Source organism: Engystomops pustulosus, chromosome 7, assembly GCF_040894005.1.
Source record: "Engystomops pustulosus chromosome 7, aEngPut4.maternal, whole genome shotgun sequence".
NCBI classification, from domain to species: domain Eukaryota; kingdom Metazoa; phylum Chordata; class Amphibia; order Anura; family Leptodactylidae; genus Engystomops; species Engystomops pustulosus.
In genome coordinates, this window is record NC_092417.1 from 45967912 (window position 1) to 46112090 (window position 144179).

At 43.1% G+C, this 144179-nt stretch overlaps 2 protein-coding genes across 4 annotated transcripts; one reads left to right on the top strand and one right to left on the bottom strand.

The window, feature by feature from the left end:
- Positions 1–63150: 63150 nt before the first annotated feature.
- On the bottom strand, positions 63151–84387 carry EXOC5 (exocyst complex component 5). Its single transcript, XM_072115751.1, has 18 exons — positions 84128–84387; positions 80303–80397; positions 79882–80029; positions 77097–77291; positions 76441–76505; positions 75735–75763; positions 75551–75660; positions 74182–74226; positions 73963–74103; positions 72615–72697; positions 70600–70809; positions 69776–69923; positions 68642–68750; positions 68367–68487; positions 68198–68284; positions 67995–68103; positions 66980–67195; positions 63151–65516 (listed from the first exon to the last, which is right to left on the bottom strand). The coding sequence occupies exons 1-18, from the start codon at positions 84152–84154 to the stop codon at positions 65328–65330; spliced, it is 2127 nt and encodes a 708-aa protein (XP_071971852.1). The 5' UTR covers positions 84155–84387; the 3' UTR covers positions 63151–65327.
- Positions 84249–102423, top strand: AP5M1 (adaptor related protein complex 5 subunit mu 1). Of its 3 annotated transcripts, none has more exons than XM_072115752.1 (9): positions 84249–84352; positions 88571–88676; positions 89728–90373; positions 95863–96090; positions 96302–96441; positions 97766–97851; positions 99302–99420; positions 100209–100305; positions 102290–102423. In XM_072115752.1, exons 2-9 carry the CDS (start codon positions 88609–88611, stop codon positions 102370–102372), a joined length of 1467 nt encoding a protein of 488 aa, XP_071971853.1. In that variant the 5' UTR covers positions 84249–84352; positions 88571–88608; the 3' UTR covers positions 102373–102423. The 3 variants fall into 3 exon arrangements, with proteins under 3 accessions (XP_071971853.1, XP_071971855.1, XP_071971856.1); XM_072115754.1 differs by lacking the exon at positions 84249–84352 and adding an exon at positions 84612–84793; XM_072115755.1 differs by lacking the exon at positions 84249–84352 and adding an exon at positions 87336–87356.
- The last annotated feature ends 41756 nt before the right edge of the window (positions 102424–144179 follow it).

Here is a 144179-nt window from a genome sequence, read left to right on the forward strand (position 1 = left end):
CCCCTTGTGGGACAAGGTAAAATAAAAAATGGATTAAAAAATGGCAAAAAAATAGCAAAATGCACCAAAACACACAAAAAAATATTGTACCCATACCAACCCAAGCTACAAAACTATAATAGTATTTATCCCCCCAAAAATTAAAAACATTTGGGAAAAACCATGCACAAATTAACAAGTTTTGATCATCCATTACACAAAAAATTATACTAATCTAGATCAACTTTAACTGAGAAAAAAACTGAAACCTAAGGTTGTAAAAATAACATCTACCAGTCTTTTTGCAAAAATAATCCTATAAAACTTATACATTTCTTTTGTTATTTAGGTTTCACGATATAGGTAGAAAGTTGTCAAATGTGAAATTTGCATTCTTTTTTAAATTAACTGCACAGAAAGGGATATATAAAAGGATAGCAGGATATATAAAACCCAAAATTGTTATATTGAACTACATTTTGTCATACAAAAAACAAGACCCCATACCAAAAAGAAAAGCTAAAATATTGCCAGGGCAATAAAACAGGCTCATATATAAGGGGTTAAGTGCATGTGTATACTCATACAGTCTTCTAGCGCAGTGACATTAATTGAGTCTGTATGCCCAAACAGCTATGTCACCAATCCTGAGGGAAGAGTCTGAGCAATCTCAGCATCAAATGTATGATTAGGCACCTGCAAACAAAACATGAGAATATATATGGATAAGAATATATTGAGGGACAGCTAGAAATTTTAAATAATTGGCCTTTTCAGGGCAGCAACAATAACTCTGTGTGTATATCCATTCTGTCTTAGAGTTCAGGGACAATATTAATGTCTAAATACCCACACCATATTTTGGTGTAGTGAGAGAAATGGCATATTTTTTTCCCATTGGGTCTTCTACGGCACTGGAAAAACTGTATCTGTGTCTTTTAGTACATTGAGAGGAAGGGCGTGTTTTTTCCTGCAGCATCTTCTACCGCACTGAGAATAACTGCATCTGGATACCCATAGCATCTTTTAAAACAGGAAGAAAACTGCATCTGGATACCCATGGTGTCTTATAATGCAGTGAGAGGAACGGCATAGTCACCAATGCTGAATACTGGGTGGCCATGCTGTTGGATCCTCTCTATAAGGATAACATAAGATCCTTGATTCCCCCAAGGGACTAAGTTGGCTGGCTTTATACTGGAGCTGGCTGGCTATGTAATGGGACAGGGGCTGGCTATATACTGGGGGCTTGCTGGCTGGCTATATACTGGGGGCTGGCTGGCTATATACCGGGACGGCAGGGGGTTGGCTAGCTATATACTGGGGGGAAGGAGCTGGGATCAATGCATTTCAACCCTAAGCTTATACTCAAGTATCCCAAATTTTCAGCTTATATTAAGGTCAGCTTATACTCAAGTACATACAGTATAATATGTATAAAATGTAGGGAGGGTTATCATGGCAACAATGTTTATGTTATTTTTGAAGTACTTTCCTTGCGCCAATTTTATTGTTATTACCCCCATTTCGCAGCTCTCTACCACTTACTTCCTTTATTTTACAGATACTTTTGGGTTGCTCAGCACTAGTCTTAACCCATCAGCTCACAGAGAATCCTAACTTAATGTTAGAAAAGGTAAAGGAGAAAAATGCTAAAATGTAAATATATATTAAATAATAGTCACATATAATGGTATAATGATGGTCAACATTAATTATATGGGTAAATTTGGAACCCTTATATTGTTACAGTACAACTAAAAAATAAAAGATAAAGCACTTGATCAGATACTGAAAAATACTCTCTCAGATCTATTTGTCACTATGGCAACAGACTACAAACAAACCCAGAAGACATAGTCCCTCCCATGTCACCCCCCCCCCTCTTCTTTTTACTTACGTACATTCACTAGATGCTGGTAGGGGACAGGTGCAAAGGATTATAACTGCAGGATCAGGCAACACAAGGTTTGTTTGTAGTCTCTTACGAGGGTGAAAACACAGGTCTGCATCAAACTATAGAACATTCATAGTTATTTCATTTTCTATTTCAGCACTAGATCACAGCAATTATGATAATGGAATTGGTCTTTAATTTGGTAACATGGAGGATGGAAAAAAATCCTAGCCTGGAAGTTCATTCTAAGGAATTTCTTCATTAAATTAAGATTTCTCAAGGATCTATTTTTCAGCCTATAAAAAATCTATCTTTTAGTATCTATCTGCTACATGCCATAGTAAAGGGTATACATATAACATGCCAGTATTATGAGTATTATGAGTGTAATAGTGGCACTAGTCAAAAAAAGTCTAAAAATATAGATATGTATATCCAGAGCTTTTGTTTAAAGAAAAAAAATCTCTGTGCAGCAGCATTTCAATTAACAAAATAGGATGGTTTACCTGATAAAATGCTCCCTGTGTGAGTGTAATTACATATTTGTGCCCCACAGAGATTTTTTAATTTCTGTTCGGTTTGTTTGCCTTGAAATATTTGTCACTGGAAATCTTATTGATGTGTAATTTTAAGGCAGTGCGGACACACTGTGTGTTTTGTTTTCATTCTCGATCTCTTGGAGTAGAGAACATCTTTGATGATGATGTAACTGGAGTTTTAATAACAATTTGGAATCAAATTGGAATCAAAAATGGAAGGGAAGTATGAGAGAAAAGTGAATGTCAAAATTAAAGGGGGGTTCTAGTAAGATACATTCAGAATCTATCGACTAGATTCATAATAAGTGTTCAATTATTAGAGTCAGAACTTAGGGAATCCAACTGATGGCTAGGATATGGGACCTCCTCCACCACCGATAAGTAGAAGATATTAATAATTGCAAAAAAATGGCTGACTTCTACCTTTGATGATGGCTGGATTTGGGAAACCCCGGCTGATGTCTAGAATGTGGTTACTTATCACTAAAATAGGTTACCTCTATCCTTAAAGGGAACCTGTCACCAGGAGACCCATTTTTAGCAATACCCCAGTCCCCACAGAGCATAGTACATACACTGCCAAAGTGTTTTTGTATTAAAAAAAGATATGTTATATTGTACTTTCATTAGCATCTGCTGTGTGACTAGGCAGTTGCCCAATAGGAGGGGCTTGAAAGGAGCAGTTCCCCCCCACCCTTCGGAAACAGCTTCTCCATGTGACCTTTTCAAATATATGAAAATACCCATCACTTGTCTTAGCGATGCCCCCTGCTCCCCTACAGCCAATCCTGAGTGTGGGAAGTTATATATATATTTAAAAGGTCACATGTTTCCCAAGGGTGGGGGGAACTGCTCCTTTCAAGCCCCTCCCAATTGTCAACTGCCTAGTCACACAGCAGATGCTAATGAAAGGTACAATATAACATATTTTTTTCTGTAAAACCTATTTTTTATACAAAAACACTTTGGCAGTTTATGTACTATGCTCTGTGGGGACTGGGAGAGTGCTAAAAATGGGTCTCCTGGTGACAGGTTCCCTTTAATGATGGCTAGAACAGAATCCCACAACCTCTGATGACCATTGATGGCTTTAATGGAAGATCTCAACCGTCAATGATGTATAGAATAGGTAACATCTACCTCCACTAAAAGGTGACCTCAAATAATTGCTACATGCTGGTTGTATTGGGAGACCTTTACCACCATTGAAGAGTGCAACAGATGCTTCAACCATCCAATAACGACTTAAATCCACTCTACTGATTTCTAAAACTGGAAACCTCTATCTTAACTTATGAATTCATTGCTGTCTAATATTAATCTAACGTAACTTATGTCTAGAATTGGGTACCCCTAATATTGCTAAAATATATTGCTAAAATATGTCACCTTTATTCACAGTGATGGCTACAATGGAAGAACTCCACCTTTACTGATGACTAAAGCAGAAGACTTCGAATTTCATGGACATTCATGGATAAAGTGATCATCTACCTGCACCATCTCCAAAAATGGAACTCTACTCTTCAATGATACCTTCAATGAGGACTTACACCCCCAAATATTGCCTTTATCTCAGCTATTCGCATAGATAACTGAATTATAGATGGAACTATTAGACATCTGCTCCAACTGTAAGCTGTTATACAGTAAGTTCTTCCTATCCTTTTGATAGCTATGATAGATTACCCCCATCTTTTACTGATGGCTACAATAAATAGCATAAAGTTGAACGGTGGACCAACTGATATATCAAATATGTTATCCATACCCCCTCTGATATTACAGATGTCCATGCTTTTAAAGTTGGCAATCAAAAATTTCTTAGAAACCAGCAATGTATTTAAAACCATACACAATGTTATAGCATTATAGATGATCATAATGCACCAATTCCCCAGCATATTGGCTCTGTGTCCATCGCTATCCGAAGAGATACACCCTTATAAAAATAATACAAATACCAAAATCACATAAAAATGAAATACAACATATGTGTGTATAACCAACTACAATAGCCACTAATAATGAGTGGTGAGTTGTTATGCCAGAAGGCTCGAGAAATCCCTCACATATCATCACTAAATGTAACTTCCCTCTCCCTGCGCTGATTCATTTTATAACTTATATCCACAACAGAAAAAAACACTAAAAATACCTTGCTTGTCCTTTTACCATAGAGCCTCCCGCCACCAGTAGATGGGGCTAACACTATACTATTATGAAGGGCAGTGCCCGGCCCGTCACACCAAGGCCACCATAGTAGTGCTTTACTCTTATTTTGCATAGCCAAAAACTAAATTAAAAAAATTAAAGGCATATAGGTTGTCCCCATTAAAGAAAAATCCAACAGCCACTACTGTTCAAAAAGGTCCATTTATTGGAAGATAAAATATAAATATATACCACATAGCACACACTATGCACCAAGATGATGACAAGAGTCTAAAATAACGTGTTTTGGGTTGTTCAACCATTCATCAGAGTCATGACTCAGTATGAACACCTGGGGCGTAACTAGGACCCCACATCAGACTTCTAAATGGGGTCCCCCTACCACCCCTTTATATATTTATATCTGTATTCTTACACATTTATACACTCTTACACACATTTATACACTCTTACACACATTTATGCTCTGATATATACATTTATACACTTACACCGATCTGTCTCAGTAGCTGCTGACTTTATATGGAAAGAACACAGCAGGAATTAGAGATAAGAGATCCCTAGTCCTGTCATTCTGATGACCCCTCCCTCTCCCCCAAAATTTCTTAATTCTTATTCATGCTGTGTACTGTGGAAGATGTGCACTATTATATACATATTATGCTGTACAATGTGCAGAATAATATGCATACTGTATTTTTCGGACTATAAAGCACACAAAATATCCTTTGATTTTCTCAGAAATCAAAGGTGCACCTTATAGTTCAGTGCGCCTTATATATGAACCTCCTCACAGATAACAGCTGCCTTAAACTGTGCACAGGTCTGCCACCTGCTGGTCATTCATCCTTATAATCAGGTGCGCCTTATAATTCGGTACGCTTTATATATGAACCTAGACGTTTTAGCAGGCATTTATTGATGATGTGCCTTATAATCCGGTGCGCCTTATAGTCCGAAAAATATAAAGTATATAAAAGTATAATGGTGCACATTCTTTTAGTGTGTCAGGACAGATGCTGGGGCCCCCTAACACTGTGGGCCCCCTAGCAGCTGCTTTGGCTACTACCCCTGTAGTTAAGCTTTGATGAACACCTATCTATATTGTTTTGAATGTCAGCTTTGCCACATTTATAGCATTGTTATTCAATGATATTTCTTAGTTTTTTTATATGATCTACTTACATTCAAGTCTGTCAACATCTCATATCTATGACGCTAAAATGTTTGGCTGATTAAATCAGGAAAAAAAAAAATCTTGTGCATAATAATTGTCTAAATGACGAATTTATTTACACACCACTGTAAACCCCACACATGAAATAAATGAATTATTTAGGCGTCATCCAGATTGGCGTAAGATGGAGCTTGTCAAGACGACCATTCACTTAAACCTACTTCAAGCCCTCCGTTATCGCTGTTTTGTGAATGAGGCCCTAGGATTCTATTCTTCTCACCCTCCCCAGACTAATGAAAAGCGTCTTGTATCGCTTGCAACGTCTGGGACTGGTGATAATCCTTTGCAAGCGGCCAGGGCAGAGCTGTGATAGAGATAAATTAAGAAAGGAATCTTTGGTCTCAATAGAAGCCGGTTATTATTGCAATCTGTGTTTCTGACTGAGGCGTTTATGATGAGATTTGGTTTGTAAAAATGACTTTTCTGCTCCATTGATAGATTCTACTATTCCATTTAAAAAAAAAAAAAAACGACACTTTGAAAATAAATACCTAGAACGTTATTTTATAGCAAGGTCAACCCTTTTTGTTGATGCGGTTAACTAACCGTGTAGAATATTACATCAGCGACCCTACAAGGCACTCAGATAGCTCCTCATTTGCATAATATCTTCTGTCGCTCGGGCCTGCGCTCCTTAAGGGTGTTTAGAAGAACTGTGCGCGAGAATATACTTAATCCAATCTCTTTCTAGCTTTTTTTTTCCCCCTCTTTTAAGATTTGGAAAATTAATAAAACCTCCTGATACTCTAAATTACCATGAGGCTTTATAAGCATAACTTTGTAACTTTAACCCATTTTGGAATGTGCCCTACAGGCACCCATACTAATGAATAAGAAAATAACATTACAAGTTTAAAGATGGTTTTTATAGGGAGTAATGTAAGAAAATCCCTTTAGCTGGATCAAGTACAAAAGTGTGCTTTCTTAAAAATTGAAAATCCTTTATAAAATTACTTGTAATTGCAGTAACCAAAGGATATAGAAAAGAGAAATATCTCAGCACTATGGATTATTCTCTCGCCTGGTGTTCCTTGTGTAAACGTCATGTAATTCTCTATTGAATAAATTGTACCTAAGAAGAATATTCCGGCTTGTTTGCATTGAATTATGAATGTGATGCTTGATAATATTCTTGGTTACTGCTAGCTGTATTGTTATGTTATAGGTATAAAATATACATAATAGACCCACCATACAGAACATAAAATATCAAGATAACTGATTACATGGGCTGTAGACAAAGGGACTCCTTGCTTTTCAGAAACAATGCCCCTTTGTCCTTGGTCTATGCCTTTGTTACAGCTTCTCCTTATATAAAGGGGTTGTAACAACTACTTAAAGGGAACCTGTCATGGACTGGTGGTAGCCCAAATCCTCTTATATGAGTTTTTAAGTGGCCTTATAAATAAAAGGAAATTTATATTCACCTAGTATCAGAGTGTGTGGAAGTAACAAAGGACATATATAATAATAATAATTCTTTATTTATATAGCACACACAGATTAAGCAGTGCTACACAGAACTTTTGCCAAATCAGTCCCTGTCCCCAATGGTGCTCACAGTCTAATCAACCTATCAGTATGTTTTGGAGTGTAGGAGGAAAACGGAGGACTCGGAGGAAACCCACACAAACACGGAGAGAACATACAAACTCTTTGCAGATATTGACCCTGGGACTTGAACCCAGGACCCCAGTGCAAGGCTCTAATGCTAACCACTAAGCCACCGATACGTGCTATGTGTTGCTTCCTCTGGGGTGTTTAACCCCTCTGATATTATATGCTTACCAGAGGTTATGGGTGTGGTTTGGAGGATCTGGGCATGTGCAGTAATGTGCACCGGCTCTCTCTCTCTCTACGTAATCTCATGTATCCCTGCCAGGCAGCACAGGTGATGTTATGTGCGATAGTTGCAGAGTTTCTGTACACTATGTAGGTGTAGCCAGTCAGGCCACGGAGAATAAATAAATTGTATAGCGGTGGAGCCCAGAGGTGCTCTAGAGAGCATGTTTACTCATTTGCATATTTTAGAAATGTATATTTCTAAAGTTATAATTCAAAGTTTTATAAAAAGAAGATTAGTGCACCCAGAGACAGGACGGGGAGGAGAGTTGAAAGCATCTACCATCAGGTAATCTAATGGTAGATGCCCTTTAAAGGACATCTACCAGGATGAAGGATTGTAAGCCAAGCACACTGACATACTGGTGTGTCCCCCTCTGGCAGAATACGCTCTTTTTTATGCAAATGAGCCTGAGGGGCTCCAGGCTCCATTGACATCTATAGAGTCTGGAACCCCTCTGGTTCATTTGCATAATTTTTAAAATCCTTTTTTCATCAAAACAAGGTCATAAGAAGCTAAAACAAGAGCAGAACCTGACAGAGGGGACACACACAGGTGTGTAAGTGTGCTTAGTTTACAATCCTTCATCCTGGTGATAGATGTCCTTTAAGGAAGGGTGGGATTACAGTTTGAATAGATCTACTTTTAACAATGTTTTGAAATTCTAATCTAAATTTGAATTCCTCACCTCTTACCCCTTATCTACATGGAAGCATTGACTCCTTTACCGAATCTTAGAGGGTCAGGGAGTGCACCCCATTTTCATTAAAGGACATGTACCATCAGGATCAGGGATTGTAAACCAAGCACACTTACCTACTGGTGTTTACTCCCTTTGGCAGGACCTGCTCTTGTTTTAGCTTTTTATGCCCTTGTTGTTGCAAAAAAGGCTTTAACAATTATGCAAATTATCCTGAGTGGCTCTGGGATCCAAAGATGGAATCTGGAGCCCCTCAGGTTCATTTTCAGAATTTGTAAAGCCTGTTTTTGTAAAAACAAGGTCATAAGATGTTAAAAGAAGAGTGGATCCTGCCAAAGAGGGCACACACCAGCATGTAAGTATACTTGGTTTACAATCCTTGATCCTGGTGGTAGACTTCCTTTAAGTATTCAAAGCACCTTGTTCAACAGAGATATGCCTGAGCATATGTGGGGTCCTGTATGTTCCCCATGTGGTTCCTATTGCCCCTCTGCTTGTGAACCAACCTCTGTCTGTACTATCACTAGTCACAAACTTTCTCTGTCTCGTGACCTTGTGCTTGCTCTCCATGCCCTCTTGGGTCACTGCCCCAAGAGGTATTAACCTTGTGGATTCCCTGCTGCCAAGTCCAGATCCACACATGGGGGTGAAAGGGTAAAGACCAGAGAATCACTTAGACTAGGTCAATGTTTATAGATTTAGGACCTGTTATGGAATCTTAATAGTTAAGTATTTTTCTGTATTCTTTTGGAATTATTATTATTATACAGGTTGTTTGTCAGCATTTTCTGAGTATTTGCTTTTGGCCACTTCCTATGACAATGTTGCAGCATTTGTTCTGCCATTCTGTGGGGTACAAAGTCCAGTAAGCTGACGGCCTATGTATCCCAGGTAGAGGCCGGGAGCCAGCAGTACAGCTGGATCTAGTCACAGTGAATGAAGAGCTGTGGCAGGATTCACTGGCAGCCGTGTGTTTCCTGCAGCCTGCGGCTCCGCAGTGTTGATATTTTTGGCAGATACTTACGGCCGCCGGCTTTCACATAAGCAAAGCAACAAATCCTTAAGTTCACTTCCTTTTGCATTTTTAAAATGTGCAGGTTCTGTGCTGTGTGGAAAAATCAAGAAACATCCCAAAGAATGTGAAAAAAAGGAAACAATGGGAATACTGTTTTGAAGTCACTAAAAAGACAAAAGTAGAAGTTTTATAACCAGGAACAACATTGCACAACTTTCGATTACTTGAAGGAAGGAAAATGCTGCAGCTTCATGTGTTGTTACACTGTGCAGGAGCACTTACTCTCCCACTGTGTGCTAAAACTTCCTGTGCTGCAGTGATATTACAAAATGCAGAGGAAGAGGGGAAGTGCTTAGGAGGAGTGGGAAACTGTTTAAAAACTTGTGAATCTGCAGCACAGAGGGGCTCTGGTAACACCCAGGGAGCCCTTTTGACTTATTGGCATAATTTAAATAGTTGATTTTAGAAGGAAGTAGGCCATGGATAACAAATATAAGAAAAATATAAGAAGATTACCACAGTCACGGTGCCTGGATCTATGAGTAAGTGTCTCTGGTTTATTATGATGGATTTTCATGGTACATTTCCTTTAAAGAGACTGCTTAGTTCTTACGATCGGTTGGGATCCTAGAGGCTGGACTGATGATAAAGTGATAGCAAATCCTATGTAAAAGCAAGGGCTAAGTAATAAAGACACTGTGAAGATACTATGACTGTAAGGAGCTTGCACTTGTTCCCATCTTTCAATAATACGGGCACGGAAAGTATTAAATTTTTCAGTTTTTTTCTGCCAATTGGTAAGATTAAAAATCTTTGATTTTATCCATTTAAGGATTATGGAGACCGCTTTGCTCTTAGGAAGCTTCAGTGACTTGCAACAATTCTGTCTCTGAGCTCGTTGGACAGTTCCGTAGACCTTATGATTCTCAAGTACTCTGACATGTACTATGAGGTCTTATATAGACAGGTGTGTGCTTTTCCTAATTAAGTCCAATTAGTTTAATTAAACACAGCTGGTGTCCAATGAAGGAGTAGACCCATCTTAAGGAGAATCAGAAGGAATACGAGCGTCACAGCAAAGGCTCTGAATACTTATGACCATGTGATATTTTAGTTTTACTTTTTTAATAAATTAGCAAAAATATCTACATTTCTGGTTTTTTTTGCCATGATGGGGTGCAGAGTGTTTTAACATTGTTTTAACATTGCACTGAAAAGAACATCTTTGGAGGTTGCACATGTGTGTAAAAAGGGAAATGTGCACCTAATGCCTCTTTCACACTTGTGCTTTTCATGTACAGAACTCGCATTACACTCTGAAAAAACCCTTTGATCAGACTCTGACGTGATCTGCAACGCAAGTGTGTAAGCGGCCTAATACAGCGAATCAGCAGAATTGTGTGGCGCACGCTGTATGTTAAAGGTGCACCTAAACAAAGATGGTGCAGTGCAGGGGGCGCCAGATTAATGAAGACCTGGTGCCAGTATTCAATAATCTGCAGCATGCTAAAGTATGCACTGCTTCTGATAAATCTGGGCCAATTTCTAATAAACCAGAAAAACAGATACATAGGCAGACATAATTTTGTGGCTTATAGGACACATAATACATGTACAAACAGTTTGCATGTTCTGTTCAGTGCAAAAACAAAAAACTGGCGCAAACACTATAATAAATGTGGCCTATGTGTTTTTCCAGGGATACAGAAATATCTGCAATATATTACACAAATTCCTTAAACATCAGATAAAGTGATTTCTAACCTATGACTTTATATTCTTATACAGAATATTCCCAAATTCTGTCATGTTTGATTCTTGTTGTTTTGCATGTCTTTTTTAGCCTAGGTGACAGTGGAATTACACATCTACACAGGAACACCATCATGTTTGGGGCTCTCGGGAGGTGATCCCAGCAGAACCGTCTGGAATGTGCTCCCGTGTTCACCCATCTCAGCATGCCATTAGGAATATTGGATTTAACGTTGTGCATTCTAAGATATAAAATTAGGCCGACAGAAGTCTGGACGGGCGCCCTTGTTTCATACTGCTAACTTGTGGAAAGCTGGTCGCCAAAAGTGCTTGGAACAGTCGCCTCTCTCCAGATGCTGCCATTCATTTCTGTGGGAACAGCAACACTTACATCTAATTACAGTTTGTGCTCAAATTAATAGGACAGGGATGACAGGAAAACTTGTCTGCACCACAGAGATGGAAACCTTCGGTTCACACAGCTTACAGAGCACTTGGACACCTCACATATAGCTTTCTTTTTTATCTTTGCCGCCAGTCAATGTGTGTTCTGGCCCAATCACCCTCCCACCCAGGAGGAATTTCTTGTGCTGGGTTTATCATTAAAATATTGTAGGGCATCCATATATAGATATAGAAAATATGGCTGTCTTCTACCGTAGGCTTGGTGAAATGTTGGAAACAATCCTGCGCGTCACCACAAACCAGAAGTACGGGCCCGTCGCCGGAGTTCGAGCATGAGCCGAAGAGATGCGCGTCACCCATCCATCTTATGTGCTGGCAAGAGATATGGGCAAGCGATACATATGTGGGGGATACAGGTAAGTATGCTAGCAGTTGAAAAGAAGCTAGAAGATAGTAAAGTGCATAAGAAAAGCAACAGAATTGTCATAGATGGTATGGAGTTATGAATTATTGATTGTATTTATAGTGTATGGTTATCGCATCCCTACAGGTAGGCATGAATGGTGCTAGAATAACTCGTATACATTGTGCATACATTGATGGAAGAGATAATAAATATATACCTAATACTCATGTCAATGTGCCAACAAAAATCCGTATTTGGTGTTCTGGGGCTTGTTTACCAATAGCAAGGTATTTGGTACTTGTGTTAATACCTGGTTAGGTTGATATTACAATTGTATACTTTGCACAGTCCTATCCTGTATTTATTTATATGGTCTCATGTGTCTATATTTGGATACTTGTTATTGTATACTATGGATTGACCATGCTGTTTGTTCTTGTGGATTTTAACATTTGTGTTTTTAAATGTCCATTTTGATCTCCCCCATGTGTATTAATAAAGATTTATATTGTATTGATTTTTGTATATTGACTATACGGTTTTTTGAGTACTTTTTTGTTCCTGTATACTTATATTGGTATTTATAATAATAAATGTCCTGAGGAATTCATGAACTTCTTACATCTACTAAACTGAGGGTAGATGTCCTTTAAGATATGATACAATAATGGGGCATACCATATGGCATAGAAAGAGGTAAGATATAGAGATGAGCGAACATGCTCGTCCGAGCTTGATGCTCGGTTGAGCATTAGCGTACTCGAAACTGCTCGTTGCTCGGACGAATACTTCGCCCGCTCGAGAAAATGGCAGCTCCCGCCGTTTTGCTTTTTGGCGGCCAGAAACAGAGCCAATCACAAGCCAGGAGACTCTGCACTCCACCCAGCATGACGTGGTACCCTTACACGTCGATAGCAGTGGTTGGCTGGCCAGATCAGGTGACCCTGGGATAGACTAGCCGCTGCCCGCGCTGCTCGGATCATTCTGTGTCTGGATGCCGCTAGGGAGAGAGCTGCTGCTGGTCAGGGAAAGCGTTAGGGTGTTCTATTAGCTTACTGTTAGGCAGGAGTGATTCTCCAAGAACCCAACAGCCCTTCTTAGGGCTACAATAACGTTCTACTTTTTTTTTTTTATTTGCAGCTAGTACCATTTTGTGAGGAATTTGCAGGGGGACTTGCTACCGTTGTGTTTAGCTCTTAGTGACACACATATCCACCTCAAACACCAAAGTGGGAAAATTTATTAGGGGTTTGATTTCAATTAGGCACAGTCTGCCATTTACTTTTTATTTTACGTTTACTTTTTAATAACTCAGTGTCATCTCATCTGGCATAGTAGTGTGCTTTCATACTTGGCTAGAAAATAGCCATAGGAGAATCCAAACGGCTTACTTACGCCTACAGTAGCGTTATATATTTGATTTCTGGTTGATCTGCTGGTGGCTGTACTTGCTGCAGTGCATCTACTAGCAAATTGTGAGCAATTTGTAGTGAGACTTGCGACCGCTGTGTTTTGCGCTTAGTGACGCACATATCCATTGCAAAGACCGAAGTGGGAAAATTTAGTAGGGGTTGGATTTCAATTAGGCACAGTCTGCCATTTTTCCTTTTTTATTTTACGTTTATTTTGTTTCATAACTCTGCGTCATCTCATCTGGCATAGTAGTGTGCTTTCATACTTGGCTAGAAAATAGCCATAGGAGAATCTAAACGGCTTACTTACGCCTACAGTAGCGTTATATATATTTGATTTCTGGTTGATCTGCTGGTGGCTGTACTTGCTGCAGTGCATCTACTAGCAAATTGTGAGCAATTTGTAGTGAGACTTGCGACCGCTGTGTTTTGCGCTTAGTGACGCACATATCCATTGCAAAGACCGAAGTGGGAAAATTTAGTAGGGGTTGGATTTCAATTAGGCACAGTCTGCCATTTTTCCTTTTTTATTTTACGTTTATTTTGTTTCATAACTCTGCGTCATCTCATCTGGCATAGTAGTGTGCTTTCATACTTGGCTAGAAAATAGCCATAGGAGAATCTAAACGGTTTACTTACGCCTACAGTAGCGTTATATATATTTGATTTCTGGTTGATCTGCTGGTGGCTGTACTTGCTGCAGTGCATCTACTAGCCAATTGTGAGCAATTTGTAGTGAGACTTGCGACCGGTGTGTTTTGCGCTTAGTGACGCACATATCCATTGCAAAGACCGAAGTGGGAAAATTTAGTAGGGGTTGGATTTCAATTAGGCACAGTCTGCCATTTTTCCTTTTTTATTTTACGTTTATTTTGTTTCATAACTCTGCCTCATCTCATCTGGCATAGTAGTGTGCTTTCATACTTGGCTAGAAAATAGCCATAGCAATAGGATAGCATCGTTTGGTTTTAAAATCTCAAAAACACAAAAAAAAAACAAAAAACACAAAAAAAAGTTAAAAAAAAATTAAAGTTATAACTCTCATTTTAAAAATGTTTAACCCGAGGGCTAGGGGTAGAGGACGAGGGCGGGGACGTGGGCGTCCAACTACTGCAGGGGTCAGAGGCCGTGGTCCTGGCCGGTGAGACACCACCTGCTTATGAGGGAGCAGGGGAACGCCGCAGAGCTACACTCCCTAGGTTCATGTCTGAAGTTACTGGGACTCGTGGTAGAGCACTGTTGAGGCCAGAACAGTGCGAACAGGTGATGTCGTGGATTGCCGACAATGCTTCGAGCAATTTGTCCACCAGTCAGTCTTCCACGCAGTCCACCCATGTCACCGAAATCGCCACTCCTCCGGCTCCTGCACCTCAGCCTCCTCCCCCCCCAGTCTGCCCCCTCCCAGGAAAATTTGGCATTTGAACCGGCATACTCTGAGGAACTGTTTTCTGGACCCTTCCCACAGTCACAAACCACTTGTCCGGTTGCTGCTGAGCAATTTTCCGATGCCCAGGTTTTCCACCAGTCACAGCCTGTGGGTGATGATGACCTTCTTGACGTAGTGGAAGTGTGTAAAGAGGTGTCCGACGATGAGGAGACACGGTTGTCAGACAGTGGGGAAGTTGTTGTCAGGGCAGGAAGTCCGAGGGGGGAGCAGACTGAGGGATCGGAGGATGATGAGGTGACAGACCCAAGCTGGGTTGATAGGCCGGGTGAACACAGTGCTTCTGAGACGGAGGAGAGTCCTCGACCAGAACAGGTTGGAAGAGGCAGTGGTGGGGCCAGACGGAGAGGCAGGGCCAGAGCTGGTGCATCAGCGCCAAATGTGTCAACTAGTGAAGCTCCCGTGGCGAGGGCTCTTGCGGCGAGGGCTAGATTTTCAGAAGTCTGGAGGTTCTTTAAGGAAACACCGGATGACCGACGGACTGTGGTGTGCAACATTTGCCAAACCAGGATCAGCAGGGGTTCCACCACTACTAGCTTAACTACCACCAGTATGCGCAGGCATATGAATGCTAAACACCCCACTCAGTGGCAACAAGCCCGTTCACCTCCGGCCGTGCACACCACTGCTCCTTCCCCTGTGTCAGCTGATAGTCAGCCCCCTGCCCAGGACCCTGCCACAAAAACCCCATCGTCGCCTCCACGATCCTCCACAGCATCCACCAGCGTTCAGCTCTCCATACCCCAGACGCTGGAGCGGAAACGCAAATATAGTGCAACCCACCCGCACGCCCAAGCCCTTAATGTCCACATCTCCAGATTGCTTAGCCTGGAGATGCTGCCCTATAGGCTAGTAGAGACCGAGGCCTTTCGCAACCTCATGGCGGCGGCCGCCCCTCGGTATTCGGTCCCCAGCCGCCACTGCTTTTCCCGGTGTGCCGTCCCAGCCCTGCACCAGCACGTGTCAGACAACATCACCCGTGCTCTGACCAACGCCGTTTCTGACAAGGTCCACCTGACCACGGACACGTGGATGAGTGCTGCCGGGCAGGGCCACTATATATCGCTGACGGCACATTGGGTTAACTTGGTGGAGGCTGGGACCGAGTCTGACCCTGGGGCTGGTCATATACTGCCGACGCCGAGGATTGCGGGGCCTACCTCGGTCCAGGTGTTTCAGGCCTACTATGCCTCCTCCTCCTCCCACCCCTCCTCCACCTCCTCCTCCGAACTACCATCCTTAGGCACGGCGCCATCAGTCGGTAGCTCTAGGCACAACAGCAGTGCCGTCGCTAAGCGACAGCAGGCGGTGCTCAAACTGCTGAGCCTAGGCGATAAAAGGCACACCGCCCAAGAGCTATTACAGGGCATCACGGCGCAGACTGATCTGTGGCTGGCACCGCTGAACCTGAAGCCAGGCATGGTTGTGTGTGACAACGGCCGTAACCTGGTGGCGGCTCTGCAACTCGGCAGACTGACACATGTGCCATGCTTGGCCCATGTGTTAAATCTGATAGTTCAGCGTTTCCTCAAGACATACCCCAATCTGTCAGATTTGCTCACGAAGGTGCGCCGCATCTGTGCGCATTTCAGGAAGTCCAGCACAGATGCTGCCACTCTCAGGGCAGCGCAGCGCCGCCTCCAACTGCCCGCTCACCGACTGTTGTGCGACGTGCCCACGAGGTGGAATTCAACACTGACCATGTTATCCAGAGTTTACCAGCAGCGCCGAGCCATTGTAGACTGCCAGATGTCAACTTCCACCAGAACTGGTAGTCAGGTCAGTCAGCTTCCTCAAGTCTACAATGAGGAGTGGACGTGGATGTCTGATATCTGTCAGGTGCTGAGTAACTTTGAGGAGTCAACACAGATGGTCAGTGGCGATGCCGCCATCATCAGCCTCACCATCCCGCTGCTTGGCCTGTTGAAAAACTCTCTGATCAGCATGAAGTCGGAAGCTTTGCGCTCGTCACAAGAGACGGGGGAAGAAGATTCCCTTGTTGATAGCCAAAGCACCCTTAGGTCTGTTTCTCAGCGCATATCGGAGGAGGTGGAGGTGGAGGAGGATGAGGAGGAAGAGGAGGAGAATGTTGGCGAGACACAAGAGGGGACCATTGTTGAGTCCTTCACTGTTTAGCGTGTATGGGCAGAAGAAGAGGAGTTGGAGGAGTTGGAGGAGGAGGAAATGGACAGTCAGGCCAGTGAGGGGAGTGAATTCTTACGCGTTGGTACTCTGGCGCATATGGCAGATTTCATGCTAGGCTGCCTATCCCGTGACCCTCGCGTTCAAAGAATTTATTCCAGCACCGATTACTGGGTGTTCACTCTCCTGGACCCACGGTACAAGCAAAATCTTTCCACTCTCATCCCTGCAGAGGAAAGGAGTGTGAGAATGCATGAATACCAGCAGGCCCTTGTGCACAAGCTGAAACAGTATTTCCCTTCTAACAGCGCTAGCGGCAGAGTGCGTAGTTCTGCGGGACAAGTAGCGAGGGAGAGTAGGCGAGCAGGCAGCTTGTCCAGCACTGGCAAGGGTACGCTTTACAAGGCTTTTGCCAGCTTTATGTCACCCCAGCAAGACACTGTCACCTGTCCCCAGTCTCGGCAGAGTAGGGCTGATCTTTACAGAAAGATGGTGAGGGAGTACGTAGCTGACCATACCATCGTCCTAAATGATCACACAGCTCCCTACAACTACTGGGTTTCAAAGCTGGACATGTGGCACGAACTGGCGCTGTACGCCTTGGAGGTTCTTGCCTGCCCTGCCGCTAGCGTCTTGTCCGAGCGGGTTTTCAGTGCAGCTGGTGGCATCATCACCGATAAGCGTACACGCCTGTCGACTGACAGCGCTGACAGGCTGATGAATAAAGCCTGGATTTCTCATAATTTCCAATCTCCACCAGGTGAAGGAAGCTCAACCTGAATAATTGATCCACTCCTCCTCCTCCTCATTTTCCTCCTTCTCCTCCTCTTTGTACAGTAAAGCAGAGGAAACTGGCTATTTTTTGACAGGGCCCACTGGCTCTAGCTATAGTACTTTATGCATTTAATTTTTCTGGAGGGCCACCGACCCGGTCCTCTGTTTTAAACAATTTTTGGGAGTGCCACATACAGGCACTCAATCTATTCAATTTTTCTGGAGGGCCACCGACCCGTTCCTCTGTTTTAAACAATTTTTGGGAGTGCCACATACAGGCACTCAATCTATTCAATTTTTCTGGAGGGCCACCTACCTGCTCCTCTGGTTTGAAAACTTTTTGGGACTGCCACATACAGGCACTCAATCTATTCAATTTTTCTGGAGGGCCACCTACCTGCTCCTCTGGTTTGAAAACTTTTTGGGACTGCCACATACAGGCACTCAATCGATTCCATTTTTCTGGAGGGCCACCTACCTGCTCCTCTGGTTTGAAAACTTTTTGGGACTGCCACATACAGGCACTCAATCTATTCTATTTTTCTGGAGGGCCACCTACCTGCTCCTCTGCTTTGAAAACTTTTTGGGACTGCCACATACAGGCACTCAATCGATTCCATTTTTCTGGAGGGCCACCTACCTGCTCCTCTGGTTTGAAAACTTTTTGGGACTGCCACATACAGGCACTCAATCTATTCTATTTTTCTGGAGGGCCACCTACCTGCTCCTCTGGTTTGAAAACTTTTTGGGACTGCCACATACAGGCACTCAATCTATTCAATTTTTCTGGAGGGCCACCTACCTGCTCCTCTGGTTTGAAAAATTTTTGGGACTGCCACATACAGGCACTATCCAAATTAAATTGTCTCCATAGCAGCCTCCACACGTTGTCTCCATTGCTACCTCCAAAAGTCGTCCATATAGCTGCCTCCATACATCGTCCCTTTATCAAACGAGGTGTGTCAGGCAGAAATTTGGGTTGTTTTCATGGATTCCACATCAAAGTTGTTAACTTTGTCGCCACCCAGCTGTGTTATCCACAAAATATACTAATAAACTTTTATCATTTACCAATATTATTTCAGCGCTTCTTGCGCATCTGTTTACATTCCCCTCACCCGCCATATCCCAAACTTATAAGAACGCTACTACACTTGATCTTATACAAAAGGTTCTTAGAAGTGCTGTTTGGGGAGTAGCCTAGAGACAGGGGCTTGGATTGGCGAAAGCTCGCCTGGCTGCGGAGCGCCAGCTCCATCCCAAGATCCAACTAACATAGTTTTAACTGCAGCACCTTTAATCTACTACTAGTTCACTGCCTCCATAATAATAATAATAATCTTTATTTATATAGCGCCATCATATTCCGTAGCGCTTTACAAATCATAGGAAACAAATACAAATGTAATGTAACAGAGCACAACATTTGTATGGAACAACAGGAGTGAGGTCCCTGCTCGCCAGAGCTTACGGTTTATGAAGATGATGGGGTAACACGAGGTAAAAGAATATTTAATGGTCAAGCCATTCTTCTTAGGGAATAGAACAAAATATAATAAATGGAATTGCTGTCGCTTGAACCACTCAGCCGTCATCTTATATACCAGGTCCAGGGTGAATGGGACTGTAGAGAAGTCTGGTGCCTGTTGGTTGCTGGATAACAGATGGGAGGACGACACAGGACGGGTTAGTAGAAGAGTTAAAACTTCATGCAGTTAATGAGTGTTATAGGCTTGCCTAAAGAAATGAGTTTTAAGAGCACGTTTGAAACTTTGGAGGTTAGGTATTAGTCTGATAGTCCAGGGCAGAGCATTCCATAGAATTGGTGCAGCTCTAGAGAAGTCTTGGAGACGCGAGTGGGAGGTCCGCACTAGGGTAGAGGTTAATCTAAGATCACTGGTGGATCTAAGAGCACGGGTTGGGCGATAGACTGAGATAAGAGAGGAGAGGTAGGGGGGTGCAGCATTATAAAGAGCTTTATGGATGAGGGTTATTATTTTAAACTATTCGAAAGGAGACTGGCAGCCAGTGCAGCGACTGGCATGAACTGTAAGCATACATGGTCCCCTTATCAAACGAGCTGTGTCAGGCAGAATTTTGGGTTGTTTTCATGGCTTCCACAACAAACTTGTTAACTTTGTCGCCACCCTGCTGTGTAATCCACAAAAAATAGTGGCAAACTTTTATCATTTACCGATATTATTTCAGCGCTTCTTGCGCATCTGTTTACATTCCCCTCACCCGCCATATCCTAAACTTATAAGAACGCTACTACACTTGATCTTATACAAAAGGTTCTTAGAAGTGCTGTTTGGGGAGTAGCCTAAAGACAGGGGCTTGGATTGGCAAAAGCTCGCCTGGCAGCGGAGCGCCAGCTCCATGCCAAGATCCAACTAACATAGTTTTAACTGCAGCACCTTTAATCTACTACTAGTTTACTGCCTCCATACATGGTCCCCTTATCAAACGAGCTGTGTCAGGCAGAATTTTGGGTTGTTTTCATGGCTTCCATGTTAACTTTGTCGCCACCCTGCACAAAATATACTGGCAAACTTTTATCATGTACCGATATTATTTGAGCGCTTCTTGCTCACCTCCTTTGGTTCCTCTCTGCCACCCATTGGTTTGAAGCCTGAGTCCATTTAGGGTATGTCGCCATGACACTCTCTAGCCTGCTGCCGCTGCCTCTGCATGCCGTCCCCTATAGTGTCAGGGTCAATTATTGGATGTTTTAGATGCTATCTAGCTTCATTCTGTCACTCTGTCATGGCCATGCTGTTGCCCATAATTTTGGCATAATGGTGCGATTAAGCAGCCTCAGAGGCATCCATGCATGCTGCCCCTGCTGTTTCCTGTCCATTTCCGTGGTGTTTCCATCCTTTTCTGAGGTTCCCAGGTGTTTGGCCAAGCTTCCCTGTGCAGAGCCTTGGTCCCCTTGAAAAATGCTCGAGTCTCCCATTGACTTCAATGGGGCTCGTTATTCGAGACGAGCACTCGAGCATCGGGAAAAGTTCGTCTCGAATAACGAGTACCCGAGCATTTTAGTGCTCGCTCATCTCTAGTAAGATATAAAGAACCGAAGAGAACTATATAGAGAAATATATAGAAGGAGGGAGATATAACATGGATGCGGATAGATATGTATTGCATATCTTCCGAGGTCCTCATGTCAGTAACTCTACTTGTACTCCTCTAGAAATCACTTTCCAAGCAGACATGGATGAGGTCCAAATAGTTGGAGGCTATGTTTTTAATAGTAAAATGTTACACAACTTCCCATGATAAATTAAGAAAAAAGATTAATGCATTTTCATGTGTTTTTAAAAGTACCCACAACAAGTTCCAATCCTGTCTTGTGGCGCTGAGCTCTCGTTCCTTCAGATGCTAAAGTCCTAATCCTCTCAAATATTGGCTGTTATGGAAAGAGTCCAGGAACATTTATACTAGTTTATTTTCATGCATAATCACTGTTAATAATGGCAACACGGGTAATTCACAGATTTATCTTTACTTTACAAAAAATTACTATTATGCTGTTGTAACTTCATTCAATTTTATCATATTTTCTATTTAACCGAGTGAAATCTTAATGAAATTGTTTCTGCATGTTGAATGCTGGAACGTGCCATGTTTTTGTCAGTGGAATCGTTCTTAAAAGCCAAATAATATTGGCAAATGATTATTAGGCAATGAGCAAATGTTGTCATGATGGGCATAATATGGCAAAAGCTTTAATGAACAGATTTCGCTCAGTAGATTCCATCCAACAAAGAGCTGCAGGACAACAGTAACTCATGACCAAGGAAAGTAGGACATTCTACCTCTGGATGTCACTCTGAAGACCCCCGATTGCCAAGACGATGAAACATTCATAACCGGCTATGTTCTCTGTGATGGGAAATTCTAATTAGATCGTGTCTCACCATTGGTTTCCAAAATCACTGGGGTTGTTCTGTAAACAAACGCTGTCTCAAAATAACATGGTCAAAAAATAATCACAAAAAGTTGAGAAGTTGGGAAAGTTTCACTCAGGTTATGAATTATGACAATTACCATCACATAACCATGAATGATTATTGAAGTAAATGATATATGAAGATGTATTTCTGTTCTCCTCATCCTCGACCACTTGCCATGGGAGCAGTATGGGATGGTGGGCTGGCATGCATATGGCCATATTTCTCATAGTACTGCAACACCCCTGCCAATGCGCATGGCAGAGGAGTGGTTGCGAATAAGCCCCTTGTACCATTCAGTATACCAAGAGGTAATATGCAGCGGTAGATATTGCCTGGATAGGCAAGGGTTAATCTCATTTAATAATGTTATAATCCAATTACATGCTTCATTGTAAACTGGAGTGTGATTGGAGAGTGAGCCACCACCTGACCAGAGGGAGTAACAAAACCTCTGGACAGGAAGAGACAAGATCTCTTGGGATCCAGCTCCTGACTGAGGAGCCTCTAGATCATCTTCCTGAGCACACACAGTGAGAGATACCGTGTTAGTCCACCATCAGGGCTGACACTCAACCAATCCAGGACAAAGCTGCAGCTTCCAGCATTGGACACAGCTACATCCCAGCGTGCATCTACAACCAGGCTGGTGACCTAACTCCTGAGGTTCACTCTCCAAGATCACTCCCAGTAATCCGACCATCTGTAAGGAATTGTTTAGGCCGTTGCCTGCTGTTGGTTCGAATAAAGAACTAAGTTATTTTTGTACAACATTGCCTCTTTCTGGTCTAGACTGCTCAGATCAGTCTATAGTTTTGTCTATATTGCAGTTCATTGAGGTCCGTGGAGGACGGAGGGGGAAGGAAGAGACATAGACAGAGGCATCGCCTGCATCAGAGAACACTAAATTAAGAGGAGCTTTTCAGTAATATTACAGCCATTTTTTTCATAATAGATAGAGAAAAAACTCTGGTGAAACATATCTCTACATAACACTCGTCCTCCCCTCTGAATGGATCTGAATGTAATTTCACCCTTTAATGGCCGCCATATTGGGTTTTTAAGGTGGTCATTAGAGGGAGCCTGTCACCACATTTTCACAAATAAAACTAGTGACAGGTTCCCATAGAGCCCTGTTGACTAACACCCTTCTTTTCGCTAAAAATTATTACCTTTAAATTCCCATGAATCAACTTTATGTTATATTTCCTAACATCAGATGGCTGTTGCTCGGAAGGCCCCTTCCATCTACTCCTCCCCTTGTCCCATGCCTCTTTTAAGAATTCAGTACTTCATGTCATGTGGATGATGTCATCTAAGGTCCTGTTACATTTGCAACATCTGCCCCATGTATGTATCTGATCACTGCATGGAAGCATGGGTAGGAAAGTCCATGAAGGCATGCTGTGATTTCATGTGATCAGATACATACATGGGGCAGACATTGCAGATGTAACAGGACCTTAGATGACATCACCCTGGCCACATGACTTTAAGTGCCCAATGATGTAACAGAACTCTCTCTGTTAGCAGCATATCATATCATAGCACTGAGACAGGACAATCAGGAGCAAATAGGCAGGGAAATGCAGTAACCACTGAATATGCCTTGGAAGGTGATGATGGAAAAGATTTTTTTCCCCCAAAAGAATTTCATTATACAAAATAAAAGCTCTATTAATTTGGTATTGCTGTTTTGACCCAAAGAGAAAAGATTTTGTTATTTAGGTTCCACAATAAATAAACGCACAGAAAGGGTTGATTCAATGGTAAGACATGATTTTTGTGTGTTAACATTGTCTACATTTCGTCCTGAAAAAAAAACAAGACATAAAGCTATGGTGCCCGGAAAAGAAAAAAGTTAAAGCTCGTAGAAGGTACTTCTTTCTTTTTTCTGTTTGTATGTTATTGCTTGTGACATAAACATTCAATAAAGCTCTTTTGAATGACAAAAAAGGCAGGAACTGGATCAGTGGGGCACATTTACTAAGAAGAGTGCAGTGTGCACTAAAGGCAGTTTACCTGTGTAGTGTGCAGGTGGCGCCAGGTTCAGCATTTCTGACGCCCATTCTTTGTGAATGTGGTACCCTCTGCACTGCCCCAACCAACTTTTTTTGGTGCACCTTCAACATAAAGGGGGTCATTTACTAAGGGCCCGAATCGCGTTTTCCCGACGTGTTACTCGAATATTTCCGATTTGCGCCAATTTCCCCTGAAATGCCCCGGGATTTTGGCGCATGCACGGGACGGAAATCGGGGGGCGTGGCCGAGCGAAAACCCGACGGATTCGGAAAAACCGCCGCATTTAAAAAAAGAAATGTGTCGCTTGGGACGCGCTTACCTTCACTCAGCCCGAGCCGGTGAACTCCAGCGCTTTCAGATGCTTTTCAGCGCAGCAGCGCCACCTGGTGGACGGCGGAGGAACTACCTTGATGAATCCCGGCCGGACCCGAATCCAGCGCAGAGGACGCGACGCTGGATCGCGAACGGACCGGGTAAGTAAATCTGCCCCAAAGTGTGCAACACACTTCTGTTGGGCTTTGCATGATTCAGTCGGACTGGCGCGTGGTCCGACTGAGCACTGGAACATCCCCAATTTGGGACGCATTATGCCTAGAGCAGCTGCGTCACAAAAAGTTCACAGACAGACCCAAATGTGAAGCAGGCAGTTCTTAAATACCTGTGCAAGCAGTTTGCATCTAAAAAACCGTGCAAAGTCCTCCAGCAAACTGGCGCACGGCCCTTAGTATATGTGCCCCATTATCTGAAGCTTCCATTTCCAACTATGCCTTTAACTGCTGGTATCTCAAAGCCATAAACCTGATGTGATTGGAAAGAGTGTTTCTAGGTATTATAGAACAGAAGATAGGGGCTTCTAAAGTGACATTAACTCTACAACCACTAAACTTGACTCATCTCATGTGACAATTAGTTTTGGGGGTGAAGTTTCACATAAAAGAGGGAATTCTACAACATACATTTCATACCCTAATTGAGGGAACTAATAGATTAGTGGGGTAAAACCTGGTGACAGGTTCCCTTTAGGGGCCCCATAACAGTTGCTTTGTCGCCCTCTAGTGGAGGTAAGCCACTGGTCAAAACCAGCAATGAGACAAGACTTTGGATTTTACATCTATTGCTGTATAAGATATTATAGATTATACACATCTCAAATATTTAGCCAGATTACAGAAAGCAACTTCTATTTGATTCGCAATATTTTGCTTGAGATGTATCAGGGGCTTAGTTATAGTAAAAACCATCATTAAAATATATTATGATGGAATCGAGTTACCACAAGGGAACATTTCTACATTAAATTAATCAATTTCACAACATATGTTACTCCTCTCATACTCCCTGATAAAACACTCACCCAGGAATCTCTACTGGATTCCATCTTGCCAACAAGAGGAAACGGGACTCACCAAGGTGTCAGGAGGATGTTGAAAGATTATGTACTATTTAAAGCTACAGTGTCCTATTCCAATATGAGGAGATCAATTTTTATACTATAAATTATATAATTGGGGCATAAATCTTCATATTATGTAAGTTAGGAGTTACAGAAACAGCATGGAACAGTAAGATACACTGTTTCTGTAACTCTTGAAGTTAGCTGAGCAGCATAGGTTGCTCTAAGGAACTGGATCCATAATTCTTATATTAAAGTGTAACCGTCATTTCACATGATTTTTCATATTGTGTGAAGGGGGCTATTGTGAACATTTTTCTAATATACAGGCGGTCCCCTACTTAAGAACACTCGACTTACATACGACCCCTAGTTACAAACGGTCCTCTGGATATTGGTAATTTCTTGTACTTTAGTCCTAGGCTACAATGATCCACTGTAACAGTTATCAAACGTGTCTGTAATGAAGCTTTAGTGTTAATCTTGATTCTTATGACAACCCAACATTTTTAAAATGCAATTGTCACAGAGACCAAAAAAGTTCTGGCTGGAGTTACAATGATAAAATATACAGTTCCGACTTACATACAAATTCAACTTAAGAACAAACCTACAGACCCTATCTTGTATGTAACCCGGGGACTGCCTGTACTTCATTAACAAATTCTCCTTAATTTGTAAAGTAACAGGCTGTAAAGTGCCCCCTAGTTACAATGTTACTTCTACGTTGCTAGGGAAAATCTGTCTACAGGATCGAAGACAGATCTCTCTATTCTCTCCTGTCTTCTACACAGATATGAGTGTTAACCCTTTCTGCTCTCCCCCTGGCTGTAGTATGCTTTGAGTATAATTTTCAATGCTCATCCTCACTACCAGAGTTGTTTTACCAAACACAGGGATATTAGATGTGAGTTCATGCAGCCTCCATAGACACACACTGTGCAGGCTGACATACGCATCTTTATTTGAGGGAGTAGCTTGTTTTTTTTTACAAACAAAGAAAAATTTGTTAATTGAGTGTATTAGAAAATTGTTCACTACATCCTCCCATACACAATATAATAAATTATTTCAAATGACGGTTACACTTTAAGTTCTCATTTTCTTCCTTTGTGTGTATTAAAGTAGGTAAAATAAGAATTTGTTTTTTTTCCAACTCACAGGGACTTACTCATACACAACTGACAAGGTTAGGTTGACACAGAAATAATAAGCCTCATTTGTCAATTTCTTCAAAAAGGATGTTAATGGGGTTGGCCACTTTTCCATAAATCTGTTCCATTAGACATGTCTCAGCATGCATATGTGTTGTATCATTGAGAGTTCCAGCCTTTCCCTGTTCTCACAATGATACTCTCTGCATATATACCCGGTAATTTCTTCCTGTTTCTCACTGATCCTGCCTGTCCTTATGGCGTCTCCCACTTTCGTCTCCTGCTGCAGGCCCCTCCTATTGATCAGTGCTCAGACATGTAAACAAAGAATAACGGAGAGTTTACAAACAGCACAAATATATATATATATACATCAGAAATGTTGACTAACTTGATGAACATTAAGGGATAATTATTAAAGGGGTTGTCCGAGAGTTATTAAAAAAACAAACGGTGGCTGGGAGGGGGCTGCTTACAAAAATAAAGATGTACTTATCTTACGACGCCCTCCCGTTGTCCCACGCTGCTTTTGCTCCGGTCCGCACGCCATGTAAACAAACATGGCCACCGAAGCAGTGCTGGATTCAGCTTCCGGCCGGATCTGACAACCCTCCAACCCGCATACACAATGCTTTGACTAGGGACAGGTGGGCGTAAAGGGGGCACAGGAAACTTATGTAAAAGAGTAGCCAGCCCCTTTAAGATTCTCCAACACTGTTATTTTATTGGAATGTAAACATTTTTTAAAGCAAACATGTCCATGAAGATACCTTCTATGAACTCTTTTATATTATATTTGTGAAAAATATGATAGAAATCCAGTCCCTGCAGACTTGGCCCAACCCTATGGAATACATGGGTAATATTCATATGGCAGTTTTATCATGCATATTAGTATAGATGTGAATATTCCTTCCCATATATATCCTCCTTTCCGTTCCATTTCGGATGGGGCTTGGTGAATTCTGATTACCGTTTTTGTTCTTCATTGCTGCAGATAGCGGACACTCTGTGAAGGTATAATGTACAGGTTCTTGGCACGGAAACCGTCATACCATAGGGTTTTAATACATTTTAGACACAAGTAAATGGAGAGGGATGTTACATTTATAAATTCCGGATTAACATAATGTTGAATAGATCTTGACTGCGCCGCGCTTTAAATTGTATTCAGCGCATCCGACTTCTGTTGCCACTGACACAAAAAAGCATTTTAATTGTACATTTGGCTGCTGGAAGTGGATCTTTAAATTGCAAGGAAAAGAAAGATGGATTCATTGCATTCGGTAATCTGTAAATAGACCGACTCTCCATGAAATGTGGCATCAATTGCAGAAGCTCCCATTTAGTTTTAGTTGAATAAAGCCCGCGCTAAATACACAAATAACATCAAAACTTGCTGGATTAGAGTGGGGCAACTTGTACTTTAAATCACAATTGTCAATCATCACCCAGGATTAAGGGATATAGTTTAAAAACCTAAAAGCAAGCACTTCCTTTTAGCTGCTGCCTACTGGGCATTTTGGATTCGTGCCCAGGAATAGATTTGCTTGAAACAAGACTGCCCCCCTTCTTCCATCTGAGAGTAATGCATTAGTGCCATCTGCTAGTCGGCAGCTTGAATCAGATCAGCAAGTAGAGCAAATTGCCGCACACGTCTCTGTGTCAGCCGTGTGCAGTATTCTGCGGTTACCATTACATGTTACATGTGTGATTCTTCTTCTAAAGTTTCTTATACTGTAACATTTAGACACATGGCTAAAGTCAGCTACAAGTAACCTGTACTGAGAGGTGCTGTGTGTACAAATCTGTTCTACTACATGTAGTTACTTCCTCCTTCCCTGCACACTACTCCCGTCACTGTCCCCAGCATCTGCACATAGTCATTGCAACCTATCACTGGTCTCAGCGTGTGTCTCTGAGGCCAGTGACAGAATGCAGTGATCACATGAAGTCTATGTACTGTCAATACTGCAGCCTATGTATAGAAATAGGGAGTGCCAGCCATGAGAACTGCGTCCAAGGAAGGAGGGGGGAGAGAGGGGAATATTACCTCTTTGTTAATTTTAAAATCCTGTAGGAAAATCTGTTAGAGACTGCAAAAAACTTGAGACTGGGAAGTCAAAGCTACAATGGGTGGGTTTACATCAAATCATGTTCATGTTTTAAGATGGCCCAGTCAAAGGGTTGGACTGGCCCAGGGTGTACCAGTGAAAGCACCAATGGGCCCAGCGTATTTTAGCCCCATCCCTTTCACCGCTGACCATGCCCCCTGTTGCCACTGACTCCGCCCCTTCATCTGTGTTGGATCTATTGTAAATAAGCAAGGAGATGTGCATGAATGACTGATGAAAAGCTTTATTAATAATACATTTTTAAAACACACTTAAAAACCCAAATAGGGGTACATATCACAAGAAACTCCCTGGATGAAGATATAGTGAATCACCAAAATCAATATATAAGGTAAGTAGGAATCATATATAGTAACATGGATATTTTTGGACCAAAAAATGTGTTGGATCTTCAACTCTATCTGTATGAGGAGGAGATGAGAGTGGCCAAAATATAAAGGAAGAGATGAGAGCGCCCAATATAGGGGTCACAATTTGAGGAAGAGATAAGGTGCCACAATAATAGGGGGAGATGAAGGGGCCACAATATAAGGGAGAGATTTGGGGGGACCACAATATGAGGGAAGGATGAGGGGGACCACAAAATGAGGAAAGGATGAGCGGCCACAATATGATGGAGATATGAGAGGTCACAATATGAAGGGCAGAAGTGTGGCCACAATATGAGGGGCGCAAATTTTTAAAAGGGCACAAATCAATGTTAAATTAGGTGCAAACATCTGGAAGCAGGAAAAATACAAAGACAAAATAGGCTCAAACCAGGATTACTGCTACACGGCTCACTCTGGCGAACTGCTCGAAAAATGTGCGAAAAAATGCGCAAATACCCCTCAAAAAGTCACTAACATAGAACCAAAAAAGGCGCATCAGACTAAGATAAACGACCCCTTATGTTTTTGCATTGTGTTTTAAAACACATTGGGAAAAGCGCACCTCAAAATACATCATGTTCTCACTATCATTAATACTGATTTGTTTTGGGATGCATTTTTGTTGGTGAATATGAATTAGGTGGGTCCTTTATGGAAAGTAATAACTAAGGGAGTATGTACATTAGGGATGAGTGGGACTGAACCTGCAATGTACAGGTCTGAAGTCAGAAGTTCAGGTTTGGCTCAACCCCTTCCCCCACCCCCTGCCCTTAAAGGATATCAGCTAGTTGAAAACACCTAGAAATACTCACCTCCCCTCTTCCTCATCTTGACCCCGGCAGTGTTCTTCGCTGGTCTTGACACGCCGGAATCACCTAAAAACAGAGGAAGGCGCAGGAGCTTGCATAATGAGCAGACTGGAGTGCCGGACATCTTGTCCCTGCTCTCCGAGCTGCTACTTACTTTCTTTACTAGGTGATCCCAGTGTGTCAAGCTTAGTGGAGGACAGCGCCAGGATTGGAATGAAGAGGAGTCGGGGTGTTTTTCTTAATAGTCGATTTCCTTTATGTTAGAGCAATATATATAGAAAAGTGGGTGAGCAGGTAAACAGCTCTCCGTCAGGCTCTAACAACAATGATATTTCTTACCAATATATGTAAATTGCTGATTTTGGATGATATGCCATTATGTTACATGCCACCATTTAGTAACATGCCACTCGGGTAATTGAGGGCAGAAGTAGCAGACATTGCCTATACTACCAAGACAAGAAAGAAAAACACACATTGGCTCTCTGGATTGTAATAGGCTAAATCCAATCTTGTGGATAAAAGAAATGTTAATAAGATTATTGAAACAATGTGTTAATTTAGGAACAGTTCGGCATTCTAATAAGTTACAAACAGTACATGAAATTGCAACCCAACAGGTAGCATTATTGAATTCATACAGGCGCCCTTGGCAGAGACATTCCAAATTTAAACTTAATTAATAATCCTAGTCCTGGTTTCCATAGTTTCTTTTTAAACATGAGTACCAGTAGAAACTGGCAGTAACTTTCCTCATATTCTCGGCAATAAACCCCCTCCGGCTGGCAGCATGTATGAAAGGAGAAACATTCCGCATACCTCAAACAGCCTGTCATTCTAGCGCCTTTTGTCAAGGAACCTGCCGCTGGGATGTGTTATTTTTTATTATTATTATTATTATTATTTTATGTTAGTTCTCCTATGCTACATAATTATTCCCTTTAGCATTTAGAAAGTGACCATACCCATAATACACCACAACTGCTGCTACACAAATGAATTGTAGAGGATTTTTACAAAATTGTTTTTCTCCCTTGTTATTTAACTTCTGGTTTAATTAAGGTTCAAGGATTTGGGCAAAATGGCTCTAAGGGGAATATATATACACACACATATATAATATACACACACAGGACAAATATATATATATATACACTCACCGGCCACTTTATTAGGTACACCATGCTAGTAACGGGTTGGACCCCCTTTTGCCTTCAGAACTGCCTCAATTCTTCGTGGCATAGATTCAACAAGGTGCTAGAAGCATTCCTCAGAGATTTTGGTCCATATTGACATGATGACATCACACAGTTGCCGCAGATTTGTCGGCTGCACATCCATGATGCAAATCTCCCGTTCCACCACATCCCAAAGATGCTCTATTGGATTGAGATCTGACCTCTGGTGACTGCATCAACAAGGCATTTCCGCCCACAGAACGGCCGCTCACTGGATGTTTTTTCTTTTTCGGACCATTCTCTGTAAACCCTAGAGATGGTTGTGCGTGAAAATCCCAGTAGATCAGCAGTTTCTGAAATACTCAGACCAGCCCTTCTGGCACCAACAACCATGCCACGTTCAAAGGCACTCAAATCACCTTTCTTCCCCATACTGATGCTCGGTTTGAACTGCAGGAGATTGTCTTGACCATGTCTACATGCCTAAATGCACTGAGTTGCCGCCATGTGATTGGCTGATTAGAAATTAAGTGTTAACGAGCAGTTGGACAGGTGTACCTAATAAAGTGGCCGGTGAGTGTATATATATATATATATATATATATTGTGGGAGATTTGGCCCAGTAGAGTCTGAGGTAGCGGGGTGTTGGGATGCAGTTCAAGACAGTGACACCAAGGTACAGTCCAAAACAGGTCTTGCCTGCGTTTATCGCAGCAGCAAAATAAAACAGCCTTTACATTCAGGCATTAAACAAACAAAATCCTACCCGTCAGGGTGCTAACTAAACAGAGTTTCTCTAACTCACCACTAGTACATAAAATAAGTCGCTGCTCCAGGCACACAGGTCAGGGCTGTGTGCTCTCCAGCCTCCTTTCAGAGAGAAAAAACACTCTCAGCTCTGCTCAGCGGCTTTATGCAGACTGATTAGGCTGCTCCCACCACCTGTGTCCAAGGTGCTGGACAACACAACCTCAGCACTCAGGCCTTGCATAATAGGAAAACCTAGGGTAAACATACCGCCCATCCACAGTTAACCCCTTCAGTGTCTCATATACCCTCCCCCTCTGTTTGACCCTGTGGGGGCGAACACTTTTGGCCATCAGACAGTGGGTACGAGACAGGGCATCGGCATTCCCATGAAGCTTTCCTGCTCGATGTTCTACCGTGAACTTGAAATTCTGCAACATTAGGAACCACCTTGTGACCCTGGCGTTCCTCTCTTTAGCCTGACTCATCCAGGTGAGGGGAGAGTGATCGGACACTAGTGTAAACTGTCGCCCTATCAAGTAATACCTCAGGGATTCCAGAGTCCATTTAATCGCCAAGCACTCCCTCTCAACTATACTGTAGTTCTTCTCAGGGGGTGTGAGCTTGCGGCTCAGGTATGTCACGGGATGTTCCTCACCCTCCACTACTTGGGACAGGACAGCCCCTAAACCCACGTCAGAAGCGTCAGTCAGCACAATAAAGGTCTTGGTGAAGTTAGGGGTGATCAGTACCGGTCCCTCGCACAAAACCGTCTTAAGTCGCTGGAACGTCCCCTCAGCCTCTTCACTCCACTTTACCATTACCGACCCGCTACCCTTGGTCAGGTCAGTCAGGGGTGCCGCTATTGTCGCAAAATTGGGAATAAATCGGCGATAATAGCCCACTATGCCTAGGAAAGCCCTCACTTTCTTCTTGCTCACAGGTCGTGGCCACTGCTGTATCGCCTCCACTTTATTTACTTGGGGTTTGATGACACCTCACCCAATACGGTACCCCAGGTAACGGGCTTCTTCCAGACCAAGCGCACATTTTTGGGGGTTCGCTGTCAACCCTGCTGCCCTCAGGGAGTCTACCACTGCTTGTACCTTGGCTAGATGACTCTCCCAATCGTTACTCTAGACTATGATGTCATCCAGGTAGGCCGAGGCATATCTCCGGTGAGGTTTTAGCACGAGAATGTGGAATGTGGCGGGAGCCCCATGTAGCCCAAAGGGGAGTACCACATACTGAAATAGCCCATCAGGAGTAACAAAAGCTGTCTTCTCTCTAGCTCTGTCAGTAAGGGGTACCTGCCAATACCCTTTCGTCAGGTCAAGGGTGGAGAAGAACCTAGCCTGTCCAAGTCGTTCTATCAACTCGTCAACTCTAGGCATAGGGTAAGAATCAAATTTGGATACCTCGTTCAACTTCCTAAAGTCATTGCAGAACCGTAGGGAACCATCAGGCTTGGGAATCAACACAATAGGACTCGACCAGTCACTTTTAGACTCCTCGATAACCCCCAGGTCTAACATCTGCCTGACTTCTTCGGTTATGGCTTTCCGGCGCGCTTCAGGGACCCGGTAGGGTTTTTGGTGTACCCGGATGTGGGGTTCGGTTATGATGTCATGCTTGATGACTGAAGTACGACCCGGTAACTTAGAGAACACATCAACGTTTCGGAGCACAAACTCCTTCGCTTCCTGAATCTGGGCCCTGGAGAGGGACTCCGAGATCCGTACTTCAGGCACCATGGCATCGGGCACACCTACCCCGTGTGTCACCTTCTTGGGGACAGACGCTTTTTCTACTCCCGCGGCTATCAGGGACTCTCTTTCCCTCCATGGCTTTAGGAGGTTCACGTGGTATATCTGTTCAGGTTTCCTCCTTCCCGGCTGATATACCTTGTAGCTAACCTCCCCTACTTTCTCCATGACCTCATATGGACCTTGCCATTTCGCCAAGAACTTACTTTCTACGGTGGGCACAAGAACTAACACTCTGTCGCCTGGGTTAAAGGTCCTGAGTCTGGCTGATCTATTGTAGACCCTAGACTGGGCCTCTTGTGCCCTTGTCATGTGCTCCTTTACAAGGGGCATTACTGCCGCTATGCGGTCCTGCATAAGGGAGGCGTGTTCAATCACACTACGGTGGGGGGTCCTTTCCTGTTCCCAGGTCTCCTTAGCTACGTCCAGGAGTCCACGTGGGGAACGGCCATATAATAGTTCAAAGGGTGAGAAACCTGTGGAAGACTGGGGTACCTCACGTATGGCAAACATCAGATAAGGCAACAAACAATCCCAGTCCTTCCCATCTTTGCTGACCACCCTCTTTAGCATCCCCTTCAAAGTCTTGTTAAACCTCTCGACCAGGCCATCTGTCTGGGGGTGATATACAGAGGTGCAGAGCTGTTTAACCTGCAGTAATTTACACATCTCCTTCATTACTCTAGACATGAATGGAGTACCCTGGTCAGTCAAGATTTCCTTGGGGAGGCCTGTGCGGGAGAATACCTGGAACAGCTCCCTAGCAATGTTTTTGGAGGAGGTGTTCCTTAATGGAATCGCCTCTGGATACAGCGTAGCGTAGTCCAGGATAACCAGGATGTACTGGTGCCCCCTTGTGGATTTGACTATGGGGCCAACCAAATCTATTGCATTCCGTTCAAACGGCACCTCTATGATTGGTAATGGGACCAGAGGACTCCTGTAGTGGGACACCGGGGCAGTACGTTGACACTCAGGGCAGGAGCTACAATACTGGTTTACCTCCTCCCACACCCCGGGCCAGTAAAATCTCTGCAGGATCCTCTCTCGGGTCTTCTTAGCACCTAAGTGCCCTCCCAGCACATGTTTGTGTGCCAAATCTAGCACCAGCCTACGGTGAGATTGGGGTACTACAAGTTGCTCAACTTCCTCACCCCGTATCTGGTCAACCCTGTACAACAGTTCCCCAACAATCACCATTCGGGGGTATATTTTGTCAGCCCCTGGTATTTGGAATACCCCATTTATCACTTTAACATTCTCCCGTGCTTTAAATAAGGTAGGGTCCTGTAGCTGTGCAGCCCCAAAATTTTCACGGGAAATCTCAAGGTCCGGCATGTCGGCCCCCTCCTCGTGACCCTCGACCTCACCAGCTAGGACCTCTAGGGGAGAGAATTCATCACCTGGGGTCACCCCTACTGCTGGTGTGGGTACATTGGCCTCGAAGGGTTCAGGGGCCAAGGCCGGGCATATCCGATGTCCATTATCTGTAATAGCACCTGAGGTGGGTCTTCGTCTCCAGAGGTCCCAAAACACCGGTAAGTCTCTGCCGATAATAGCCTCATGAAACAGGGACCCCACCACCCCCACTTCATGGGTGACAGTACCACAAGGTGTATGTAGGTTGATGACGGCAGTGGGATATTTGCGAGTGTCCCCATGTATACATAACACTCCCACTTTACGCCCACTGTACAGTCCAGGATCAACCAAAGTTCCCCGCACCAGGGTGACCAGACTCCCTGAGTCTAGCAAGGCTTCCACCATGTGACCACCGATTGTGACCATACACACTTGGGGTTCTGCATCCTTGACTGACTCGGCTGCCAGAACCGGCCGGGCAAACAGTGACATTCGCCGGGTCTGGTTGCAGTCCATTGGCTCCACTGACAGGGGACAGTTGGCAGCAATATGGCCCATTTCATGGCATCGCCAGCACTGGATACGGCTATGACCTCTGTCACGAGCCTCACTGGGTTTCTGTGTATTCAAGCCCCCCAGTGGACCCCCTCCCAACCTGACCTGTTTCCCTTTTTCTGCAGTAGCAGTCTTACCAAATGGTTTAATGGCCTTGTCACTGGCACTGCTTCATGTGGGAGAGATAAGTAGAAGATCCTCCGTAGCCCGATATCTCTCTACTAGGGACACGAGTTCCTCAGCATTTGTGGGACCGGCCTGTCCAACCCATCGCTGGAGCCGAGAGGGCAGAGAACGGGTAAACTTGTCAACAACCACTCTCTCGACCATCTGTGCTGGGGTGCAGTCCTCGGGTTGTAGCCACTTCCGGACAAGATGGATCAGGTCATGCATTTGGGAGCGCGGGGGTAGTTTTTCAGAGTATGCCCACTGGTGGACCCGGCTGGAATGAACTTGTATGGTGACCCCAAGACGAGCCAGAATCTCCGCCTTTAGCAGGGGGTACTCACGGGCCTCTGTTTCACTCAGGTCGTAGTAGGCCTTCTGCGATTCGCCTGTCAGGAACGGCGCCAGGACATCTGCCCACTGCTCAGCTGGTAACTCCTCTCGCTCAGCTACTCGCTCGAACACAGTGAGATGCGCCTCCACGTCGTTGGTCGCCGTCATCTTTTGTAAAGCCTTCTGCACTGCAGCCCGTGCGGAATGCTGGACAACCGGGTACCCTTGCAAACCAGTATGGGACCCCTCAGTAGTCGTCGCTTGCGGTGCTGCCATAACGCCAGAAAACTTTTCCATCATCAGCTGGAACATGGCTCGGGACTCTTCCTGCTGCTGGCGGGACCTCTCCTCCTGTTGCTGTCGATTAGCCTGGGACTCTTCCTGCTGCTGCTGCCGATTAGCTCTGGCCTCCTCCTGCTGCTGCTGCCGATTAGCTCTGGCCTCCTCTTGCAGGTATTTAATAAAGTCCTCCATCTTGGCTTTATCCTGCAATTTGCCTGCTGCTTTCACCCAGGCCATGCAATGTTGCAGGATGTAGCAAGCCTTTCAGGTGTGTGTCTTTTGAACTGCCCGCAATCCAAAGCACCATATGTGGGAGATTTGGCCCAGTAGAGTCTGAGGTAGCGGGGTGTTGGGATGCAGTTCAAGACAGTGACACCAAGGTACAGTCCAAAACAGGTCTCGCCTGCGTGTATTGCAGCAGCAAAATAAAACAGCCTTTACATTCAGGCATTAAACAAACAAAATCCTACCCGTCAGGGTGCTAACTAAACAGAGTTTCTCTAACTCACCACTAGTACATAAAATAAGTCGCTGCTCCAGGCACAGAGGTCAGGGCTGTGTGCTCTCCAGCCTCCTTTCAGAGAGAAAAAACACTCTCAGCGCTGCTCAGCGGCTTTATGCAGACTGATTAGGCTGCTCCCACCACCTGTGTCCAAGGTGCTGGACAACACAACCTCAGCACTCAGGCCTTGCATAATAGGAAAACCTATGGGAAACATACCGCCCATCCACAGTTAACCCCTTCAGTGTCTTACAATATATATATATATATATATATATATATGTATACCGTATATACTCGAGTATAAGCCGACCCAAGTATAAGCCGAGGCCCCTAATTTTACCACAAAAACCTGGTAAAACCTATATATTTTTTACTCGAGTATAAGCCGAGTTTGGGTTTTCAGCACAATTTTTTGTGCTGAAAAACTAGGCTTATACTCGAGTATATAAGGTATATATTTCTCTAGACTTGGTGTCATTATACAGGTTACTCTGCATAACCAGGTACCATGCTCTGTACATATAGTTAGCTGGCGATGACCCATTCACCAAGAACTCTTGTGCTAGTGACAGGTCTCACCATGGTTTCTGTAAATATAGATGATGGATGGTGACAGTTCATACATAATAGACGCTGTACACATAGATGGCGACTGGTGATAGATCATGCACCAAGTCTCTGTACATAAAGATGGCGGCTGGTGATGGATCATGTAGCACATACTCTGTACATATGGATGATGGCTGTGACAGCTCATACACAATGGACGCTGTACATATAGATGGCGACAAGTAACAGATCATACATTATAATCTCTGAACAGAAAGATGCCGTCTGGTGATGGATCATGCACCACATACTCTGAAAATATAGACGGGGGCTGGTGACAGCTCATACACAATGGATGCTGTACATATAAATGGTGGCTGGTGACAGCTCATACACAAAAAACTATGTACATATAGATGGTGGCTGGTAACAGATCATGCAACAAGGTCTTCATACAGAAAAGATGACGGCTGCTGATCGATCATGCACCACATATTCTAAACATATAAATGGCGGCTAGTGACAGCTCATACATGATGGACTCTGTACATATAGATGGTGGCTGGTGACGGACCATTCACCACATACTCTATACATATAGATAAACGCTGGTGAAAGTTCATACACCATGGACAATGTACATATAAATGGCGGCTAGTGACAGCTCATACATGATGGACTCTGTACATATAGATGGTGGGTGGTGACGGACCATTCACCACATACTCTATACATATAGATAAACGCTGGTGAAAGTTCATACACCATGGACAATGTACATATAAATGGCGGCTAGTTGCAGATCATACAGCACATGCACAAATAGATGCTGTACATATAGATGGTTGCTGGTGACAGCTCATACTTTGCACCACATACTTTGTACATATAGATAGTGGCTGGTGACAGCTTATACACAATGGATGCTGTACATATAGAAGGTGGCTGGTCACAGATCATATAGATAAATGAACACTGTACATATATATGATGGCCAGGCACAGATCATACACAATGGACGCTGTACATATATATATATATATATATATATATATGATGGTGGCTGGTCACAGATCATACACAATGGACGCTGTACATATATATATATATATATATATATATATATGATGGTGGCTGGTCACAGATCATACACAATGGACGCTGTACATATACATGATGGCCGGGCACAGAACATACACCATGGACACTGTACATATATATGATGGCTGGTCACAAATCATACACAATGGACGCTGTACATATACATGATGGCCGGGCACAGAACATACACAATGGACGCTGTACATATATATGATGGCTGGTCACAGATCATACACAATGGACGCTGTACATATACATGATGGCCGGGCACAGAACATACACAATGGACGCTGTACATATATATGATGACCGGGCACAGATCATACACAATGGACACTGTACATATATATGATGGCACCGTGGTCTCTGTATATAAAGATGGCGGCTGGTACCAGAGGATCCTCCGGTGGGCCCTGGCTCAACCCAATACTGAACCCCAGAGGTTCATCAGAAAACACCACAATTAGGAGGCTGCTAGAGCATATTTCCTAGGGGATGATGAAGAGTGGGCCCCCATTTTGATTTTCTCTGGTGGGCCTAAGGAAACCTAGTCCGACACTGGTGACAGTAGTGATAGATGTATGTGTGTGGTATAGTGACTACAGGGATATATTTATGTGTGAGGTATAGTGACTGCGGGGATATTTTTATGTGTGAGGTATAGTGACTGCAGTGATATATTTATATGTGTGGTAAAGTGACTGCAGGGATATATTTATGTGTGAGGTATAGTGACTGCAGTGATATATTTATGTGTGTGGTAAAGTGACTGCAGTGATATATTTCTGTGTGTGAGGTATAGTGACTGCAGGGATATATTTATGTGTGAGGTATAGTGACTGCAGTGATATATTTATGTGTGTGGTAAAGTGACTGCAGGGATATATTTATGTTTGCGGAATAGTGACTGCAGTCATATATTGATGTGTATACTGACAGTTGGTATATATTTATATGTGCAGTATAGTGAGTGCAGGAATATATTTATGTGTGCAATATAGTGAGTGCAGGAATATATTTATGTGTCCACAGTATAGTGACTGCAGGCATATATTTATGTGTCCAATATAGTGACTGCAGGAATATATTTATGTGTGCTGTATAGTGACTGCAGCAATATATTTATGTGTGCATTATAGTGACTGAATATATTTATGTGTGCAGGGCAGTGGCCGCAGAAGCATATTCATGTCTGCGGTATAGAGACTGCAGGGATATTTTTATGTGTGAGGTATAGTGACTGAAGTGATATATTTATGTGTGTGGTAAAGTGACTGCAGGGATATATTTATGTGTGAGGTATAGTGACTGCAGTGATATATTTATGTGTGTGGTAAAGTGACTGCAGGGATATATTTATGTGTGTGGTAAAATGACTGCAGGGATATATTTATGTGTGAGGTATAGAAACTGCAGGGATATATTTATGTTTGCGGAATAGTGACTGCAGTCATATATTGATGTGTATACTGACAGTTGGTATATATTTATGTGTGCAGTATATTTAGGTATGCACTCCCTCATCCTCATAGTCTGTAAGCTCTTGTGAGCAGAGCCCTCACTCCTATTGTTCCATATGACACTCCTATTGTTCTTTGTAATGTAATATAGTTGTATATGTCCCCTATGATTTGTAAAGCGCTACGGAATTTGATGGCGCTATATAAATAAAGATTATTATTATTATAGTGAGTGCAGGAATATATTTATGTGTGCAGTATAGTGACTGCAGGAATATATTTATGTGTCCACAGTATAGTGACTGCAGGAATATATTTATGTGTGCAGTATAGTGACTGCAGTAATATATTTACGTGTGCATTATAGTGACTGAATATATTTCTGTGTGCAGTGTAGTGGCCGCAGAAGCATATTCATGTCTGCGGTATAGAGACTGCAGGGATATTTTTATGTGTACAGTTTAGTGACTGCAGAGTTATATTTATGTGTGTGGTATAGTGAGAGCAGGGATACATTTATGTGTGCAGTATAGTGACTGAAGGCATAAATGTATGTAAGCGGTATAGTAACTGCAGGGATATTTTTTTGTGTACAGTTTAGTGACTGCAGGAATATATTTATGTGTGTGGTATAGTGACTGCAGGGATATATTTATGTGTGTGGTATAGTGACTGCAGGCATATATTTATGTAAGCGGTATAGGGACTGCAGGAATATATTTATGTGTACAGTAAAGTGACTGCTGGGATATATTTATGTATGCAGTATTGTGACAGTAGGTATATATTAATATGTATAGTATAGTGACTGCAGGGATATATTTATGTGAGCGGTATAGTGACTGCAGTAATATATTTATGTGTGTGGTATAGTGACAGCAGGGATACATTTATGTGTGCAGTATAGTGTCTGAAGGCATAAATGTATGTAAGCGGTATAGTAAGTGCAGGGATATTTTTATGTGTACAGTTTAGTGACTGCAGGAATATATTTATGTGTGTAGTATGGTGACTGCAGGGATATATTTATGTGTGTGGTATAGTGACTGCAGGCATATATTTATGTAAGCGGTATAGGGACTGCAGGAATATATTTATGTGTACAGTAAAGTGACTGCTGGGATATATTTATGTATGCGGTATTGTGACAGTAGGTATATATTAATATGTATAGTATAGTGACTGCAGGGATATATTTATGTGAGCGGTATAGTGACTGCAGTGATATATTTAGGTGTGGGATATTCTGACTACAGGGAAATAATTATGTGTTTAATATGTGTACGGTGTGTATTTTTTTGTTTTTAATTTTTTAATTGTGAATGAATCAATGGTGATGGACTGCTAAGATTAATTTCTTCTGATTTAAGGAAACATCTTTCCACAATTGAATGTATGGCTTGCAGGTGAAGAGGGGCCGCGTTTATTTGTTTATTTGCTTTTATGTGGAGCATATGGGTATCTCTCTCCTGGAAAAGACCCTTCAATATATAAATTTTCCCTGCACCCCATAAACATTCAGTCTAGTAAGAAGAGAGTATCGTCTCAATGTATAGATGCAGACAATGTACAGGCTTTCTTGCATACTGTTATTGTCAGTTGTTTTCCTTGTTTTTAAAGGCTTTTATGAAAAGACTTTGATCAATGGTTTTGTATCGCATTCAGAAAGCATTGTATTGTAAGAAAGCTCTCAGTACTAATATTGTCTCTGCGCCAGCTTCTCAAGGGCTGGGAATGTCATCTGAAATAAGTTACTGGAGAAATCGCCAGCAAAGAAATTCATGCAACAATTAAGTTCACAATTTTCATTTGCATATTCCTGCAAAGAAGGAACTCATTCTATAAAGTTGGGAATGTATTACAGAAAGGGGAATTGTTTTACAGGAGCTTAATACTCACACTTATCCATTATGTTTGCTGTATGCATTATGGGTGGGTATTATCACATGCTTTACTTTTCTTTTGCACTTCTTTTTGCTACTTTTTGGGCACCTTGCAAAATTGTGCCTTTTTATGCATTTGCATTTCAGACATTCCGGTCCATAAAATGGCTGCAAATGGAGAGTCTAACTGTCCATGAACAATCACCCTGCCAGGACCTTATGATAATATTCATGAATATAAGATGAAGGTCCTGGCAGGGCGATTGATCATGGACAGTTAGAGATCACATGACCCTCCATCTGCGACCATTTTATGGACAGGAATGTCTCGCTGATGAGGTAAAAGACAGGAGGCTTCACTTTACATATAAAGAAAGCTGAGAAGAACTAATAATAGATGTATATTGGTAAATTACCTAATATCCTGCCCCCACATTGCACACATTACACAAAACATGAGGTAAAGTTGCCGACCCCTTTAACTAGTCCAATGTCCCCCATTGGGAGAGAGTCAGCAAGCCCCTGTGCACATTCAATTGTTATCTGCCTCTGTCAACATGATCCAGTAAATTTGAGATCCGATCTCATGCATTTTTATTGATTTTAGTGATTGCACTTACCTCTGTGCATATGTAACCTTTCTTTTTCTTTTTTTGCATCAATACATTTATTCATTTTTCTGAAGTCTATAGTATCCTTTTCGTGTTATCCATTCTCCGCATCATTTCCTGATCCCCTCGCATGTGGGTGTTTCTCTAATACTTTAAATGCTCTCTGTTCCTACACGCACTCACACCAATATGACTAAGGATTAACTTCCGAAACGTGTCATGGCTCCTTTTCGCCCCCATGTGCACATGGCTTTTTACATTGTTAGATTAAAAGTTAGTTTTTATCCCTTTTTTCATTTTGATTTAGATTTTTAGATTTTTTTTCTAAACATTTTTTGGATCTTCGCTGGAGTTTCTCTCTACTTTTTTTGCATTATTGTCTCCAATCGGCCTCTCTGATGTCTGGTAAGCTGAAAAAAGACTTTTTTTATTTCTTGTAAAGTGGCCTAACCCTTAACTCTTCCAACGTCCCCCATTGGGAGAGAGTCAGCAAGCCCTTGTGCACATTTAATGGTTGTTATCCGTCTCTGTCAACATGATCCAGTTTGCTTTATATCAGTTTACAAGAGGGGACCCCACGTCACCCTTTGCCATCCTCTATTGCTTCAATCTTCAACATCGGCTCATCCTGTGAACCATGCTAGAAATCCGAAAGAATCTGATCACTGTGGACCCCAATACTCCCAACCCCCAGGATCTGATATTAAGCCCCAAAGATTATAAAAGATTATGATAAAACCCTTCAAGGTAACTAGTAGGGAATATGATGGTGGTCTAAATTTCCAATGACTTGTCTGACAACAGTTTCACTGTATATCCAAGTATTCCTTTGTTGACAATAAGTAAAACGTCCTTAAGTATAAATATTGTTTAGGCACAAAAGTTTCAAGATAGTGGAACACGCTAGACTCCCTAGAATGTCCAGACTCAGCAGCATATAAACAAAAAGTACGCCACTATGGATAATTTTCTTAAAAAATTTTTTGTTTTATATATTTCTTATTCACAAATTGATTACACAACGTACAAGTATGTCAAAAGAGTTTTTCAATTATTTTCGAGGTATTACCTCTAAGTCCTTTAACATATATAGTTTGGGTTGCAAGCAATTCCCATTTTTTGAGGTTTCACTGTACCGTGGCTTTGTAGAGGCTTTTTCACAGATGATTTTCAGCAGAGGAGTAGATCTTTTTTCAGTCACTTCTTAGCAGAGAGGAACACTCGCATGATTCTTGTGACGTTTCGGAGGTCACGCCTCCTTCCTCAGACATGCGCGTCTCCAACTTTCTCTTGAATTTATACCGGTATAGCCAAAGTTTTAATACATTCAATATGTATATTCTAATTTATCTATACAAATATACATAATAAAACAGAGCTTTTCTCTTTTTCGTTTAAACTATGCATAGAAAAAGTGAAATCTAAGCTAACCCTCCAAGTACAAGGGGAGGGGCGAGGGACTGACAGCGATCAGAGACATGCATTAAAGAAATACATTAAAATTACATTCTTCGTTTATCCCATTTGGATTTAGTGTTTCAAGTTTATGTATCCAGTGAACTTCGCGCTGGAGTAGGCATCTTTTTATATTCTCTTTATCATTTGCTTCCACTTCTTCTAATATGGTCCATTTTAATTCAGATACGTTATGTCTATATTCGAAAAAATGTCTAGCTAGTGACGTTTCATATTGTTTCTTTCCCTTTTCCTTCTTTTCTTTCATTATTTTTATATTTTTCTCATAGTTCTTAATAGCTGATTTATGTTCATTGATACGAATTTTTATTTGTCTAGTAGTTTGTCCAATATATGCTTTCCCACAGGGACATTTAATCATATAAATTACATTTTTACTATCACAGGTAAACCTACTTTTAATATGAATTGGAGTCCCTTTTCTTGGATGGGAGATCTTATCTCCTTTTATTATAGAGCTACAGTTTTGACATGCAAGACATGGAAATGTCCCTGCATGTCTTGGACGTAAAAATTCTTGTTTGGACAATTTTTTCTTTTTTATATCTGCTTTTATAATATGGTTTGCTATAGATTTACCTTTTTTATATACAAATCGTGGGCGATCTACAAACAGTTTTTTATATTTTTGGTCACATTTCAATAAATCCCAATGTTTTAGTATTGTTTTTCTAATTAAGTTAGCATGATTATCATATGTGGAAACAAACATATGACATTTCTTTTCTTTACGTTTAGGTTTCGTCAGACGTAGTTCTTTATTATCTAATTTACCTACTTCGTTTGCTGTTTTAACTAAATTAGCATAATCGTAACCTTTTGTCTCAAATTTCTTAATTAATCCTTCTTTATGTTTTTCATATTCATTGTCACTATCGCAAATGCGTCTTAGACGTGTGAACTGTCCCTTAGGGATCCCTTTAAATATTTTGGGACAATGAAAGCTTTTTCGGTCGAGTAAATTATTTCTATCTGCTTCTTTTGTAAACAGTGTGGTGGTAACGTTATTATCCTTTGTTCTTTGTACTAATACGTCCAAAAAACTTATTTCATTTTTATTCATTTCACATGTAAATTCGATCAACCTGTGTTGGGTATTAAGAAAGTCGACCCATTCTTTTAATTCCTCTTCTGTGCCTCCCCATGCCACGAAGACGTCGTCCACATATCTAAGCCACAGCTTAGCATGGTGACTATGTTGGTGGTTGGGGAGGGACAGATCTTCAAATAAGGACATGAAAATATTAGCCAGGCTTGGTGCCACAGGAGACCCCATCGAGGTCCCCTGTAATTGTAAGTAAAAGTCTGAATCAAACCTAAAATAATTCTTTTTTAAGATAATTTCCAACAGTCCTATTAGAAATCTAATTTTCATATTTGAAAGCTTAGCATCTTCACATAGTTTTTCACGAATTATTTCAATACATTCATCTGTGGGAATGTTTGTATACAGACTTTTGATGTCAAGTGTACATAGAAAGGTGATGTCTTTCAAATCCAGAGACTGAATATTCCTCAAGAAGTCACTAGTATCTGTCAGGCAGCGTGGTAATTTTTTAACAATAGGTTGGAGGAAACTATCAATGTAAGTGGCAAGGGGGCTAAAAAGAGAATTTACTCCAGAGACGATAGGTCGTCCTGGAGGGGTTTTAGCATTTTTATGCAATTTAGGGAGCAAATATAACAAAGGGATTCTTGGGGAATTATTAATCAGACATTTAGCTATAGTTTTATCAATAACGTTAAGTGTCAAAGCTTCTTCTATTAGTTCATCTATTTCTCGTTTAAATATCTCTGTGGGATCACCCTGTAATTTCTTGTATACTTGTTTGTCTGACAATTGAGAAAGGGCTTCCTTAATGTAAAATTTTTTATCTAGAATTACAGTTGCACCGCCCTTATCGGCTCTTTTAATTATAATATTATCGTCAGCTGACAGATTCTGTAACGCCTTGTATTCGTCTCTGGTTAAATTAGATTTTTTCCTATAGTTCTGTTTTTGATTCCACTTTTCCGTTACCTCTTTAATAACAATCTGTTGAAAACTTTCTAACATAGTAGACGGAACTATGGGATCAAATGAACTGCGGTTACAAGATTTTAATGCGTTGTTTTCTAACTGATCAGATTTACTTCCTTCATTATCAAAAAACATTCTTAGTCTAAGATTACGACAAAATTTATAGAAATCAACCATAAAGTCAAAGGTGTTATTTTCATGTGTTGGAACGAAATTTAGTCCTTTATTTAAGACTTGGCGTTCGATGTCCGTGAGTGTCCGTGAGGACAAATTTACTATTAGGTCTTGGTCTTGGGTTTGCTGCGTTTTTTTATGTTGGTTTCTTTGTCTGTGTCCGTTTGCGAATCGGTTGTATCTGTAGCGTTTTTCTTCTTTTCTAAAAAATCTTTGTTATTTGTATTTCTTTGTGATGATCGCAGAGTCATATGTTCTTTGTTCCTTGTGGTAGAGATATTTTCATTTGAGTTTGAGTCTGATGTTGAAGTATCCCTTTTTTTATAATGTTTTCGTATATTTCTTCTTTCTTCTGCCCAGGTGTAGACTTTATTGTGTAGATAGTCCTGTGTATCTCTTTCAAACTTTTGTAGTTTGTTTTGTAAAATATTCGTACGTAAATTATCGATGTTTTTCTGTAGTTCTTCTTGTAACTGATTGAATTGTATTTCCGATGTATTTATTTTCAATTGTTCTTCGATATTTTTAATATCTTGTGCAGTCTTTTCAATGGCAATTTGTAGATGCTGGATTGTTAATAGCATTAAGTCCATTGAGTATCGATTACTAATAGCAAACCATTTTTGTAAGTATGATGCATCATCTTTTAGAAAAATAGGACGTAGGGTAGTTCTCATTCCTCTTGGAATTCGTTGGACTTTCATATATTCAGTAAGGGTGGAAGCATGTAAAAGAAGGCTTGTTTCTTTTTTCCTCAGGTGTTCTAATTTCTTCGGGAGGTCTATTTTAGTGTTAGTTTTTGCCTTATCCAGTGTGAGTCCAGCTGATTCAGCTGATCGCATAATTAAACTCCTTTCTGCTTCTGTGAAAGTAAAAGTCTCTGCCATATTTTCGGTCAGTTTAGAAATCTCTTCAAAGGACATTTTTAGTGCCAATGTAGGGAAAGTAAACAGTCCTTAAGTATAAATATTGTTTAGGCACAAAAGTTTCAAGATAGTGGAACACGCTAGACTCCCTAGAATGTCCAGACTCAGCAGCATATAAACAAAAAGTACGCCACTATGGATAATTTTCTTAAAAAATTTTTTGTTTTATATATTTCTTATTCACAAATTGATTACACAACGTACAAGTATGTCTGTATACAAACATTCCCACAGATGAATGTATTGAAATAATTCGTGAAAAACTATGTGAAGATGCTAAGCTTTCAAATATGAAAATTAGATTTCTAATAGGACTGTTGGAAATTATCTTAAAAAAGAATTATTTTAGGTTTGATTCAGACTTTTACTTACAATTACAGGGGACCTCGATGGGGTCTCCTGTGGCACCAAGCCTGGCTAATATTTTCATGTCCTTATTTGAAGATCTGTCCCTCCCCAACCACCAACATAGTCACCATGCTAAGCTGTGGCTTAGATATGTGGACGACGTCTTCGTGGCATGGGGAGGCACAGAAGAGGAATTAAAAGAATGGGTCGACTTTCTTAATACCCAACACAGGTTGATCGAATTTACATGTGAAATGAATAAAAATGAAATAAGTTTTTTGGACGTATTAGTACAAAGAACAAAGGATAATAACGTTACCACCACACTGTTTACAAAAGAAGCAGATAGAAATAATTTACTCGACCGAAAAAGCTTTCATTGTCCCAAAATATTTAAAGGGATCCCTAAGGGACAGTTCACACGTCTAAGACGCATTTGCGATAGTGACAATGAATATGAAAAACATAAAGAAGGATTAATTAAGAAATTTGAGACAAAAGGTTACGATTATGCTAATTTAGTTAAAACAGCAAACGAAGTAGGTAAATTAGATAATAAAGAACTACGTCTGACGAAACCTAAACGTAAAGAAAAGAAATGTCATATGTTTGTTTCCACATATGATAATCATGCTAACTTAATTAGAAAAACAATACTAAAACATTGGGATTTATTGAAATGTGACCAAAAATATAAAAAACTGTTTGTAGATCGCCCACGATTTGTATATAAAAAAGGTAAATCTATAGCAAACCATATTATAAAAGCAGATATAAAAAAGAAAAAATTGTCCAAACAAGAATTTTTACGTCCAAGACATGCAGGGACATTTCCATGTCTTGCATGTCAAAACTGTAGCTCTATAATAAAAGGAGATAAGATCTCCCATCCAAGAAAAGGGACTCCAATTCATATTAAAAGTAGGTTTACCTGTGATAGTAAAAATGTAATTTATATGATTAAATGTCCCTGTGGGAAAGCATATATTGGACAAACTACTAGACAAATAAAAATTCGTATCAATGAACATAAATCAGCTATTAAGAACTATGAGAAAAATATAAAAATAATGAAAGAAAAGAAGGAAAAGGGAAAGAAACAATATGAAACGTCACTAGCTAGACATTTTTTCGAATATAGACATAACGTATCTGAATTAAAATGGACCATATTAGAAGAAGTGGAAGCAAATGATAAAGAGAATATAAAAAGATGCCTACTCCAGCGCGAAGTTCACTGGATACATAAACTTGAAACACTAAATCCAAATGGGATAAACGAAGAATGTAATTTTAATGTATTTCTTTAATGCATGTCTCTGATCGCTGTCAGTCCCTCGCCCCTCCCCTTGTACTTGGAGGGTTAGCTTAGATTTCACTTTTTCTATGCATAGTTTAAACGAAAAAGAGAAAAGCTCTGTTTTATTATGTATATTTGTATAGATAAATTAGAATATACATATTGAATGTATTAAAACTTTGGCTATACCGGTATAAATTCAAGAGAAAGTTGGAGACGCGCATGTCTGAGGAAGGAGGCGTGACCTCCGAAACGTCACAAGAATCATGCGAGTGTTCCTCTCTGCTAAGAAGTGACTGAAAAAAGATCTACTCCTCTGCTGAAAATCATCTGTGAAAAAGCCTCTACAAAGCCACGGTACAGTGAAACCTCAAAAAATGGGAATTGCTTGCAACCCAAACTATATATGTTAAAGGACTTAGAGGTAATACCTCGAAAATAATTGAAAAACTCTTTTGACATACTTGTACGTTGTGTAATCAATTTGTGAATAAGAAATATATAAAACAAAAAATTTTTTAAGAAAATTATCCATAGTGGCGTACTTTTTGTTTATAATAAGTAAAATGTGCCATACCAGATATAAGAGCCAAAGAGGCCGATGCTGTGACCTGTGTTTTCAGACGCACAATGGTAGAAACGTGAAAAACATACTTGCAGTTATTCTAGATAAATCATATTCTGCTCCGACAGTTTCAAGAACACTTCATCCATCATCCCCAAGCCACGTATTATACAGGAATATTCCATGTTGGACACTGTGTGTGACCAATTTTTGGAATTTAAAAAGTACCCTGCTTTAGAATTGTAATATGAACAATATTATTGCTTTGTAATTTAGATTGTTTGTGGTGCTGCCCATGAAGTTTACAATGGGAAATGTTATGATGTAATTATAGGTTAATGCACAAGATATTATAAAGCAACATTCTTAGAAACGTGTTTTATGCTATAATAGCTAAAAAGAACCCACAACTTTAGTATGACATTTAGTAGCACATTTGTAGATTTATTTAAAAAATTCTGAGGAATATCTACAGAATGTGTCAAAAAACGCAACTTACAGACGAACACGTCATTAAATGCCCCAAGGTGGAACCAAGAGATGAGGCACTGGGTAAGATATTAGGAACCTTTGCTGTTTTCCATGAATATTTGTGTACAAGCAAGCGTGGACATCCTGTCATTTCAGTGAGGCAAGGCTTCCCATGTGTCGCCTTTTCTTTACTGAAATTAATTTGATTAAGGAATTAGGAAAAACATTATTCAGGGGTCAATAAAATCCAGAGGGATCCAGTTGACATTTCAGGTGTTAGATTGTATATTGGATTTATACAGTAATATCAATAATTAACCTTCCTACATTGAGCTCACACTACCACAGCAACATGTTATTTAAAGTCATAAAGTCATACCCCTCAACTTAAAGGGAACCTGTCACCAGGAGACCCATTTTTAGCACTCCCCCAGTCCCCACAGAGCATAGTACATACACTGCCAAAGTGTTTTTGTATAAAAAATAGGTTTTACAGAAAAGAAGATATGTTATATTGTACCTTTCATTAGCATTTGCTGTGTGACTAGGCAGTTGCCCAACAGGAGCGGCTGGAAAGGAGCAGTCCCCCCCACCCTTGGGAAACATGTGAACTTTTCAAATATATGAATAACTCCCCTCACTCGGGATTGGCTGTAGAGCAGCAGGGGGCGTCGCTAAGCCCAGTGATGGGTGTTTTAATATATTTGAAAAGGTCACATGGAGGAGCTGTTTCCCAAGGGTGGGGGGGAACTGCTCCTTTCCAGCCCCTCCCATTTGGCAACTGCCTAGTCACACAGCAGATGCTAATGAAAGGTACAATATAACATATCTTTTTTTCTGTAAAACCAATTTTTAATACAAAAACACTTTGGCAGTGTATGTACTATGCTCTGTGTGGACTGGGGGAGTGCTAAAAATGGGTCTCCTGGTGACAGGTTCCCTTTAAAGGTAGTAACTAGCACCGTAGATGCCCAAAAAACCTGTACAGCACAATGCCACCCAAGAAACCAAATACTGCATTTGTACAGTAACTCATAGACCCCAGAGCAGACCACAAATACAGTGCACAAACTAGACGACAATAAGGATGAGGACCTAGAGAAGACGTATAATACTGGAGACAGAGGAAGAATGAGTGAATAAAACTTATATAAAGTACTGAAATGATTCGAAATGCTGACAAAGGCATTTTTAAAATCAGCTTTGACCCCTGTCACCAGCTGAAAATGATAGGTTTTGTGAATGCAATGCAAATAGGTAAAACTCCTGTGCACAGCTACTGAATTGTGTTTTTATAAAACATATTGTAAACGCATTGTGTGACTGCACCCTTAACCTTCCATTGTTAAGATGTATTTGGTATCCACTAGAGATGGGCGAATCGTGGAATTTGAAGAACGATATTCAGTTTACCCTTACTCGCATAAAAGAATGGAAAAAAACGGCGCAAGGAGGATACAGGTTAAAAAGATCCAAAAAAATAACCAGTAAACCAGTAAATTTTAACAAAATTGATTAATCCTCCGCCTCTACGTTCATCCACTCCACATTTAGGAAAAAAGGTGCAGTACTTTTCCAACCAGAGATTTTTGGTACTCACGGGGACAGTCCTTAGTCCATACCCAATGTCCTCAGCGTTGCATGCCTAGGGCATGAAAAATCCTCATACAGGGTAAGGTAGCTCGGCACGGCGTCCCTCCTGGGGATTCTCAAGGTAGCTGGTAGCTTCTGTGCTACTCCTAATTGTTCCCACCCGGGAACTTGTTCCTCCACTACTCGTTCCACTTTCTTCGTTCCTTCTTCTAATTACTATTAGATTTGGGAAGAGAAAGGAAAAAAACGATGGTGCAGTACTTTTTTGATCGTAAAAATTATTTTAATGGAAATACTCACAAGAGTAAAGATTAAAAAGGCCTTATGGATAAAACAAACACGCTCTGTATGCCGCCCGACTCCGAGTTTTGCCTGATATGGCTTCTTCCGGGGCTTACCGGCGTGTTGGGCTACGTGTCTTTTATATGCAAATTCAATTCATATGCAGAACATTTCGCACAATTTTTTTCTCAAAATAAAATAAACAGCTTTCATGCAATTCTTTAATGAATCATGGAATTTGTTTAGAATTTAACCCCTTCCCGCTCAGAGGCGGACATGTCAGTTTGGAGTTCTGTATTCCCCAAATTTCAATTTTGTCAAAATGGATGCCTTTTTTACAGCTGCCGAGAGTGAGGAACAACTGGTGTACTATAGAGAAATACTGCGCCATTGTCCATCCTCTGTCAGGTCTGACCGGGGGATTCCTGGCAGGCGTACTACTGCCACGGCTGCTGTGGGGAGCTGGGGGGGTAGGAGCAGTAGCAGCTCCATCATCAGCAGCTTAAGTCTGGAGTCTTTAATGAGCAATTTCCTTCACCCGCCTATTGAGGAGGGTAGCCGCCAGCAGCAGCAGCAGAACATGAAGCAGACCCTGCACCAGCAGGTGGTAGGCTACTTGGACAGCACTCAGGTAGAGGATCCCCTGGACTACTGGGCAGCCAAACTTGGGAAGTTTGCAGTAGAGAAGCTGTCCTACCCGGCCAGTAGTGTGGCATCAGAGCGGGTGTTCAGTGCAGCGGGGACCATAGTTACCCAAGGAGAACCCGCTTGTCCCCCCGTAATGTGGAGAGACTGACCTTTGTCAAGATGAATCAGGCGTCGATCCCCCAAATGTTGAGAAATGAGTCTGGATTCTATCTATCTAGCCACTATTCTCATGCTGCCACCTGCCTGCTGCCAGTTGATCCATCTGCCTCCCACCATTCTTTACCAGGGACTGGAATGGTAACCTACCTCCACACTTTATTGTGCCACTTTCTGACCTCTTGCTGCTGCTGCCGGCACATCCACACTGTGGCCTACGATGTTGCTGCCACCTTCATAATTTGTCATTGTGCCACTCTGCGGCCTACTCATGTTGCTGCCAACTGACCGCTGTCTCCCCGGAACAACTTGTGATTGCCATAATGCTGTTTTCACCCTTCACCGCTCTATGACGTTGCCACTATGTTTGGTTTTTCCCTTTCATTTCATCTATCGGAAGGAAAGAAAAGCCTCAGGATAGATATCCAAGAACAGGAGTGGATACAGAACACAGAGGACATGCAAATATCCCATTTGCTGGTCATCTCTGTTTTGGATCCACCACTGATGATGGATTATTGACCGATTGAAAAAGGACACTGATGCGTGAAAAGAATGGCAAAATGATCAGTGACATCAATGCAGAATTACTGCCGACACCCTCTCCACTCTTTTGGGGGGGTTCTACATGTATCCGTGTTTAACAGAACAGGTTCTGTCGTAATCTATGCTGTGTAACAGACTGATATGAACACACTGCCACACAGGCTGCAGGACCTTTTATCTAGTCACTCCCCATAGCCTTGTAGTAAAGAAAAAAGAAAACAAATTCATAATAAACAAAAACTAATATTTTCTCAAAGCCTTACAATAAGTTCCAGCGCTGTATTTAAAGGGAACCTTTCACCAGAGAACTCATTTTCACTAAAGACAGGTTGAAGTGCACATATAACTTTCTGCCTTTTCTAAGCATTTACATTACAATATAATTGTGTGTTATAACTAGAGATGAGCGAACACTAAAATGCTCGGGTGCTCGTTATTCGAGACGAACTTTTCCCGATGCTCGAGTGCTCGTCTCGAATAACGAACCCCATTGAAGTCAATGGGAGACTCGAGCATTTTTCAAGGGGACCAAGGCTCTGCACAGGGAAGCTTGGCCAAACACCTGGGAACCTCAGAAAAGGATGGAAACACCACGGAAATGGACAGGAAACAGCAGGGGCAGCATGCATGGATGCCTCTGAGGCTGCTTAATCGCACCATTATGCCAAAATTATGGGCAACAGCATGGCCATGACAGAGTGACAGAATGAAGCTAGATAGCATCTAAAACATCCAATAATTGACCCTGACACTATAGGGGACGGCATGCAGAGGCAGCGGCAGCAGGCTAGAGAGTGGCATGGCGACATACCCTAATTGGACTCAGGCTTCAAACCAATGGGTGGCAGAGAGGAACCAAAGGAGGTGAGCAACAAGCGCTCAAATAATATCGGTACATGATAAAAGTTTGCCAGTATATTTTGTGGATTACACAGCAGGGTGGCGACAAAGTTAACATGGAAGCCATGAAAACAACCCAAAATTCTGCCTGACACAGCTCGTTTGATAAGGGGACCATGTATGGAGGCAGTGAACTAGTAGTAGATTAAAGGTGCTGCAGTTAAAACTATGTTAGTTGGATCTTGGCATGGAGCTGGCGCTCCGCTGCCAGGCGAGCTTTCGCCAATCCAAGCCCCTGTCTATAGGCTACTCCCCAAACAGCACTTCTAAGAACCTTTTGTATAAGATCAAGTGTAGTAGCGTTCTTATAAGTTTAGGATATGCCGGGTGAGGGGAATGTAAACAGCTGCGCAAGAAGCGCTGAAATAATATCCGTAAATGGTAAAAGTTTGCCAGTATATTTTGTGGATAACACAGCAGGGTGGCGACAAAGTTAACAACTTTGATGTGGAATCCATGAAAACAACCCAAATTTCTGCCTGACACACCTCGTTTGATAAAGGGACGATGTATGGAGGCAGCTATATGGACGACTTTTGGAGGTAGCAATGGAGACAACGTGTGGAGGCTGCTATGGAGACAATTTAATTTGGATAGTGCCTGTATGTGGCAGTCCCAAACATTTTTCAAACCAGAGGAGCAGGTAGGTGGCCCTCCAGTAAAATGGAATAGATTGAGTGCCTGTATGTGGCAGTCCCAAAAATTGTTCAAACCAGAGGAGCAGGTAGGTGGCCCTCCAGTAAAATGGAATAGATTGAGTGCCTGTATGTGGCAGTCCCAAAAATGTTTCAAACCAGAGGAGCAGGTAGGTGGCCCTGCAGTAAAATGGAATAGATTGAGTGCCTGTATGTGGCAGTCCCAAACATTTTTCAAACCAGAGGAGCAGGTAGGTGGCCCTCCAGTAAAATGGAATAGATTGAGTGCCTGTATGTGGCAGTCCCACAAATTGTTCAAACCAGAGGAGCAGGTAGGTGGCCCTCCAGTAAAATGGAATAGATTGAGTGCCTGTATGTGGCAGTCCCAAAAATTGTTCAAACCAGAGGAGCAGGTAGGTGGCCCTCCAGTAAAATGGAATAGATTGAGTGCCTGTATGTGGCAGTCCCAAAAATGTTTCAAACCAGAGGAGCAGGTAGGTGGCCCTCCAGTAAAATGGAATAGATTGAGTGCCTGTATGTGGCAGTCCCAAACATTTTTCAAACCAGAGGAGCAGGTAGGTGGCCCTCCAGTAAAATGGAATAGATTGAGTGCCTGTATGTGGCAGTCCCAAAAATTGTTCAAACCAGAGGAGCAGGTAGGTGGCCCTGCAGTAAAATGGAATAGATTGAGTGCCTGTATGTGGCAGTCCCAAAAATTGTTCAAACCAGAGGAGCAGGTAGGTGGCCCTCCAGTAAAATGGAATAGATTGAGTGCCTGTATGTGGCAGTCCCAAAAATTGTTCAAACCAGAGGAGCAGGTAGGTGGCCCTCCAGTAAAATGGAATAGATTGAGTGCCTGTATGTGGCAGTCCCAAAAATTGTTCAAACCAGAGGAGCAGGTAGGTGGCCCTCCAGTAAAATGGAATAGATTGAGTGCCTGTATGTGGCTGTCCCAAAAATGTTTCAAACCAGAGGAGCAGGTAGGTGGCCCTCCAGTAAAATGGAATAGATTGAGTGCCTGTATGTGGCAGTCCCAAACATTTTTCAAACCAGAGGAGCAGGTAGGTGGCCCTCCAGTAAAATGGAATAGATTGAGTGCCTGTATGTGGCAGTCCCAAAAATTGTTCAAACCAGAGGAGCAGGTAGGTGGCCCTGCAGTAAAATGGAATAGATTGAGTGCCTGTATGTGGCAGTCCCAAAAATTGTTCAAACCAGAGGAGCAGGTAGGTGGCCCTCCAGTAAAATGGAATAGATTGAGTGCCTGTATGTGGCAGTCCCAAAAATTTTTTAAAACAGAGGACCGGGTAGGTGGCCCTCCAGAAAAATGGAATAGATTGAGTGCCTGTATGTGGCACTCACAAAAATTGTTTCAAACAGAGGACCGGGTAGGTGGCCCTCCAGAAAAATTAAATGCATGAAGTACTATAGCAAGAGCCAGTGGGCCCTGTCAAAAAATAGCCATTTTCCTCTGCTTTACTGTACAAAGAGGAGGAGAAGGAGGAAAATGAGGAGGAGGAGGAGGAGTGGATCAATTATTCAGGTTGAGCTTCCTTCACCTGGTGGAGATTGGAAATTCTGAGAAATCCAGCCTTTATTCATTTTAATAAGCGTCAGCCTGTCAGCGCTGTCAGTCGACAGGCGTGTACGCTTATCGGTGATGATGCCACCAGCTGCACTGAAAACCCGCTCGGACAAGACGCTAGCGGCAGGGCAGGCAAGAACCTCCAAGGCGTACAGCGCCAGTTCGTGCCACATGTCCAGCTTTGAAACCCAGTAGTTGTAGGGAGCTGTGTGATCATTTAGGACGATGGTATGGTCAGCTACGTACTCCCTCACCATCTTTCTGTAAAGATCAGCCCTACTCTGCCGAGACTGGGGACAGGTGACAGTGTCTTGCTGGGGTGACATAAAGCTGGCAAAAGCCTTGTAAAGCGTACCCTTGCCAGTGCTGGACAAGCTGCCTGCTCGCCTACTCTCCCTCGCTACTTGTCCCGCAGAACTACGCACTCTGCCGCTAGCGCTGTCAGAAGGGAAATACTGTTTCAGCTTGTGCACCAGGGCCTGCTGGTATTCATGCATTCTCACACTCCTTTCCTCTGCAGGGATGAGAGTGGGAAGATTTTGCTTGTACCGTGGGTCCAGGAGAGTGAACACCCAGTAATCGGTGCTGGAATAAATTCTTTGAACGCGAGGGTCACGGGATAGGCAGCCTAGCATGAAATCTGCCATATGCGCCAGAGTACCAACGCGTAAGAATTCACTCCCCTCACTGGCCTGACTGTCCATTTCCTCCTCCTCCAACTCCTCCAACTCCTCTTCTTCTGCCCATACACGCTGAACAGTGAAGGTCTGAGCAATGCTCCCCTCTTGTGTCTCGCCAACATTCTCCTCCTCTTCCTCCTCATCCTCCTCCACCTCCACCTCCTCCGATATGCGCTGAGAAACAGACCTGAGGGTGCTTTGGCTATCAACAAGGGAATATTCTTCCCCTGTCTCTTGTGACGAGCGCAAAGCTTCCGACTTCATGCTGACCAGAGAGTTTTTCAACAGGCCAAGCAGCGGGATGGTGAGGCTGATGATGGCGGCATCGCCACTGACCATCTGTGTTGACTCCTCAAAGTTACTCAGCACCTGACAGATATCAGACATCCACGTCCACTCCTCATTGTAGACTTGAGGAAGCTGACTGACCTGACTACCAGTTCTGGTGGAAGTTGACATCTGGCAGTCTACAATCGCTCTGCGCTGCTGGTAAACTCTGGATAACATGGTCAGTGTTGAATTCCACCTCGTGGGCACGTCGCACAACAGTCGGTGAGCAGGCAGTTGGAGGCGGCGCTGCGCTGCCCTGAGAGTGGCAGCATCTGGGCTGGACTTCCTGAAATGCGCACAGATGCGGCGCACCTTCGTGAGCAAATCAGACAGATTGGGGTATGTCTTGAGGAAACGCTGAACTATCAGATTTAACACATGGGCCAGGCATGGCACATGTGTCAGTCTGCCGAGTTGCAGAGCCGCCACCAGGTTACGGCCGTTGTCACACACAACCATTCCCGGCTTGAGGTTCAGCGGTGCCAGCCACAGATCAGTCTGCGCCGTGATGCCCTGTAATAGCTCTTGGGCGGTGTGCCTTTTGTCGCCTAGGCTCAGCAGTTTGAGCACCGCCTGCTGTCGCTTAGCGACGGCACTGCTGCTGTGCCTAGAGCTACCGACTGATGGCGCCGTGCCCACGGATGGTAGTTCGGAGGAGGAGGTGGAGGAGGGGTGGGAGGAGGAGGAGGCATAGTAGGCCTGAAACACCTGGACCGAGGTAGGCCCCGCAATCCTCGGCGTCGGCAGTATATGACCAGCCCCAGGGTCAGACTCGGTCCCAGCCTCCACCAAGTTAACCCAATGTGCCGTCAGCGATATATAGTGGCCCTGCCCGGCAGCACTCGTCCACGTGTCCGTGGTCAGGTGGACCTTGTCAGAAACGGCGTTGGTCAGGACACGGATGATGTTGTCTGACACGTGCTGGTGCAGGGCTGGGACGGCACATCGGGAAAAGTAGTGGCGGCTGGGGACCGAATACCGAGGGGCGGCCGCCGCCATGAGGTTGCGAAAGGCCTCGGTCTCTACTAGCCTATAGGGCAGCATCTCCAGGCTAAGCAATCTGGAGATGTGCACATTAAGGGCTTGGGCGTGCGGGTGGGTTGCACTATATTTGCGTTTCCGCTCCAGCGTCTGGGGTATGGAGAGCTGAACACTGGTGGATGCTGTGGAGGATCGTGGAGGCGACGATGGGGTTTTTGTGGCAGGGTCCTGGGCAGGGGGCTGACTAGCAGCTGACACAGGGGAAGGAGCAGTGGTGTGCACGGCCGGAGGTGAACGGGCTTGTTGCCACTGAGTGGGGTGCTTAGCATTCATATGCCTGCGCATACTGGTGGTAGTTAAGCTAGTAGTGGTGGAACCCCTGCTGAGCCTGGTTTGGCAAATGTTGCACACCACAGTCCGTCGGTCATCCGGTGTTTCCTTAAAGAACCTCCAGACTTCTGAAGATCTAGCCCTCGCCGCAAGAGCCCTCGCCACAGGAGCTTCACTAGTTGACACATTTGGCGCTGATGCACCAGCTCTGGCCCTGCCTCTCCGTCTGGCCCCACCACTGCCTCTTCCAACCTGTTCTGGTCGAGGACTCTCCTCCGTCTCAGAAGCACTGTGTTCACCCGGCCTCTCAACCCAGCTTGGGTCTGTCACCTCATCATCCTCCGATCCCTCAGTCTGCTCCCCCCTCGGACTTCCTGCCCTGACAACAACTTCCCCACTGTCTGACAACCGTGTCTCCTCATCGTCGGACACCTCTTTACACGCTTCCACTACGTCAAGAAGGTCATCATCACCCACAGACTGTGACTGGTGGAAAACCTGGGCATCGGAAAATTGCTCAGCAGCAACCGGACAAGTGGTTTGTGACTGTGGGAAGGGTCCAGAAAACAGTTCCTCAGAGTATGCCGGTTCAAATGGCAAATTTTCCTGGGAGGGGGCAGACTGGGGGGGAGGAGGCTGAGGTGCAGGAGCTGGAGGAGTGGCGATTTCGGTGACATGGGTGGACTGCGTGGAAGACTGACTGGTGGTGGACAAATTGCTCGAAGCATTGTCAGCAATCCACGACATCACCTGTTCGCACTGTTCTGGCCTCAACAGTGCTCTACCACGAGTCCCAGTAACTTCAGACATGAACCTAGGGAGTGTAGCTCTGCGGCGTTCCCCTGCTCCCTCATCAGCAGGTGGTGTCTCACCCCGCCCAGGACCACGGCCTCTGACCCCTGCAGTAGTTGGACGCCCACGTCCCCGCCCTCGTCCTCTACCCCTAGCCCTCGGGTTAAACATTTTTAAAATGAGAGTTATAACTTTATTTTTTTTTTAACTTTTTTTTGTTTTTTTTTGTGTTTTTTTTTTTTTTTTGAGTTTTTAAAACCAAACAATGCTATCCTATTGCTATGGCTATTTTCTAGCCAAGTATCAAAGCACACTACTATGCCAGATGAGATGACACTGAGTTAGTGCCTAATTGAAATCCAACCCCTACTAAATTTTCCCACTTCGGTCTTTGCTATGGATATGTGCGTCACTAAGCGCAGAACACAGCGGTCGCAAGTCTCACTACAAATTGCTCAGAATTGGCTAGTACATGCACTGCAGAAAGTACAGCCACCAGCAGATCAACCAGAAATCAAATATATAGAACGCTACTGTACGCGTAAGTAAGCTCTTTGTATTCTCCTATGGCTATTTTCTAGCCAAGTATCAAAGCACACTACTATGCCAGATGAGATGACACTGAGTTAGTGCCTAATTGAAATCCAACCCCTACTAAATTTTCCCACTTCGGTCTTTGCTATGGATATGTGCGTCACTAAGCGCAGAACACAGCGGTCGCAAGTCTCACTACAAATTGCTCAGAATTGGCTAGTACATGCACTGCAGAAAGTACAGCCACCAGCAGATCAACCAGAAATCAAATATATAGAACGCTACTGTACGCGTAAGTAAGCTCTTTGTATTCTCCTATGGCTATTTTCTAGCCAAGTATCAAAGCACACTACTATGCCAGATGAGATGACACTGAGTTAGTGCCTAATTGAAATCCAACCCCTACTAAATTTTCCCACTTCGGTCTTTGCTATGGATATGTGCGTCACTAAGCGCAGAACACAGCGGTCGCAAGTCTCACTACAAATTGCTCAGAATTGGCTAGTACATGCACTGCAGAAAGTACAGCCACCAGCAGATCAACCAGAAATCAAATATATAGAACGCTACTGTACGCGTAAGTAAGCTCTTTGTATTCTCCTATGGCTATTTTCTAGCCAAGTATCAAAGCACACTACTATGCCAGATGAGATGACACTGAGTTAGTGCCTAATTGAAATCCAACCCCTACTGAATTTTCCCACTTCGGTCTTTGCTATGGATATGTGTGCCACTAAGAGCTAAACACAACGGTAGCAAGTCCCCCTGCTAATTCCTCACAAAATGGTACTAGATGCAAATTAAAATAAAAAAAGTAGAACGTTATTGTAGCCCTAAGAAGGGCTGTTGGGTTCTTTGAGAATCACTCCTGCCTAACAGTAAGCTAATAGAACACCCTAACGCTTTCCCTGACCAGCAGCAGCTCTCTCCCTAGCGGCATCCAGACACAGAATGATCCGAGCAGCGCGGGCAGCGGCTAGTCTATCCCAGGGTCACCTGATCTGGCCAGCCAACCACTGCTATCGACGTGTAAGGGTACCACGTCATGCTGGGTGGAGTGCAGAGTCTCCTGGCTTGTGATTGGCTCTGTTTCTGGCCGCCAAAAAGCAAAACGGCGGGAGCTGCCATTTTCTCGAGCGGGCGAAGTATTCGTCCGAGCAACGAGCAGTTTCGAGTACCCTAATGCTCGACCGAGCATCAAGCTCGGACGAGCATGTTCGCTCATCTCTAGTTATAACCTATTTTGGGGATCTACCTTGCACCCTGACAGAATCCTCAGTGTAGTCCCAGGGGTTGGGCTTTGGTTTGGATGCATTAAAAAAAAAACAACATGTGAATTGTCTGTGCTGCAGACTCCTCAGCTCTCAGTCCCCACCTTTGTGCTCCTGTACAGCTCCTCCCTCATGCTCCTTAACAGAGCTCACAGCCTGATGAACTGACATCAGTGGGAGAGGGAGGAGCTGTACAGGAGCACAAAGGTGGGGGCTGAGAGCTAGAGCAGTCTGCAACACAGACAAGTCACATGTTGTTTTCTTTAAATGGATTCATACCAAAGCCCAACCCCTGGGACTAAGCAGAGGATTTTTGTCAGGAAGCAAGGAGCTTTGCACCATAATGACCTAGTAAACATTTGCAAAACTATTGAATCAGTATTGAGTACCATGATACTACTCCGAATATCAATCTCATTGAGGCACATTAACTTATCCTGTCCAGCGAGTTCCCCGAAACTGCATTGTCTGACCGGAATACACTCTGCCGTGATTCTATAAGATCATGTGCCTGCATGTGTACTTCCCCGCTCAGAAAAAACGTGGACAGTGCGGCCGCAGACCCTTAGTAAACAAGCCCCATAATTCTAGTACTGGTGCAACCCCGATGGCATTATGAGCAGAAAAGACTCTTCAAGATGCGAGACATGGATATGGATTGAAGGCATGAATCAACCTAAATAATGGAATATATAATCCCAAAAAAATACTGTATAAATCCTATGCAGAAATGAATATTCCTGTATTATTTAGGGGAAAAAAAAATGCAATTACTGACAAGAAGATACAGTTTTAATTATGAGCAAAGAGGAAGGGGCTGTTTACTCCTCCTGCTGTACAAGGTCCTGTGATTCCATATTCAGCCTGCAGTGTAGCGAGAACACACAGCACTATCTGGGCCGAACCCGATTCTAGACATGTTGCATGTGCCACATTCATTTAGGGAAATGCACGTTATCAGAAGCTGCTTGTTTACTGTGCACTAATCCATTCCACCTGCTCAAATATTAGTGCAAATAATGATATAATATTTGTAATGCATCATTGCTGTCTTACTATGTGGGGCGTCTGTTTGCCTTATGGGTGAAATGTTCGGTGTTCCTGCTTACATTGATTCGGTGGATGAGAGAGTGCGGCAGGTAACGTTCACAAGCCACTTGTCTAAGACTTTGCAATTTACTTTAATTAATTTTGTGCAGTCATCGAGAGAGACCCGACAAATTAATGAAGGGGCTTTGTTTTATGGCAAATTATCAGCGTCTATTTCACTTTTCTGATTTATTTTTCTCATTATGAGACCTTTGGAAGACATGATACTCTAAGCAAACATCTTATAGTTCATGCGAAACTTTGCAAGGCAGAGGCTCAAAGAGATCCTGCCGAGTAGTACACGTAGGCCTAGCGGTGGACAGGAAGAGCCAAGCACATGGAGATTGCCGATATACAGTATATCTTTTATATTTCTGTTCTTTCTATACTTGGTCAAGTGGGCGGTCCTATACACAGTTATATAGAAATGAATGTCAGTCCCTAAGTAGAGCCAATTACTAGACCAGGGAGAATAGAAACAAGGACTCAGTTAATAAACTGATACCGAATCCTTTGTCAAGCCCCTATTCGTTAACCCCCTATCCTTTGCTCACGCTGGATGTATCGAGAGGTTCCGGCCTCTCAGTACATCAAGCAAACAATTCTACACCAGGTCCTGTCTGGCATAGAATTTCGTTATATCCTGGTACCGGGTATATAGGTAGTGAGCCGGCATGGTGGTCTCCCACCCCAATCTGAGGCCTGACATGGCCCACTTGGCAAAGTACCTTGCTAAATCCCCCCCAATGTCTTCAAATAGTACACTATGTAGAATCTGCTCTGCTCCTCTTGTTCCATAACACATTACCTGCAGATTGGACAACATATACCATCTACTCTTCTCCTGCTCTATAATAGTCTACAGATAGGACATTATGTACAATCTGCACAGCTCCTCCTGCTCTATAACATGCTACATGCAGAAAGGACACCATGAACAATCTGCTCAGCTTCTCCTGCTCTATAACATGCTGTCTGCAGATAGGACACTATTACTACATGCTCAGCTTCTCCTGCTCTATAACATGCTGTCTGCAGATAGGACACTATTACTATATATGCTCAGCTTCTCCTGCCCTATAACATGCTGTTAGAAGTATTAACCACCTTCTGTCAGATTTTGGCTGAGGTTCTGATAAGTTCCACCTTCAGCCAAATAACTGTGTGATTAATCAACCACGAATAATCAAAACACAGATAATACAATGGGGGCATTAACCTCCTCTGGCGCAAACAGGAAACATACTGAACTGATACTGTTCAGACAAGAGCATCAGACTACATAGGTCTTCTTGTAGTCTGTCACCATAGTGATTGTAACAGAAGCTGTATATAAAGTATGAAGACATTTATAGACAGGTTTATTTGCAGAGATGTTTGATTTATATTTATTTCATGTTATTTCCGCTGCAGTGGACAAGAGCGATACTTTACCAGAATAATAATGACAACATACAGCAAGGTTACAGGAAAGTGTTTATTCGAGGAAAACTTCACATGTTAAAACTACAACAGATACTGAATGTCTTTGCTGCCGTCTTTTCAGGTGGGGGAGAGGGGGCATAAAGAGATATTGCACAAGAACAAAAAGATCATGCACCAAAAACAATAGAATAATAACCAAATATATATTAAGAAACCATACAGCGATAGATACAATTTATACAACTTTAAAATAGAAGTCCGGACAAGGAAAGTGTAGAAAGTATAAAAAAAGTTGTAAGCACTTCTGTGAGATACAGTCTTCAATGGAGACATATGAGGACATCCTGCACCCATCAGACCCCTGTCCAAACTGTAGCAGGACTACAACCCCCAGCATGCCCTGACATCTATTCTTTGTGGTTACTGGAGTAGCACAGGTTGGAAACCATTAGTCTAGGAGCATAAGCCTCCCCCATTACCACCTCAGTCTATGGCCCATATTAATTTAGGGTTAGTGATCAGTAAAGAGAATTTCCTTTAAAAAATTTATCAAGACAAAAACAAACAAAAAAAATAGACAAAACAAAGATCAATAAAATAATGTTAGTTATTCTCCCTTTGTAAATGTGCAGCCATGTCTGAACCCAACATCACAAGTCTCTGCTTTACACAATTGGAGCAGGAACATTAAGAACAACAGAAAAAAAGTGAGGAAACTTTAATTACTTCAACAGCATTAAATTCATTCTTAGGTTTTCTGTTTTAAGCTTATGGACATGGTCTTAAACCGGAAGGCTAGGCCCTATATCATGTTGTATGCCCATACAGTGAGATCCGTCATCCTGTTCCTCTCTCTCCTCCCTGAAATTGGGTGGAGGAGCGACCATCGGTATCAGCCAGTCATTGGCCGCTGATGATGTTCAGGGTGTCTTTATATCATTTAAGAGTATAGTATGAGTGATGTATATGCTCAGCATAGGCTGGGGATGGGAGCAATATGCTGCATCTGTCTCCCATCTGTCATTCAGCAGAAGGAAACCGCTTGCTGCCTCTTCCCATCCAATAAATGATGTATACTGGGAAGACAGAGGCAAAAAATGAAGCCTCCGTCTGCCAGTATATGTTTATGTATACACTCAGTGTATGAAGTTTGATGAAGTTATTAAAAATGAAAAAATAGACGATGTATCCGTACTATATTGTCAATATTACATGACTTGGGGTCTGGTACCGGTCAGCTGCTCATAGTGGCAGTGAGTGGTTCCAGGTCTCAAACCCCAAGTGATCTAAGATGATCGGTCATCAGTATCTATGTCCCTTTAAATACCTTTGATATTTCATATAGAAAATGCCATTATTTCTAAACTGACTGTAGAATTATAGCGGATTCTATGTCGGGCAGTGGGGCTCTCTTATCCACTTGTGATATCACCATGTATCTAGAATAAAACAAGAAATGTTATATAATACATCACCTGACGTATACACACACATCAAGATACTGGACATTTATAATGCATCTGGGAATACTGACTACATAAGACCTGAACTACAGAGAGAAATCAATTCCAAGAATATAAGAGAGTCATAAATGAAATGAGGCAAGTAAAAAGCATCAAGCTCAGTGCAAGTCAGCACAATGATAACAGGGCTTCCCGAAATCAGGCGGACACCCAAGTGTCCAGTGGCTACAAGTGATCAGCGGAGAAGAGGTAGCACTCAGTAGTCATCCAGGGCCCCAGTGATGGCTTTAGCTTAAACAGAGATACAAGTGATGGTTAGACCTCTATAAGCTTATCCTATCCTGCAAGAGCATAAGGAGAATGGTGGTCAATAGTGGACTGTACACTGGTGGAGCGCCATCCCAGGCCCAGCTAGGAAGAAGAATCACCAGCACAAAGTAACAAGCTTCTCACCACATTCTACTTTTCCTTACAAGTTCTGCTGTAACGGCAATTCTTTCTGAAGGTAGAAACAGAGGTGGAGTGTTGGCCTTTTGTTAAAGAATAACACACAGAGAATACACATCTGCCCCTTCCTGCAACAAAGACTCATTGTTCTGGTTGATGGAGGCAGAAAGAGCAGCAAACAAAACATGGCCGCACTACTGTCGTAAAACTAAGAAGCTTCTATGTAGCAGTGAGCGGATCCTGTGCTGTTCTCCGGCTCGGACGCAGCGTCGGCTTATACAAAGGTCTGTGCCATAGTCCGCTGTTTAGTTAAAGTGTCGTGCGAGGCGAGATGATCTGTAGTCAGCTCTTAGCTGCACAAAGGAGTGGAGGATATTCTTGTCCAGGCTGGCGAGCTGCTCTCCAGAACAAACCTGCTTCAAGTTATCTGGGGCCACCACCAGGAGGTTACACAGGGAGTGCAGGGTATCAAAGAGCTGCAGCACAAGAGGGATCTGCAACAAGACAGCATAAAGTATTATCAATAGCAAACTGCAATAGGCCAGGGAGTATATAAAAGGACAAGATTATTACCAAATACTCCATTGACCAAAACTGCAAAGGTCAAGCAAAGGGAACCATGATGAAAATACTTCAATAAAAATTCCTATATACTTTAAATACACAGGCAGGTATTGGAACCAGAAGTGGATTGACCAACAAGTAGTGTTAGGTATGTTGAATGTTAACACGCTCCAGAAATTAGTTTGAAATCTGACTGCAAAATGGACCTAATCTAAACCTAGTATGGCACAGTAAATTTAAATACTCATATTTGTACACAATACAATCACAAGGCTGTTGTTTCAATGGATATCACCCAATTGTCTTTCTATGGCAGTGGTGGTGAACCTATGGCACGGGTGCCAGAGGTGGCACTCAGAGCCTCTCTGTGGGCACCCAGGTCCTCAGCATAGAGTTTGTAATACAGGACCCATGGCCTCCTCCTGCAATCCCAGGCCACACAGGACATTGTGCACTCAGTACTATTTTAAAGCAACCCATCCTTGGGACTGCAGGAGAAGTGAGAAGATGTGGACAGGGCTGGATTATAATTTAACCTTCTCCCATGGGCCCTGCATTCATCCTGTACAGGGGACCATGGAGGGACACTAAAAAAAATCTAAATTTTTCCTCTTTCTACTGTAATGATGTCCTCAGGTCGCCAATAGATTGAAAGCCATGACTAAGCAGTAAGCAATAAGTTATTGCTTAAATTGCCATGTTGGCACTTTGAAATAAATAAGTGGGTTTTTGTTGTCGTTTGGGCACTCGCTCTCTAAAAGGTTCGCCATCACTGTTCTATGGGCTCAACACATGGCTGTAGCCCCTGCAGGTCCTATTCCTGCACAAGTTTGAGCCCTGGGCAGTTCTCTTCTATTGTCATTGGTGTATGATAGAAGCTCACACATCAATGACACAATGGTCTGTTTGCAGCCTGGGAAAAGCACACATTCATGTGCAGGTAACAGAACTTTGTGAATATCACTGAAATATGTGTTCATGTAATTATTAAATTGAGGGTGGGGAAATATGTATGACACACCTGTAATCCAGGATAGCCGGGATTAATAAAAAATCATATCTGCTTGTCTTCAGTAGTGTGAATTCAAGGCTCACTATATCTATGGGGTCCTGCTGACCATCACCTGTCAAGTAGAGTTTAGAGTCGTCTGGCAATGAAATCACAACCTCTCCAAAATGTGCGTTAAAGGACATCTACCACCAGGATGAAAGACTGTATGCAAATGAGCCTGACAGGCTCCAGGCTACTTTAACACATATGGAGTAGGAGCCCCTCAGGCTTATTTGCATACAGTCCTTCATCATGGTGGTAAATGACCTTTAATGCAGAGGTCTGGAGAAATCAGTCATGTATTACTCAGCAGAGGTGTAATATTTATGGCATATCACATACCTTGAACTCCTTCGCACACTTCCTATACTCCGCCACGTCACAGATGGCCAGCATTCCTCCCATCGAGCTGTAAGAAAACTGCTGCAGATGCTCGTATATGAGGCGATGAAAGCGCACCCCAAGTTCCAACAGTACTGTGTCCACATTCTTCCCGTCCATTGAATTACGGATCTTCTCAACATGCTTCCTAATGTAAAGGCAAACTTTGGCACAAGCCTGTTAAAGGGCCAGAAAAAAAGGAAAATGTATAAGTGAAGGTTAAACTAATAATAATAATCTTTATTTATATAGCGCCATCATATTCCATAGCGCTTTACAAGTCATAGGGAGTAATGTATATATAATATTACATTACAGAGTAATGGAACACTTTAAGTGAGGCCCCTGATCGCAAGAGCTTACAGTCTATGAGGATGACGGGGGACACAAGAGCTTTCAGCCTATGAGGATGAGGGGGTGACACAACAGCTTACAGTCTATGAGGATGAGGGGTTAGCACAAGAGCTTACAGTCTATGAGGATGAGGGGGTGACACAAGAGCTTACAGTCTATGAAGATGAAGGGGGTGACACAAGAGCTTACATTCCATGAGGATGAAGGGGGTGACACAAGAGCTTACATTCCTTGAGGATGAAGGGGTGACACAGAGGCTTACAGTCTATGAGGATGAGGGGTGACACAAGAGCTTTCAGCCTATGAATACTATTGTTGCATGGAAAATGTGTGTGAAGAGGAACCGCTGCTTCATTGTCCATAAACTACTACATCACATTACCCGCTGAGAACCCATTTGTTACTAAACCAAATAATACCGAAAACAAGTGTGAATACAAGTAATATTGAATAGGCAATCTCACAGAATAACACCCTTCTCAGGACCGCCCACTGGGCACCTTAAACAAAGTATTTTTCTAGGGATCCCACCAATATCACCCAGTTGGGCAGCAGTGATGCTTTTCCGCGATAAGCAACACATGCACAGTAAAAATGAAGTAAGACAGACATAAAAACTTACACTTGTGTATTGAATTAATACATTATTTTCATCCTCTGGCTTGAAATCAGTTTTCTTTTGCTCGGCTGCCAATATCTGCTTCATCTGACCGACCATACAATTTAGTGTCCTGTACATGGATCAGAGAAATAGATATTAATAAATCGTAAAGTCATATCATCCAACAATGAAGCTGACCAATCACAGATCTCCTATCTGCTCACCTGTCGATGCCGGTGTCCAGCTTTACTTCCATTTGCTCAATGATGTCCTTCTTTTTCTGCAGACATTCTGTCAATTTTGGAGAGGAGCTGTACAAGAAGAAAGTAAAGATGTCGGTGAGATTCCAGAGGGTTAACTTTATTATATGATCCGATCTACAGAAGAACCTACCTTATTAGAGGCATGAGATGATCATTAAACTGCTTATCAAACAAATGGAAAATAGTGTTGGCCTGATGTACGACATCCAGGAAGTATAGGTTGGCATTCCGGGAGTCAGGAGAAGGAATTGCTGGAAAGTGGGAAAGCAACTATGTTACTAGAGGGGTTGTCTTGGCTGCTATTTAATCTTAATATATAGGGACATATGAGTATATAACATTTAGAATACATAAACCACCAGGAGACAGAAGTGTTCACACATCATAGAGTATAAAATCCTTTACCTGCTAATCCTATTTCTAAGGCATAGTCAATGTGTTCAATGCATAAATAGTCGACGAGTATTGAAAAGATTCTAAATGCATTTTTTGGGAGATCAGATGGATCCGAAAGCTGAAAACAGAAAAGACAGAAGAAAAGATTTACATTTTTGCATATAGACACATTGCACAGCAAACAGCACTAGTAGTTGTGGCGGCAGGAGACTTCATTGGGTACAGCCCGTGCTGGAACAGGGACATATCAAGCGTTTTTAAACGCAATTTAAAGGCTCCACTCCCGATCACACAATGGGGCTTATTTACTAAGGGTCTGTGGCCGCACTTTTGTCAGATTTCCAACGTTTTCGGAATTGTGCGGCATGTGATAGCATAGTGGCCCGGCTGCGCTGGCTTTTATGCGACAGAAATTGTGGGCGGGGGGGAAGGGGTGGGGGTCGGAGGGTGTTACGTACAGAATAGGTTCCGTCTCTATCAGTCCTGAGGTTTACAATTTTGGTTGCTCCGGGATCTGACTGTGAATCTTCTGACTATGGTCGGATTTTTCTCATGAATAGCTTCTCTTGTCTGCATACTGCAGTGCTCTCTGTCTCCTGCCTCTCCTTCCCCTGTCTCACAAGACCAGCTCTGGCACGTCCTGCCAGCAAACAACGGTGTGCAAAGACTTACTGTACTAGCTCAGACAAGAGAATCTTTATTTGGGAGGGAGGCATATAGCAGGGCTGCCTCGGTCTGTGTTATCGCCAAGATGTAGCAGAGCTGAGAGCGTCATTGTGTTTTATATCCATCTCATGGACCTCATCAGCTCTCATCTCTGATCGGTCTCATCTCTCTTTATCTGTGTCAGATACTAGTGAATGTTCAAGATATAAAGTGTAGATAAACCCTGTACCTTGAGTCTTAGAGAGTCCCCGTCCACACATTGAGTGATATGAGCTAAAACAGCAATAAAATTGTAATGTAAAGGGTTAAAAATTATCTTTATTGTGTTGAAGTTACTAGGAGATCGAAATTGGAGAATTTTCTTTCATGGGAAAACCCCTATAAGTGGATTAGCTGATTCCCCATCTCAAAATAGGCACACTTGATAATTTCCTAAACTAGATTTTGTATAAAAGGTGCAAGAACTGCAGAATTTACCTTATGGCATCTTTCAAAGGCATGTTTGGTTTCTTGTAAGAGGTTTACCACCACTTCTTGTGCCAAAAATGTCTCGCCATGAGTTTCTATGCTCGGGCCCAGAGGTAAGTTAGTACGTTGTCTAATCCTTTCCTTGAGGTCTTGGATTCTGTCATTGAGCACAAAATGGGTCATCCATAACATTGTACAAAAGATTATAAATGTACTTCTCATGTCATGTAGATGTCCCCACCCACCGGGCCATGGCCGAAGACCAGTCCATGGAACTTCTGGTTTCGGGCCGTGGCTAAAAGTTAAAAAAAGGAAAGAAACCCTGATACTGGCCTTTCCCCGCTGCCCTGAAGCAGCAGCAGTTTCAGCGGGTGCGATTTGATCATCATCATCATCATCATTCGGCCCAGCACACAGCCATTGCATAGAAGGAAAAGAGGAGAAGCCTGCGGCTGCTACGGCCGGGAAAGGGGAGTATTTTATAGAATTTTTTTCACAACAAAAAGGTTACAGAAGGGGAGAGGCTAGAGAGATAAGGATATTGCCCCCAGTTCTTTAGTCTCCTTTCTTTAAAAGACAATCCAAAGAAAAAGGGGGCATTCTTATGAGAGGGGGTTGCAATAAAGAGGGCATAATAAGGAGGAGGTTGGGCAAAGGGCCACTATATGGATTATATTTGGGTACAAGACTTTTTTTTTTTTTTACTGGGACCATGGGGGGAGGGCACTGAACCCGCTCCAAAAAAAAAAAAAAAAAAAAGTTATAGCAGCCAGTCCTTGGTTACAATAAGGTTGGGGACCATTGATGTAGATGACTTTGATGTGGCCACTCACCCCCCACTTCCAATGGGTCTCTTCTGATGGTTCTTTGAATCATAATATCGCTGTAAGATCACAGAACTCCGACTTTTTAAGTACCCAATTTCAACATCAATATAGTTCTCCAGGTAGCTCAGAAATATCGATTTGATCAACTTGGAGAGGAAAGTCTGCTTATCCGTGCCCAGATTAAATTCCATAAGTTTAGTGGAAAGATTGGTAGTTCTGCAAAATAAAAACAAACACCCAACAAGTTATAGACATCAAAATGTAAGAAATGCTTCTTTTTAACAATCACATCTGACTTCCACGAGCTGTTCAATGATACGTCATGATTGCCCAAATGGATGGCGAGTAAGATTACATTTCTCTGGAGTCTTGGACAAACGCTTCTACTACAACTCCTATGCAGCACTAAAGCTCTCAACGGCTACAGATCCCAAACTGAGGTCTCCTGGACGGCTGCCGTTTTCGGATGACTAGCCCTCATCCCCATGTATTTCTATGGGCTGATAAACAAGGTCATGGTTTCTACTGCCCCATGTTTGAGCAGAATGCCCGAAAACTAAGAGCTGGTCCTTTTCCTGCCCAAGTCTCCGGTTCGCCAAGTCTCTTCTACCGTCACCGCTCGGAGTCCGTAACGCTCTTCATTTTCTCCCCTCTGCTTGTGTTGTAGTTAGACAATACACAGAGGGAAATATAACAAGACTGCAGGCTTATAGTACAAAAAGCAATCACTCCTATCGTTCGATATGACTCTTATTACTCCATTATATTTGTATATGTCCCCTATAATTTGTTAAGCGCTACAGAATACGATGGCGCTATATAAATAAGGATTATTATCATCGTCCTCATTGGGCTCCAAAGCACTCCATCCTCCCTGAGTGGAGATTCGGGACATCCTCATAAACACTATAGACATTTTGATTTTGGCCAATAGTTAGTAATGTTTATGGCCACTTAAAAGGGAACATGTCACCACATTTTCACTAATGTGGAAAAGTTACACCCTTCTTTTAGCTAAATTGTTTCTCTTACATCTCCATAAATCACCTTTAGGTTATCCTATGTGGAATCAGAGGAGGCATGTCCAGCTTGACAGGCCCCTCCCATCTACTTCTCCCCATGCCTTATGCCTCATTACTACTCAGCAGTTCATGTCATGTGACCAGGGTGACGTTATTTAAGGTATTATAGCCTTTACATTTGCTAAATGTACCCCGTGTATGCATCTTTTCACAGCAGCCTCCATGGACTTCTACTCCTCTTTATCCTCCATGGAGGCTGCTGTGATTTCATAAGATCAGATATATACATGGGGTACATTTTGCAAATGTAAAGGGTAAAGGGCCTTACAGGCCATCACCCTGGTCACATGACATAAATGTAACACAAGACAACATGTAAAATTGACACAATATATCCTATAAGTAAATAGAGCTTTACATATCTATAGTTGAATATTAGCAGACAGCTAACAGATTTCTGTCCACTGGAAGTAAAGATAGAAGCTTTCTATAGAATGACAGCAAGCAGAAATCTAGAAAACTGAGGACTTGGTACAGAAAGTATATTGGAAAATTGTACAACTTTTCATTAAACAAACAATAACATTAAATGACTGAAATGGCAGTACCCCTTTAAGGTACAATGTCTCACTGGCAGCTAATTTTAGGTGATATGGGACAGACTTGTAACCCTTTACCAACTGGCATTGTTGGTTTGGGGGGCTAAAATTCTAGTGACAGATCTCCCTTGCTGTACAGTATATGCTATTGGACGGTCATCATACTTCATGTGCAGCAGTTAATATGTGAGCCAAGTGCAAGACTCCCCCTCCCAGGAAAACAAAAAATGCAAACTACAAAATACCCTCCAGAAACACAAATAATCACAACAAGTTCAAAGTAATTATATTTTCCAAGACAACAATTCCGGTGTTTTCTGCCCGCAGCTTTTTACTTAACTAAACAACCCCCCCCCTTCCCCTAAAAATCTTCAGATTGCTCCAAATAAATCAATTTCACCTTGTGTACAGATCATAGAGATTCTTCAGATATTGTTCTGCATCCGATTTTCTGCATTCTTCCAAATGCTCTTTTACAAAATTCTAGAGTTAAATTTGGGGACAGAAAAGGCAGAATCTTAGGCGAGCAGATTATGTGTGTCCTGTCCCATTAGTCACAGCGCATGTAAACAAAATTATGAATGCTGAGCTTTTCTTTTCATCTCCATGTAAATAAGACAGGCCGTATCTCATGTGGTATCAGGCTGCTAGGAACGTGGCCTCTACGCAGAAGACATCAAACAGGTAAAGAGCAGACTCCCCAGCACAGGTAGGATGGAAGGAACTGTACTGACAATTTAAAGGGAAGGAATCGCCCATTTACTATAGGGCTTAAACTAAGAGATCATCTGTGAATGTTGCATCACAAACAAAGTAACTAAGGGCTGACGCCAGTGTTCAGTCCATGAATCTTGGACCTGCAGCGGCCGAATTTCCCGGACTGACCATGGTGCAGAGGATCGCAGTGATATATGATGCGAGTCCCTGCTTCACTGTGGAACAGCAGCTCTAAACAGCAATCATGACTATAGCAGGGAAAAAAGGGGAATCCAAGCATCATATAACACTATATTACTCAGATTCCTCTTCCCAGAATCGCGGTTGGTCCGTGAAATCTGATCACTACAGGTCTGTGATCACATTTGTCAGATACAGCCCTTACACTGAAGCAGAGAGCAGACACCTCAGTTCGTAGTGAGGTCTTTGTCTGTGGTTTGCCATTACATTGCTTTCTAAATTCCCTCTTCTATGTGAAATCTCACTCATACCCATAAAAGAATCTCCCCCAAAGTCAGGCAAATATGACCCTTCTCATCCTATTTGCACGCGAGACGAGTCAAGTTTGGTGTTTGCAGAGGGAGGGACACTTCAGAAGCCGCTATCTTTGGTTCTATAGCACCTGGAAACCAGCTATTCGGGTCATATTAAAAGAGGGAGTTCTAGAAAAGACATTTCATACTATACGTGAGGTGGCTGCTAGTTTAGTGGGGTAAAACATAAAGACAGGTTCTTGTTTAAAATAACTTCCTGTCTTGTTTAAATAAATTCCTTTGACTTTTTACTGCTGTAGTGTGAACACCAAGCAAATGCACGACATCCACCCACCCACCAATATGCCCTGATCTAAGGTTTAAGGGGCATTGACTCAACAGTACAAATGCATTTTGCCCCAGAGCTGATAACCAGCATCATTGGCAAAATTTTTATTATGGTAATAACCAAGGGGCTACATGATATCAATAGTCAGCAAATTATATGGTTGGCTTAGATCTATGGCTGCATGTTAATCTTTATAACACAGGGCATACCTGAATTTTGATTTCAAAGATGTTCTGTATAAGTTTGGCCAAAATAATTTCTGGATTACTGAAAATGTCCCCGACTTCCTTGTTGACACGTTGGCACAACAGGGCCGAGTCCTCAAATATGTCGTTCCTCATATAAGCCCCCTGAAATAGAGCAGCCCATCATAAGTACTGCTGTGGACATGGATGAACACATTCATGTTGTAACACGTGCTACATTACCTCCTGGCACTGATTTATATACACATCCACACAATGGGAATAACCCTATGGAGAGAAGAATTAGACACATCAGGAATGGTCGACTCTAGATAGCAGGAACACACTTAATTATTTATGCTTTAAAGGAAATGCTATGCTCCAGAGCTGCATTCATAATTCAGCTTGGTGATACTTCTGCAATGCAGAGACAGTTATTCTTATAATACAGAAAAGCTACCGAAATTTCACTTCCTTAAAAGCAAAGAACCTGGGCTAGACAAATACAATCAGCATTTTCATAGTCTTTTACATAAGATATGCTATCACTTTATCATCAGTCCAGCCACTAGGACCCCAACCAATCTAAAGAGGATGCTTAGTTCTTACAAGGAAATCTACCATAGCACTGTGACCATGATAATCTTCTTATATTTGTTATCCATGGCGTCCTTCCTTCTAAAATCAACTTTTAAAATTATGGTAATAAGGCAGAAGGGCTCTGCAGGGCGTTACCAGAACCACTCAGTGCTGTAGCTTTACAGGCTGTTACACTTTTGGGTGCTGCTGCAGTGAGATTACAGTAGGTTGAAGAAGGTGGAATTTCTAGGGAGCAGCTAGTGTGAGAAAAGTGTAACAGCCTGTGAAGCCAGAGTACAGAGGTGCTCAGGTAGAGCCCCCGTGGCACATTTAGAATCTAGGATCTAGGAGGAGGAACACAGTGAAGATGGGGCGCGCATAATTAAACATCGGCGGGGCGCGGAATTGCCGGAGTGACGTAAGTGAAGCGTCAAAGCGGCATTTCTATAGATTATCTAGTGGTTACCAGAACCACTCAGTGCTGTAGCTTTACAGGCTGTTACACTTTTGGGTGCTGCTGCAGTGAGATTACAGTAGGTTGAAGAAGGTGGAATTTCTAGGGAGCAGCTAGTGTGAGAAAAGTGTAACAGCCTGTGAAGCCAGAGTACAGAGGTGCTCAGGTAGAGCCCCCGTGGCACATTTAGAATCTAGGATCTAGGAGGAGGAACACAGTGAAGATGGGGCGCGCATAATTAAACATCGGCGGGGCGCGGAATTGCCGGAGTGACGTAAGTGAAGCGTCAAAGCGGCATTTCTATAGATTATCTATAGATATTTTTTTTTTTTATGCCTAAGCTATCGCTTTGCGTCCCTTAACAAAAGGAGGTGATCCAGTGGTAGGTTTCCCTTAAGGCATCTTCATTTTTTCCAACCTGAAACTCTTGTAAGTGATTCTTAATCTCTGGACCATATTGTGATATATGCGTGTGATAAAAAAGCAGTAAGGAATTGATGTAGAAAACCATATAATATATTCAGTGTGACTCATATTTACTCTATGCAGATAACTGATGGAGTGCACGGGTTCAGATACCTTGAAATGAAGCAATACTGCGGCCACTTCCCTCATACGGGAGATCTCCCCTCTCCTCTGGGCACTTGTGAACTCCTGTATTAGCTGGTGCTCCAGGTCATGGTATTTACCTGTAACAAGCCACAATCAAGGCACAATCTAGAGGAATAACATACAGGCAGGCACGTCTACGACTTATACTCACTGGCTATTTTAGATTTCACTTCAGCAAACCTTTAAAGGAAAACAAAAATGACAATTAAATTCTATAACAAGGTAAAACAACGAGTCATTATTATATAGTAGAAATTTTTACTACAACGGAGCAGACTGACATCTGCAGGCCCTTTACAGTCACATGCTGGTGTCCGAAACGCTGCCAGGTGCACATGTCTGTACACTTTGCAATATGGGGTTAAAGCTAGTCGCCAATGTCCCCAACGTTCAAAGGTTTGGCAATCTTAAAAACTGGGCTTTAAAATTCTACTGGTAACTCGACTGTAAAAGATCTTTATCTAGGACTCAAAACAGTCCTGCAGTTGTAAGAAAACTTTCGAATTAACCCTTTTAGCCAAAAACGTAAACCGGTACCGGTATGAGAGCAGAAACCAAGACACACCAGTCTCTAAGAAAATGCAGAATCATAATCTATATTAACGCACAGCCACATATATAAAAGACAGAAAACGATCTGCATAGGGGCGTGAAAAGGTGATAAAATACTGCAATGCTATAGGCATATCTCCCCATACATGTGAAATGTGTCCGACCGATACATCAGGCAGGGGGGAGGGCGGATAGTCACCTGTTTTGGCAGTGGGATGAGCGGCGGTTTCCTAGAAGAGCACTGGACAGAAATATCAACACCGATATTATTTAAAAAAAACAAAAAAAAAAACAAAAAAAACTACCTATCAAATGGCAGCTCCTGGGCGATTAAATGCAACTTCTGAATGATATCAGCAGCCTCCTTTATCTGCAACAAGACACAGAGATTGTCTCTCAATAACAGGGAAAACCATAGATGATACATATACAGTTCTATATATATACATATACAGAGTTCAGCATTCATTTTCCCACAGCGGTTTACAAAATGAAAGCTGAGCTCTGATTGGCTTCCATGGGCAACTAGAACAGTTGTACCTCGTCCTTATCCCGTACACCAATTTCCAGCTGGACTGTCTTTTTGCCGTGACCTTTCCATGCAGTTTCTAATAGTCTCTTAGATAAAAGTTAAATAATTGTAGCATTTTCTGTCTATTTTTCGTGCCCTTTGGTAAACCAGGCAGGAAGACATAAAAAAGCCTATGTGTTTGTTGAATTAAACATCCGAGCAGCTGGGCAGAAAATCTAACATAAAAAAGACCAGTTAACAACATTTTGCAGTATAAATAAATGTGGAAGCGCTCGGCGGGATAATGTGGTAAACGCGCACTTGTGAACAATTAAACTATAACGAGTCGGCTCTCTCGGCGGCTGCGAGTGTGACCAGCACAAGTCCAGGCAATTAGGGCCGCGCGGCTTGTCGCTCGCAATCACTTCACGCCCTGCTGGCAGCCCTTACCTTTTCAGAGTTGTTAAACACATCAGACTGCAGATTTCCATCCAGAAACTCATTAAAATAGGTCATCAGTTTTTGGGCCTCCACAGCCCTCTGCCGCGGCGTGTTCACCCCCTCCAACTGGTCACCAAGATGACAAACCTTTGTAGCCACATAGCTGATGTGCTCATCCAGCTCCTGGAAATGCTGGAAGGCTACCTGCAGGAGGGAAGGGCAGGGGAACAGGGTCATACACAAGTATATATAAGGGGGGGGGGGGTGTCATACACAAGTATATAGAGGGCGGGGGGGGGGAACAGGGTCATACACAAGTATATATAAGGGGGGGGGGTCATACACAAGTATATAGGGGGGGTGAGTAATAGTGTGTCATACACAAGTATACAGGGAGGACTGAGGTACAGTGTCATACACAAGTATACAGGGAGGACTGAGGTACAGTGTCATACACAAGTATACAGGGGGGACTGAGGTACAGTGTAATACACAAGTATACAGGGGGGACTGAGGTACAGTGTAATACACAAGTATACAGGGGGGACTGAGGTACAGTGTCATACACAAGTATACAGGGGGACTGAGGTACAGTGTCATACACAAGTATACAGGGAGGACTGAGGTACAGTGTCATACACAAGTATACAGGGGGACTGAGGTACAGTGTCATACACAAGTATACAGGGAGGACTGAGGTACAGTGTCATACACAAGTATACAGGGGGGACTGAGGTACAGTGTCATACACAAGTATACAGGGAGGACTGAGGTACAGTGTCATACACAAGTATACAGGGGGGACTGAGGTACAGTGTCATACACAAGTATACAGGGGGGACTGAGGTACCGTGTAATACATAAGTATACAGGGGGGGTAGAAACTGATGAATAGTGTAATACACAAGTATATAGAAGGGCCGGGAGTAAGGAATAGTGTAATACTCAAGAATATGGGCCGAAGAACAGTGTAATATACAAGAATATAGAAGGGAAGAGACTAATGTAACACATTATCTAGAACCGTCTCCTTTTATGCACAATCACGCTTGAGACCTTGATACCTCCTGCTCTATAACATGTTCCATGTAGATAGGACAACATGTGATATCTACTCAGCTCCTCCTGCTCTGTAACATGTTCCATTTACAGAGGACAACATGTAAAATTTGCTCAGCTCCTCCTGCTCTATAACATGCTCCCTGCAGGTAGGACACGAAGTACAATCTCAGCAACGGAGCACAAAAAACCCTTTTAAAAGGAATCTGTCAACAAGCTATATAACTAGAATGGGCAACAACTGAAGTTTTTCCAAAATACCACTGATCCCCTGGTACTAAAATATAATTCAAAGCTCATAAAACAAAGAAAAAATAACCCTTCACTTTAGCACAAGTGTGAACAGGGACAAGGTATGAGTAAATAACACTGATACTTTGGCCCTGTTCACACTTGTGCTAATGTGAAGTTTTTCTGTTTTTGAATTTTGTATTACAATTCAGTACCAGGGGACTAGCGGTATTTAGGAAAAACTTCAGTTGTTTCACTTTCTTGCTTGTCGACAAGATTCCTTTTAAAGAGGGCTTTCTGTGCACCATACAGTCACTAGTTGTGTTATTACGGGACTAATCAATGCATGCATTATATAGACCTTACATGTACATAGAGACGTGTGCAGTGTGCTATTTACTATGTACAATCTGCAGATAGGAAACTACACATTCTGCTCCTCCTGCTCTATAACTTGCTGCCTGCAGATTATATTGTATTCTCAGAATGCCAGGTTGCCTTTAAGAGAGTCAAGGAGTAGCCAAATATAGAGGGATCAGATTTCTGATAAAGAGTCACTGCTGTGTGAGTCATCTGGCCTTGGCTTCCTTTAGAGAACTATGAAAAGAAAAATTGTGACTCATCAAATATCATTTGATTCCACGACAGGTCCTGTAATATATGCTCATATACATTGTTCCATTCCCACTTTTCATTGGCCTTACTTCAGGGTTACATCTTAAGTGCTGCCGCCCCCTCCCAAAGACTGTAATAAAGTCTCATCTAAGGCAAAAAGTGACTGATTTTGGAGACTTTTGGAGAATTCACACCCTTCTTGAGAAAAAATTGCGGAATTCTAAGATTCAAGAAAAATTCGGATTCTGCATGCAGATGGAAACTCATTGGGGCTCATTTACTAAGGGCTCCGCGGCCGCATTTTCGTCGGGTTTCCGGACTTTTTCCGTTTTGCGCCGAATTCCACCAAGATTTTGGCGCAATCTTGCTGGCTTTCACATGACAGAAATCGGGGGCCGTGGCCGTCAGAAAACCCGCGGATTTTAAAAAACGAAGTGTGTCGTAAAATCAAACACTCACATGCACCAAGAAGAACCAGGTGAACTCCGGCGGACCTAGGCGCAGCAGCGACACCTGGTGGACATCAGGAACACAACCTTAGTGAATCGCCGGAAGACCCGAATCCTCGTCAGAGAACACGCCGCTGGATCGCGACTAGACCGGGTAAGTAAATCTGCCCCATTGTATAATATTTCAGTATAGGACCCCTTCTTTATAAGCTGTGCAGTCAGTGGGATGGGGCCGATATACGGGCCTATTTCCATGGTTTGGGCACAATCATGTGCAGAAGGCCTAAGTCTGTGGAGTCTAACTTTTCCTAAAAGTGACCTACTTAAAAAGAACTATTTTTTTTGTTAAATTTGGTAGTACAACAGTTGTGCAAGGAATTGTGGGTGTAATAGTTTTGCCAAAGAGCCAAGCGTGAAGAAACATCTGAGTATATGCTGACCTGGTTGCTCTTCTGAAGTTCCTGGACTTTTCTGGCAAACTCCTTAGCTTCCTTCTGGCACTGATGTTCCAATTTCTCCACTTTTCTCTGGATCCTTTCATCCATCATCTTCAGCTCTTCAATATGGTTGACAAACTGCTCCAATAACCTACAACACAGAATCCTGCTTTTATCTGTAAAGAGTTAAGTCTTTAGACACTTCTTTATCTCTCTGCACTCAGTGGAAGCAGGAAAGAAAGCGGATTTACATAACCTTTCTGATGACAGGTTCCCTTTGAGCAGTTTATGTTTATATGATCAAAGCTTCCAATATAGTTTTTGTTATGCCAATTTAAAAAATGCCTGTCGTCATTCTGAATATTTCCACTATTTTATAAAACTTTATTTCACATGACCTGACTACAGAAGAAATGCCGTGTACCTTTTCGGATCAAATGTTTCTGCTCCTCCTCGGGATCCTCCTCCGGGAGTTCTCCATGCCAGTCGCTCAATGTATTCATCAGCCACAAACGGCTCCTATAAGCAGAAACAAAATCAAGTTACTGTCACCTAATGCCCAAAACAGCAGCATGATCATTTCTGGGAAGGGGTATGGGGTTATGGGTCACGTAAGCATCATGTACAAGGCTGTATGTGTGTTGTACAGATTCCTAAACTGGCAACTCAGTTATAGGCTGATACTGGACATCCAAATACATAAAACTTGTTTCATGACAGTAAATCCAAACACTAATGGTCACTGAATTATATCAGAGGACAGAAGCTCCATGCTACAGAACTTTCCAATCATCATTACAACATCTCTAGGATCAATGACACACAAAACTATTGTCAAATACACATGGACTGAATTGTTGGTCCCCCTCGTTTAATAAAAAATAAACCCACATTGGTCATAAAAATAAACTTGAATCTGACAATAGTAAAAATAAATTACATTTCTCTGAAAATGAACAAATGAAGGGCAGACATTTCAACCATGCTTCCACAGAATTGTTTAAAAAAAAAAACTCATGAAACAGGAATGGAGAGAAATGAAATTCAAGACACCCTGTGCCAGGTACAGCAAAGCTGCCCAAGAACATAACAACCTCTTCCATGTTTCACTGTAGGGATATTGGGGCACATTTTCTAAGGGCTGTTTTCTGTCGGACTTTGCAGGTTCTTTTAGATGCAAACTACCTGCACAGGTATTTAAGAAGTGTCTGCGCCACATTTGTGTCACACATGACCCTTTTGTGGCGGTGCTGCACTAGGCATCATGCAACAGAATTGAGGGGGCGTTCCGGTGAAAAAAACAAAGTGACAGATGCCAAACGGACATGAAAAAAAACTGGAGTGGATCCCAAAATGAACACGTCGGTGTGAATAAGGGTGATGCCACACATTGCGTTTTTGGACCGCTTTAAATCAAAATGGGTACTTAAAATATAAGCCAATTTGTAATTAGTTGTTATTTAAGATTTTGCTCCACTTAGCAGACAAATGCTGGTGACATAGACTGTAATGAAGAATTAAACTGCTACTGGCCCTTTCATCAGTCCATTGATTTCCTTTGCATGGAGCAGACACAGGATAGAATATGCCGCTGGTCACATGTTCACATTACAGGTCATGTGATTACAGGTCATTACAGGCAGGTCATGTGATCACCACTATATTTGGCTGTAGTCAGTTTCCAGTATGACCAGTGTTGTAGTGAGACGTCATCTCAGTGAGATAATGTGCAGTGATGGCAGTTACACACATCATTACTATGGTAACAGAGAGGACAGTCTGTTACATCATCACTAGGAGCAGAGCATAAGAGGGAGGAGGGGTTACTGACAACTAAAGGATCATGGGACCTGTTTCCAGTAGTTGATAACTCCGCCTACTTTAGAGAAGCCATAAAATGTTGTGAATCATAAAACAAAACTATTTAAGCTCCATTTTGTGACTAATGACATTGAGTTTTGTTACATGCATTCATTTATAGCATCCTGGGTTTTTGTATCAGATGTTCATATTTCCGGAATACCCCTTTAAGGCTTCAGGCATACGACCGTATATATGGGGGCCATAAGCTAGCTGCAGCAATTACAGGTAGCACATTGACCTCCATTATGAATGGTCACATGCCCTATGGAGATGGAAACGGGTCCAAATATTCCCCCATCTAAGGCCAGCTACAGCACACAGTAACATGCATGAGGCCTAATACTAATTCTGTAACATCCCATAACATTCCAGTATATAAGGGAGCTGCTGTTCAGCCGCATCCAGTATTGGTCTAAATATGTGCCATAACATAAGGACAGATCCCTCAGTTTACTGCAGAATAAGCAGTGACAATCCATTTCCTTCTATTGTCCTGGAATGAGCAGGAAACGTTCTTCCACACAATACGCAAATAGAAGAAAATAGCCAAAAAAAAAAAACGCAGTAAGGATCTTTCGGAGTGAAAAGAAACCATGTATAACAATAAGGTACAACAAAGCCAGCAGATTACTTCACGTACCATTACTCATTCTTTTATTTCCACCCCTATTCAACTTTAAACAGTTTATAAGAAGGGCTGATATGTTTCCAGGGACGTATCATGTATATGTTATATTAATGTACGTTCAGGGTTATAACGTCACCAAGCCCACGTTATGGGTCCTATATGCTCAGTATATATACGCAGTAACATCAGGCTTTTCATTACCAGCCATAGGAAAGGACATACCTTATATACTCGAGTATAAGCCTAGTTTTTCAGCACAAAAAATGTGCTGAAAAACCCAAACTCGGCTTATACTGGGGCAGGGGCTGGCAGGCTATATACACTGGGGCAGGGTCTGGCAGGCTATATACACTGGGGCAGGGGCTGGCAGGCTATATACACTGGGGCAGGGGCTGGCAGGCTATATACACTGGGGCAGGGGCTGGCAGGCTATATACACTGGGGCAGGGGCTGGCAGGCTATATACACTGGGGCAGGGGCTGGCAGGCTATATACACTGGGGCAGGGGCTGGCAGGCTATATACACTGGGGAGGCTGTGACCAATGCATTTCCCACCCTCGGCTTATACTCGAGTCAATAGTTTTTCCCAGTATTTTGTGGTAAAATTAGGGGCCGCGGCTTATACTCGGGTCTGCTTATACTCAAGTATATACGGTAGATAGTTCATCAGTACAGTGTCATGAGGTGGGACAAGATCAGGCATGTTGGATTTTCACTCCTGCCAGACGCATCTAGATAACACGTATGTTATCTAGAGTAAAGCATGCATGTGTATGAGAGAGTCAAGAAGAATGGCTGCCTGCTGGAGAGGTCAATAGCTATGGAAGATGCACAAATCAGAAGTCTCAGTGATTGAGCCCAACATCTTGCAGGACCCCCTGTAGGGGGGTCACTCGTGGCACTTGCATTATTTAGATGGAAAACACTGGATGCTCATAACCGCTCGCGTGCATTTCAGCGGGAAACTTATACACGAAACGGGTGAACCCCTCTCCATGGCATCTGCATTGTATTTCTAACCACTATACAAGCATCACGTGTGAGAATGGCCTCAGGTACAAATCTGTGGGGGATGTCTCTACCAGCTCCATTCATCTTTCCAGACCCCATGGAAGCAAAGCCTCCCCAAAGCAGAGTGTGATGCTACTGCCACCGCCATTGGCTTCATGGTGAGGGGATGAGTTGTTCAGTGTGAGGTACAGTGTTCAGATCCCGTAAATCTTTTCTTGTACTACCCCCAATTCCGTTTTGCTAATTTGCCTCCAGACATATGAAGATCTAAGTGTGAATCTGTCACTTACTATCGTTGACTATGTAGTGACACACCCACCTGACAAGAGGGATTGGCAACACCCAGTTGACAAGTTATTTCTAGGTTACCAGGAGGAACATAACAATGTAGGTGTTATCATACAGAGATCAGTATGGGAGGATACGATGCTGTGGTGATGACCATGTGATCATACACTAAATGTACATACATCATATGATGCACTTTATATGTATGTTGACAGAGACTGTATATTTTGGGAGGTCAGCAAACCTTGAAAATATCTTTCCCTTAGTGACACTGGGTCAGACATAAAGACTATATAAGAGTAGAAGATAACAATCCTGTGACCCCAGTGTCCCTGTTATATGTTCCCATAAGAACCAATGTAAATATAATCTACATTCCCCCTATATTACTGCTGCCTGAGGTCCTGTATACCGCACGGTGTGTACAGTGAGTAGCCGGGGTTGCGGCATTCACTCACCTCGAACAGTTCGGCTGTGGCGGCCATGCTGGGGGGCTGTGTACAATCCCGGGCAGGCTACGTGCTCCTGACACTGCTCCAGGTAGTTCCCGGGCGGGGATCAGCGAGCTGCCATTATTACCGGAAGTGAAGCCGTGACAGGGACCGGAAGTTCCATGCTCAGCTGCTGACCTCTGACCTCCAGGCACCAGACGAACCGAGACGGAGAAGCACACGGAGCAGCGGGTGAGTGAGATCTATCCTACTGTATTCTACCTCTGATTCCTGGAATTCCCAGACCGCGGGACTACAAGTCCCAGCACGCTCTACATGGCAAGTGTATGAGTACTGCATGCTGGAACTTGTAGTTTTTATAGTTTTTTTTTTGTTTTTTTTAAAACTACATTTTGCGCATAAAACGGGGTGACGCGGTAAGCCTTTGTTACTGCAGCAGGAAGGGTTCAGCTAAGAAATTTTTGTTTAGCGAAAAATTGTGAAAATTCGTTTTGCCCGCGAATCCATGGCCGCCATTTTTGTTCATGGCAAAGAAAATGTTTTGGCTTACCAGAATGCTTTGCGCTTCTGCCTCCACTGAGCGCGAGGCGCTGTGTCACGTGACTTGCACTCCTGTATAAAACTCGAGGGGAAGAAAGAGGGGACTGAGTGTTCGTTTGTAAACTTTATGCGGTGAGATGAATGTAGCCAAGTTACTCGTGCTGTCCCTTAACTGATAGCCTAAGCCCCAAAGTCACACCTTTCAAACATTTTGAATGCATTAAATGAAAAAAGGCTCCACAAATTTTGATACCCAATTTCTCCCGAGTACACTGATTACCTATATGTGGTGGTAACCTGATGTACCGCCGCACGGCCGGGCATAGAAGAGAAGGAGGCGCCATCCAGAGCAGATCTGCATTGTCACATTGTACTGGCTATATGTGTTTTTTATACTTTATTAAGTGTTTCAAGGGAAAGTGACATTTTAGGGGCTTATATATTTTATGTATTTATTTTTTATTCTAATGTTTAAACATGTTTAACTTCTCCAAACTTGAACTAGCTATGCTCTGATCGCTGGTTCAAGTCCAATACACTGCTCTACAATACTTATTCATTGTAGAGCAGTGTAAAGATAAGGTAAGATTGGTCAGCCCCGCAGCACTTGGCAGACCTTGGGGCTGCCCAGAAGTAAAACGGATCCCCCGGTAAGCGACACTGGGGATCCGATCTATAGGGGGAAGACCCTTACAGGGGTTTACACCCGCGATCAGAGCCGGCTCTGATCGCGAGTGTTACAGCGCGGTGTCAGCTGTAATATACGTAAGCTGAGCTGTAATATACAGCTGACAGCCGCTGCTTCCAGTGCCGGCTCGGTTCGTGAGCTGGTGCCAGAAGCGGGATGTATAGTACAGGACAGTGGATGGCTGCTGGTCACATGTCCACATCACATGTCCTGTACCTGCCTGGGCAGGTCATGTGATCACCCCTACGTTTGGCTGTAGTTGGTTGGTTGCAGTCATTTCAGTGAGGCAGTGTCCAGTGATGGCAGTTACACATCATTACTGTGGTAATAGTCTGTTACGTTATCACTGAGAACTGAGGGATCATGGTAGTTGTAGAATCCTGTAGCGGCCATCTTGGAGATAACGCCACCTACTTTAGAAGGGCCATAACATTTTCTGAGGGTGCGTCCACATCAGTTTTTCAGATGCAGTTTTTGATGCACAAACCAGGAGTGGAGTGGAAATAAAGGAGGAGCAGCACTTCTTAATGATAAGTCCTCACTCATTTTATCCACTCCTGCTTTTGGTTTCAAAAAACGCATCTGGAAAACTGAATGTGTGGCTGAATGTGTGGCTGATTGGGTACCAATCATAAAAGCAACTATTTAAGATCCGGTTTGTTGTTATCATATAGTTTAGCATGATGGGTTTTTGTTTCTGACATTCATATTCTCGGAATACCCCTTTAAGCTTTGGGAATTTAGGCAAAAGTATCTGATCTGCGCAGCGTTGCGGAATATGAATGTCGCTATATAAATGATCAAGTATCGAGCTTTATTGCCAAGTAAAATTCTCACCTAGGGGCGAGTTTCTTTTCTTCTTATTGCTAAGTACTACTGGTAGAAGTAAATGGCCTTCTCTGTACCTGCTGGCAATCCCTTTAGGGTCTCACTAAAACAGCCTGAGGGCGCTTTTTCACTGAATGTGTTGTCACTTTTTTTAATGCGTTTCTGACGCATTCCAAAGGCTTCCGCCTTGATCACACGCTGAGGTTATATTGTGTTTCCACTGCATCTGCTAAAACACAATGTAACCTCAGCATGTCATCGAGGCTGAAGCCTTTGAAATGCGTCAATAACGCATCATAAAAAGGGACGCGACGCATCGCGTGAAAGCGCCCTTAGTGTGGCCATATTTACCAACCATTGGTATTCCATACACACAGACCTTTTGTGGTTCAGCTAAATAAATAGTAAGGACACAGTTTTGAATTTTGGGTTGTACGGCGGCAGGACTGTCCTGCTGATTATTGGTGGTATGAAAGTTTGGCTAATTGCGGAAGTATATGCAGAAAATCTGTGAGTGATTACTTTGAAGTGTATAGGTTATAAATAGAGGTGAGCAGACCTGAACTTTAGGGTGCTGTCACATGTTTGCGTTTTGTTTTTAAACAGAATCAAAACGCTTCGGATTGCGTTTACATTCATTTGCATACAATCCGCAGCTGGTATCTAAATGCAAGAAACCGGCCCAGCTCAGCGTGTTTTCATTCAGTTACAAAACAGAATCAAAACGAAAATGTTTGACGGCACCCTTGGGTTCGGCAGCTCTGTGTAAGGCTGATGCCACACATGACGTTTTTAACCCATTTTTGGTCCGTTTTTAAGCAGTCCGTTAAAAAAAACGCATCCGTTTTTGACAGGTTTTACCAATTATCTTAATTAAAACTGGTCAAAAACGGATGAGTTTTCAAAAACCGCATGCGTTTTTTAACGGACTGCTAAATAATGGACCAAAAACGGGTTCAAAACGCCATGTGTGGCATCACCCTTAACCTTGTTGCTTAATGAGCTATGGAACAGCCCTTGGCTAGGTGTGTCTCCCTGGTGTCCCCCTGGCCAATCATAGCCATGCCTTGTTACTAGGGGCATAAAGCTGCAAGTAACAAGTTGGGGTTCTGCAGATCTGCCAAACAGACTGTTTTGAGAAAGAATCCAAGGGCATCCCCAGTGGTGTAACTAGGAGAGGTAAGGCACTATAGCAGACTTTTGAATGGGCCCCCTTACCCCCCTCAGAAAATATACTTATATACCCGCACATTTATACACTTATACGCACACATGTATGCATATGCATATAATCATTTATACTTTTACACATATCTGTCCCAGTAGCTGCTGACTACATATGGGAAGTAGACGGCAGGAATTAGAGATAAGAGATCCCTAGTCCTGTCCTGCTGTCCCCTCCCACAACATTTCTTATCTGTGATACCGATTCATGCTGTATAGTATGGAAGATGTGCAGTGTTATATACATATTATCCTGTACAATGTGCTGCAAAATATGCAAATTATGGAGCACCTCCTCCATTCTTTAGTGAGTCAGGCCTGATCCTGGGGCCCCATGACACTGCGAACCCCATAGCAGCTGTTGTCGCTGTTGCTACACCCCTGGGCATCCCCCATGTTCACTGTCCTGCTGTCCCCTCCAACGACATTTCTTATCTGTGATACCGATTCATGCTGTATAGTATGGAAGATGTGCACTGTTATATACATATTATCCTGTACAATACGCAGCATGATTTGTATATAATGGAGCACATGCTCCACTCTTTAGTGTGTCAGGCCAGATGCCAGGGCCCCCTGACACTGCGAGCCCTATAGCAGCTGCTGCCGCTGTAGTTGCGCCCCTGGGCATCCCCCATGTTCACATGTCAAGGTAAGATAAACTAAAGGATTGTAAAGAATTAAAACGATTTAAGGACTAACCAGATTTATGATTTATATTGAGCATATACTTCCCTTTTGGAACCTGTCATCACTCACAGGTTAAAAAATAAACATGTACTCACCTCGTCTGATGCTCCCAATGTCCCGTGCTGTGTTACCATCGGAGCTATGCCCCTTTATGTTTACGGGGACATGGAAGCTCCGCTCTGACTACTTCCAGCCGCGCCCGCCTGTCCCCTGTACCAGTGCTGTATAAGGCACTGGGATGTGGTGACAGGTGGTCTTATGTTTACAGGTGAACGGCTCCTACGAACCGCGGTGCAAGACTTCAGGAGCGCCAAATGTGGTGACTACATGTTTATTTTTTTAACAAACCCTCCCCAGCCCGGGTCCTAGATTTTTATAACACTCCGAGTCCGACATCCCCTTTAAATATCACATACATAGTCAAGGTGAATCATGATATGTTTTACAAATTATTAGAATGATTTTTAATATTTATACAGGTGCAAGTTTGATGTAAAAAAAAAAATACAGAAAAGCAATGCCTATCCGTGGACTATGGATCTTACATCATCGGCCAGGGGCTCAAGGAGAAGTCAAATTCTCAAGGTAATAAGGACTTCAGACCATCAGATACTTCCTTAAAGGGGTTGTACCAAATATTTGTTTGGTGTATATTCACAGAATAGAGTATAAAAGCTGATCATTGAGGGTTCCATTGCTAGGGTCCCGAAAGTGGGACCCCCATTTATCATGAGAACAAGCATGCATCCTATTTAAAGGATTTCAAAATCGAGCATGATGAACCAGGGGCACTTAGGCTGCATTCACACTGGGGCATGGGGGACGTACATATGGCCGATGTATATACGACATGTATGGGTCCCATATAGACGGCAGTGGGCGCACGGCACCGTACCGTTCTGTAGCCGAGGACAGATAGGATATGTCCTATCTTTCTTACGAATACGGTGTCGTGCCCCATGTTTCTCTATGGAGAGGGGCTGGGTGAGCATTTCTCACCCCCTCCTCCTCTCCCCGGTGTTAGTGTGAATGTAGCCTTACTCATATCTCCAGGCACCTTGACAGTGATAACCTTCTTATATTTGTTATTCATGGCCTCCTTCCTTCGAAAATCAACTTTTCAAATTATGCTAATGGGTTTATAGTGCTCTGGGAGCCGTACCAGAGCCCCTCAGTGCTTTAGATTCACAGGCTGTTACAATGAGCACATCAGGTCTCTCCTTACTCCTGAACTTCCTGCTGCTGCTAGATTATACAGAGAGCAGGGGATTGGGTGAGACGTGTTCTGCTCTTTGTAACATCCTGTGGGCTCTGGTAATTTTCCAAGAGCACTTCAGACATATTAGAATAAATATAAAAGTGTATATTAGAAGGAAAGAGATCTATGAGTAAGTGTAAGTAAGTAAAATTTTATAGGAGTGCCGGAATTGTCGAGCACATCCCTTAGCTGTCTCTGGCACTCTCATTCACCGTCTATGGTATTTTTTAGAGGCAGCTGACATTTTCTGACACCCCTTAATTTCTGAAACAGCCTTACAACCCAAAAAATTCTTAATTATGTTTTTGGTGTTGACTAAACATAATTCTGTGGAATCATACATGTTGCATAAAGACAACAAATATCTGTGTCTTCCAGACGTTACCCTACAGTGGAAAAACGAGCTAAGGCCTTCAACAAATCAAGCTATGTGGACATCCCAGAAGATGGAGACCTCCTAAAAGCTTTACTCCATGAACTGGGGCTGACGGACGAGAATAAAAACTTTGTGGAGTACAGAGATAACTGCTCCAGGATCAGTAAGACCAATGTACACTCCCTTATGGTTTCTGAAGGGAACCTTTGGCCTGTCCTGGCCATTCCAAGCAGTGACTTCATCTACGTATGTCTACCTCTGGTGGAGCAGCCACTGATGCCTGTCCCACCACTTATTGGTATAAACAGTATCTCAGAGGCGTTTGCCCTTTTATCTGGGATGATGCAGTTTGTGAATTCTGGACACAACACAGAGGCGGACATTTCCTCCAGATTCTCACAGCTCCCTCTTCTGGTGACGCAGGCATGTCCACTAGGCTCTCCCGTGGACACCAACTTGCTGGCACTGCCTGATAACCTAAGCAATGTTTCTTCCAACCAGACTTTTAAATCTCCAGCTTGGAGGACCAGCAAACAAAAGGGCAAACCTCAGATTGAAGTGCATATAACAGAGAAGGTGACCTCCACGCAGTATGACAAGAAGGACGATAGTGACATGTGGCAGGTGTATGGGACCGTGTCCTGTAAGGTAACTATATCTGACAAGTTTGGTATATCTATTATCTTTTTATATAGTCTTTATGACGGAAGTCAAAAATTACCTGTTTGCGAATTTAAAGTTTACTTCGCTAAAACAATAATAATGGAAGATTACTGGATCCGTTATAATGTGTATTCATTTTAATGGACTTCTAATGGCTTCATATAAGGCTGCAACGCTATTGTTAACATCTCAAACAACGGAGCCTAACAGAAGTGGTAAAAACAGATACTAACAGGCCTTTATGGTTCCAGTGTATTTTGCCATTTGTCAGGAAAATGGCTTAAAGGGGATGGGGGGTTACAGTCACCACCTCCGTTGTCCTGCTCCACTGTCAGTCAGTGGCGCACCCCCCTTGTGTGTTTTGTTGTTTTACAGAGGCCGGCGCTTCCGTCTGACTACTTCTACTCACCTGATACACATTGAGAGTAATTCTGTATCACACGAGAGGCAGTGGTCAGACAGGAAAGCCGGAGTCTGTAGACAAACGGGCACGCCACTGACGCACAATGGCGCAGGACAGTGGGAGTGTCAGCGGAAGTGAGTATACGATTATTTATTGTTTGATAGCCCTTCCCCACGCTAGATATACAATTTTTTAAAGCTTGGACAACTTCTTTAATTCATAATAATGAAATATGGAATTACAAAAATATGTAGGCCCTTCGCTTGACTCAAAGTAAGCCATCTAATAGTAAAGAGGCATCAGACATATCACCCAGCATCAGCTATGGCAGTGATGGCGAACCTTTTAGAGACCGAGTGCCCAAACTACAACCAAAATCCACTTATTTATTGTGTAGTGCCAGCAAGGAATTTAATGCTGTAATTTATTGCTATACATTCCCCCAAATCTTTCAATCGTATTGGCCCCCTGAGGTCACCAAAACAGTTGAAAGAACTATCATTGTAGCTTCTCTCCAGGGTCTCTCTGTACAGGAAGAATGGTGGGTCCAGCAGGAGAACCTCCAAAGATAATGCACTTCTGTCAAAACCTTCTCATAGTTCCCGCAGTTCAAAACAGCCAATGAAGTGTCGCTTTAAAATAGGGCTGAGAACAGCATCTCTTAAGTTGCCTGGGACTGCAGGAAGAGTCAGTGTTTGGTGAACTCTGTCCTGGGGCGATGGCCTGAGTACCCGCAGAAAGGGCTCCAAGTGCCACCTCTGGCACCCGTGCCATAGGTTCGCCACCACTGAGCTATGGTGTTACATTGGGTTCAATTCATGACTGTCTAGTCGAAGCTTTCTAAAAGCCCATTGGCCTCAAGCGAGTTTGGTTTGCCCTTGTTGGATTTACCAGAAGCAACCTAAAATCACTGAACTGATAAGGTATGTTGAGTTCAGTGATTCAAGGTTTGGTCCAGTAAATCCTAAAGGGGCACTGAGTGAGTTTGCTTGAAAAAAAACTTGCTTGTGGGCATGGGCTTGAAGGAAATATTCAATCAAAATCAAGCACGACTCTGACTTCTAGATCCAGGCACTGTGACTGTGGTGATCTTCTTTTATTTGTTACCCATGGCCTCTGTCCTTCTAAAATCTAGCTTAAAAATTATGCTAATAAGCCAGCATTAGCCAATTAGTATCATAAAGTAAATCTGCCTCTTGGCTTTTATTAATGCTGAAATAAATTCTGTACATTATAAATTATATTTACATTAGGTGGATGTACCTTATCAGGGAACACAACACACAGGGGAATATAATGTTTTGTTGAATATTCATCAGTCAGAAGGAGAATGACATTTGTGAATAGTGTGCACAGACCCGGTGTGCCAAGGTGTAATCATTCTCATGGCTCTGCGCTCATATTAGCGTATTGTACATATTATACCACTTCATGCCTCCACTCCCTTACAGCAGCATCAAGGGGGTCATTTCTCTTCTTTATTATTGAAAACACTGTAATGATCAATGACATTGCTTCTAGGAGAAACTACTTCTATAATACAGAAGTATAAAAAAGCATTAAATATCATCATTTGTAGTATATTATGCATAGTTTACACCTGCGTGATCCGTTATAATGTCTGTTGATTTTAAAGGAAATCTACCACCAGGATGAACAATTGTAAACCAAGCACACTGACATATTGGTGTGTGCCCCCTCTGTCAGGATCTGCTCTTCTTTTAGCTTCCTATTCCCTTGTTTTTATGAATAAAGGCTTTAAAATGTATGCACATGAGCCTGATGGGCTTTATAGGTCTTAATGGCGCTTGGAGCCCCTCAGCCTCATTTGCATCATTTTAAATCCAGGGAATAAGAAGCTAAAATAAAAGCAGATCCTGCCAGAGGGGGCATTTTTCATTTTTCCAGAGGTAGGCGGTTCATGTGTGGGGTTTTGTGGGGATCTTTAATAATATCTCAGAGAGCAGCCCATCATGTTATAAAGTTTAATGTGTGATTATGCAAATCACCTTCTGAGCTTGGAGTAACTTCTGTGAACTATGTGGGGCTAAGGCTACTCCAAAACCCAAGTAGCCTCTGCAATGCCACCCCCTGCACGTCCATGTCGACTGTGAACGTGGCAGCATGGACCACACAAGCATTCATGCGCAGAAGCTCCTCTGGCCCGGAACCCTGGCTGAAGACTTGGCTAGAGGCTTGGAGTAACTTTAGCCACCGGAGTTCAGAGGATACTCCAAGCCCTGAGTAGCCTTTGAAAGTAATTTGCCTAAACATGATATGCTACTCTCTAAGATATTGGTAAAGATCCCCACAGATGAGCCACACATGGGTTATCTACCTCTGGGACTACTGTAAACATTAAGATTTCCTTTAATGACCTTCTAAGGCCTTACATCCGTTATCTGAGCAGAAAATTGGATGAAAGATGCAGAGCTATTTTTTCCATTCCAAATAACGAAGCGATACTAACGGACTTATTATGTTATATTCCAATTATAAGTCATTTAAAGGCAATTTTTATAGACTGGTCAGAGTATACTGCAAGCCACAACCCATTACCACAACTGTAACTGTAACATGTACAAGGGGATAAAACGTCCCATTGTTTGTGAATTTTGTCCTATTTCCCATCCACTTGTATGACTTTTATCCCTGACACGCTTTGTCTAATGGGCTACCAAGAATTAACACGAAGTCGCGGGGACGTCGGTGGCAACGGCCTTTCTTCTGTTAGCGATTATGGAGCGGTCTGTAACCTCTATAAGCGGCTTTATGTGTGATTAGGGGCTATGGGATCCCTGTTCTGAGATGTATGTGATTTCTAGGCTTATACAGCAGGTAATTGTCAATGAGCAGGTTGGATGGGTTCACTGTGCTGTTCTTTCCATTTATTTGCATAATAAGCCACATATGCAAATGTGATTTTCTCCTTTGTACAGTTAAATAGAAATCCCATAGTCTGTAGGGAAATGAAACCTGACTGCGCTAAGGCTCGTGTGATATCTGACTCGTGGGTGACCATGGATAGCAGCTCTGCTGGTGGATGTATTAGGGCCAATGCATCTGATAGTTGTGTATAGACACAACATGACATTATGTGATTTTTTTTTTTTTATTACATTGGTAGTTGTTTTATAGAAGATGTCCAGGTTTAATGGGGTTATCTGGAAAATATGAATATCTACCAATGTATTCAATGCTAAATAAGGTTACCCTCCCTTTCCAATGCTCTGGTTGTTGTGTAATTGTCTACTGCGTTGCAATGACATTCATACTCCGGTTCATGTGATCTTCTTGTCCTAATAGTTGGTGTGTCATTGTCATGTAACTGGAAGGCCGGATTTATCCTGAAGTAGGGATTTAAAAAAAATCCTAAATCATAAATTCACATCTGTGTTGTAAATGAAGTTAAAAAATGAGACCTTAAAGTGTTTGTTCATTTTAAGCTCATTCCAGCAAATAACTGATATTCTTTCTGTATTGAAAAGTTATACAAGTTTCCAATCTACTTTCTACTTTGTGAATTCTTAACAGTTTTGCTAGATCTCTGCTTGCTGTCACGTAACAGGAAACTTCATTCCTTACTTCCTGTAGATAAACACCGGTCCATGGTCATGTGATGTCACCAAAGTGCACGGCTCGTTATATCAGAGAGAGTAATGAAAGATGTGTGATACTAACAAGCCATGCACCTTTGCGACATCACATGACCATGGACCGATGTTTATCTACAGGAAGTAAGGAATGAAGTTTCCTGTCACATGACAGCAAGAAGAGATCTAGAAAAACTGTTAACAGAAAGTATATTGGATATTTATATAACTTTTCATTGCAAATACAATAATAGTTTGCTGGAATCTGCTTAAAGTGGACAACCCCTACAAACTTTTTGAAAAAAAAAAAAAAAGATCCGTTTTGGCCCCCATTTTATCAGTGTTGTATCATACTGTAATTTCGTATCTCGTAACGGAACGTAAAAACAAAATTATGAGCGCATATGTGAACCCGGTCTTATCCCCATTCAAGGCGATGAGGCTGATCTACAATACACAAAAGATACGTGGGCAGTGGCGTAACTAGAAGCTGATGGGCCCCAGTGCAAAGTCTGTGCCAGGCCCCCGACTATAAGGAATGGTTTATAGTAATAGTCTTCTCATATGGGAAAGTGACACCATAAGGGCCCCCTAAACCACTTGGGCCCGGCTGCGACCGCAACTTCTGCACCCCCTCAAGTTACACCCCTGTACGTGGGCATCAATCGTTGGGATATAAATGAAACATTTTTTGAATTCTAAAAAAAATATATATATAAAACTCTAACATTTTCCACTTTTTTTGTGCCTCTTGAATGTTTAAAACAAACAAAATTCTTTATCCTCTCTTCATAGACGCACTTACGGCCCAATAAAAAAAATTTTTTCTTCGGAATGTTCAAGATCAGATTTTTGTACCTTGTGAAAATAGTCAGAATCGGAATAGCTGTACAGATTAACCTCTACACAAAAAAAAAAAACCCCAAGGCAGAACAAAATGAAGTGATTTTTCATCCCATCCCCAAGTGCTGCCAGCAGTCTCTAGCAGTCGCCTGTTTACACAGTTTGCCCGTAGTTGAAATTTATTAAGCGCATTCAGAAACCGGTGCAGTGGGCAGTCAAATGTGAAGCCGGTGAAGGGCAGGCAGATGTTTATGCAGGTGGTGGTCAATGGACATGGTGGGAGCCCGAGTCATTTCAGCTCTTCTCCTGCCGTTTTCTCTTTTGTTTATCTTTGTACGAGCAACATTAGCTCCAAGGGACCAACTTATTCAGCACTACCTAAAATAATGACTCTTTGATTGCAGTCAACCTAAAGTGGCTCAAGGACTTATTAGCATGTACGGACCTATGTAAATCATTATTATTATTTTTTATTATGCAAAAGGTACATTTGATTGATTTAATGCACAAATCCCACAGGGGGTCATTGGAAGCTTGTGCTGAGTAAGTGGACGTGTGGATTAAAAGCCTCGGTTTGAGCATTTAAACAGATCTAATTAACGTCATCATTTTTTTTTTCTTCCTTCTTCCCAAAGTGTAATTTGGAAACAATCAGCCCAAATGTAATAGTCGGCTTGAATCTTCCTGCCAATGGCTCCCCCCTTCAGGATATCCTGGTCCATCCCTGTGTGACTTCCATTGACTCTTCCATGCTGATCTCAAGCAGCGTGGCTGCAACAGACGATTCTGCTTTCAACGGGCCGTACAAATTTCCATTCATTCCACCCTCTGATTTGTTCCAATTGTGTTACTACACATCACAGGTAAAAAAGGAAACCATGTTTTATTATATTCTGTTTACCAAGAACATTGCTTTCTTACATTGGTACAGGAGATGCAATGGGTCCATGGATTTTGACTTTGTTGGGTTTTTTAAAAAAAAATACTCTCTGCGTGACCCTTTTACATTTTTTTTTTTTTTTTTAATTCTTTTATTTTATTTTTTTTATCACATTATTTATGTCTTTATTACAGGTGCCCGTGCCACCAATTTTAGGTTTTTATCAGTTGAAAGGAGACGGACACGAGTTACATATATCCGCTAAACTAAAGCTTCATGAAAGCGTAAAGAATGGATTTGATTACTGTGAAGCACAAATACCCTTTTTCAACAAGTAAGATTTTTAGAAATTTTGAATTAAGCGAACAACATTTTTTTTTTGTCATCCAATTCAAATGTTTTTTTTTCCTAAAAAAAATATAGCAATTCATACAAATTGATGTACTAAATACAAGGAATTGTACAAGTCAAGAAAAATCTGTCTAGACCTATTTTTTTTATTATATATATATATTGAAATGTTTATTTATATGTAATTTCTGAATTAACTTTTTAAAAATTCAGTTAAAAAAAAAAATCATTATTTAGATTTTTAGATAATAAATCTTGTTATTATTTTTATTGTTGTCAATTCTAGTACCATTGTCGTCTTGTGAGGATAATCCAATGTATTTTTTTAAATGGCTTTTTTGTTAACCTGGGTAGAAAGTAGTGCTTTTTAAAAAAATAATAGTAATACAGTAAATTGTCTTATATTAATTTCCTAGAAATCACTGTAAATGACAGGTTTCTGCAGTGAAAGGAGACCAACTAGACGTTTGCATTTAGTGAGTTGGTTCCGATGCATTCAATTTCAGCTGCATTTATTATGTGAATTACAATGCAAAATTCCATATTTAATTTTGAAAAAATGATTTTAGGTTTACTTTGTGTATGTATATAAAAAAGATATAAATAAATATAAAAATTATATTATATAATTTATAATATTATTCTATGAGTATCCATGATTGTACATGACTGTACCATCACCTAAATCTGACTGGTATGGTGTGATTTGCACAATTAATGCTTTAGAAGAACTGGATTTGTCATTTTCTTTTCTAACTGTAAAGTAAAACCTCCATTGTGACTTGAATGCAAAAACTTCCATATAGAGGCAGTATTTGTACATTTTACGTACAAGATAGGTTCTTTAGGTTTGTTCTTAAATTGAATTTGTATGTAAGTTGGAACTGTATATTTTATAATTGTAACCCCAGCCAAAATTCTCTGTGACAATTGGATTTTAAAAATGTTGGGTCGTCATTAGGACCAGGATTAGCACTAAAGCTTAATGGCAGACACCTGTGATAACTGTTACAGCTGTTTAGTGTAACCTAGGGCTAAAGTACAGTAAATTACTAACATCCAGAGGTCCATTTGTAACTAGGGGTCGTCTGTAAGTCAGGAGTTCTTAAGTAGGGGACCGCCTGTACATAGAAAGATGAAAAGAACACAGTTTGCCTGATAAGAATGTACAAAAATGTTTTATTCTAGAAAAATAAAACAAAAAAGTAATTTAATGAGCAATGAGAATCAAATGAAACGGTGAAGCCACTAATGCAGGTGATAATGTTGCAGCTCCCTTCATCTGTCGCTACCATTGTGTATTGCAGAGGTCAGATAAAGCATTGTGAATACAAAGTCAGCCACGGGCAGCTGGAATTATCAAAGGAAAAAAGTCTCATAGTCTGGACGATAGGTAAGTATTAAAATATTATGTGGCGTCGTAACCTATTTAATTAAAATATAACACTACAGACGTAAATGTACAAAGCTAATATGATTTAGAAAAAATCCTCGGATGCCAATGGTAACAAAAGAAAATATTTAAAAAATCTACATGAATGTCATAGCAGCCAGAATAAAATTTAAAAAAAAAAAGTGAATGATTTAGATTTTAGAGCCAAATGTTGTAAGAACAGTACAGATTTTTACAGGGTTTCCTGATATCACCGATGTCAGAACTGTGGGGGGAGGTCTGACCCCCAGCTTCCCAACTGGTCAGCTATTTTCAGCTACCTCCACGACTAGAATTATAACTGAGAATCCAGCCAGATGCAGATGGATCCACTCTCTGTTTTTGGCTAAACCAAACAATTTCAGCATTCTTGGCAGTGATTGGGAACTGAGCTGCAGTAACCATGCACAGCCACTACACAGAGAGTGGAGCTATCCGCATCTGAAGGTGCCAGGTAATTAACTGATGTAATACTTTTGAGCTACCCTGAGGCTTGGTCACATATGTAACAGTTACCCTTTCTGGCGGGGTCCACATAAAAGGACACGATCGTCCATTTATATGTGTCCCTTCTGTTCAGCTGTAATCTGGGTGCAAGTACTGGAATATCCGGCAGCACCACTAAAGGAGAAGTGGAGTCAGGGGCATAACTACAGAGGTAGCATTTATAGCGACTGCTATGGGGCTTACAGTGCCAGGGGGCCCAGGCATCTGCCCTGACACACTGAAGAATAAAGGATGTGCACCTTTATATACATATTATGCTGCACATTGTACAGGATAATATGTATATAACATATTCCACAGTACGAAGCATCGGCAGCTCAGATAAGAAATGTTAGAGTGGAGGGAGGTGACAGCAGTACAACAATGTATTTCTATGGGCTCATACACACTGCAATGGAGCAGATCATATTCCTTCCTGTGCTTGCGGCTCCGGCAGTCTTTTCTTTAGTCAGCAACGTATGCGAGGACCAAGCATGGCCATGACTTACAGACCGGACACAATGGATCACAGATCCGTTGTTTACGGCTTGTGAAATGCTCAGTTCGTGTGCAAGGAGCCTTAGGCTGCCTTCACATGACCATAGGGGGGGAAGTATGTACGGACGCAAGCTTCCCCTTATACGGCAATGACGGCGTAGAGTGACATGGTGCAGCACTGTACCGCTCCGTACATGGGGGAAAGATAGGACATGTCTTATTTTTCCCCGTGTTATGGTGCCGTGCATCGCTCACCACTCCTCCTCTCCATTGCGCCGGACGTATGCCCGCCATACGTTTGTGTGCATGTAGCCTGAGAGAGATAATAATTATGGAGTTGGCTGAAGGCTGCACTTTTCTGATGAAAGTTACATGTTAGTTGATGTGGTAAATGTTATATGTGATTCACTCTTCTAACAATTTTCAGGTCAGAAGTTTCCAAAATCTTTAGAAATTTCTCTGTCGGGAACTTTGACTTTCAGCTCGGAAGAACACCCTAATGACCCAGTGAATCCCATTTGTGTTGGAAACACTGCTTACATCAAAGTAAGTGAAGAAGTGATGTTATTATTAGAGGGGCCCCTTAGATATCTGGAGTTATAAAAGGGATATCCTAGAATTAGGGTCAGGATAGACTGTGGTTATCTGTGCTGCCACCTCTCTATTGTTTGTAAGACCTTGGTCTGTACTTTTTAGTATATACTGTCAGAGATTTATCAGAAGTGCCTAAGACCAAAACTGTTGGAGTTGCTCTTTAAATTAAAGCTGAGCTCTGGTTGGTTGCCACAAGCAACTAGAATAAATTTGCTCTCAGGTACTCCTGATAAATCTCCCCCCCCCAGGGCGTCTGATATCGAGCACCGCCATAAATAGCTGTTAGAAGAGACTGAAGAGTTTATGTGACTACTGTGGCTTTTTTACTGTCTACCCAGCCCTGCCCACATCATATAGTGGCTGTTCTTGGTATTGCAATTATTTGAATAGAACTGAATTACAAAAACACCATGTGAACAATGTATATAGGGGCCCCAGCTGTCAGACCCCATCATTTTGATATCGATGAGAAGGTACTGGAATACGCCATTACGCCTAGGGATAAGTTTCCAAGTCAACTTCTTTGTCCACTGTTAAACTACTTGATGATAATTCACACTATACTCGCCCCAGGTTGTTTACCTGTTTTTGAGGAGCTATTTAACAGATCAAAAGAGACGTCATAATCTAAAACTGAAACAGATTCTGAAATATCTTGTACTATGAGAAAATGACCATAAACTCCTAGGCTAAAACCATATTTTTGTATCTTTTTGATGTGTATCTTTTTGTGTTTCTAGCTTTCGTTTAGAATTCCTGACTACAGTCTGACGGGATGTTACGCGGACCAGCACTCTGTTCAAGCCTTCTCCACGACAAAGCCAAAAGTTATAGCATGTAAGAATCATTTTATGGTCACCCTTCTATTTATGTACTAATAGCCAAAACCATATGCAAGATTCTCATTTTTTTAAATTGCCATCTTCCTCCCTTATCGCTGTAGTTACCGTATAAACATGAGTATAAGTCGAGGCCCCTAATTTTACCACAAATACTTCGAGCAGAAGCCTAGTATATAGCTATTCAGCCCCTTACCCCCTAGTATATAGCAGCCAGCCCCCTGCCTGCCAGTATATAGATGTTCAGCTCCTTGCCCCCTTGTACAGAGCTGTTCAACCCCGTACCCCCTATTATATAGCTGTTCAGCCCCTTGTTCCGTAGTATATAGCTATTCAGCCCCTTGCTCCCTAGTACATAGCTATTCAGCCCCTTGCTCCCTAGTACATAGCTATTCAGCCCCTTGCTCCCTAGTACATAGCTATTCAGCCCCTTGCTCCCTAGTACATAGCTATTCAGCCCCTTTCCGCCTAGTATATAGCTGTTTAGCACCTTTCCACCTAGTATATAGCTATTCAGCCCCTTGCTCCCCAGTACATAGCTGCTCAACCCCGCCCCCCCCCCCAGTATATAGCCTGCAGCCCCTGCCCCCCCCCCCCAGTATATAGCCTGCAGCCCCTGCCCCCCCCCCAGTATATAGCCTGCAGCCCCTGCCCCCCCCCAGTATATAGCCTGCAGCCCCTGCCCCCCCCCCCAGTTTATAGCCTGCAGCCCCTGGGCCCCCCAGTTTATAGCCTGCAGCCCCTGGGCCCCCCAGTATATAGCCTGCAGCCCCTGGGCCCCCCAATATATAGCCTGCAGCCCCTGCGCCCTCCAATATATAGCCTGCAGCCCCTGCGCCCTCCAGTTTATAGCCTGCAGCCCCTGCGCCCCTCCAGTATATAGCCTGCAGCCCCTGCCCCCCTCCAGTATATAGCCTGCAGCCCCTGCCCCCCTCCAGTATATAGCCTGCAGCCCCTGCCCCCCTCCAGTATATAGCCTGCAGCCCCTGCCTCCCCAGTGTATAGCCTGCAGCCCCTGTGACCCCCAGTGTATAGCCTACAGCCCCTGCCCCTCCTCCCCAGTATAAAGCCTGCAGCCCCTGCGACCCCCAGTATATAGCCTGCAGCCCCTGTGACCCCCAGTGTATAGCCTGCAGCCCCTGCCCCTCCTCCCCAGTATAAAGCCTGCAGCCCCTGCGACCCCCAGTATAAAGCCTGCAGCCCCTGCGACCCCCAGTATATAGCCTGCAGCCCCTGTCCCCTGTTAGACCAGACAATATCATTCATATAAGAGTCTGATGCTGGATAACAAATCTGTCACGCCGTTCTAGTCGTACTTAGCACTTCATATTAGTTGGCTGATATAACGCCAGAAAACATCTGACACATCAGACGACTGGTCTATACACACTCTGCGCTGGTCTAATATGCCATACATCTACAGGTAGTAGGATAACTGTCTTCTAGTCTATACATCAAAACTGGCAAATAAGCTACTGAAAACAAGTCTATTGTAACTGCCGTCATAGCTCGGTCAACAAGAATATTTCAATAATGAAAATAATTTGTATAATAAAGCTCTAATGTTAATAAATTCCTGTTTTCTGAAGACCCGGTACCTTTAAAGACCTGTCCTCTCTCCTGACATGTCTGTGGTATTCCCTATAAATTGACTCATTTTTGTTATAATACACTTTATTTCGATTGATTATTGAAATCGACAATAAAACCATCTTCACTAATAATTTATTTAGAATGTTTACTTCTATATGTATTATTACATTAAAGACTAGTACTAGTAGTGAGTGTGTCCTGACACGAGACCCTTTGGTAAGTGTAACTTGTAGGGTGTCTGACAATATACCTGTATAACCTCCTTATATTTTATGGCTGTTTTATCTATTTTCAGTAGGACATGAAGGACATGATAATAGGATAATTCTTTATTATCCCCTTTGAGAATTCCCTGCATTATCTCACATTATTGTTCCCTTGTCTTACAGCGCGGGAGCTCATCTCGGCCGACTACTATATATGGAACTCCCAGGCGCCGGCACCGAACATAGGCAGATCTTTATTTGATTAACTGTAAAAATGATTAAATATGTAAATAATAAAAAACGACAATAAAAAAACACTTTATCTGATTGGTCTATATCATTTCATGTAGAGAAATGTTGCATCTGCGTTGCCAGATGTTGACCGTCGTCTGACACCATTGTGACCCTGGAAATTATATACATATTCACTTGATGTTGTATTTATTTATTTAATTTTAACTTTTTATTGATTTTTCGTTTTATAGTGCAAAAAAAAACCAGATATTGCATACATATGACTTTCGTGGTCATAAGCTTAGTTTAGCAATAAGTACAACAAGTTGCCAATTACTGTACATGCATGCCTTGAAGTGGAAGATAACAGTGATCCATGGAAAACGGATCAGACTACAAGATGCTCTACTGTTTAAAGCGGGTAAAAAGACGGACAGTGACAGAGAAAGTCAGAGACAGAGATGGTCAGTGACAGACAGTCAGAGACAGAGACAGTCAGAGTCATAGGGAGAGATGGATACATATTTTTTATTAACCCATTCTATTTTGTTGTAGCTAAGAGCAGTTATTTCCTATCCCTGGCAGTACCGGGATCTACAGTTAGTCTGATATATAAGCTTATGTATGTATGTCCGCTAAAGGAATCTGCACCGTTGCATTTGCAATCACCAAATTTTGCACAGCCGCTCTCTGTGACTCGGGGAACATCGTAGACTAGGTTTTAAGTCTAAATTTTCACCCTGCGCTTTCCGAAATAAACTTTATGTCCACAATAAATATGAGCCATTGCCTGCTGGCTGCTGTGCAAGGTAGCAACCAATCACAGCTCAGCTTCTATTTTACCACAGGTCATTAATTTGAGCTCTGAGCTTTGATTGGTTACTGTAGGCAATGAGTATGCGTTACTATAGGCATACTACAGCTTATGTGTAAGGTAGTATAGATAAAGACATAGGGGGATATTTATCATATGCTGGCGCTCGTGTGCCAGCGTATGATAGCCCCGCTGCTGCAAGTTCGCAGCTTCCGCCTCTTGATGTATCGGGGCTGCCGGCAGCGCAGCGTTTATCCTACGCCAGGCAGGGCAAATAATCGCAAAATCTAGCAATAAGCTAGCATTTGCGATTATTTCAGGGCCCCTGCCGTTGTGCAGAGGTCCTGATAAATATGCCCCATAGAGTCAGACAGACAGAGAGAGATGGACAGACAAAGAGTCAGAGAGACACACAGACTGCGAGAGAAAGACACTTAGCTTTTTAGCGTGTTTTTGTATAATATTCGGAATACACACTAGGTAGAGGTGGCCAACACACCTTTTGTATTCCTAAGTCACTGACACTGCCCAATCTCTTATACCTCCAAGAGGTCAAATAGCAAAGTTATCACCCAGTTTTTTTTTTTTTTAAATCTTGAATTTCTCTAACTATACAAATAAACAAGGAGCTTGGTTTTATCCCTACAAGGCAACCAGCAATCTCGGAGAATTGTAAACCCTTGTAAGAGATGTAAGGTATTATATATTATACAGACGACAAACTTGTTGAAAGTAAAAAATCCTATATTAAAAATAAAAAAAAAGCTTCCTCTTTTCATGTGTATACTTCAGCAGGCAGTAATCTTCATAAGGTTATGGTATACATGGGCGGCCGGCTAGAGATCTAAGAATGCTTTCCCTATGATGCCTCTTGACAGATTTACCCAATGCCTTGGATGTATTTCCTTGGCCATATCTGTAATTTAAAGCACAGCCTGTTGCACCTCTTTATTAACAAACCCAATGGGTCCCCCGTATTTTTTTGTATCAAACTATGGTGAGGATTTCACATAGGATGAAGCAATCCAGGACTGCTGGGGTATCTTACTTTACTGCCTACAGCTAGAACAATAGTCTGGTGCCATCTTCAGGAGATGCTCCTCTGCTACCTCCGCTCCGCTAGAAATCACTCTTTTTACCCATTGTTCTTCCCACTTTGCTGAAAAAAAAAGCTTTTGATTTTGTCTTAAAATCTGTCACTTGAAGATACATTTTTGAAGCCATGGTCCGTTTCCCCAGTTTGGTAGGTGACCTGTTTAATGTTCTCCCTGTGTCTGGGAACGCCTTGGTGTAATTAGCGACCTTTGCACTCCACTGCTAATCCCGAGCTAGTTTGTATTCCTTGCTCATCTTTAAGTCCAGACCTTTCTTTTCTTTGGAGTCCACTGCCACAATTAAAGAAGAAACAGCTGCATTTCAAAGGGATTCCGATTCCAGACCCTTAATCGTGATTGACAAGTTCTTATACTAAGCTATATGAAAATAAGGGAAGTCCTTTCTTGGGTTAAAACTTCAATCATTTTCTATAAAATTATCTCAATATGGATTTTATTAATTTTCTTTGATAGGGTTTCTTTGCATACATTTAACTTGAAAGATGCTTTGAGTCTTCAGTGTGCCTAAGAGTTTCCTTTGAAGGCCTGAATAGGGTCGGCCTTTCATTTGTATCGGGATGTATCGAAACCTGTGGGTTGGTGTTTCATGTGGAAGGTGTGGGTTTTAAAGAACGCGCGGGTGCGGTTATACAAGGGTTAAACTAGTTAGTGTTACACCTGGTCCGAGATTGTTTCCCAGGTCAAGAACTTGTTTCATATTCATTTATGTATTTCATATAGAGGAGTTATTCTTGAGGTATTTATTTTGGACCTAGGTATAGGATGGGTCATCTATATAATAATAATTCCTTTATTTATACAGTGCCTACAGATTACACAGCGCTGCACAGAGCTTGCCAAATCATTCCCTGTCCCCAATGGGGCTCACAATCTAAACAACCTACCAGTATGTTTTGGAGCGTGGGAGGAAACTGGAGGAAATCCAAGCAAACTAGGAGCACATACAAACTATTGGCAGATGTTGACCTGGATGGGAGGCTGCAAGGCTGTAGTGCTAACCACTGAACCACAATGCTGTCCCAGATTGGTGGCACTCGGGACCCTCACTACTGAACTGATTTTGGCAGCCTCCTCCTTCAGTATCTGGCCACTAAGAATCAAATACTGTACTTCCACCTCCGTTTTTTGTTGTTATTCAGACTCTAATGGCCCCCACCGATCTACGGGGAAGCCTTTTATTTAAGTCATAAAAGTGTATTTAAAGAGATCATTATGCATCATGTTATCATAGAATATGTACTTTATCAGCAGGCTTGGACTGACCCACAGGTGGAAAGGTGAATCCACTGGTGGGCCCCCAGATCCTGCATGAGGAGTGCATAGCAAGGGCCCATGGACATGTATTCCAGTCTTTCAGAGGCAAAAATACATGTTCAGTTCAGGAATTTGTTAATTAGTTGCAATATCTTCATGTAATGGAATGTAGAGGTGGGTCCTAGGGATCCCAGTCCAGCACTGTCAATAACACAGGATAACTGTCCCAGGATAGTATGAGAGGAAGCTCACAGGACCCCCAGCAATCTCCCACCATTACTCTTCAGGCTCTGTAAGTATTGTTTATCTTTACTCCGGAGCGACAAAAGGGCCAATGGTATTTTCATAAAAAATGTTTTATATTTATGTAAAGGAACAAAAATGGGTTTTTACCTGGGCACATCCATGCTATGGCCACTCAGGCTAATTTACAAACACCGCCCCACTCATCCCATACCCCCCCCCCCCCCCACCCTGCAGCACTTTTATCCTGTCTGCCTGCTCGATCGGCGCTCTGCCTCCTGATAACAACACCACTGACTCATGAAATCTAGGGGCAGCACGGAGGCTCAGTGGTTAGCACTACAGCCTGGGTGTGTTTCTACCAGGTCCTCCGGTTTCCTCCCATTCTCCAAAACATACTGGTAGGTTGATTAAATTGTGAGTCCCGTTGTGGACAGGGACTGATTGGCAGCTCTGTGCAGCGCTGCGAAATCTCTAGACACTGTATGAATGAAGTATTATTATTAAATCTTGTAGTCGTAGTGACATTGAGCTCTGCACTGCTTCATTGATCTCACTGGGGCACATTTACTTACCCGTCCGAGTCACAATCCCCAATCTGGACTGTCCGACGATCCTGCACTGTGCCGTGATTCATGTAGATGGTGCGCCCGATATCCTGCATGTGTCGCTCACCTCCTTCCTGGTGCATGTAAGCTCTTGGGCTTAATCCAAATCAGTCGGATTGTCCGACGGGCACGCCCCTGATTTTCTGTCACATGAAAGCCAGCACGATTGCACCAAAATCCAATCGCGTGTGCCAAAATCCTCTTCTAAATGTGTCGGAAATCGGCGGAATATCCAACAATAGTGCAGTTTGTGGACCCTTAGTAAATGAGCCCCACTGTGTTTGCAATATTTCAGCCAAGAGCCACGACTACAACTGCTGAAGGAGCATTCAGGCATGGTAGTAGTTCTTCAGGGGCCAAGACTTGTCTATGAAAGATGGAGCCTGAAGGGGCTCTGGTAACGCCCCCTAAGCACTTCTGCTTCAGTTACATAAACATAAAACATTATTTTATGTGGAAATGTGGAAAGAGCCCAGACAACATCTATATAAACATTTGGCTGCCATCTCAGGGGTGGGGCTACACGGCAGCAGTAATCGTTAATATTGGTTATATTGATTGATGGGTTTCCTTTAAATGTGACTGAACTGCAATACCAGACTCCGCCCGTGGACACAAGTGGCGCTGTTTTTTTTCTTTAATCTCTTACAGCCCTATTAAGTTCTTAACACTAAACTGAAAATCCAGCAATAAACTTGACCTTGATGTAAAAAAAAAAAGAGAAAATCACGGTTGTGACATGTCAGCTAATCACTAATTTAAGACAAAAAGGTCACTGCGGGTGCTAATAAACAATCCTCCGGGGTTTAGAGGACTTTTCCTAAGGATTACATTTTAAATTCGAACAAATCTGATTTAAGCGATGGTAAAGTGAAATTGATCCATCCCTCATCCAAACTTTTTGCAATACTTGCCTGTCCTGACACCATTTAGATAGTTAGCGGTATTATCAGATTAACAGCCATTGTATGCAACCAGTGAAAAGAAAAGATGGCAAGAGCTAAACACGGGATGAATTCGGAACCTTTTAACCTGGCTGGAGTATGTTGGTCCCTGTTATGCAAATTCCCTCAATCCTTCCCTAAGTTCAGTGGAAATGATTTTCTTGAATGACAGGTTTATTCAGCGCGGATTCAGTTGGCGATTAATCCCCTCTTTGATCTAAGCTATTTCTCCTAACTACCAGTTACCTCGTTCTGACAAAGTGCATCTGAGATTAGGGAGATCACTGGAAGACTAGTAGGGTGCGCGCCCATTCTCTACAACCTCTCAAAGCAAGGGCCAGGAATGTCATCTATTTCCAGCAGTCAAAATCTTTTCTCCCAAGTTAGGAAGTCAATGGAATAGGTAATGAAGTTTGTTTCGGACTATGGAAAAAAAAGCAAGATGGTGCACTTTACCCCCTCCCCCCTCCCGAATGTACAAACCCTACAGCTACTATTGGGCCCCTGAGAAGAAGAGCCCAGTTTGCATGAATTTTGAATTTTTTTTTTGGTAACAATTTTCCATGGATTCTTACAGTTTCAAAAGTTTTCGCTAACTATCAAAACTACCATGAGATAGTACTAGATTAGCTTCAATATATCCCTCCACCTCCCCCCTGTGTTGGAGAGGATGTGGAGCCAAACAGTAGTAGCACACTTACTTATGGCCACAAAATTAGTGGTTACTAGACACTGGAAGGAAGTCTCTACCCCTCCATTCCAAGAAATATTAAGTATTCTAAATGCAACCTGCACATATGAGAAGCTACTATCCTTACACAACAATAGCCATAAAAAGTTTTTAGCAAATTGGGAGGCATGGTTGGTAAACCCATCCTGTACAGTAGGGGACACGCACTAAATCTGGAGTTTTGAACACATATGCATATTTCAAATTGAAAGGAGTCCATACACTTTCCTCCTTAAGCAATTCAACTGGACAAATCGTGATCTCTCTCCATCCACATTGAGTGGAACAATGTAAATATTGCAGTACTTGGTCACAAGTTTCTTTTTTACTGTTTTATATGTATTTTACATATTACATTTTTTGTTCACTCTTTTAATTATATATTCATCTTTGCTTTTGTAAAATGCAGTTCTTTAGACAACACCCGCATTTATTTCTAGGTCGTGATTATGTCGCAATCTACATAGTATATTGTACTCATCTCCGTTATCTCAACTGAAATGTATCATTACTTCCGCATATGATCAACACCATGTCGATCTTGAATATGTCTATATGTACTGCATTGTTTATTGTGTAAAAAACAATAAAGAGTGTTTTGAAAGAAAAAAAAAAAAGTTTTCGCTAACTAGACTAGAGGTACAGATGTTGAGTAATTGCTAACAAAATCTTCTAATAGTCACCAGGCTCCAAGACTGCTAGACCACCTAAAGATGGACAGAAATTTTGTTTATCCAATGTGTGGCGGAAGATGGGCGCTGATCGTGTATTTCACACCTTTTGTCTGCTATCATATACAGTACAGGTGGTCCTCAACTTACAGACCACCCCTACTTACAGACGGACCCCTGTGACCTCTGGTGAAGCTCTATAGATGCAATTACTTTAGCCCTGAGCTGCAGTGATCAGCTGTAAGGTGTCTGTAATGAAGTTTTACTGATAATCCTTGTTTCCATGACAGCACAAAATTTGAAAAAATCCAATTGTCACAGGGACAACAAAAAATTATTTCTGAAGCTACAATTATAAAATATACAGTTCCGACTTACATACAAATTTAGAATAAACCTGAAGAACCTATCCTGTATGTAACACCGGTATATGATTCCTTAATTTAAAACACTGCTCCTCTTACCTATCTCTGTGATTATTATATTGTTAAATTGTGCGTATGGGGGGTATTTATCATACCGTGCAATGCCTGGTGCATGGCTGAGAATTGCAAATTTATTCCACTCTGCCACCTCAATGTCAAGTGGTGAGCGATTGGACCAGTCTTAGATACCCAGGCCTTGCACATTTGTATAGCTTGCAGCAAAACCTTGGGAGGGGGTGAAGGATCTTCATATACGTTGGCTACTTAGTGCATCCCCTGCATTGTTTATATGATGAAAAGTTAGGTCAAAGTTAGATCTCTGCTTGCTGTCATTCTGTAGGAAGCCTTAATCTGCCCTGGTCGTATGATTTCACACAGGTGCATGGCTCGTTATATCACAGAGAGTAATCAGAACTGTGTGTTATACCGAGCAGTGCACCTGTGTGACATCACATGACCAGGGATATAATGGGCCGTGCACCTGTGTGACATCACACGACCAGGGATATAACGAGCCGCGCACCTGTGTGACATCACATGACCAGGGATATACCGAGCAGTGCACCTGTGTGATATCACATGACCAGGGATATAATGTATCGTACTGGTACCAAGCTCAATACATAGATAAGGTACCAGAATCAAACCTATTACATAGACATACTGCCCGATTTATTAAATAGATAAGATACCAATACGGATACCAATACAGAGCCATTTAAAGTTACATGATGTTTTTTTATATACACATTTCTATACATTCTTCTTGCTATTTTCTGGATAAGACACCCCCTTCCTTACACTCCCTAGTTTACAGGGTTAAAATCTCTTCTTGGTCTTTGCTCAGTGAGACTTGCTCTGTAATAATAATAAATATAATAAAATAAATAATAATAAAAGTGCCTGTAATAAGACTAGGACTTTTCTGGATGCTGGTTGTGGAGTACAAACAATATTGATGGGCATGCAATAGAAAATGTATATATATTCCCGGCAGGTTATATTCCCGAGCTTTCAGATCTGCTTACTCACCTACTTTCTGCCCTCTAGTGGCCACATATATGTATAACTACCAATAGCAATTGTGCTGTAATGTTACTATTTTTATATATTTTAAAATCTTTCATTTATATCTGTTTACTTTAAAGGACATCTACCACCAAGATGAAGAATTGTAAACCAAGTACACTGACATACTGGTGTGTCCCCCTCTGGTAAGATCTGCTCTACGTCCTGGTATTTCCAAAACGAAAAAGGCATTTAAAATTATGCAAATAAGCTTGAGGGGCCCCATTCTCCATTGATATTAATGGAGCTCGGAGCCCTTCAGGCTTATTTGCATAATTTTTAAAGCCTTTTTTTTCTTAAAAACAAGGGTATAAAAAGCTAAAAGAAGAGCAGATCCTGCCAGAGGGGGGCACACACCAGTATGTCAGTGTACTTGGTTTACAGTCCTTCATCCTGGTGGTAGATGTCCTTTAAGCTGCACAGTAGAAATAATGAATAAATGCTTCTTTTTAAAGTGTGCTGTATTTAGTTGCTATTACAGCAAAGATATAGCCTCCATTGCATTATATATATATATATATATATATATATATATATATATATATATATATATATATATTGAGTAGCACTTCTGCCTTGCAGCACTGGGGTCCTGGGTTCAAATCCCACTCAGGTCAACATCTGCAAAGAGTTTGTATGTTCTCTACGTGTTTGCGTGGGTTTCCTCCGGGTACTCCGGTTTCCTCCCACACTCCAAAACATACTGTTAGGCTGTTTAGATTGTGAGCCCCATGGGGACAGGGACCAATTTGACATGCTTGTGAAGCGCTGCGTAATCTGTGTGCGCTATATAAATAAAGAATTATTATGTATGAGAAACAACAATAATATCCACAGTACATATAATAAAAGTTGAGTATTATTATACGTGGTCCAATAGGTTGTTACATAGAGCCCACATGACCAAATTACAGGGTTAGAGATATTATACCGGGACCAGTCACTACTGGCCAATCGTTCTACATGTGCCAGGATTTGGCATGATGGGAAACAAATACAGATTTTAGATTTTACAGGACAGGAGCACAGTATGGTCAGGATAGAAGGGTAAATAGTGCAAAACTGCAAAGACAACATCTATACAACCCCTAGAAGTTCCAGAAGAATATTTGTCCCCCAGCAGAATGGTCCTGCGCACATATTACTAGACATTTCATATTTTAAGTCAGTCACAAATTCTGCCCATTACAAAATACGTGGAATGGCTAAGCAAGGTGGATTGTCCTCAGCCTAGAAAAAGCATCCCCATGTCAAATATTCACAAGTATGATATTGGATGTTATCCTATAGGAACTTTACCATACTGCAAATATTACTTTTATCCTCCTTCACCATCCTATATAACTGAATTAATCGGATATTAACTACCAGGGTGCCTCCCCACTTACTGTAATGTGAAATAAACTTTTATAAAGTACTGAAATGAATGAGAATGCTAACAAAGGCCTTTTTCAAATCAGCATAGCATAAGAATGGAACCCATTGAAACCTGTCAGCAGCTAAAAATTACATTTCGGGTGACAGGTTCCCTTCAATCAGCTGTGTGATAATGTGTATATAGAAAATAGGAGCATGGGGGAGCGTCAATTTACCACCTCTGCTGTAGGGCACTAATTCACAGAAAAATATGCAATAATAATTCAAATCTATTAGTGTATATATTTTGCTTAGTTAATGACATAGTTTGTTGATGAGGGTCTTTGCTGTGAATAGGTGTCTGGATGAACTATAGGTCATACGCTCAGGCTGCTGCAGCGCCTCTGATTCACTTAATTGTCTCTGTGCGCTACAAGGAAAACTGAAGATGACTACAACAGGGAGAATTACTCAACCACATTAAAAGAAATATGTCCTTTTACACGGCTCCGTAACAGTCGGATCACAAAGCTTTGGAGAGCAAATTGCTGTTGAAGAATTCTTTCAGCACCACGTTGTGACAGCTCCGCAGGTCCCCGCTGAGAGTCAGAGGCGAGGAAAGCTCTTGGGGATTTTTTCTTCTTTCCTCTAACAAGAGGCTCATTATAAAGATCAAGAGTCGGTTTCATTTATTTAAGTGTTTAGGATTTATTATAAGGAGCATTTTCATCTATTTTGGCCCACCTGTTAGCAGTTCACATTTTGCTTGTGTTTTATGTTTCTGCACAGAATGATGTGTAATATAGAGTATTATAAATACACACAAGGGAGTTTTTACTTAAAGGGGTATTCCCACAAAGACAAGATTGTTATATGTACTCAGGATAACACAATAACACATTCTCTAATTCATTGTTATTAACAAATATGCAGCATTACACAGATATAACTCCAACCTGTCTCCATCAGTCCTGCTGTATACAATTTCAGTTGCCCTTAGACACGACCATGTAACTTCTGACTTAGGCTCGGGGACGACATCTTGGATTCCTGTGTGACGGCCGCAGAGCTGACTTTCTCTCTCCCTGCTCTGTAGCTCGCCCCCTGCAGTCAGCACGGAGCGCACTCACTGCTGCACACTGAGACACAGGGGCTCATTTACTAAGGGTTGTGCTACTCGCTTTCGTCGGACTTTGCACCTTTTTTGGGGTTTGCACGGCTTGGACAGGTATTTAACAGGTGTCTGCGCTGGGAATCCTTTTTGGCACAGCTGTGCTGGTTTCCATGTGACACAAATTGGAGGGCGTGCCGTTGCTAGTAGTATAAACTATTGGGGGGTTTAGGTGGAATAATATCTGCTAAAATTTTGCCATCTTTTAAACCCTTAATGACAGCATTATCATCTTTCTACGGCGATTATTAAGGGTACTTCTCATGACGCGTTGCCTTTCTACGGTGACGCATCAGAACAAGATTGCGGGACATCGTGTCCTGCAAGTACCGGTGTCGATCTGTGACATCACAAACCCGGCCCTAACACACAGGATCGGAAAAACTCCAATCCCGGGTGTTTAACTACTTACACACCGCGTTCAAGCATTAAGTATTTCCCCCGTGAATCACACATAACTTTACATTCAATTATTTCAATTTTTAAATTGAGGAATTCTACCTTTTCTTGACTAATTTGAAGACTTAAATGGGTATTCCAGGAATCAGCATAATTCATATTCAAATAGTTCATTAAAATATAAGCTAATATGTAATTAGTTAGCAACAAAATGCTGTGGACATACACTTTGATTAAAATGCTACTGACCCTTAAATCAGACCTGTGACATTGTCCATGTGGAGAAGACACAGGACATAAAATGGACAATGGTCACATGTCCACATAAAGTCATGTGTTCATCACTATGTTTGGCTGTAGTCGGTTGGTTGCAGTGCACCCAGTATGGCAAGTGCTGTGGTGAGATGCCATCTCAGTGGTGTAATGTGCAATGATGGCAGTTACACACATCATTACCATGGTAATAGAGCAAGACAGTCTGCTAGATCATCACTGGGAGCAGAGCATAAGAAAGAGGAGCTGTTACTGAGAACTGAGAGATCATGGGAGTAGTAGGTGTAGATGGTGGCCATCTTGAAGATAAGTCTGCCTACTTTAGAAAGCCCATAACATTTTGTAAATCATAAAAGCAAACTTTTTGAGGTTTGTTTTTTGATTAATCACATTAAGCTCTGTTGTATTCATTTATTTCTAACATTATGGGTTTCTGTATCAGACGTTCATATATGTTCAGAATACCTCCTTAATTAATATTTGAATTTAAACGTATAATAAACAAGTCCAAAGATTGGTATCTTCCTAGATATCTGCTTATCATAGGGCTGTCATCTTGGCCACTAATACAAAACTTGAAGTATAAGACACTAATGTGATTACTGATCTATATCTGTCTTTAGAGAGCAGGACATAGGACAGCGGCATTCAAGGCATTGTGGCTGACAATTAATAACTGAAGTTGTCATGTGTGCATAGAGAATGAGGGCATTGAATGTAAATGAGGCATTGTATTGTATTGGGGCTTACATAAGGATCATTGACTGTATTTTAATGGGTTAGCCTCACTTTTACATAAGTTGCCCATGTGCCCTTACTGCCTTGTAGATAATCCCTGAATGTTCATTTAGTGATTCAGCAGTCCCACTACTTACTTTTGTACTATGTGCAGCCCCTCCGTGCTTCTTTCTTTACATATTTCAGCTCTGCTCCCCCTCCCCTCTCTCCGTCTATGTCAGTGTGGACGGACTGTGAGGAGAGAGACACAGTGGGTGATGTCACATGGACAACCTGGAGCGGTGAGAGAGATGGCAGCTGTCTGTGTATACATCATGAGAGGGCATCATGCTAAGAACAGGGTAAGGGTCCTTTCTTTCAAAGGAGGCAAAGACACAGATAGACATACATACAATGCCAAATTTGATCCACTTTCACATAGTTGGACCTTATGCAGTTTTTCACCAATCCACCTTTTGAAGAGAAGTTTTGTTACCAAAATATTAGGTAAGAACACCATGTTTCATCTGCAACAGCTCCAGTGGTAAATCTGCCACAGGTTTTTTACACACATGGACAAAAACAAATAATGGTACCAAATGGTATCAAATTGCTTCAAAATTTGTTGTGCAGTTATATCTCAGGCAGATATGCACATTACAGGTGTCATCAGATTAGAAGCGAGGTATTACCAAACGAGGCATAAAACTGCCTGTCCTATAAAAAGGTTTGGAGAGTCTACTTTTGGGTATTATACCCCTTGGTGTGAGTCTGGTGACTGCTAGACAAGCCTCTACACTGCACTTTTTGCCAAGTTGCTAGACTTTAGAGTGAGAAAAGAAGGATGGTCGTTTCGATGAATTGCCAAAATCTAGGCCATTTCGATCTAGTTGTTAGAAGGTATTTAGAGCAGTGGTTAAACGTGGCCAGACGTTAGTTATGAGTGAAATCCAAAAAGTAATCCAGCATCCAGGAAAAAAGTGAAAGTATAAAATTTGGCACTTTATTGAAAAAGGGTTTAAAACATAATACTCAGAAGTCACATAATCTGACACCTTTTGGACCGTAAATGGTCATTGCTCGTAGCCATGGTCCAGTCGTAGTTATGGGTGGTTCACCCATGAGCTGACTCATTCAGGTAAACGACAGGAGTCACCTCTTCCCTAAGAGGTGACAGCTCACGTAGCCCTGCCCCGAATAAACCCGACCGCGTCTTGCAGCCACACCCCTTGTTGGAATGGATGACTGGCCGCCTGAAGAGTCAGGGAGCCATTCAGGAGCCAAAAGAGTAGACTGAATCAAATGATCCAACTCACCAAATAGAGACGGACCTCCTATCACTAGCAGACAAGCCGCTGGATACCATATGGAACTTATATGTCTGGATCTCATTTTTGTATCATCATTACATCCACACATACAAAGTTTCATTTGTGCGTTTTTTTTTTCGTCAATGAGTGTATTTCCTTTCTGAAAACATTTTACTAAATAATATAATTTGTCATGGCAGCGGCCATTTAACAATGTAATAATTAAAGAAATCCGAGAATTTGGCACAGTTTAGACTTTACAAAAGGTCGGCCAAATTCTAGACCGCTGCTTGATCAAGTGGTCTCAGACAATGAAATATCTGCCTTTTATCACTCTTCCCTCATTTACAAGACCCCTAATAAAAATAATAGCCATTAGCTAATAATAGGAGAAATTGAAAAGTCCTGCGCACTCCATTTCTTTGTGTCTGTGCCTCTGGCCCAAATTAAATGACACGTTATTTTGTACTTTTTAATTTTCAATATTTTCTAACATTTCCAATTCGCTTATTTTTAGCTCTTTACTCTCGAATGTATTGAAGCTGATATAATTACACCTTTTAATTCACAAAAGACATGTATTTGCCTATTTGTGAAAAAGCTTTTTCACGCTGGCATGCTGTTGCTATGACAAGACGACTTTGAACACACAGTGGGTAAAATAATGTATACTTCCATGCGACCCTAACAAATGAATGTTAATTTAACCAGTAAGGTAAAAATAAATTGCAGTGCCTTTTTATAATAATAATAATTTTCTAACTTATATAGAACTGGCGGTAGAGCTAAAATCTACTGCTGCAAATTCATTGGATTGAAGGAAAACTAAAAAAAAAAAATTACTGGTTGAAGTAGTTGGGCCAGACAACCCTGTAGGACAGAAATACTGAGATAATGCAAAAGCCAGACTTGGAAGCACCATCCCCTCCCCCGTCTTATCAAATTTAATGTAAAGACTTGCATTCTGCCTCCCTTCTGAGTTCATTCGGGCACAAAGCAACTTACAAAGGAGTGAAGAGCATTTAGGGATTAACACATGCTCCGCTGGAGAGAACAGAAGTCAGCTGGTCCATTTAAATGATAAATTGAGCCATATTTATAGCACAATCAATTTTTTAAAGGAATTGTCCAATGGATCACAGAAAACATGATCTCCACTGTATAAAAACAGGATCTCCACAAGAGGTGAGAGTTGTTTTGGCTCCCAAACAGGGTCGGCTCCAGGATTGAGTAGGCCCCTGGGCAACAGATCGTCAGTGGGCCCCTTTGCACATGATTTGAACTTAGGTGGCGGCATTAAAAATTCGGAAAATAAAACAGTATCCAAAAATATCCCATAGTTTATCATACCAAACAGCCCCCTCACCCCCTATGGATTCATTAGACCTCATGTACCTCATGTGCAGGTCCTGACTCTTAAAGGAAATCTACCATCAAAATCAAGCATGGTGAAAACGCAGGGACCAGATACCTTATATTTGTTATCCATGGCCTCCTTCCTTCAAAAATCAACTTACAAAATTGTGCAAATGAGCCTTAGGGGCTACCCTGTGATTTAGCTTTAGGGATGGTGAGACAGCATAATTTTAAAATTTGATTTTACAAGTAAAGAGACCATGAATAACAACTATAATAAGATGACCACAGTCACTGTGCCTGGATCTATGAGTAGGTGTCCCTGGTTTATCATGACTGATATTGATAGTAGATTTCCTTTGATATAAAAATAATTAGAGCTTGATGTGATATAGATTGCTATAGCACAAGGAAATATTCACATCTGGACACAGGAACAGCTTTATGGGGGTTGGCCACTTTACATGTTTGTGTAATGTGTCGGTAAGTGTGTGTTTGGATATTAGATAATTTACCAATATACATCTATTAATAGTTCTGCTCCGCTTTCTTAATATGTTAAGTGGAGAACTCTTAATAGATGTAAATTATCCAATATCCTTCTCCCACACTTGCACACACATTACTAAAAACATGAGGTAAAGTACTTTCTGTTGATCCAGGGAGTTATTCTGACTGCCATAGTAGGGGTCGGGAATAAAATATTCCCTGCTTTGGGCCAATTGGCATCACCCTTGAAGGGTTTTTGGCTTCTTCTGGATCAACGTGATATAATGCATAGGTTGGACTTGATGGACTGATGTCAGCACGGTAGTGGTTAGCATTACAGCCTTGCAGCGCTGGGGACCTGGGTTCTAGTCGCAGGTCAACATCTGCAAAGAGCTTGTATGTTCTCTCAGTCTTTGTGTGGGTTTCTTGCCACACTCCAAAACATACTGGTAGGATTATTAAATTGTGAGGCCCATTGGGGACAGGGACCAATTTGGTAACCACTATGTAATCTGTGTTTGCTATATAAATAAAGGAATTTTTATTATGTCTTCTTCTAATCCTCTTTACTATGATATGATATACCGTGATCTTTTTCTAAAGTGGCCAACCGCTTTAATTCAACATGTACACAACTGCTTGCACAAATGGGCCACAACCATTGGAAAGTTTGCATCCTGCTTCCACAGGGGCTGTATGAAAGGAGATATTATAAGATGGAGTTCTGCAGGGAAAGGAGTCAGTATTAGGTGAGGGACTGCAAATTTTTTTTTCCAGGGACCATGGGGGGAGGGGGCACCCGAACCAGTCCCTGGGAAAAATGTATTTGTTGCAGCCAGTCCCAGGTTACAAAAAGGTTGGGGAGCACTGCCATAGAACATTTGTAGATCCATAAGGCCCCTTCCACACACATGCTGAGTTCAGTTCCGGTTTGCAGTGCTTGGGCCAGGAGATCCAGGCAGCACTCGCTGCGAGTGTGGAAGGGGCCTAACAGCTGAAGAACAGGTTGGAGTCCAGTAGCTCAAACAACATTATCATCATTCAGCACTTACTAGAATAAAGCTATTACTTTGGGGTAAAGTAAAAAATTGAGGATAAAACTTTCCTCCATGTATGTAGAACTATTAGTGGACATATCTCAGAGATGTGGAGCTGTGGATCAGGTCTCATGCTCCAGCATCGGAAAGACAATGAGGCACATTTACTTACATTTCTGCTTTAGCTCACAGAAAGTGCATTGTCCGACGATAACGCGCGGTGCCGCGATTCACTAAGATTGTGCGCGCTATATCCTGCATGTGTCGCTTCCCCGCTCAGGTCTGACGGAGTTCACCTTCTTTTTAGTGGTGCATGTAAGAGCTTGGGCTTGCGACACAATTTGAAAGTTAAATCTTGCGCTCAGTCCGAATTAGTAGGACTGTCCGACGGCACACCGCCTGATTTGTGTCGCATGGAAACAGCTGCGGCAAAAAAAAGATTGCGTGCGCCAAAATCCCAGCGCAGGCACATCTTAAATATCTGTGCAAGCCGTGTAATCTCTGAAAAAGGTGCACAGTCCGACAAAAGTGAGCAGCGGGACCCTTAGTAAATGAGCCCCTATATGGTCAGGGTTCTATTTATTGTAGCATTGAGTAGATACACATCCATATTACAGTCACCACTGATACCTTTCAGAGTATCCATTATTCCTGTGTATAGCAAAGTCTATAAAAGATGACCCGTCTCTTACATGTATACCAACCAGACTGACACGAATGTAACATGAAACCTTCATGGCTGCTCCCTTTTTTTCCTCATCAGGTAAATGATTGAAGCATCATGGGGATTAATTGTGGGGATGTTTAATTGTTACCCTTTATCAGGCCTGGCCCTACTCCATAGGGGCTAATACAGATAAAATGTTGCTTTGAGCTTCCTCGCACTCTCTTCATTAAGCTAATGGAACATTTTGCTCTCATTTTCCCGGCAGGGTGACTGTAGGAGTACAACCTTGTAATTGTTGCTCTTATGATAATTGAAGGTGGTAGGTGTATTTGTAATCTCATTGTTTTTACTACGGGATCCAGATGTATTCATGGTTGATTCTGCTTCTAACCTCTTCTGTAAGTTACCATTATCCTGAATCTCATACTGCTCCATTGCTATTACTCCTATATTCCTGTGTTGCTGTGAAATAATGCATTGTGGTGATTAATAGGACTATTACATGTATAGACTTTTATGCATATACAGAAAAATAGCAAATGTCTATTGTACTGTACCAAAAATCTAGCATGATAAACCGGGAACACTTACTCCTTATACTTAGATCCAGGCACTGTGACTGTGGTAATCTTCTTATTTATGCCGTCTCACCTTAACCTAAAGCCAAGTAACAGAAGGAATAGGATAACCCTCAGATGTATTTGGATAATTTTAAAAGCCTAAAGGGCTCTGGTGGGTGTTTCCAGAGCCCCACAATGCTGCAGCATCACAGGTTGTCCTGCTTTCTCCCTCTGCTCATTGTACCAATGAGTGAAAAAACATCACTAAAGGGCTGTTGAAACACGCCCTGGAGCCCGCCAGGCTCGTTAGCATGATTTCAAAACTTTATTTTAGAAGGAAGGAGGCCAATGATAACAAATTTAAGAAGATTACCACACAGTGCCTGCATCTATGTGCAAGTGTCTCTGGTTTATCATGATAGATTTTGATGGTAGATTTTATTTAAAGGGCATCTACCACCAGGACAAAGGACTTTATGCAAATGAGACTGAGGGGCTTCAGACCCCATAGGTATTAGCGGAGGCTAGAGCCCTTCAGGCTTATTTGCATAGTCTTTCATCCTAGTGGTAGATGTCCTTTAACAAGTCTGTCATATGGGATCCAACAACTGAACAGAACATTGAGTAACTTTGTAAATGCATCACATTGCCTAAACCACCCACAGGTCCTTATGAATTTCCTATGCGACACAATAAAAAAAACATTTCATTTACCCTCCCAAGCTCCCTGCTCCGGCACTCTGCTGCAAATGAAGCCGGAGTAGTACACAGTAGTGCATATGCAATGAATCCGGGGTCTTATCCCGGCTTCACACAGGATCGCGAGAAGAGGCGTCCAGCGGGCACATCTGCAGATGCAGGTCTGTTGTGCCTCATCAGCCTTGCAACTAGGAAACTATAAATGTTTTTTTTTTCTTACACAGGGCCCACTTACAGACCTAAAACAGGCCAATTTTGCACCCTAAACCACAGGTGCAAAAACCATACAAGCGCAAAGGTTCTCTTGAAGTCACAGGACTGCGGGTTTCAGAGCTAAATTACAGATTACTTGAAAGGACCCTGTAACCAAACTGCTACACCCAGGGATGGGATCCAGCTTGGACAAGCCAGGTGTTAAAATTCATGAAATTATATTTCAGGGACACAGCGTAAAGATGTCAAGACAACTGAATGGCATATTTTTTTTAGCAATTTGAAGTACTGTACCCATTTACTTAATATGTACACCGTGACTGAGAGCAGGATAACCTGTATTATTCATACATTACTTGTATAGGGGCTCATTTACTAAGGGTCGCGCTGCTCACTTTCGTCAGACTGTGCACCTTTTTAAGGGTTACGTGGCTTGCATAGATATTTAACAAGTGTGTGCGCCGGGATTTTGGCGCACGTGACCCTTTTGGCGCAGCTGCACTGGCTTCCATACGACACAATTTAGGGGGCGTGCCGTCGGACAATCCGACTGATTCGGACTGAGCGTGGGATTTAACTTTCAAGTTGTGTCGCAAGCCCAAACACTTACATGCAGCACTAAAAGATGGTGAAATCTGTCGGACCTGAGCGGGGAGCGACACATGCAGGATATCAGGTGCACAATCTTAGTGAATCGCGGCACAGTGATTTATTGAACTACAGGGGGAATGTAAGTAAATCTGCCCCATAATGTTCTACTGCCAACCAGAACAATATAGCAAATGAGTGAAAAAACAAGTCCTGGAACATTGGGGTACATTTACTTACCCGCGCCTGTTGTGATCCCCGAGGTGCGATGTCCGACGAGGATGAAGTCCGGTGCCCCATTATCTCCTGGGTCACACAAGTATATTGTGTGGTAGAGACACAAACAACGGGCAACTTAACGTGACGTGGACAAGTCTTGGCATGCTGGCACACCTGGACACACTGGGGCAGATTTACTTACCCGGTCCATTCGCGATCCAGCGGCGCGTTCTCTGTGGTGGATTCGGATCCGGCCGGGATTCATTAAGGTAGTTCCTCCAACATCCACCAGGTGGCGCTGCTGCGCTGAAGTTCCCCGGAATGCACTCAAGTTCACCAGCATATTCCTAGTGAAGGTAAGTGCAAGTCTTGCGACACTTTTTTTTAAAAAAATGCGCCGTTTTTTCCGAATCCGTCGGGTTTTCATTCGGCCACGACCCCCGATTTCCGTCACGTGCATGCCAGCGCCGATGCGCCACAATCCGAATGCGTGCGCCAAAATCCCGGGGCAATTCAGGGAAAATCGGCGCAAATCTGAAATATTCAGGTAACACGTCAGGAAAACGGGAATCGTGCCCTTAGTAAATGACCCCCATTGTGCACAGGATTGAACATTTCTCTCTCACAGTTGGAGCTACTTAGATCAAAAAGAAAAAAAAAAAAAACGGCTACTGTCTAATATGTATCCATAATGGGGCGGGGGGGGGGGGGTTGTAGTGAAATAATGCACAAATTGATGGCACTGCTGGATAATACATATCACCTTACAAAAATATTAAACACAAAAATGTCACAGTACAATGTTAATCTTATTTTACAGCCACATGAATAATATTTACCATGAGTTAGGCAATAATGCAAACTTATTCTGCAGTGAACCGATAACATTTTACATGCCCTCTACATCCCTAACCTCTCCCTGTTTCTAAGCCGATATGTGCCCCCCTGGGTGATGTTCACCATAGTAGCTGCTATGTCTGCCTCCCTGGTAGTTTCTGCAAGTCTAGTACAGGGGGTTTATGCTTTTAAAAGGGTTTTTCAATAAGGGGGCAACATTTCAAAAAATGTTAATAAAAACATATCCCCACCCCACCGGAGAGTGTTCTTGGTCAAATGGTGATTGTGCATTCTCAGGTGGTCATATCCCTGGTGGACTAGAAGTGATGATGCCGTATACATTGTGCTCAGCCAATCACGGGACCACATCTGAGTCCATGGATTCAATCATCATACATGACTGAATGTACAATGTGTGTGATGTCACTAAATTCTGGAGAACAGATGGTTACCTCTGGATCCAAGGACGTTGTTCTGAGAGGTTTGTATATTTTTATATATTTGTAACACTAATAATGCCCCCTCCTATACATAGAATAAAACACCTTTAAAGAGGACCCTTCACCACCTCACAAATGCAGTGATTAATATGCTATTCTGTAGAGGCTGCTACACAAGTTCAGAGGCACCTTACAGTACCGTAGCCCTTACAGTTGCTGAGATATCAGCCCCAGTATCTGACTATTATAATCCTTTCCACTGTCAGAAAGGAATTGCTGGAGCAGAAGAGGGTGTGTATGTTATTGTAATATTCTCAGTGTCAAAGAAGATTAGCATAACACATACCTCCTCCTCTGTTCCAGAACCATCTCTAAGACAGTGAGGAGGATTACAATGATCAGATACAGGGACTGATATCTCAGCATCTCACAGTGAGGGCTAGAAAGAAAATTCAAAGTGCCCCTGAATCTGTTAAGCAACCCCTACAGAAGGTTCATCACCACATATTTCAAGTGACAAAATGCCCCTTTTAAATGCCTGAAGAGATTATCTGAAAAAATAGATTCTTCAACACGAATAGCATGGTAAACTATTATAGTAACACATTTCTCTTGTTCCTCCTGGGTTCTTGATAAACCCTTATTTAAACAATGTAGCAGTTGTTTGCCAACCAGTTGTTCCAACCAGGGCCGGATTAAGGGTGGTGGGGGCCCCTGGGCATAAATTGGTGGGGGCCCTTCCAACAATGTTTTTGGAAGTATGTAGTCTGCCAGCCCCCTGTAGTATATAGCCTGCCAGCCCCCTGTAGTATATAGCCTGCCAGTCGCCTGTAGTATATAGCCTGCCAGCCCCCTGTAGTATATAGCCTGCCAGCCCCCTGTAGAATACAGCCACCAGCCCCCTGTAGAATACAGTCACCAGCCTCCTGTAGTATACAGCCACCAGCCCCCTGTAGAATTTAGCCGCCAGTCCACTGTAGAAAATGGCCACAAAATAATACACTTCATACTTACCTCACCTTCCCTTCCAGTGATCCCACAATGCTGCAGGCTCTGCCTCGTTCTTCGGGCAGCCACCGACCACTGAAAACACAGTTGCCATCGCTGGGGGAGATCGCCGATGCACTGTTTTGGCGGCAGCATGTACTGATCGGGCGCTGACAGCGTGACGTCATCACTCGCCACCGGCATCCCAACACAACCTGCTGAGCTGAATCGCTGACTGTCGGAAACTGGTGGGGGCCCCTTGAAAAGTGAAAGTGGTGGGGGCCCTGGGGCTCGAGTCCCTGGAGCCCCTCCTTTAATCCTTTTAAGTCACAACCATCAGCCAGAGACTTATAGGAACCAGTCTTTACAGGAATAGTTTCACGTGTGCTACTTTACGGAGTCAACACAACAACCAAAGAGAGGCCTCTACCCTTACCGTACTTATATAGGATGCTTTTTCTGTATAATAGTGACAAGCTTTGGCCATTACCTGAAATAGTATCTAAGACATAGGGGGTCATTTACTAAGGGCCCGATTCGCGTTTTCCCGACGTGTTACCCGAATATTTCCGATTTGCGCCGATTGTACCTGAATTGCCCCGGGATTTTGGCGCACGCGATTGGATTGTGGCGCATCGGCGCCGGCATGCGCGCGACGGAAATCGGGGGGCCTGGCCGAACGAAAACCCGACGGATTCGGAAAAACCGCCGCATTTTTAAAAAAAATGTGTCGCGAAAATTGCGCTTACCTTCATCCAGGATAGGCCGGTGAATTTCAGGGCATTGCGGCGCGCCTCCGGGAACTTCAGCGGAGGAACTACCTTCATAAATCCCGGCCGGACCCGAATCCAGTGCAGAGAACGCGCCGCTGGATCGCAAATGGGCTGGGTAAGTAAATATGCCCCATAGTGGCTGCATATTAACTACCGCACTGTATATTGATGTGATGAATGCAGCACATTAACATCTCCAGCGTATGCCATGGTCCTTCAGTAGAAAGAAACTTTGTCGTCAATGCCTTTCTGGTTTCCATGGCTCCCCATTTATCTTTTCTTTGCTTCTTTGTTTATCCTGTCATTGGGCTATTTAAACAGGGTTGTTTATCTCCTCGCAGACTTATACGTCTTATACGTCTTAATTCGTCTTTACAGGACTACGAACTTATATTAATAGGTTCTGGTTGTTCATTTTGTCTTTGCTGCTTCGCTGATCACCTTATATCATTTGCTAGTTCCATCAATGGGAAACTGGACTAAGATCATGCATTTAGATTAGCATTGGCGATTTCTACTTTATTATTATTTGCGCTATGGATGAAGACTACTGCAACGCTTCTTCTGTCCCAACTATTTATGGAAATTCATCGGATTCTCTAAAGTATATATTTCGGCAATCAAAAATAATGAATATCAGTACAGAAGAAAAAAACACTAGAGCCAGTTCTATTCTACAGGGAACATTGGGGACGCTCATGATAGCCATGTGTGTTACAGCTATTGGGGGTAAGATCCACTTTATGTTTAATGAGTCTGTGCTTTTTTATGTAATAGCAGCAGTGTGACTTATATATAAAAATATTAATATTAGAATAAATTGTGTGTGTGTATATATATATATATATATATATATATATATATATACACACACACACACACAATTTATTCTAATATTAATATTTATATATATATATAAATATATATATATAATTCAGTGTTAAGTTAAGCGTCGGCATATTGTTGCATTACATTACATGCAGGGTCCCTCACGTTCCCTAGTTGTGAAATTGTTGGACCCACAATAAGAGCTTCCATATTGTTACTTCTATTTTTCAGAAACATCATCAATCTTATTGGTTGTAAATCATATCAAAGTGGCTCAATGGATCCTAGCTGCAGTACCACACTCAGCCTGCAGGGAAGATTGGTAGTGTTTCTAACAAAACATCTTAGTGGCTTGTTACTATTGCCAGGCCAACTTTACTGTAGACAGCTCCTAAACAATTCCTTAAAGCAACTTTAATTCCTTAGAGTAACTATGTGATTTTTTTTTTCTGTGATTTAAAAAGAAAAATTCTCTCTCAGAGTAGTGGGATTAGACCCTGGCAATTTCTGGCATTAAGAAATTGCGATTCTTTACACCTAAAAGTAAAATAAATCAGATGATAAATGTAACGCAAGCTTTTTAGTGATTTTGCAACTTTTTGAACAAACACCATTCCTAAACCTGGTAAGAGCAGGTATGGATGTGCAATTTTTTGTGTCACTTTTTACAAACAAATCACAATTTTAACATCTGAAATCGGCTGATAACTAACAGAATACTGCAGAAAACTAGACAATAGTGAACTTCGAAGGGAGGGGTAAAAAAAAGCTGCAAATCTTCACAATACAACCCATCATTACACAACAGTGCACAGTACATAAAGGTTTCCTAACAGAGCTCATTTGGACTGGCGATTTTGACATAAGTACGCTATCCTATTGATTTTCATGTCCGTTTTTTTCACTGATATGCAAAAAAATTGCAGCATGCACTACTTTTTTCTTACATGAAGACCACGGACCTCTGAAGAAATCAATGGATCCACAAAAAAATGGACAGAACACGGATGACATCTGTATGCAGTCCATTTTTTTCCAAATACTGGTAGGCAACCAGCTGGGCGGGGCAAAAAATACATTAGAAAACCATCTGTTTTTGTGGGTTTTTTTGCTAATGTGAAAAAAACTGATGACATACAGATGACAATACAATACAATACTGAGCACAGATGTCACACGTCTATAATATGATCACTGTTTGTTTTTTTCAAGGAAATCTTCTAGTGATCATTATAACTGCAGGGACAAAGCACTTCCATTCTGTGACCTCCATCTTCTTTATTAATCTGGCTGTGAGTGACTTTCTGGTGGGCATTGGAGTCATGCCACTGGTGGCATCATCTGTCATTTACAATGGATGGGTCAATGAACAGGTAAGAAGTGACTATACTTTCTCACTCATTGCCCTAAAGCAGGATTGTCCAATATCTATCAAGCCAGCACAAGGCTAATCTATACCTAGAGCCTGTCTGTAGGTTTGGAGCCCCTAAATCACCAGCATGCCTTTCTGGATCTGGAATTCACAATTGCAAACCCGTTTGATTTATTGCAGCTGGATGATGGGTCCCAGAGATGAGAAAAGTGAAATTCTGGGGACAGGACTCAGCTGAGGACCCTCAGCGCATGCGCGTGTTATGTACTTAAACCAAGGTCCATACAGCTCGTTTCGCTGTGCATGTCCGAGCAGTGGACATTTTTGGGATTTGCGCAGCTGTGACAGGTATTTAACAGGGGATTGTGTCACACGCGATCATATTGTGGTGCGGCTGTGCTGGCTTTCAAGCGACAGAAATGGAGGGAGGCCCGTCGGACGATCCAACTGATTCGGACTGAGCCAAGATTTAACTTTCAAATTGTTTCGCAAGACCAAACGCAAACGCAGACCAAGCTGCACCCATCGGGGCAGGCTGCGGCCTGATCGCATCGGCGTTTCTATGGAAGGGTTCGTTCCCGATCGCAGGTGTTTCCTGTGAGTGCGGCTTGGTCTGCGTTTGCAAGCGCAGCCCAAGCGGCACGTGTGCCACCACCCTAAGTGCACCAGGAAGAAGAAGGTGAACTCTGGCGGACCTGAGCGGGGAAGCTCAGCTGAACCAGAGCGCTGAAGGAGGTAACTATATGTTTTTTAAAAGTTTTCTGTAGAATGACAGCAAGCAGAGATCAAGAAAACTGTGAGGAATTGATACACAAAGTATATATACTGGAAAATTTTATTATTTTTCATCATGTAAAAACAATAAGAATAATTTTCCGAAATGGGAATACCCCTTTAAGCGCTTGTATTTAAGCTAAGCTCATCTGAAGTTGAGAAAAAGCGTAAAGAATTGATACAGAAAGTATATTGGAAATTTGTATAACTATTATTCAAACAATATCAATTACTTGTTGAAATGGGAACACCCCTTTAACATAAAGTTACATGGCACAATTTGTGTACAGTAGACATATCTTTCTAATCCTGCACCTCCCCTTTAAAGGTGTTTATCAGGTTTAAAGATTTTTTTTTTTTATAGATGGCTGTTTTTTTTTTTTAAATAACAAAAAACATATACTTACCTCCTTCAGCGCTCTTCAGCCGAGCCCCTCACTGCTTGTATACAGAGTCCAGTGGTGACGTCACAACTACTGCCACAAGCCTGCTACAGCCTGTGGAAGGCGCCTGTCAGTGAACACAAGCGGCTGAACTGGGGCGCTGGAGGAGGTGAATATATTTTCTTTATTATTTTTAGAGCTCCCCCAGTCATGTCCAAAAAATTGTTTAAACCTAGACAGCCCCTTTAAGTTTACCATTCACATTAGATAAATTTTCCCTGATTTCTCTGGCAATTGCAGACTTATTAGAAGGATGACTAATTATCAGCTGATTTATTAGAAGGATGACTAATTATCAGCTGACTTATTAGAAGGATGACTAATTATCAGCTGACTTATTAGAAGGATGACTAATTATCAGCTGACTTATTAGAAGGATGATTATTCACTGAGCAAAAACGGATATATAAGATAAAACATAACTTTTATTGTGGCGTCTAAAACAAAATTGGGAGGGACAAACCAATCTAAAATCCAGCCACAGTCATATATTTCTCTTGACTTGGCTCTATAGAGTTAATGGAGTCTAAGCTCGGTGTAGAACACTGTCGAGGTAACACCTAAATGTGCAAAATAACAGAATTGATGATCCACTGTATTAGACTTCCATTCCTCCTAGAAGTGTGTTTGGTTGAGCAGACAACAACACTGAATGTGCATGCACTTAGCCACACTGCTGGTGAGTACTGAGTTGGGAATATCGACTATATGTCAGTCTTGTCTGGTTACAACACCAACCCTGGACGACTAGATTAAGATCAATTCTCTATGTCACCACTAGATGTCAGTCATATCCCATTGGCTCATAGGTGACTCACACACAGCAGGTCACAGGGAGACGTAGTGGCGTCTAGATCCTGACACAACACTCCTCTCTCTAGGAATTCTGTGGCAACACATCACATGCACATGTAGACACCTATAGGTTCCCCAAGTTTCATTGTCTCACTATCATGGGACCCTACTGACATGTTATGCCTATCTACAGCTATAGAGTATGACTAGCCTTTGATAGTATGGACACACATACTCATATGACTGCACCAAATTTTTAAAACACACATTAGTACATCATATTCTTCTGATATACTTAGCCCTATTAGGTACAAAATGTCAACATGCACACTGCTGAGTTCAGATTCACATATGCATGTTTGTTTGGGATGCATATGATGTTCATGCATACCCAAAGACCTAACTAATGCTGGTACATGACAATACTATGCACTATAGCAGATCTTTTCTACTTCTAATTTCATCCCTACGCGTTTCCCCCACAATACTGATGGGTTCATCAGGGGATATAGAAATCTAAGATATAGAACAAGTAGGTGTTTAAAATAATAAACAGAGCACCGGCGTCCTGATGGTGGGCGCCGGTGGTAACATAGTCAGCCGCGAGTTGCAGCTCTAAGACGCCAGAATTTGAAGAGAGGCAGGTCCCACCCCTCAGCCCATCCCTCCTGAGGAGGCCTCTCGATTGGCCCATTGGTTCAGGCAGAGTGACCAATCACGGGAGGGAGTGGGAGGGGCCAAAAACGGGATGACAGCCTGTAGATAGTGGATGAGAAAGGATAGAAGACATCAGGGTAAGTATCCTCTTAGAGGTCTTCCAGTACTTTAATGCAACCCTAGATCATTTAGTTAGTGCAATAAAGCCCTTAACATTCAGTATTAACTTCCAACAGTAGTTAGAAAGCCTGTGGAGGTCATCATATTGGCAAAGCAGACATTATGTTGATAACCATAATAACAATGTCTGCAGGGCAGACAGGTTTGCTGGGCAGACACTATAATAACAATGTCTGCAAAGCACCTATCAGAGTGTCAGATTACCCGACCTGATATTAGATTGTATATCATGTCGGCCAAGGGTATTTACACAGTATGTGAGCTCATATTATCTATAGGGGGTAAAAATAAACCCCTAACGTCCAGAAATGAGCAACGAACATACAGGACTGTTTCTGGTGTATCACATATCATAGTTAAGGACGTCAGGTATAAGGTGAAGGCTTATAGATCAATCAATAAATGCCGAGAACGAGATGTTATCGTTCAGACCTGCTGGCTTGACGCAGTTGATGCGAAAGATCCATTGTGCCTCTTTCCTCAATATCTGTTTGTCCCAGTCCCCTCTTCTTGGGGACTTCCTTACCTTCTCTATAGCCTGAAAAGATAAGGCTCCGGGGTCACCTCTATGACATTGATGTATGTGATTGGAGATGGGTTTGTCTCTTGAATTTCTCACATCCCCCACGTGTTCCAGGATGCGATTTTTAAATTCCCGGTATGTTTTCCCTACATAATTTAGGGGACATGGACAAGTGATCAGGTAAATCAGTCCCATTGTCTGACAATTTACAAATTCTCTGTTGTCGTAAACGATGGATGTTGATGCACTCATAAATGATTTGGTCTGGTGTACATATTTGCAGGCCTTACACCTTCCGCATTTGAAAGTACCCTTGATACGGTTTCTATTCAGCCAAGTGGTTTCCGAGGCAGAGGGAGTGAGGAAGCTGTGGACCAAACGGTCCTTTAGATTGCGCCCTCTTCTGTACGTGATAGAAGGGTGACTATCGAGTTTATCCCTAATATCACTATCTTTTTTCAGGATGTACCAAAACTTTTTCATGATATCCCTCACTGCAGGAGCTTGGTTATCATAGGTACCAATCAGGCGAATTACTTCTTCGCTTTCCTCTCTCCTCTTGGGAACCAACAAGTCAGCTCTCTTGGTGGTACTTGCGTTTTCTCTTGCGGACTCAATCACTGTTAAAGGATATCCCCTATCAAGGAACCTTCTTGTGAGGTCGCCAGATTTGACCTGAAAATCCGCATCCGAGGAACAGTTTCTCCGTATCCGGAGAAACTGTCCTTTCGGAATACCTCGCTTGAGTGGAGGAGGGTGATGGCTTTGCCATGCTAGAAGGCTATTCGATGCCGTAGGTTTTCGGAACACCGTCGTCTCTAGTTTACCGTCCTCTTTTTTCACTATTTCCAGGTTATTAGAAGGATGAGACATGTTTTTCAACAGGAAGTATTTCAAGACACATATGTATCTTTTTTTGAATGAATAAGGGATTGGGGAGGAGATTTCTGTGGCCCTTCCTACCATAACCGGCTATGTGTTATTTCTTTCAGTATTTGTGCTCCTACATGGGATCAGCCTTTATAGTTTACTGTACATCTTCTGTGCTGACACTGGCTGCCATAGCGGTGGACAGATACAGAGCCATTATAGACTGCCTCCAGTACAGCACCAGAACTACAATGACCCGGGCCATCAGCATAGTCATATGGATATGGACACAATCCATGTTCTCTGGATTTCCACCATTTCTTGGATGGGCCCATATTGAGTACTTACCGTCAACATTTAGCTGTTCAGTAAACTGGGCACACAGCCCTACGTACACAGGATTTATAATGTCCTGTTCTTTCTTGGTGCCGTCATGTACCATGGTATTCTGTTATATCCGCATTGTACAAGTGGCCAGAGATCACGTCAGGTGTATACACAACATTGAGTCCCAGTTGCGAAAAAATGTGAAACCCAATTTAGCATTCATGGCCAAAACATCTCCCAAAGATGCTGACAAAATCATATCGGACCCTGAGACTGAAGGATCCCAGAACAGTATCCATACATCACATTTACCAGTTTCTGGGTGTTCTCAATGTAAAAAGCAAGATATTTTTGCAATATATAATACATCGGGAAGAGAGAATAATGGAACATTCCGCTTATTTCTGGTGATATTGATCTTCTTTTGCTGTTGGGTGCCATATATCATCGTGAGCATCCTACAAGCCACCACAGTGAAGGACCATCACTGGAGACTTCCCCCATTAATGGAGACCATATCAACTTGGTTAGCTCTCCTTAACTCAGCCATCAACCCTCTCCTCTATGCCCTACTGAGCAAGAGGTTCAGAAGAGCCCTTTCCAATATGAAGCAAAAGGTCTTCATAAGGATGAACTTCATTCATGAAGATGTTCCTGTGACTGTGATTTTTGGAAACACCAAGCCAAAGATAAGACATATCCAGATTTTGAGACCTAATACTCACGTGAGGCACTTTGAGAAGCAGATACACATGAGGTCCATCTCTATGTTTAGTATTGCGTCCTTCGCAGAGACCGGACAGGAAGATGAAGGATACATCCCAATGAAATTTACAGGATTGAGCTCCTGTGCAGTGTGGAGGTCTCAAAGTACCTCTGATGTTTATCAAGAGAGCGTTCTCCTAAAACCAGAGAGTCTTGTTAAACAGTATCTGGACATCCCTTGCTTACCATTTGAACCCCTAAATTCTTGCCAGATAGTAGAAGAAGACAAAGCAGACTCCTCTGTATTTATATTTGGCAATATTACTGTACAAGTGAATGAGAGTAATTATGTTTGTGGAGCACAACCATAGATCCAGCGGATAGATTGTAATCAATTGGACAAATAGGAGTAAAAAAAACCATAAACTGTCCAGGCAGGGTTCTTTTCATTTCTTCGCCTCCCGCACTTAAGAAAGACACGTCCCCATAGAGCCTCAACACCCTCTATACCAAATTAGTACAGGAAAACAAAAGCCATTGATCTGCTACCGGGTCTGAAAGCTGCAAACACCCCAAAATGTCTTTATTATAAGCAGCTAGCCATTAGACAGGAGCAGAATGCAGTCATTATTGGCAATGGTGGTGCTAGTGCTTATACTCACAGGGGCTCCCATAGGAAAAACAGGGCAAAATCCTGGCTTTAAAAAAATAACACAATTGTTTAGGTGTCCGAGACCATTCTTATATATATCTGACACTTTGAGGGGCAATATTTTGAAGTGGATACTTATAGCAGATCTGTCAAATACAATCTCATATACAATGGATGTGTTACACTGTGGAGACTGACATTTTATACAGATCTTCAGGCCTTTTTGCAGAAAAGCTTGTTGTTTTTACAATTGTCCTTTTTCTTATGTATATATATTAGGATTATACATGATATATTATGTATATTATATATAATGTAGAATTATCTTTAAATGAACCTCTCATATTGCAAATGCACATATGTACATATGCTAAAGGACAAGAGGAGCCAAGGAGATAACACTCTGGCTATAACACTATATTATTGTGTCTGCACCAGTTTTAATAATAATCTTTATTTATATAGCACCATCAAATTCCGCAAGTTTAATGTTTGCACTAAAAATGGGTTTTTGGAGCTTGCACACATATTTATGAAGTGTATTTTGCATTGCGACGCTTTAGAAAACTGTGCACCTATAGGGGCGTGGTAGTGCATAGTCAGAGATTGCGGCACATTCATTACTGCAATTCACCACAATTGTGTCGACAGCGTGAAGCAAAGTGCGCCAGGAAAAAAGTGCAACTGTGTCACATCATGAAAACAGAAGAATTAACTAAGTGAGCGACACTATTGGGTTATCTGGCATAATCTGCACGGGTGAGAGTTTGCATCCCTTTATATATGTACCAAAATTAAATCAATCCAAGCACTCCTTTTGGGTTTTAAATGCCAGAAAGTGATATTTATTTACATAAAGTGATCAATCAGTGACGTTTCGGCCTGTCACAGGCCTTTGTCAAACACGATTAAGTTTGAGGTAAAGGTAAGGCTGGCTGGTATGGCGGGCGTCTGGTGTGGACACTATGGGGCATGTCCTACCCGGTCCTGTCGCGATCCAGCGGCGGGTTCTCCGACGAGGATTCGGGTCTTCCGACTATTCACTAAGGTCGTGCGCCCGATGTCTACCAAGTGTTGCTGCTGCGCCGAGGTCCGTTGGAGTTCACCAACCTATGCCTGGTGCATGTGAGTGATTGATTTTAGTGTGGCCACGGAGCCCTTAGTAAATGAGCCCCTATGTGTCTGCCGCAAGGCGTGCTGAGCGGGGTTGCATGCAACGGAATTCAGGGGGCGTGGCCGTCGGAAAACCGACGGATTCGGAAAAACCGCGGTATTTTTTTATTTTTTTTTTTAAAGTGTTGCTTGACATGCACTTACCTGCACTAAGAAATAGAAGGTGAACTCCGATGGTGGACATCGGGCCCACGGACCTTAGTGAATCCCGTCCGGACCCGAATCAGCGTCGGAGAACCCGCCGCTGGATCGCGACTGGACCGGGTAAGTAAATCTGCCCATAGTGTCCACACCAGACACCCGCCTTACCAGCCAGCCTTACCTTTACCTCAAACTTGATCGTGTTTGACAAAGGCCTGTGACAGGCCGAAACATCACTGATTGATCACTTTATGTAAATAAATATCACTTTCTGGCATTTAAAACCCAAAAGGAGTGCTTGGATTGATTTAATTTTGATACAATTGGGGTTGGAACCCTAATCCCCATTATCACCCACTGTCGATGTGCAACCACACAAATCAGACGATTTTTATATGTACAATCTGCTCAGCTCCTCCTGCTCTATAACATGCTGCCTGCAGATAGGATACTATGTACAATCTACTCATCTCCTTCTGCTCTATAAAATGCTGCCTGCATATGGGACACGATGCACAATCTGAGAGTTTGTACACACATCTTGTTGTGTAACACTCCTTACAGTGGGCAGTATCCAGAGCCCTGCAGCATGTTCCTAAACACTGGCCCACAGTTACTAACAGTGCAGCCCCCTGCACTGCCCCAACAGAGTGCACAAATTTTGTTTTGTTGCACCTTTAACATAGGGCATTTGAGACACTCCTCTTGGACTTTTCATGATAAATCTGGCACATGGGCCAACTGAGCACTAAAACGCTCCCTTCAGTTCAGAAACATGATGCCTAGTGCAGCTGCTCCACAAGATGGTCACATTTGACAAATTAGTGGTGCAAACACTTCTTAGATACCTGTACAAGCAGTTTGCACCTTAGGGTGAAGAAACACGTGGCGTTTTTAGCCCGTTTTTGGGCCGTTTTGAATAGAGCGTTTTCAGATCGGAAATGCGTTTTTTGAAAATGCATGCGTTTTTGCATGCGTAATTGGTCAAACCTGTCAAAAACACATGCGGTTTTTACGATTTGAAAACGCACTAAATAAAAACGGCCCAAAAACGGCACGTGTGTCTTCACCCTAAGGGTGATACCACACATGGCGTTTTGAACCCGTTTTTGGGCCGTTTTTAAGAAGTCCGTCCAAAAAAAGCAACGTTTTGGACCAGTTTTAATTAAGATAATTGGTAAAACCTGTCAAAAACAGTTGCTTTTTCAAAAAACGCATGAGTTTTTAAAAAATGCACGCGTTTTGTAACGCATGCGTTTTTAGACGGACTGCTTAAAAACTGACCAAAATGGGTTCAAAACACCATGTGTGGCATCACCTTCAAAGAACCAAAAAACATGAAGATCTGTTGCACTAGAAATTTCTTACATGTACTATATATTGTTTTTAAGAATATTTATTGTCAGGATCTGGGTTGCTGACTCAAAGAAAGCTGAGCTCTGATTGGTTGCCATGGGCAGCGTTAGCAGTTCTGCTCTGAGACTTATGATAAATCTCCCCCTATTCGTCCAAATGTTGAGTTTTAGTCACTCCAATGGTGGTATTCAAATGCAGCACAGATACATAAAATAAACACCTGTCTGTCTGGGCATTAATCAAACGGAAATTGGTTTCGTAGACTATTATAACAGATAATTCACACAGTCCAAGATAGTCTGCAGAAAGCACAAGCGCAAACCCCTTTCTAGCCAGAATGCGCCATTGTCTGCTCTGCTAGCGGATTTCTTATTCTTCACTAACAAGGACAATGTCAGACACCTGAGTTTCCCCAGGTCTGATCTGACAAGCTCTGTGTAGTGCTAAGGAATCTGTTGGCGCTATATAAATAAAGGAATGATTAATTATGGTGGGACTGGAGGGGATGGGAATGGCGATCCTCACTACCAGCCTACCTGCCCAGTGCACAGCACTTAAACAATGGGGCGTTGTCCGACGAGGATTCGGAGCTGCTGCTTAGTCCCAATCAGTCGGGTTGTCCGACGGCCATGCCCCCCGATTTGTGTCGCATGAAAGTCGGCACGATTGCACCAAAATCCGATTGCGTAAGCCAAAAACCCCAATGTTGTTTGCTGAGAAAAGAGACATTCTGGGTTTCCATCACCTCAAACATCTGAGCAATCAGGGTGAGGCCGGCGGTTTTTCAAAGACGCATGAGTTTTTTAACAAATGTGTTTTTTACGGACTGCTTAAAAACGGACCAAAAACAGGTTCAAAACGCCACGTGTGCCGCAGGCCTGAGATGTACATCTTACCAGCCATCAGCTTACAATATTTATATATTTATTTCTAGTCATTTGTTTTACTTGCAAAAATATTCAAATATTTAATAAAAAATAAAGTACACATTGTATGGACAAGTATTTATCCATATTAATTTTTTTTTATTTTAAGAGAACTCTAGGCAACACTGCCCTCTAGCGTTAGATGGGGAGAATACATGTTTTAATGAAAATTTGAAAAAAAGCATATGCAATATAATAATAATAATATGTTATTGATGCAGTGTTCCACTCAGCACTGGAACAACCATAGCACACTGTTATGGAGACAACAGTAAATGGCACACTGTTATACTAGGAATCACTGTTATGGGTGGATCTATGTATTCCATTCTCATATTTCATAGTATAAGGTTAGAAAAAGAGGGGAGCCAGGGGTGACACATTGCTCAGAGGGGAGCCAGGGGTGACACACTGCTCAGAGGGGAGCCAGGGGTGACACACTGCTCAGAGGGGAGCCATGATTGAGACAGGGGTGACACACTGCTCAGAGGGGAGCCAGGGGTATTACACTGCTCAGAGGGGAGCCAGGGGTGACACACTGCTGGGAGGGGAGAAAGGGGTGACACACTGCTCAGAGGGGAGACAGGGGTATCACACTGCTCAGAGGGGAGCCAGGGGTATCACACTGCTCAGAGGGGAGCCAGGGGTATCACACTGCTCAGAGGGGAGCCAGGGGTGACACACTGCTGGGAGGGGAGCCAGGGGTGACACATTGCTCAGAGGGGAGCCAGGGGTGACACACTGCTCAGAGGGGAGCCAGGGGTGACACACTGCTCAGAGGGGAGCCATGATTGAGACAGGGGTGACACACTGCTCAGAGGGGAGCCAGGGGTATCACACTGCTCAGAGGGGAGCCAGGGGTATCACACTGCTCAGAGGGGAGCCAGGGGTATCACACTGCTCAGAGGGGAGCCAGGGGTATCACACTGCTCAGAGGGGAGCCAGGGGTATCACACTGCTCAGAGGGGAGCCAGGGGTGACACACTGCTGGGAGGGGAGCCAAGGGTGACACACTGCTCAGAGGGGAGCCAGGGGTGACACACTGCTCAGAGGGGAGACAGGGGTGACACACTGCTCAGAGGGGAGCCAGGGGTGACACACTGCTCAGAGGGGAGCCAGGGGTGACACACTGCTCAGAGGGGAGCCAGGGGTGACACACTGCTCAGAGGGGAGCCAGGGGTGACACACTGCTCAGAGGGGAGCCAGAGGTGAAACACTGAGACACTGCTCAAAGGGGAGCCAGGGGTGACACACTGCTCAGACAAGACCCAGGGGTGACACACTGCTCAGAGAAGAACCATGGGTGACACACTGCTCAGAGGGGAGCCAGGGATGACACACTGCTCAGAGGGGAGCCAGGGATAACACAATGCTCAGAGGGGGGCCACGGATGACACACTGCTCAGAGGGAAACTGGGATTGAGACACTGCTCAGAGGGGAGCTAGGACTGACACACTGCTCAGAGGGAAACCAGGATTGAGACACTGCTGAGAGGGAGCCAGGGGTGACACACTGCTCAGAGGGGAACCAGGACTGAGACACTGCTTAGAGGGAAGCCAGGGATTAGAAACTGATCAGAGAGAAGCCAAGGATGAGAAACTGATCAGAGGGAAGCCAGGGATGACAAACTGCTCGGAAGGGAGAGGGACCTAGAGAACACACACTGCTCAGAGGGAAACCAGGACTGAGACACTGCTCAGAGGGAGCCAGGGGTGACACACTGCTCAGAGGGGAGCCACGGGTGACACACTGCTCAGAGGGGAGAAAGGGGTGACACACTGCTCAGAGGGGAGACAGTGGTATCACACTGCTCAGAGGGGAGCCAGGGGTGACACACTGCTCAGAGGGGCAGGGCCGCCGATAGGGCAGTACAACTGGTACTGCCCTATGGGGCCCGGACTCTAAGACACTAGGGGGGGGGGCCCGCAGGGCCGCATCTGCCATGAGCAGAGCCGGATCATCATTGGCGCTATTGGAGCGCTAGCGCCGGGCCCCCGGATCCTGATTTATTGGTTGGGGGCCCCCGTCCTGGCGCTCCAATAGCGCCGATATTCATGCTCCTGCTGGGGCCCCGGCAGGCCCCGACACTCTCCACGGTAGACGGGCAGGGACCTCCGTCCGTCCGGACCGGAAGCTCCTGCCCGTCACTGTATAGTGCTCGATGCGGCCGGAAACGGCCGCTCGAGCACTATTACTGGAGCGATGTGCGCCGGGGTTGTCTTCCGGCCACATCGCTCCATGAATTAGGATGCGCGGCCGCGCGATGACGTCATCACGCGGCCGCGCACCCTTTCCTGCCTGGCCGCGAGCTGAAGAAAGAAGATGTGGGAGCCTGAGGTGAGTACGAGTTTTTTTTTTTTTAAATCAAATAGCAGTAAAAACATGGTGGGGGCTTATTAAAATATGGGGGCAGAACATTATATAATTCATGGTGGGGGAGGAGGCAGCATATTAAATAATTCAGTGTGGAGGGGCAGCACATCATTTAATTCCTTGTGGGGGGGCAGCACATCATTTATTCCATTGTGGGGGGGCAGCACATCATTTTATTCCATTGGGGGGGGGGGGGCAGCATATCATTTATTCTATTGTGGGGGGGGGGGCAGCATATCATTTATTCCATTGTGGGGGGGGGCAGCATATCATTTATTCCATTGTGGGGGGGCAGCATATCATTTAATTCATTGTGGGGGGGGGGGCAGCATATCATTTAATCCATTGTGGGGGGGGCAGCATATCATTTAATCCATTGTGGGGGGCGGCATATCATTTAATTCATTGTGGGGGGGGGCAGCATATCATTTCATTCCTTGTGGGGGAGGGGGCGGCATATCATTTTATTCATTGTGGGGGGGCAGCATATCATTTCATTCCTTGTGGGGGGCAGCATATCAAATAAATCATTGTGGGGGGGGGGCAGCATATCAATAATGAGGGGATGTGTTCTATGTGGGGTAGCGTGCGGTCACTTGTGTTGTGAGGGTTATTTAGGAGCGCAGTGTTGTTATCCAGGAGACTTTATACTGTAAGTGACTGTGGTATTTTTAGGGACGCCGGGTGGAGATGCTGCACGGAGCTGAAGATATCCAGCTGTGAATTCACCTGTGATACGTCATGGATTGGAGAACCCGGAATAAAGTCCTCCTGATGGAAGAGATTGTCATCTATAAGGTACTAGATGCCACTAATGACTCCCAGATCCTGTAGTCAGTCACACAGTGTCAGGGAGCTGTCTGTAGGGATGTTAATTGTTAGTAAAGTTTTCAGCATTTTCTGAACAGGTAGCGGAATTTGATAAAAGATTTTGCAAATCTGAAAGTAAGAAGACTGATTGCTCCGTGAATCTGAATTTGCGGTTACTTTGCCAAGATCTAGCTGATGTGGCTTCAGGCCAGAGTATAGTTTGTAGAACATGGTCCTTGCTGACCGCGTCACAAGGACTGCACCCTAAGCCAGTTATAATGCAAGGAATTCCACAGTGCTTGGAGTGGCAGTGCACTGTAAAGACAAACGATGTCATTACAGTTCACTGCAGCTCCAAGTGCTCAGAGCTCCCTGCATCATATATGGGTTATGATGTGAGAAGTGCAGTCCTTGTGATGCAGTCAGCACAAGGACCATGTTGCACCAACTGTACACTTTTTTGGAGCTGCTGGGACCAACTGTTTGTTGCAATAGAGGCTCAAAGTGATTTGATTTGGTTTAATTTTTTGTTTACACCTATGGTGAAGTTTACATATATTTATAAACATTGTTGCATTTACTTTATCCATTGAATGCTGATGCTTATTTATTGGCATTCTTGTGACTACACACTTATAGATGCATGCATCTAATAAAGTTATTTTTATAGTGTGGTACATGAGTATTTTGTCTTTATATATATCCCTTGTTTAAAGGGAATCGAGCACCAGGTGCACAGCATAGTACCTGAAGGTATCATGCTATGCACCTGATGACCCTGACTTCAGCACTGTAAGTTCCATCAAAATGGCCTCTATGGTTATCCTTTAATGCTTTTATAAAGAATTATGTTAATTACCAGCTTAGGAGCAGTGGGAGTGCTCCAGTGCACCTAAGGGCTCCTTATGTCACCCAGCGGCCAGTCCTGCGGACTGCGGTGATCCGAAATCCCGATACCTGTGCCTGCTCAGCAGCCTCTGTGAATCAGTGTGCAGGTGCAGGGACTTTAGGTTTCCTTGGGGCATGCAATGAACGCTCCTTCTTTTCCTTCCCATTGGTTCTGAGGAAATATGAAGTCCTGACCCTTATGCAGTGATTCACAGAGGTTGCTGAGCAGGCACAGGTACCAGGACTTCAGATTACCTCAGGACTGGTGGCAGGGTGACGTAAAGAGCCCTTAGGTGCACTGGAGCACCCCCACTGGTAATTAACACAATTCTTTATTAAAACATTAAAAGATAGTGGCGGCCCTAGCAATTGCACTTTATAATGTTATATTTGTTATATGTTGTCTGTTAAACACTTTTATATGTTTACTGTTCACCATGCTTTAGTTTTTGATGCCATATTTGCACTATAATAAATATACTTGACCAAAAGTATGACTCCTATTGGCAATCTACCAGAAGAGTGTGCCTTGTCGTAGCAACAGGCCTCAAACCCTGTTTGTGAAAGGTCACTGCGGGGGGCAGGAGGCTTGTTCGGTTTTGGGGTGTGTTGGGGCCCAGACACTTTTGCTGTATGGGGCCCCGAATTTCCTGATGGCTGCCCTGCAGAGGGGAGCCAGGGGTGACACACTGCTCAGAGGGAAGCCAGGGGTGACACACTGCTCAGAGGGAAGCCAGGGGTGACACACTGCTCAGAGGGGAGCCAGGGGTGAAACACTGAGACACTGCTCAAAGGGGAGCCAGGGGTGACACACTGCTCAGAGAGGAACCATGGGTGACACACTGCTTAGAGGGGAACCAGGGATAACACACTGCTCAGAGGGGAGCCACGGGTGACACACTGCTCAGAGGGAAACCAGGACTGAGACACTGCTCAGAGGGGATCCTGAGATGCCATACTGCTCAATGGGAGCCAGGGATGACATACTGCTCAGAGGATGACACACTGTTTAGAGGGGAACCAGGGATGACATACCGCTCAAAGGGGAACCAGGGATGCCATACCGCTCAGAGGGGAGCCAGGGATGACATAACGCTCAGAGGGGAGCCAGGGATGACACACTGCTCAGAGGGGAGCCAGGTATGACGCACTGCTCACAGGATGACACACTGTTTAGAGGGGAACCAGGGATGACATAACACTCAGAGGGGAGCCAGGGATGACATACCGCTCAGAGGGGAGCCAGGGATGACATACTAATCAGAGGGGAGCCAGGGATGACATACCGCTCAGAGGGGAGCCAGGGATGACATACTAATCAGAGGGGAGCCAGGGATGACACACTGCTCAGAGCGGAGACAGGGGTGACACACTGCTCAGAGGGGAGCCAGGGGTGACACACTGCTCAGAGGGGAGCCAGGGATGACACACTGCTCAGAGGGGAGCCAGGGATGACACACTGCTCAGAGGGGAGACAGGGGTGACACACTGCTCAGAGGAGACCCAAGTGTGACACACTGCTCAGAGAGGAACCATGGGTGACACACTGCTCAGAGGGGAGCCAGGGATGACACACTGCTCAGAGGGGAGACAGGGGTGACACACTGCTCAGAGGGGAGCCAGGGGTGACACACTGCTCAGAGGGGAGCCAGGGATGACACACTGCTCAGAGGGGAGACAGGGTTGACACACTGCTCAGAGGGGAGCCAGGGGTGACACACTGCTCAGAGGGGAGCCAGAGGTGAAACACTGAGACACTGCTCAAAGGGGAGCCAGGGGTGACACACTGCTCAGACAAGACCCAGGGGTGACACACTGCTCAGAGAAGAACCATGGGTGACACACTGCTCAGAGGGGAGCCAGGGATGACACACTGCTCAGAGGGGAGCCAGGGATAACACAATGCTCAGAGGGGGGCCACGGATGACACACTGCTCAGAGGGAAACTGGGATTGAGACACTGCTCAGAGGGGAGCTAAGACTGACACACTGCTCAGAGGGAAACCAGGATTGAGACACTGCTGAGAGGGGAGCCAGGGGTGACACACTGCTCAGAGGGGAACCAGGACTGAGACACTGCTTAGAGGGAAGCCAGGGATTAGAAACTGATCAGAGAGAAGCCAAGGATGAGAAACTGATCAGAGGGAAGCCAGGGATGACAAACTGCTCGGAAGGGAGAGGGACCTAGAGAACACACACTGCTCAGAGGGAAACCAGGACTGAGACACTGCTCAGAGGGAGCCAGGGGTGACACACTGCTCAGAGGGGAGCCACGGGTGACACACTGCTCAGAGGGGAGAAAGGGGTGACACACTGCTCAGAGGGGAGACAGTGGTATCACACTGCTCAGAGGGGAGCCAGGGGTGACACACTGCTCAGAGGGGAGCCAGGGGTGACACACTGCTCAGAGGGAAGCCAGGGGTGACACACTGCTCAGAGGGAAGCCAGGGGTGACACACTGCTCAGAGGGGAGCCAGGGGTGAAACACTGAGACACTGCTCAAAGGGGAGCCAGGGGTGACACACTGCTCAGAGAGGAACCATGGGTGACACACTGCTCAGAGGGGAACCAGGGATAACACACTGCTCAGAGGGGAGCCACGGGTGACACACTGCTCAGAGGGAAACCAGGACTGAGACACTGCTCAGAGGGGATCCTGAGATGCCATACTGCTCAATGGGAGCCAGGGATGACATACTGCTCAGAGGATGACACACTGTTTAGAGGGGAACCAGGGATGACATACCGCTCAAAGGGGAACCAGGGATGCCATACCGCTCAGAGGGGAGCCAGGGATGACATAACGCTCAGAGGGGAGCCAGGGATGACACACTGCTCAGAGGGGAGCCAGGTATGACGCACTGCTCACAGGATGACACACTGTTTAGAGGGGAACCAGGGATGATATAACACTCAGAGGGGAGCCAGGGATGACATACCGCTCAGAGGGGAGCCAGGGATGACATACTAATCAGAGGGGAGCCAGGGATGACATACCGCTCAGAGGGGAGCCAGGGATGACATACTAATCAGAGGGGAGCCAGGGATGACATACAGCTCAGTGGGGAGCCAGGGATGACATACCAATCAGAGGGGAGCCAGGGATGACACACTGCTCAGAGCGGAGACAGGGGTGACACACTGCTCAGAGGGGAGCCAGGGGCGACACACTGCTCAGAGGGGAGCCAGGGATGACACACTGCTCAGAGGGGAGCCAGGGATGACACACTGCTCAGAGGGGAGACAGGGGTGACACACTGCTCAGAGGAGACCCAAGTGTGACACACTGCTCAGAGAGGAACCATGGGTGACACACTGCTCAGAGGGGAGCCACGGATGACACACTGCTCAGAGGGGAGCCAGGGGTGACACACTGCTCAGAGGGGAGCCAGGGGTGACACACTGCTCAGAGGGGAGCCAGGGATGACACACTGATCAGAGGGGAGACAGGGGTGACACACTGCTCAGAGGGGAGCCAGGGGTGACACACTGCTCAGAGGGGAGGCAGGGGTGACACACTGCCCAGAGGGGAGCCAGGGGTATCACACTGCTCAGAGGGGAGCCAGGGGTGACACACTGCTCAGAGGGGAGCCAGGGGTGACACACTGCTCAGAGGGGAGCCAGGGGTGACACACTTCTAAGAGGGGAGACAGGGGTGACACACTGCTCAGAGGGGAGACAGGGGTGACACACTGCTCAGAGGGGAGCCAGGGGTGACACACTGCTCAGAGGGGAGCCAGGGATGACACACTGCTCAGAGGGGAGACAGGGGTGACACACTGCTCAGAGGGGAGCCAGGGGTGACACACTGCTCAGAGGGGAGGCAGGGGTGACACACTGCCCAGAGGGGAGCAAGGGGTATCACACTGCTCAGAGGGGAGCCAGGGGTGACACACTGCTCGGAAGGGAGCCAGGGGTGACACACTGCTCGGTGAAGAGCCAGGGGTGACACACTGCTCAGAGGGGAGCCCGGGGTGAAACACTGAGACACTGCTCAAAGGGGAGCCAGGGGCGACAAACTGCTCAGAGGAGACCCAGGGGTGACACACTGCTCAGAGAGGAACCATGAGTGACACACTGCT

Excerpts from the sequence above, each read along its gene's own strand:
- EXOC5 (XM_072115751.1), bottom strand. The coding sequence starts at position 84,154 with ATGGCCGCCACAGCCGAACTGTTCGAG. Across the intron at positions 75,661-75,734 it reads AGTGAAATCTAAAATAGCCA|GTAAATACCATGACCTGGAG; the intron begins GTGAGTATAAGT and ends GGCTTGTTACAG. Across the intron at positions 68,104-68,197 it reads CTGGACACCGGCATCGACAG|GACACTAAATTGTATGGTCG; the intron begins GTGAGCAGATAG and ends ATCCATGTACAG.
- AP5M1 (XM_072115752.1), top strand. The coding sequence starts at position 88,609 with ATGCCTATCCGTGGACTATGGATCTTACATCATCGGCCAGGGGCTCAA. Across the intron at positions 96,442-97,765 it reads CAAATACCCTTTTTCAACAA|AGGTCAGATAAAGCATTGTG; the intron begins GTAAGATTTTTA and ends TGTGTATTGCAG. Across the intron at positions 97,852-99,301 it reads TCTCATAGTCTGGACGATAG|GTCAGAAGTTTCCAAAATCT; the intron begins GTAAGTATTAAA and ends AACAATTTTCAG.